The sequence below is a fragment of the Rhinatrema bivittatum genome, chromosome 8 (assembly GCF_901001135.1).
Source record: "Rhinatrema bivittatum chromosome 8, aRhiBiv1.1, whole genome shotgun sequence".
NCBI classification, from domain to species: domain Eukaryota; kingdom Metazoa; phylum Chordata; class Amphibia; order Gymnophiona; family Rhinatrematidae; genus Rhinatrema; species Rhinatrema bivittatum.
In genome coordinates, this window is record NC_042622.1 from 94,380,071 (window position 1) to 94,501,718 (window position 121,648).

The 121,648-nt window shown below is 45.1% G+C and overlaps 3 protein-coding genes across 5 annotated transcripts; 2 read left to right on the forward strand and 1 right to left on the reverse strand.

Annotated features, from left to right (window-relative positions):
• Window positions 1–23,030: 23,030 nt before the first annotated feature.
• PPP1R26 (protein phosphatase 1 regulatory subunit 26) lies at window positions 23,031–92,854 on the forward strand. Of its 2 annotated transcripts, none has more exons than XM_029611690.1 (4): window positions 23,031–23,235; window positions 25,569–29,269; window positions 67,513–67,633; window positions 92,605–92,854. In XM_029611690.1, the coding sequence occupies exons 2-4, from the start codon at window positions 25,620–25,622 to the stop codon at window positions 92,629–92,631; spliced, it is 3,798 nt and encodes a 1,265-aa protein (XP_029467550.1). In that variant the 5' UTR covers window positions 23,031–23,235; window positions 25,569–25,619; the 3' UTR covers window positions 92,632–92,854. The 2 variants fall into 2 exon arrangements, with proteins under 2 accessions (XP_029467550.1, XP_029467549.1); XM_029611689.1 differs by having other exon boundaries at window positions 23,031–23,230.
• A 2,842-nt stretch (window positions 92,855–95,696) lies between these two features.
• On the reverse strand, window positions 95,697–106,995 carry C8H9orf116 (chromosome 8 C9orf116 homolog). Its single transcript, XM_029613021.1, has 3 exons — window positions 106,124–106,995; window positions 97,108–97,186; window positions 95,697–96,322 (listed from the first exon to the last, which is right to left on the reverse strand). Exons 1-3 carry the CDS (start codon window positions 106,264–106,266, stop codon window positions 96,134–96,136), a joined length of 411 nt encoding a protein of 136 aa, XP_029468881.1. The 5' UTR covers window positions 106,267–106,995; the 3' UTR covers window positions 95,697–96,133.
• Window positions 106,996–107,083: 88 nt separating this feature from the next.
• MRPS2 (mitochondrial ribosomal protein S2) lies at window positions 107,084–116,823 on the forward strand. 2 transcript variants are annotated; one of them, XM_029613020.1, is made up of 4 exons: window positions 107,084–107,235; window positions 107,644–107,760; window positions 115,506–115,635; window positions 116,126–116,823. In XM_029613020.1, the coding sequence occupies exons 1-4, from the start codon at window positions 107,205–107,207 to the stop codon at window positions 116,667–116,669; spliced, it is 822 nt and encodes a 273-aa protein (XP_029468880.1). In that variant the 5' UTR covers window positions 107,084–107,204; the 3' UTR covers window positions 116,670–116,823. The 2 variants fall into 2 exon arrangements, with proteins under 2 accessions (XP_029468880.1, XP_029468879.1); XM_029613019.1 differs by lacking the exon at window positions 107,084–107,235 and adding an exon at window positions 107,321–107,462.
• The last annotated feature ends 4,825 nt before the right edge of the window (window positions 116,824–121,648 follow it).

Genomic DNA, 121,648 nt, shown 5'->3' on the forward strand with positions numbered 1-121,648 from the left:
TCTTCTCTAAGTGCCCCTTTAACCCCCTGATCATCTAACGGTCCAATTGACTCCCTCACAGGCTTTCTGCTTCAGATATATTTTAAAAGGTTTTTACTGTGAGTTTTTGCCTCTATGGCCAACTTCTTTTCAAACTCTCTCTTAGCTTGTCTTATCAATGTCTTACATTTAACTTGCCAACGTTTATGCTTTATCCTATTTTCTTCTGTTGGATCCTTCTTCCAATTTTTGAATGAAGATCTTTTGGCTAAAATAGCTTCTTTCACCTCCCCTTTTTACCATGCCGGTAATTGTTTTGCCTTCTTTCCACCTTTCTTAATGTGTGGAATACATCTGGACTGTGCTTCTAGAATGGTATTTTTTAACAATGACCACGCCTCTTGGACATTTTTTACCCTTGTAGCTGCTCCTTTCAGTTTTTTTCTAACAATTTTTCTCATTTTATCAAAGTTTCCCTTTTGAAAGTTTAGCATGAGAGCCATGGATTTGCACACTGTTCCTCTTCCATTCATTAAATCAAATTTGATCATATTATGATCACTATTGCCAAGCAGCTCCACCACCATTACCTCTCTCACCAAGTCCTGTGCTCCACTGAGAATTAGATCTAAAATTGCTCCCTCTCTTGTCGATTCCTGAACCAATTGCTCCATAAAGCTATCATTTATTCCATCCAGGAATGTTATCTCTCTAGCGTGTCCCGATAATACATTTACCCAGTCAATATTGGGGTAATTATTACTGCACTACCAATTTGGTTAGCTTCCCTAATTTCTCTTAGCATTTCACTGTCCGTCTCACCATCTTGACCAGGTGGACGGTAGTATACTCCTATCACTATAGTCTTCCCCAACACACAAGGGATTTCTACCCATAAAGATTCAATTTTGCATTTAGTCTCAGGCAGGATGTTTATCCTGTTGGACTCTATGCCATCCCGGACATAAAGTGCCACACCGCCTCCTGGGTGCTCCTCTCTGTCATTGTGATATAATTTGTACCCCGGTATAGCACTGTCCCATTGGTTATCCTCTTTCCACCATGTCTCTGAGATGCCAATTAAGTCTATGTCATCATTCCCTGCTATACATTCTAATTCTCCCATCTTACTTCTTAGACTTCTGGCATTAGCATACAAACATTTCAAAGTTTGTTTTTTGTTTGTATTTTCATTCTGCTTTTTAATTGATAGGGTTAAGTTAGAATTTTTTTAGCTCAGGTGAGTTTTTAGTTCCACTTTCATTATGTAAGCAGGCATGTTCTAAAACTTAAAAAAAAACAGCTGAAAATGCATTTGTTTAAACCAGCTAACTTTAAAAATTTTTTAAAAATATTCCTTGGTATGAGGTATTAATATGTTGTTTGAGCAGATGCTGTCTTAGATTTTTAGTTTTTAGTTCTTAGTTATTTTATGAGTTTGTCTTGTTTTATTATGGTTTTAATGACTTTATCTATTTTTGTTTTAAGTATTTATGATTGTGCCTGCTATTTTTGTAAGCCGTTCAGAATTTTAGATGATGGGACATATACATTTTTTTTTTTCTATGTCTTTTTTATTAAGTTGAAATGCATACATAGTTTAATGTGCGTATTGTATAAACAGTAACAGTAGCATAACAAACTATTTTAGAGAGGCATTGAATTACAGAAAAGAGTCATTAAGTGTTGCCAGCCCAATGTGAAAGCTGAACCTTCTAAATAAAATAAATTTTGTCTTAAAAAATAATTGAATTATAAAGTGTTTGTGTATGGTAGTGGGGATGATGATGGTTGAAGGAGGGACAGGTGTTCTTTAAGTACATGTATTTCCTGATGGGTACATTTTTAAAGCCCGGCACGCATAAATACCGGGAGATACGCACATGGCCGAGCCGTGCTTGTGCCGAGTGCATTTTCGAAACGGCCTAGCCACTCGCGTATCTCCCGGTACGCATGGAAGTGCCGAGGTCTGTAAAAGAGGTGGGCCGGGGGCGGGGTCTGGGCAGGGTGGGGGCGGGGCAGGGACAGTGGCCATTAGGCCCTGTTCTGGGGAAGCGAGTGCCAGCAGCTGGCCAGCACGCGGAACTTACTACAGCTCAAGAGAGCGAATAAGTTAAAAAAAAAAATTAGGTTAGTAGGGGGGGTTAGGAGGTCGGGAAGGAGAGGGGAAAGGGGAGGAATGGTAGGTACGGGTATAGGGAACGGCCTGATTGTGTCTCTGCACATTTGTTTTGAAAATTATCCCTCCTTCGCACACGTGTCGCAACCCGCCAGCACATGCATGCGCAGATATAAAATCAAGCGCACATGTGTGCGCGGGTATTGTATTTTATATAGAAACATAGAAATGACGGCAGAAGAAGACCAAATGGTCCATCCAGTCTGCCCAGCAAGCTTTCACACTTTTTTTTTCATACTTTTCTGTTACTCTTGACCCTTTAAATAACTTTTTTGGTTCTATTTCCCTTCCACCCCCGCCATCATAGGTATTTATTTATTTATTTATTTATTTATTTATTTAAACTCTTTTCTATACCGTTGTTAAGCTAGAAGCCGTCACAATGGTTAACAATAAGGCACTTAAAATAATGTTGCTTAACTGTTATTTTAATCTCTACACAGGTGCCTGTACGGTACAGAGTTTCATAATAGCTATAAGATGCTAGGTGAGGTTGTATATTTAGGTTTATCAGGTCGGTTCAAAATTATTAATAATCTACATGTTATCTGTTACTGCTTAAAAGTAAAAAATACTCATTATGAGTAGGTGTGTTGTGTCAAAGCACAAACTCATCGCTTTCTACAATTCTTTGGATTCTATTCTCCATTCTCTTTGTGGTTTGCTTGTTTAAATAGCCATGTTTTTAGGCTCTTTTTGAATGGTTTGATGTCTTTTTGCAATCTCATTTCTGATGGCATGGTGTTCCATAATGTAGGCCCTGCTAATGATAGGGCTCTATCCCTTACTTGAGTTAGTCTTGCTGTTTTAATGGAGGGAATAGTTAGTAATGTCTTGTTTGCGGATCTCAGGTTCCTGTTGGGTACGTGTACTTTCAGTGCAGTGTTTAGATAGCAGTGCTGCAGCTGTATCTGAGTGAAGTATCCAGCTAATTGGTTTGGGGTAATAACCGTTGTAATAAGCCAGCTACTCCCATGCTTGTTTATCCAGCCTGTGAATTCAGTCTTTGTTGGTTGTTTGGATATAAATCCTCCTTTCATTCCCCCTGCCGTTGAAGCAATGAGCTGCGCTGGATATGTATTCTAAGTGAAGTATCAGGCTTGATTTGGGGTAGTAACCGCCGTAACAAGCAAGCTACACCCATGCTTATTTGTTTTACCCAGACTTTGTAATTCAGTCCTTGTTGGTAGATGTCTAAATGTAAAACATCTTTTCTTCATTCCCCCTGCCGTTGAAGCAGAGAGCTATGCTGGATATGCATTGAAAGTGAAGTATCAGGCATTTTTGGTTTGGGATAGTAACCGCTGTAACAAACAAGCTACTCCCCTGCTTTTATGTGGATGCAAATCCTTTTTTCCACATTTCCTCTTGCCGTTGAAGCATAGAGCAATGTTGGAGTCGCATTAACCGTGTGTATGTTTATTGAATAAGGATATTCATCTCCAGGTAGTAGCCGTCATTCCCACAAGCCAACCCCATGCCTCTTCTCTTCATTCACATCCTCTAGACTTTATTGATCCACAGTATTTATCCCATGCCCCTTTGAAATCCTTCACAGTTTTGGTCTTCACCACTTCCTCCGGAAGGGCGTTCCAGGCATCCACCACCCTCAACGTGTGTGACACAATCCATGTTCTTTGTTTCACTTTAGAAATTAGGCAGTCACACAGTTTGCTCACTTTTAAAAAGAGAGTCTCACAAGTGCCAGACCTGCATCACCAGTGGACATTCAGAAAACAATCATACCACAAAGGGAAGCAGTAATGGGTAGGGATGTGAATCGGGCTTCGGACGATTGAAAATATCATCGATATTTTCAAAATCGTCAGAAATCGGGGGCTCCCCCAAAACGATAGGAAAACCCCACGATATTGATCGTGGGGGTTCCCGTATCGTTTTGGGGGAGGGCGGGAAAAACGGCACACAAAAATAACCCCTAAACCCACCCCAACCCTTTAAAACTAACCCCTTAGCTTCCCCCACCCTCCCGACGCCCCCAAAAACTTTTTACAGGTACCTGTGGTCCAGTGGGGGTCCCAGGAGCGATCTCCCGCGCCGGGCCGTCCTCCCGCTCCCAGGCCGTCGGCTGCCCCTAATCAAAATGGCGCCAATGGCCCTTTGCCCTTACCATGTGACAGGGTATCCGTGCCATTGGCCGGACCCTGTCACATGGTAGGAGCACTGGATGGCACCATCTTGTGCTCCTACCATGTGACAGGGGCTGACCAATGGCACCGCTAGCCCCTGTGACATAGTAAGGGCAAAGGCTATCGGCGCCATTTTGATTACTGGCAGCCGATGGCCCGAGTGCAGGAGATTGCTCCCGGACCCCCGCTGGACAACCAAGGGCTTTTGTCAAGTCTTGGGGGACCTTCCTGACCCCCACAAAACTTGCCTAAAGTCCAGCAGGGGTTCGGGAGCGACCTCCTGCACTCGGACCGTCGGCTGCCAGTATTCAAAATGGCGCAGATAGCCTTTGCCCTTACTATGTCACAGGGGCTACCGGTGCCATTGGTCAGCCCCTGTCACATGGTAGGAGAACAAGATGGCGCCGGCCATCCAGTGCTCCTACCATGTGACAGGGTCCGGCCAATGGCACGGATACCCTGTCACATGGTAAGGGCAAAGGGCCATCGGCGCCATTTTGATTAGTGGCAGCCGACGGCCCGGGATCGGGAGGATGGCCCGGAGCGGGAGATCGCTCCCGGGACCCCCACTGGACCACCAGGTACCTGTAAAAAGGTTTTTTTTTGGGGGGGGGGGGGTCAGGAGGGTGGGGGAAGCTAAGGGGTTAGTTTTAAAGGGTCGGGGTGGGTTTTTTGTTTATCGGCTCGGGCGCAGCCGATAAACAAAACCGCGATCGGGCCCGTGTGATGTGAATCCGAACCGGAATCCGAACCGATTCCGGTTCAGATTCACATCTCTAGTAATGGGATTACTAGCTGCCAGTCCTGTTGTTAACCATGGAGAAAAAAATCAATCTGCTTAATTCAGTTTTATTACATAGTCTGATAAAGGCCTGGAAGCCAAGATGTGTAATCTAGTAAACCTTTTCTAAATTGCTTAATAAGTATATGAGTTGTAATCATGAACTTATAGGCCGCGTTTATGCCTTGAAGAATAGCAAACAGTGTAAAAACCCAAACCTGTAACTCAGCTTGCTGGTGCAATTTTGAAATGGTGTTATCTTTTGCCAAAAGAATTTATTTCCTGCTGTTTCTGACAGGGAAAAGAACTCCACACTGGAGAGAGGCTGTGAATGCACTTTAGCAAAAAAGCAGGGTGGGATTTGCACTTGATTATGAAATTTAGCACATTTGGGAAATGTCCTGTTGTGCTTTTTGTAGCCATTTTTGGCTGCAACACTTTTTCAATGGAATATTTTTCCCTTCCTCAAAGTTACAGAAAATTAAATCATTGAAAAAATATATTATTTTAAAATTGTGCAAACAAATTGACTTACAGGTACTTTTGCTTTAAGTTTGCTTAAATCTGGCCTTGTGTGTTGGAAGAAAAGATATCTCACTGCCTTCAAAGAGAAAAGAAGGTTGGAAAAGATCAAGATCTTGGTTCACAAAGACCCAGGCTCTTAGTTCAAAGCAAAGTAATTCTGAAAGCTAAGAATGGTAAGACATGGTAAAGTGAAGGTTAGTGAGGCTCCCATAAGAGCATAAGTTGTGCCATGCTGGGTCAGATCAAAGGCCCATTGAGCCCAGTATCCTGTCTTCAACAAGAGTCAGTCCAGGTCATTAGGAATGTAAGGCTGACTAGGCCTTGCCATAGGCCTGCCATTGAAAGCAGTGGGAGATTCCATTCCCAGGAAGACCAACTGTGTTAAGACCAGATGAATTTTTGTTAAGAGCCAACACTATCAATGTGCCTGAGAAGCTAGCTTGGAATAACCCTATTGAAACATGATGACAATGGTCTACTTCTCCCACTACTACTACTACTACTACTACTACTACTACTATAATGCTGTGCAACATACGCAGCACTGTACAACATACTCAGAACCCACAAAACCTAGGCTCTGTTTTGGGCTGGACAGTGGACATCCATTTAGTAGGGATGTGAATCGTTTTTTGACGATTTAAAATATCGTCCGATATATTTTAAATCGTCAAAAATCGTTAGGGCCACGATACAATACCAATTCCCCCGATTTATCGTCAAAAAATCGTAAATCGGGGGAAGGGGGAGGGCAGGAAAACCGGCACACTAAAACCCCCTAAAACCCACCCCCGACCCTTTAAATTAAATCCCCCACCCTCCCGAACCCCCCCCCCAAATGCCTTAAATTACCCTGGGGTCCAGCGGCGGTCCATAGCTAAATCGGGGGAAGGGGGAGGGCAGGAAAACCGGAACCCTCGCTGAACGACCTCCTGCAGTCGATCTCCTGCCAGCGCCATTATCCGTACGGAAAACGATTTGCGGCAGGAGATCGCTCCCGGACGCCCGCTGGACCCCCAGAGACTTTTGGCCAGCTTGGGGGGGCCTCCTGACCCCCACAAGACTTGCCAAAAGTCCAGCGGGGGTCCGGAAGCGACCTCCTGCGGTCGAATCGTGTTGCTCTATGGCCGCCGCCATTTTGCGGCGGCCATTTTGCAAAATGGCGCCGGCTGAAGACAACACGCTTCAACAGCAGGAGCCCGTTTCGGACCTCCGCTGGACCCCAGGGTACTTTAAGGCATTTGGGGGGATTTAATTTAAAGGGTCGGGGGTGGGTTTTAGGGGGATTTAGTGTGCTGGTTTTCCTGCCCTCCCCCTTCCCCCGATTTAGCTATGGACCGCCGCTGGATCCCAGGGTAATTTAAGGCATTTGGGGGTGGGGGATTTAATTTAAAGGGTCGGGGGTGGGTTTTAGGGGGTTTTAGTGTGCCGGTTCACGATTTTAACGATTTTCACGATATTCTAAACACCCAAACGGCAACGATACGATTCCCTCCCCCTCCCAGCCGAAATCGATCGTTAAGACGATCGAGGACACGATTCACATCTCTACCATTTAGTAGGATCTATACATCCTCATCCCAAGGTTTTATTTGGCACTTAGGCCTGTTCATCTATCTGGGAACTGTTTGTGGAACAACAGCAGATAGAAACAACTCTTACTATGTACTTGATATCTACCTTTTGTGATCACTCTCATGCTGTATTGTGTTTCCTATATTAGTGCATTTAAATATGTAGAAATACGGTCAATAAACATAGAAACATAGAAGCATAGAAATGACGGCAGAAGAAGACCAAATGGCCCATCCAGTCTGCCCAGCAAGTTTTGCACTTTTTTTTTCTCATACATATCTGTTACTCTTGGCTCTTAGTAACCTTTTGATTCTATTTCCCTTCCACCCCCGCCATTAATGTAGAGAGCAGTGTTGGAACTGCCTCTAAGTGAAATATCTAGCTTAATTAGTTAGGGGTAGTAACCACCGCAATAAGCATAAGCAAGCTATACCCATGCTTATTTGTTTACCCAGACTAAATAATTCAGACCCTGTTGGTTGTTGTCTGTATATAGATCCACTTTTCTTCATTCCCCCTGCCGTTGAAGCAGAGAGTTATGCTGGATATGCATTGAAAGTGAAGTATCTGACTTTCTCCCCTGCCGTAGAAGCAGAGAGCTATGCTGGATGTGCATTGAAAGTTAACTATGAGACTTTCTCCCCTGCCATTGAAGCAGAGAGCTATGCTGGATATGCGTGATGTATCTGACTTTCTCCCCTGCCGTTGAAGCAGAGAGCTATGCTGGATATGCATTGAAAGTGAAGTACCAGGCTTCATTCACGTCCTCTAGACTTTATGGATCCAGGACGTGAATGAAGAGTGGGTGGCTCGCGGGAATGACGGCTACTGCCTGGAGATAAAACCCTTATTCAATAAACATACACATGGTTAATGCGAGTCCAACATTGCTCTAAGCTCCAACGGCAAGAGGAAATGTGGAAAAAGATTTGCATTCACAAAAAAAGCGGGGAGTAGCTTGCTTGTTACGGCGGTTACTACCCCAAACCAAATAAGCCTGGTACTTCAAATCATGATCCAATTTAAAACGTTACGTATTTTGCACAAAGCGATCCACGGGGACAAAGTTGAATGGCTGAATGCGGCGATAAGGCTACAAAGAAATTTAAGATCATCCTACAAAGGTCTGTTATCCATCCCATCCTTGGCTTCAGCAAAATTAACATCCATAAGAGACAGAGCGTTATCGCTAGCTGGGCCTAAAATCCGGAATAAACTCCCAACAGAATTAAGATTAGAAACAAATATGATAGAATTAAAAAAAAAAGATCAAAACATGGCTTTTTCAACAGGCTTTCAATGTGGGCGAAAACAAAGCATAAGCAATTTCCCTGACAAACATGAATGATGAGCAATGCAAGTGTTAATGTCTTTAATGTCATTTTTGTGATGTGATTATAGTTTTATTTTTTAACATAAGATTGTAATAGAATTTAATAATGTAAATTGTAATACTGTTTTTACGTATATGATAATTTTATTTATTTGATGTAATGTTTTTTTTAGATAATTGTCAATTGATGTAAACCGATATGATGGCTCGTGCCAAATACCGGTATAAAAATTCTAATAAATAAAAAATAAATAAATATTGGACTAACTTCATATATCTGTAACTATCTTTTCAGAGTGATTTTGTATTGACATGATGAAGGAAGCATGGCTCTAAAAAACTAGTCACAGATATACTGAGTTGGTCCAGTAAAAAGGTTACCACCTTCAGTTTGTTTGTTGATCCATATTTCTATATGATAACTCTCAAAAGAAATGGGGAAAGTGAAAGGAGTTTCTGGTAGGTGAATGCTGATATTACTCCATGAGCACAGTGTAATGCCCATTCATCGTCAGCCCTAATGAACATTGCATCATAAATAAAGACTCTTCACTTTAGATTTTTTTTTCCCATAGTTAAGAAAGAACTTTCCATGATACTCATAAAAACCCATCAAATTTGATGGCATTGGCAACTTTTGCAATTGCCATGCATACAGACACCCAGCTTTCCCCATGATGAAAGCCAACCTTGCAGAAAGCTCATGGCATATCTTGCTTTTGTAGCCAGTGGAGATCAGAAAAGCTAGAAATAAGCTAAAAATAAACCAAAGAATCCTTTTTAAAAAGAAAATCCTGAGACAGGTTTTTACCTCAGCGTATTTGCCAAAGACTGATTGCCTTTCTGGGGATGCGACTACACAATCGGAGCCAGAGAACAAGGCTGAACTTTAGAAGAAAAGGCCAACACACCAGAGGCAAGTTATGACTTGGTGGCAGGGAAGAGAGCGTCCAAAAATAATGAGACACTGACAGCTCTAGAGTAAAATTAATTTCTTCCTGTCACACAGAAAAGCTTTCTCTATGACTTTGGTGAAAAGGCAGAGCAGGAAAATGGTTTTTTGAGAGTTACAGCATACAGCTGAAACATATTGCTTTGATCTGATAAAGCTGGATGTCTCACCATGTGTCGTTGATGAATCATGTTTTAAAGTAACTGTGTTAAATTGTACAACCTTTTCTATAGACTTTGCTGCTTGCTGATGCAGATCCTAATGTCTGTTGGATCTCTATTGAATAAGAATTTATTTCCTGTAGAAACAAACCATGAAAAATTTTTTAGGATACACTTTTAAACACTTACCACTGCCTCTGAGAATAGTGGTGCAAAACTGCACGATAGGAAAGATTTATAGTATACTTAATACTCATAGAAGGGGCCAGATTGTCTACACGTTGCACACACATGCAACACATACATGTTAACTTTCGAAAGCTAATAAGAGGGATATTTGGGGTAGAAAAGATGACAGTAGTTTATTATTTTGTGTTCTATATTGTTTTCATTTATGAAACAGAAACATAGAAATGACTGCAGAAAAGGACCAAATGGATCATCTGGTCTACCCAGCAAGCTTATGGAATGTAAGTTTGTTATCCGCATTGATCGAAGGAAATTGGGGAATATAAAACTTTTAAATAAATACAAATCTGTAAGGGCACTGACTTAAAAATTCATGCAAGTGGGGTTTATTTAGTGTTTTTGAGACAGGCAGGGCTTCATTATTTTATTTGCGTAAGCTGGAAAATAACTGTCATGAAAAATGTTATAATTTCACAAATACAGATGAATTGAACAGTACAAGAAGTGTACTTTAAAATTTTGCAATAAAAGGATTTCTTCCCCCTAAAAAGGCAGGGTTAGAAACTTTGAAAATAGAACTGAATGTTTCTGTTTATGTACAGGACAGAGATAGCATGGACAGTAGCAATGAAAGCCTTCCCCTCCACCTCACTACACACATACACTGTCCCTGCATAAAACAGGACCAGTACAGGCAGCAACAGTGCAGGCTTCACACACATGCATGTTCCTCTCCACCATGCAGGACTGTTGCTGGGGAGCATAGCGCTACGGACAAAGATTGCCATCAGCACCCCCTTGCCACAACACTTATCCTCTCTGGATGGCTGCATGAATCCTATGGTCCACCCTCTACATCAGGGCAGGCTGGGCCACCATTAGCCAACTTGGGGCGCAGACGGGCATGTTCAGAGTTAGAGGGAAAATATGGAAGATGGCCAGGTGATGTGCAATTCACTCATCTCCCACTGTCCTGGGATGCCCTCCCCCAGTTTGGCATCCCAGGCAGAAGCCCATCTTGCCCACCTGTATTAACCTCTCTGCCACCAGGTAGAGCACAGGTAATAGCAGTGAGCAGTGCAAGTTTCCCCCCCCCCCCCCCCTCCTCCCCTCATACACACACTCTACCCCTCCACAGAACAGGCACAATACAGGCAGAAGCCATGCTAGCACCCTCCTCCCTCACAAACCCTAACACATATACACTACCCCATCACAGAACAGGTACAGCATGGGCAACAGCTGTCCTAGCACCCTGTTCTCCCACATGCTACCACACCACAGAGAAAGTGGAGAATAATCAGTTGCAGGGCAAGCTTCCCTCATGCACCCTTGTCAATTTGCTTCAGCCCTGTAAGGAATGAGATGAATTCAGTTTTAAGGCTCATTCAGTACCAGGTTTCTCTTCTGAGACTATTTTTTATTTATTTTTATTTATATTCTTTTTTATACCGAAATATAGCAGAATGCCTTCATTCCGGTTTACAGTGAAACAGTGTAACAAATTTATACAGAGAACAGGTATAACATATAGATTATAACATTATACAAGAAGAGAATATATATATTTATAACATCTCGGCAAAGGCAGAGTATAACAAGTTAGCATGAGACAAAAGGGATTAATTATGCATAAACTTATTAAGAAGTATTAGTGATCAAGATGATGGTTGGGATAGGTATATATAGTTCATATCATTCTGTGTATGATTGTCTATGACTTCTATCTATGTCTATGAGACTATGAGCTTGCCTGCTAAATTATACCAGACATGCTGGTAATTTCAATGAAGTGGACTTTGCACAGGGGAACTGGACTGTTACCAGGTCAAGTGTGAAACTAATTTCAGATGAGAATACCTTCAGGTGAGACTTGAATCTTTCAGCCATGATGCAAAAACATTTATATCCAATCTGCTAATTCACCTATATTACAAAAGGATGCTAAGCCACTCAATACTTTGCCTCATCCAACAGTGACAGGACTATGCCTCTTGTTTTTATTAAAAAAAAACACTGAAACATTCTGCCAGGATCAAAGAGATCTTTTCAGGATATAGCATGTCAGGTTCCTTTTAATTATGCAATTATTGAAAAGTCTTGAAAATAATTTGTTTTCCTGGAAGTTGCAAATTAAACTATTAAAAAGTAAAGCAATTCTGAAGATTGCAAGTAAACTGACAGAGGACAAAATATAATCATTGCAAAAGATTTGATGCAATAGAGATTTAAAAAGTCCTTACAAGTATTAAAGGTAATTTTCAAAGGACTTACACATGTAAATGTAACATACTATCGTAGCATTTTTCAAAAGCCCACTTACATGTGTAATGTCATGTGCATTTACACTGGTGCATTCAGCGGCTCGAGGTCCCCTCAGCTTGTGAAGCCCACAGATGCCCTGGCGCCAGCCTTCTTCCTCCGAGGCGACAGGCCACGCCGTGGCTCGACGGCATGTCCACACAACACTCGCAGCAGGATGCCGCCGTTCCTTGTCCTGCTGCCCTTAGTGCACCCGCATGCTGATTGCCAGCAATTTAAAGGGCCAGCAGCAGGAATCCACCAGAGGTGCCTCCTGAAGACCTCATAGCCTCCTCAGTATATAAGGCTTTCTTGGATGTCCCTTCAGCGTCTTGGCAATAGGTCGACTCCATCAAAGTGGTGCTTTGCCTCTCCGTTCCTGGTTCCTATTTCTTGTTTCCTGACTCCCGCTGTGTGTTCCTGAGTTCCTGTGTACTGTTCCTGGTTCCATTGGCAGTCTGGTTTGTGTTGAGTTCCTGTCTTTGTGGTCAGTCTTCTCCTCGTCTGTCTTCAGCGTTCTGTCATCCTCCGGTAATCCCTTGTTTTTCTTGTCCTTTTCTTCGCTCCTTATCTTCTCGGATTGGACTCTTGGCTTGACCTCGGATTGGACTTCTGGCTTTGACTTCAGATTGGATTTCTGGCTTGACCCTGGTTTGAAGCTTGACGCTGCTTGATGTCCGCCTGCCTCTGACCACTGCCTGTTTACCATTTCTGAATGAACTCTGCCTGCCACCAACCACTGCCTGGACCACGACTCTGAGTGAACTCTACCTGCCTTTGATCACAGCCTGTACCTAACCCTGTCTGTTTGCAGCCTGCCCTGTCTGCTGCTCATCTTCGACTCCGATTCCACCTTTTCTTGTGCTGGCCTGCAACATCATCCACGTAATGGATCTTCACCTCCACAGAGGCCCGTACCTAAGTCCAGCCGGCCCCGGCACACAAGGGATCAACCTAAGGCGAGGCAAGGCGTGTGCCGGGGCCGGCTGGACTTAGGTACGGGCCTCTGTGGAGATGAAGATCCATTACGTGGGAGACGTTGCAGGCCAGCACAAGAAGAGGCGGAATCTGAGTCGGAGATGAGCAGCAGACAGGGCAGGCTGCAAACAGACAGGGTTAGGTACAAGCTGTGATCAAAGGCAGGTAGAGTTCACTCAGAGTCGTGGTTCAGGCAGTGGTTGGTGGCAGGCAGAGTAAAGCTCTAGTTGGGGCTGACACTGGGGCCTGAAAGTTGTGCCATCTCCACCTCAGCCTAAGGGTCCACACCCGCAACATACACATGTAAAACCCAGTTTTAAGGAGATCATGTTCAAAGGAATTATACGCGTAAATGTAACAAACTATCATATCAATTTTCAAAAGCCCTTTACATGCTTAAAGTGCTCTTATCTGGGTACAACCTATTGACAATTCAATGGCATATATCGTAGCAATTTTCAAAAGCCCACTTACACAAGTAAAATTCATTTACACATATAAAACCCCGTCTTATGTATACAGATCCTTTCAAAAAGTACCCCTTATGCATATAAATCCTTTTGAAAAATACCCCTATTACATAGTGTTTTGCAAGTGGTGAGCAGAACATTGAGCCGGAAGCATTCTAGCTTCATCTGTGAATTCATAGCTCCACCAGCTGGTGAATACTTAAATCATGCCAGCATTAGAAATGCTACAAATGTAAGGAGGTGCTTTTCCCTTTATCTGTATCCCTTCGTATCTGTCCTCTCCAGAATGGCTTATTATTATTAAATAAAGCTGTAAGTACAAAATCTAGGTCTGACATGCACAGTTTCTCTTTCTTACTAACACTTACTAACTGGTGGCTGCACTATACTTTAGAGGCAGAGTATAAAAACTCACATCTTTGAGGCTGCTTTTAAATTTTAACCACTTCTCTATAATAAATACATTTCCAATAGACTCCTGTCTGTCATGTATGCTTGTCTTGACTAGATGGTAACTCCATGGAGTAGGGACTGTCTCATGTGTATACAGCACTATGTATGTCTTTCGAAATTATAAGTAGCAGTATTAGTAGTATAACCATATTGTTTATTTAGTTTACTGCATAATAGAAGTGGAGATTTCACCACCTTCCTTCTGCCCAGGTACTATTTTTTCAAATTATCTCAGTGCCAAAGACTAAAATATGTGGATACTGAAGTTTCACTATAGGAGGGGCTGTCCATGAGTCGGCCCTTCTCCCCTCCTCTTACCAGCCTACTCCACCTCCTTGTGATCAGCATTTAACTTCATCTATTGTACATAGCACTCCAAGCTGTTCAGTCTCCACTTCTCATGTAATCTGCCACCAGCTGATGTTACTGGCTTTCTTCTATTACTGTACTGATCTTTCCTGTGACCATTTAAGCCCCCCATTCTACTATCAGTGGTTGAAGAAATAGTCTCAGAATATCCATTTCTTGAGTTTCACAGTATTCCATATACAAGACCCCCAAGTTCCAGAAGCAAACTTGGCACATCTCAATGACTTTTTCCTCTCAGGTATCCCAAGGTAAGTGTTGGCTTGTATCAAAGATGTAAATATAACAAAAGAAAAAAAGGAAGGCAAGTTCCACATACAAATTAATGCCACAACAGACAGTGAATTCTATTATAAGCGAAGTACATATGGAGGCAAAAACAGATTTGACAGTGAATAAACCAAAATGTGCTCATTTCTCTCTAGGGAGGGGCGCCCATTTCCTGCCCCTCAGCAAGCAGACCTTGCCCCTTACAAACATGCATGTGGAAGCTTTAGCTAGTCTGAGCACTCTCAGTGTAATAGAGGTCTCTCTAGATTTTGCCTGCCTGTGATGTCAGTGTGTTAAAGAGAAGTCCCACTCCCCTCTGGGAGGGTTATCAGAAGAGTAAAACCTCTTCTCCCACGATGAGGAGGAAAACTGGAGGGATTCTAAGATGTGGAGTCTTGATGGTGTTTGGAGGCTTTTCTTCACAGAGTGGCATTCATAAAAATGGCATTCATAAAAATTGCGCCGATGGCCCTTTGCCCTTACCATGTGACAGGGGCCGGCCAATGGCACGGATACCCTGTCACATGGTAAGAGCAAAGGGCCATCGGCGCCATTTTTATTAGTGGCAGTCGATGGCCTGAGAGCGGAGATCACTCCCCACGCCCCCACTGGACCACCAGGTAATTTTAAAACGTTTTTGGGGGGGGTCGGGAGGGTGGGGGAAGCTAAGGGGTCGATTTTTAAAGGGTCGGTGGGTTGTTTTTTTATCGGGTCATCGGCGCCATTTTTATTAGTGGCATCAAAATGGCACCGATGACCCGAGAGCGGGAGATCGGTCCCGGGGCTTCCACTGGACCATCAGGTACTCGTAAAAAGTTTTGGGAGGGTTCGGGAGGGTGAGGGAAGGTAAGGGTTTAGTTTTAAAGGGTCGGGGTGGGTTTAGGGGTTGTTTTGGTGTGCCGGTTTTCCCGCCCTCCCCCCAAATCCCCGATTTACGATTTTTCACAATAAATCGGGGGAAATTTTATTGTATCGCGCACTCTAACGATTTTTGACGATTTAAAAAATATCGGACGAAAAAAACGATTCACATCCCTATGTTCAACAGCCTCCATTCCCCCGAGTCTAGACTTTCTCTGCTGAGGTAATCCACAGTGATGTTGTCTTTTCCCGCGATGTGGGCGGCTGAGATCTCTTGGTTTGATTCCGCCCAAGCCATTAGGGGGTCTATTTCCAGGGACACCTGTTGGCTTCTGGTTCTTCCCTGGTGGTTGATGTAGGCCACTGTTGTGGCTTGTCTGACATGACTCTGACCGATTCGCCCCGGAGTCTGTGACTGAACTGTAGGCAGGCTAGCCTGACTGCTCATGCTTCCAGTTGGTTGATGTTCCATCCCGACTCTTCCTTGTCCCATTGCCCCTGGGCAGTCAGTTCCTGGCAGTGGGCTCCCCACCCTCGTAGACTCGCATCTGTGGTGAGCAGGATCCAGGTCGACGAGGATAGCCTTACTCCCTTGCTCAGATGGTCTTCTTGTAGCCACCATTGTAGCTGGGTTCGAACTTCCTCCGGGAGCTGGAGGCGAATGGAGTAATTCTGGGACATCGGATTCCATCGTGACAGTAGGGAACGCTGTAGGGGTCACATGTGAGCTCTTGCCCATGGGACCACTTCCAGTGTGGATGTCATGAGACCGAGGACTTGGAGGTAGTCCCACACCTTGGGGCGAAGACTGCTTAACAGGTTTCGCAATTGGTTCATCAGTTTTGTTCTCCTTCTAAGAGTCAGAATGACCTTATCTTGTCTGGTATTGAACCGGACTCCCAGGTATTCCAGAGATTGGGAGGGCTGCACACAGCTCTTGTTTGTGTTGACCATCCACCCGAGGTTCTCCAGTAGAGTTTTGACTCTGGTGGTCGCCTGATGACTTTCCTCTGGGGATTTTGCCCTGATCAGCCAATTGTCCAGATATGGGTGTACGAGGATTCCTTCTTTCCTCAGTGTCGCCACCAATACAGCCATGATTTTGGTGAATGTTCGGGGTGCTGTGGCTAGCCCGAAGGGTAGTGCCCGGAACTGGTAGTGGTGGTCCAGGATTGCGAACCGTAAAAAACGCTGATGCTTGTGATCGACCGGGATGTGCAGGTAGGCTTCTGACAGATCAAAGGATGTGAGAAATTCTCCCAGCTGTTTCGCCCTTATGACCGAGCGTAGGATTTCCATGTGAAAGCGAGGTACCCTCAGGTGGCGGTTGACGGACTTGAGGTCCAGGATGGGCCAGAACGTACCCTCTTTCTTGGGAACAATAAAATAGATGGAATAGTGGCCTGTATTTTCTTGTTGCGTGCGTTATGGCCTTTAAGTCAAGCAATTTGGTCAGTGTAGATTCCACTGCTGTCCTCTTGAAAGGGTCGTGGCAGGGAGATTTCACAAACTTGTCCAGAGGGATGTTGTGGAAGTCCAGGTAATATCCCTCTCGAATGATGGTTAGGACCCACTTGTCTGAAATTATCTCGACCCATCTTTGGTAGAATAGGGCAAGTCTGCCCCCTATGGCTTCTTCCTATGGATGGGTTGGCTGATCTTCATTGCGGGGTGCGGCTGGGGCCTGGACCAGCGCCAGCTTCCCTTTTATTGTGTTTGTTCCGAAAGGACTGGCCCCTGCCTGCGGTGCGAGATGCTTGATATGTACTTCTGTACAGTTTGAAGCACTGTGATCCCCTCCCTTAGATGTTCAGAGGGAGGGGCGCTGGCTTCTCTTGTTCTTGTCCTCCGATAGCCACGGTACTGAGGATATGCCCCATTTGTCGGCTAACTTCTCCAGTTCGCTTCCAAACAGGAGGGTTCCCTTAAAGGGCATTCTCGTGAGTCTTGTCTTGGCCGTTGCGTCGGCTGACCAGCTTCTGAACCAGAGTTACGAACATAAGAACATGCCATACTGGGTCAGACCAAGGGTCCATCAAGCCCAGCATCCTGTTTTCAACAGTGGCCAATCCAGGATATAAGAACCTCGCAAGTACCCAAAAACTAAGTCTATTCCATATTACTGTTGCAAGTAATAGCAGTGGCTATTTTCTAAGTCAACTTAATTAACAGCAGGTAATGGACATCTCCTCCAAGAACTTATCCAATCCTTTTTTAAACACAGCTATACTAACTGCACTAACCACATCCTCTGGCAACAAATTCCATAGTTTAATTGTGCGTTGAGTAAAAAAGAACTTTCTCCGATTAGTTTTAAATGTGCCACATGCTAACTTCATGGAGTGCCCCCTAGTCTTTCTATTATCCGAAAGAGTAAATAACCAATTCACATCTACCCGTTCTAGACCTCTCATGATTTTAAACACCTCTATCATATCCCCCCTCAGCCGTCTCTTCTCCAAGCTGAAAAGTCCTAACCTCTTTAGTCTTTCCTCATAGGGGAGCTGTTCCATTCCCCTTATCATTTTGGTAGCCGTTCTCTGTACCTTCTCCATCGCAATAATATCTTTTTTGAGATGCGGCGACCAGAATTGTACACAGTATTCAAGGTGCGGTCTCACCATGGAGCGATACAGAGGCATTATGACATTTTCCGTTTTATTCACCATTCCCTTTCTAATAATTCCCAACATTCTGTTTGCTTTTTTGACTGCCGCAGCACACTGAACCGACAATTTCAATGTGTTATCCACTATGACGCCTAGATCTCTTTCTTGGGTTGTAGCACCTAATATGGAACTTAACATTGTGTAACTATAGCATGGGTTATTTTTCCCTATATGCATCACCTTGCACTTATCCACATTAAATTTTGTCTGCCATTTTGATGCCCAATTTTCCAGCTGAATTAGCTGCAATAAAGAAAGTTTCACCCACTTTATATTATTCAGGAATTAATTCCACATTACCACATAAAAACCAAAAGTCAAGGAAAAAGGGGTTTACAGTGGGCTCAGGCAGGATAAGACCTGTGACCCACAGACACCCGTTCTTGACAGCTGTGCAGCCTACAAGATTACCCCCCTCACTCACATAGAGCATTAAGGAACTAAACAAACAGAATTACAGTGGGCTCTGGTAGAATCAGACCTGTGAATCGGAGACACACACTGTATCAAGTGATACAAGCGCAAAAAGCCTTCTCTGTATTAGTTATTGAAGAAGCTCTTGCGAAAGAGATTGAAGTGATATCCGAAAAGAAAGAAGAAACCCAATGCATACAGAAATGTAACCCCCCAAATACAAAGGAAAAGGGTGAAGTGGATAACTCAACTCAACTAAATAAGACACAAAAGGAGTCCAATAAAAGCAGTAACCTGAACGAGAAAAGCTGGAAAGCTATGAGCACAAATGCTCGCAGTTTAGTCAATAAAATCCCAGAGCTGCAAGCCCTAATGGTAGAGGCGGACTTGGACATTGTTGCTGTCACGGAGACGTGGTTCACGGAATCTCATGATTGGAATACAGCAATACCGGGCTATAACTTGTTAAGGAGCAACAGAGAGGACAGGAAAGGGGGAGGAGTGGCTCTTTATGTCAGAAACAATATCCAAGCATCTGAAGAAGCACTATGGGCCAACCTAAAAAAAGTTGATGGGGCATCCGTTTTTATTGGAGTAGTTTACAGGCATCCAAATCATATGGAAGAGCTTGACAGAGATCTGGTTGAAGACGTCCAAAAGAAGGGAGAAGTGGTGATTGTTGGAGATTTTAATCTGCCAGATGTAGACTGGAGAATCCCTTCAGCGGAATCTAACAATAGCAGAGAGATAGTGGATGCCCTGCAAGGGGCTCTGTTCAAAAAATGGTAACGGAACCCACGAGGGAGGGAGCTATACTTGATTTAGTGCTCACCAATGGAGATAATGTCTCTAATGTCCAGGTGGGTGCCCACCTCAGCACCAGTGATCATCAAACAGTATAGTTTCATATCACAAATAGGATACGGAGACGTAATACGAAGACCCGAGTTTTGCAGTTCAAAAACAGGAAGTTTGATGAAATAGGGAAGTATTTGGAAAAAGATCTAGTAGGATGGCAGAACAAGAGAGATGTGGAACAACAATGGACCAAAATAAAAGGAGCAATTACCAAGGCAACTAATCTATATGTCAGAAAAGTAAAGAAAAGCAAAAGAAAACTGAAACCTATATGGTTCTCAAAGGAGGTGGCTGATAAAATAAAAGCTAAAAAAAAAAACAGCGTTCAAGAAATATAAAGGATCCCAAAAGGAGGAGCACAAGGAAGAATATCTGATGGAACTGAGGGAGATGAAGAAAGTAATCAAGACAGCAAAAAGTCAAGCGGAAGAAAGGCTTACCAATTTTAAAGCGAGGTGACAAAACATTTTTCAGATACATCAGAGAAAGGAGAAAAGTTCCAAGTGGTATAGTGAAATTGAAAGGTGAAAAGGATCAATGTGTGGAGAGAGACGAAGAAATGGCAGAAATATTAAACGAATACTTCAGTTCGAAGTTCACTAAAGAGGACCCTGGAGAAGGACTGTCGCTAGTTAACAAGAAACTGGAGGGGAGTGGAGTAGATGTAACGCCATTTACAGAAGAGGATGTATGGGAAGAGATGGGGAAACTGAAAGTGGACAAAGCCATGGGACCTGATGAGGTCCATCCCAGGATACTGAGGGAGCTCAGAGATGTACTGACAGATCCACTGAGTGACCTGTTCAACAGATCCCTAGAAACGGGAGTGGTGCCAAGTGATTGGAGAAGAGCAGTGGTGGTCCCGCTTCACAAGAATGGGAGCAGAGAGGAGGCTAGAAACTACAAGCTCGTTAGGCTCACTTCGGTGGTGGGAAAGGTTATGGAGTCGCTGCTGAAAGAAAGAATAGTGAACTATCTACAGTCAGAAGAATTGCTGGACCAGAGGCAGCATGGATTCACCAGGGGAAGGTCCTGTCAGACAAATCTGATTGACTTTTTTTGATTGGGTAACTAGGGAATTAGATAGAGGAAGAGCGCTCGTCATCTACTTGGATTTCAGCAAAGAATTTGATACGGTCCCGCACAGGAGGCTTGTGAATAAAATGAGAAGTTTAGGATTGGTTGCCAAGATGGTGGCCTGGATTGCAAACTGGTTGATGGACAGAAGATAATGTGTGATGGTAAATGGGACTTCCTCTGAAGAGAGAGCGGTGTTAAGCGGAGTGCCACAAGAATCGGTGTTGGGATCGATCCTGTTCAATATCTTTGTGAGCGACACTGTGGACGGGATAGAAGGTAAGGTTTGTCTTTTTGTGGATGATACTAAGATCTGCAACAGAGTGGATACGCCAGAAGCAGTGGAGAGAATGAGACGTGACTTAAGGAAGCTGAAAGAGTGGTTGAAGATATGGCAGCTGAGATTCAGTGCCAAGAAGTGCAGAGTCATGCATATGGGGAGTGGAAATCCGAAAGAATTGTATTTGATGGAGGTGAAGGACCGATTTTCACGGAGCAGGAGAGAGACCTTGGGGTGATAGTGTCTAACGATTTGACGTCGGCGAAACAATGTGACAAGGCGATAGCTAAAGCCAGAAGAATGCTAGGCTGCATAGAGAGAGGAATATCTAGTAAGAGAAAGGAAGTGATGACCCCTTGTACAGGGCCTTGGTGAGGCCCCACCTGGAGTACTGTGTTCAGTTCTGGAGACCGTACCTCCAAAGGGACAGAAACAGGATGGAGGCGGTCCAGAGAAAGGCGACCAAAAAGGTGGATGGTCTTCATAAAATGACTTACGAGGAGAGATTAAAGAACCTAAATATGTACACCCTGAAGGAGAGGAGGAGTAGAGGTGATATGATACAGACTTTCAGATACTTGAAAGGTTTTAATAATTCATGGTCAACCTCAAACCTTTTACAATGGAAAAAAATCAGTAGAACTAGGGGGTCACGATTTGAAGCTCCAGGGAGGAAGACTCAGAACCAATATCATGGAGAGTGTGGTGGATGCCTGGAATGCCCTTCCGGAGGAAGTGGTGAAGACTAAAACTGTGAAAGATTTCAAAGCGGTGTGGGATAAACACTGTGGATCCATAAAGGCTAGAGGATGGGAATGAAGAGTAGAGCCATGGGGTGGCTTGCTGGAATGTTAACTATTACCTGGTGATTACTACCCTTACTCAAAAAAATCCCTTGTACGGTTAATGCAACTCCAACATTGCTCTCTGCTTCAACGGCAAAGGGAAATGTGGAAAAGAGGATTTACATTCAGATAACAACCAAAAAGGACTGAACTTCACAATCTGGGTGAACAAATAAACATGGGGGTAGCTTGCCCGCGGTTACTACCCTAAACCAATTAAGCCTGATACATCACTTTGAATGCATACACAGCATTGCTCTCTGCTTCAACACAGGGGGTAATGTGGAAAAGAGGATTAGCATTCAGACAACAACCAAGGACTGAACTTCGCAATCTGGGTAAACAAATAAGTGTGGGGGTAGCTTGCTTATTACAGCGGTTACTACCCTAAACCAATTAAGCCTGATACATCACTTTGAAAGCATATACAGCTTGCTATCTGCTTCAACAGTAGGGGGAAGTGAGGAAAACAGGATTTACATTCAGACATCATCCAACAAGGCATCGATCTGTGCAATCTGGGTAAACAAGCATTGGGGTAACTTGCTTGATGCAGCAGTTACAACCCTTAACCATAAGCCTTATGCTCACCTTTGATGCAACTACAACATTACTCTCTGCATCAATGACAGGGGATGGCAGTAAATTTGAATCAAACAGTTACCAACAAGAGCCCTTAAGTTCGTGGTTGGTGAAACAGGTAAGTATGGGAAAATAAGTGTAGAAGCTTGCAGAGCAGACTAGATTGGCCGATCAGTCTTTTTCTGCCGCCATTTCTATGTTTCTATTATTACTAGTCTACATCAGCAGCATTGTACAAAAACATATGAGGTAGTCCCTGCTCTGTAGAGCTTGCAATCTAATCCAAGACAAACATGAGAGCAAAAGAGACTTTAGGAATTTATTTTATAAAGAAAATGGCTAAAATCATTAAGCGATCGATCTATTTTATCCTCAAGGAAGGAGCTTCCTGGGTCAAACTTGCATGTAGGAGAGAAAACATACACGATGATACCACGCTGATCTCCCACTAAAATTCTTGAGAAAAACGAACTACTTGGAAAATGAGGGCCACTCTAGCAGTAGTCCCTTGCTGCTGACTAATGAAGACGGCAGTAGCAACAAAGCCCATACAACAAGAGTGACCACAGCCCGCCACAGACCCCGCCAAGCTTCCAGCAATATCGCGCAAGCAGGAAGGGGCAAGACTGAACAGCCGCACTGGAAGAAGAGGGCGGGTCATAGCAGGAACAGTGCGCGACCGTTGCGGAAGGAGGCGGGGAAGCGGGCGCGCGCCGTCTGGGCTTGGCGGGAAAGCGCCGGTCTGCTTTCCTATTTGCGCGGGTTTCAGGACGTACGCACGTGCTGCGCGCTCATGCTCGCTTGCAAGGGTGCGCGCACGAGCAGCGAGAAGGAGTCTCAGCGTCACCCGGGTGACCGAAAGGGTGGGGGGGGGTCAAGCAGCACAAGTAACGCGTCCGAACTCTGTTACCGGGCCCGGGGAGCACTGGCCTGTAATCGGGGAGAAAGCGCAGAGAGCTACTGAGGCCGGGAAGCATGCCCGGAGGTAAGGTAGGTCAGGCCGGAGCGCAGGTGCTATGAGTGGGAGGAGGGGTTTGGGTCGCGGCCTGGGAAGCACCGGGTCGCGCCGTACTCCAGCGCTCAAGTCTGTGTGTGTGCGGCCGGGGCCCTTCTGCAGGAGAGCAGGGACCAGGCCGGGATGCAGTAAGAGCCGCAGGAAGCGGCCGCAATGAGCCGGACTCGTAGGCTGCGGGAAGTCGCGGTGTGAGCTGGGGCCTGACGACGGAGGACATCAGCGCTCTAATACGAGCTCTATATGACTGCTCCTTTCTCAGGAGTAAACGCAAGTGTCCCCTCACGGACTCTTAACTTTGGTTTTTACACTCAGGTTTAATAGCATTTCCCAGGAGTCTGTTATGTTTTTCAGGGAAGAGTTAAATGTTACAGTTGTATTATATTTAATAACAAAATGAGAATACGATTATAAAGCAATCTGGTGTTAAGAAGACTATAGAAAAAAATGTTTTGATTGAAGGTTGGATAATCTGACGTGCATTTGGATAAAAATTTGTTTTGGTAATCCTGGTTTCTCTACTTTATAGCAGGTACAGAAGTTAACTTCTAAATTAGGTCATGAAAAGAGAGAAACACAGGCTGCTTATTTGTGCTCATAAGTTTACATACCCCTGGCAGAATTTGTAAGATGTATAGAATTTTAAGAAAACATGAGTGATCAGACACAAGTCTATTGTTTTTAATGTTTCAAATTAAACTATTTTCTGCATCACAGAATAGTACAATCCTTAAACCATAGTAATAAAGGAAATAATAAAACGGTCCTGTTCAAAAGTTTGCATACCCTTACTTCTTAATATTGTATATTGCTCCTTTTTGCATCAATGTCAGTTTGCAGTCTTTTGAGATAGTTATGAATGATGCCCTTTAATTTGTCATGTGGTCAAGCTGCCAATTCCTCTTGACAAAAAACCTCCAGATCCTGTAAATTCTTCAGTTACTAGCATGAACTGTATGTTTGAGTTCTCCCCAAAGTGGCTTAATGATGTTGAAGTCAGGAGACTGTGATGGTCACTCCAGAACCATCACTTTCTGGTGCTGCAGCCACTGAAGGATCTACTTGGCCTTCTGTTTCGGATCATTTGTCATGTTGGAAAGTCCAAGTGTGCCCTGTGTGCAGCTTCCTCACTGATGAATGCAAATTCTCTTCCAGTGTTTTCTGCTAAGATGTTGCATTCATCTTGCCATCAATTTTGATTAAACTCCCCCGTGCTGCTATAGCTTAAACACCCCTAAAACAGTAGGGATCCACTTCCATGTTTCACAGCAGGAATAGTGTTGACTCCTCTCCAAACATAGCATTTATGACAATTTATATTTGTGACCATAAAGTTCAGTTTTGGTCTCATCACTCCATCTTATTTTGTTTCATACCTTTTAAGGCTTCTCTAGGGGCTGTTTGGTGTATTTTAAGTGGGCTGTTTTGTGGTGTTTGTGCAGCAATAACATTTTCTGGCAACTCTGCCATGCAGCCCATTTTTATTCAAGTATCTTCTTATTGTGCATGCCGGAACACTCACACCACTTTGTTTCAGAGAAGCCTATATTTCAATAGAAGTTGCTTGTGGATTTTTCTTTGCATACCAACAAATTTTCCTGGCAGTTGCCTAAATCATTTTTTAAAGGGCTTGGTATTAACTGAACCCATAATTTTCCACTTCTTGATTAGAGTTTGAACAGTACTAATTGGCATTTTCAAATCTTTGGATGTCTCTATATCCTTTTCCTGACTTATAAAGTTGAACTACTTTTGCTCACAGATCCTTTTGCTTTCCCCATGCTTCAGTAACCACCAAAGATAGTGCAGCCCTGGATGAAATGCTCAAGGGTTTCTTAAGAAACTCAATGACTATTTATTTATGCACAGACACTAATTACAATCAGACAAGGCACAGGTGTGGATACCTACCCTTCACTGCCATCTCATCCTGTGTGTGTCAGCTTGAGTGTATATTATCAGCCCAAACATTCAAGGGTATGTAAACTTTTGAATAGGACCATTTTATTATTTCCTTTATTGCTATGGTTTAATGATTGTGCTATTCTGTGATGCATAAAATAGCTTAATTTATCAGTATCCACTCCTCACGTGTGTTGTGCTGTTATATGTTTAATAAACATTTTGAGCAATAAAATAGTTTAATTTGAAACATTTAAAATGAGATGTCTTATCTGATCACTCATGTTTTCGTAAAATACGCATCTTACAAATTCTGCCAGGGGTATGTAAACTTAGGAGCTGTATATTGAGGTTTTATATTTTATGTGCACATATCAAATACACTTTTTTTCTCTTTCTTTCTTTTTAGGATGTGAGTCTGTTTTGAGTTGTTTACAGACTCCTAACATTGTCTGCTAGAATGTTTGTTATGAATGCACCTCCTGTGGTTGCTCTGCAGACAAAATGGGGATCCTATGGACCGGGAACAAATTATAAATTTCCTGTGTGTTTTTCTGAATCAGAAGAGGATGTCTCTGGAACACCACTTACTGCACAAGTTCAGATGATTATTAACAATCTACAGAGTGATGAATCTTCTGATGTGAAAAATGAGTATATATGTATTATGCAGAAGAATAGAAAGGGAGAGACATATATAAATAATGGACTTGCCACTGATTCTAAAGTGGTTAAAGGGCACAACAAAGAACGTGCCAAGCTCATTTATTCCACTGACTTTGGCACAGAAGAAGAGCATTCCGAATTTGGGCCCTTAGTATTGGATTCAGATAGTGATGATTCTGTTGATCGTGGTATTGAAGAAGCTATCCAGGAATACTTAAAAAAGAAAAGTGAAGCTGGCCCATCACATCCTGCGGATGCAGAGTGGTCGAATCATGCGAAAGATGAAACTGCCTTTAACAAAAATCTGCGACAAACTGAAAGACACAGTATGCTTCCTGTCAGAGCAGAAGCTGTTTGTAACAACAGCATGTGTGACAAATCAGAGATTCATGAAAAGCTAAGATGCGCATCACCCGCTAGTATAAGTAGTGATGATTCTTTTGAGCAAAGCATAAGAGCTGAAATTGAACAGTTCTTAAATGAGAAGAAGCAACAGGGAGCCATCAAAAGTGAAGCCACGGTGATGAGACAAGTGGATCAGAAGGGGCTGCAGGCAAAACTTGATTTTAAGCCTAATAAAGGAATGGACAAAACTAACTGTTCTACCTTTAAACAAGGATGCAAAAATACTTTGATAGGAAGACATTCAGAGCTACGAAAAACCAATACACAACTTAAATGTCTTAATTCTAAAAGCTTTGCAAGACTGAAGCATTTTGGTAAAGATAAGCGGATGTGTAAAGTACAAGTTACCCGTCCATTGATGGAACGAAATGACGATTACAAACATCAATGTGCACAAGCAGTGAAAACTCTGGATGAAGAGTTATCTAATTCCAGTAGTGATGATGGCATAGAAGAAGCTATTCAGCTTTATCAGCTTGAGAAAAACAGGAAAGAATTTATTCATAGAGTGCACAGTGAATCTTTACAAAAGGAACAGTTTATGGTAAAAACTGAAGATTCATCTGCAGATGTTGCTGTTAGTCCATCAAAAAGTGCCTCAGCAGATGCCCATAAAAAACCGGCAAGCAGAAAAAGAAAGCAGACTACTTCCAAATCAGTAGAGCTCAGCAAATCTGGCAGTGATGTTAATCTGGATTTAAAACCATTTAAACGATCCTCATCGACCATGGTGGACAAAACAACCAAATGTGAGCAGGAGCTACAAGCCTCCTACAGAGCAGAAACAGCAGCTGAACTGCTATGTGCAGAAGCTATACTTGATATTTCCAAAACTATAATTCCATTCCAAATTGAAAACCATGATGATCTATCTATAGCAAATCCCATTTCGTGTCCGAAAAGAATGCCACCTTGCTCAGAAAGCGATAGCTCGGTGGACAGTGATGATGGCATAGAGCAAGAAATCCGAAGCTTCTTGGCTCTCAAGGCACAATCGGCAACTCTGACACCTGCAGATTCGGGTACCCTGACTAAGCACAGTAACCTCACTGTTGGCCACAGTTCTTTTTCAAAGTCAAAGTTGTCATTGACTCGCAAAAGAAAAGTAAGGGATGAAAGCAAGGTTGTGCAAGTAGACCTGAAAACAAATTGTGAAGGGTCAGAGAGATGTTCTTCTCAAGTAACTGACTGCAGCAATCCAAGAAATAGTCTTTGTCAAGGTGGAAGTGGTTACATACAATCTTGGAAACCTGTAGACTTGAAGGTTAAGAGTCGGTACATGACCCCTTCGGACTTCAGTGGAACTGTTGATGAAAATGAAGTCTTGGAGGCAGAGAGCACTTTAGAACCTCTTCATGGTAATGTTGGAATTCTCAGAGGTGGTCTTCAGGTTGAAGGGATTTACTGTCCTGGTGACAAAAGCAGCTCACTAGACAGTGATGAGGATCTTGATGCTGCTATCAAGGATCTCCTTAGATCAAAAAGAAAGCTAAAAAAAAAGTCAAAAGAACAAAAACCTCAATATAGGAAAAAAGTTCGATTTGGCAACACAGAGACACAAGTTTTGGACAAATTTGAGAACATTAAACCAAAAGAGTGGAAACATAGGAACCCTAGTTTGCTGAAAAGCTGCCTCTCGAAACCCAAAAAGGATGTCAAAGAGAATGCACTGAATAAATCTCAGAACTTGAAAAGAAATTTAGATGCAAAAACACTGAACAATAACATGCAGGTTGCATTCCAGCTACAAAAAGATAATGATCCTAAATCAGTTTGTAACCTGATGAACTTAACTGCTATTGAAAGTGAAGTCATTTCAGAAACAGATGATAGTTCTGTAGACAGTGATGATAGCATTGAGCAGGAAATTAGGAAGTTTCTGGCGGAAAAAGCCAAAGAATCAATCAGTACAGCACTACAAGAGGATACACTGAACCCTTCTAAAACCAATCTTGAAGATAAAGGAAAGTATCAGACTCAGAATGGGAATGCGGTTTTAAATCTGGATCTGACAGGTAAACTTGGATCCCAGCGAGCTAAAGACTTGGCTAACTCTGGGCATGTTGCCAGGGCATACGGATTCAATGAGTGTGAACAAAGCATGTCCTACACAGGTCACTTGGACCACAGTACTACTGAAGTAACAACAGACCAGAACTTCAATCAGAGTATTACTAGGAGTGATAGCCCCTTTGGGAATGGAGAGCACTTAGTTAGAAAAACTGAAAAGAATATGGACCATAGTGAAGAGAGGTTTGAGTCTGCTTCCATAGAGGGAAGACTGCAAAACAATCTTAATCCTGAGACTATTTCAGTCAGACGTACATTTCAGGTGCAGTTTTCAGGGAGTTTTCTAGCTGATCTGAAACACATTCCTGGAAAGGAAGAAGGTATGCTTGTCGAGGGCCAAACTGCAGGGCCTATGACTTGTAGGGTAGAGGGAGATGCCAGGCTTATGCCTCCAGCGAACATCCAAAATGCTTTTACAGATAACTGGAATACCAACAGGATGGTACAAAGTGAAAATCTCAGCTTAGAGAAAGACAAGGAAAAATATGCTTCTCCATTCGTTCCTGGAGATGTCCTAGTGAGTAGGGAGCTGGATGTGGTAATGACAGAAAAAGATAAAGAAAAAACTGATAGTGCTGCTCTCCTAAAGAAGGACGACACAGCATTGTGTTTGGGAAAAGATCCCCTACTTTGTAAAGAAACTGTTAGTCTGACACCAACTCAGGGGTTTTCTACAATAAGAAATAGCAAGCAGCAGGCAATGTTAGCAATGGTTCAAGGAGATGGAATTATGCAGGGTAACCAAATGGTGCATATTTCAGCTAAGACAGTTGTAAAGCAGAACATCAGCATTCAGATGAGATGTAACATTCCTGAAGGAGGAATTGTGAACTCGGAAAGAGAGGTGTCGGAACACCAGGTTAGGGGTGACCAGAAAGAGGATCAAGGTCAGGAAGATGGTAGCAAATTAAACACCCTTTGTGTTGAGGATAGCAAAAGATGGAAAGAGAGAGGAAAGGTTTCAGATTTGTAAGTACTTTTTCACCTATCAGTCTTTGTAGAGATTAAGTATACTTGTAAATATTTCAGTGAGCCCCTGACCCTTGAGATTGAATTTCACAGCATATCTTGAATTTATTTTCAAATTCATATATATATAAAAAATGCATCTCTTTGACAGATAAGGATAAATGTACTTAATTTTTTGTAGAATTTTGTAAACTATTTAAAAGTGCTTTAATGAAACAATTTTTGATGAATTATTTTACAGGGTGCATGTACTTTACATAATCCTGTACTTGCCATGCATGTTGGAAAAATATATATATAGGGAGTTATTTTGGTGCATGTAAATAAACTAAAAATGTACATGACTATTGGGAAAGTGACCAGATCTACCTGTAGTCTTAATCTTGGACCAACTACATAGCACTGCGGCAATGTGAACTTAAATGAATATAGTAATTATACATAGCGTTTGTCTTCTAATCACTGCTGTGATTATTTGCACTAAACAAGTCACATACCCTGCCCCTATTTTTCTCCCTTTCTTTATTCTGATTTATACTTTGATTTCCTTTCTGTTGGCCTAGCAGCTACTGTTGTAATTAGAACAGGCCCCTACTGGGACTACAGCACCTTGAGCCTGTATGTGCATCTACCCAAGTTGTGTTTTGTTTTGGTTTTTTTTTAATCTCTTCCCATTTAGACCAGCCATTATAGCAACAGTTCTTTGAGGGGCATGGCTTGGGTTTTTTTCCCTTCTGAATCTATCACCATTGGACCGTGGAGACCACAGGTGTTGCTGAGTGTATGCTCCTCCCCATCCATGGACTCTGCTGCCTCTGCAGCATCCTGAGCAGAAGGCAGGTTCAGGAGTCAAATCCTGGTCTGCTGTATTGTCAAAAAGAAAAGTCCCATGCCAGTGGTGAAGCACAGAGTTTGGCTAAATACCAAGTTGTTGGGTCTGGGATTTTATGTACTCAAAGTCCTGATACAATGTTTCCAAGGTCTAGAATGGGAATTCTGTTTCTGTGGATAACAGATGGAAATGGAAACTTTTTTTTTTTTTTCAAGCAAATCAAACCACCTGAATAAGAATTTTATGAAGTAAAATCCATTAGCTGAATAGTGTCTTAGTTAAAGGGTCCCTGATGTTCGGCATGGTATTTCTGATGTCCCCAGAGTCCTTGGATAGGTGAAAGCTTTAAAACAGCTGTCTTTTTTTCATATCCATTAAGAAAATCATGTTTGAATAATTTGGCAGCTTTTACAGCATTTGCTTTTTGGTTTTGACATGTAACATTTGTACTGCTGTTAAGACAACCAAAATACAAGTTGTGTTAATGTCATGTATGTGATGGGGAGAGGGAAGCACTGAATAAAGCTTTGTTATATAATAAGAGAGGAGATCAAATTCCGCTGATTACCATTTTTTGAGCTGGGTAATCATATTGTTTCTCTTCTTGATGCTTTCTCTGTGTGTCTGGAATATACTGCCATTCTATCCACCATAAATGTCTGATTTGAAAAGTGCACGGTGATCCTATTTAACAATATAAGTTCAAGCTGTTATAACAAACTGCAATTTGGCATTAAAGTAATTCTGGTGAATTTATCTCAGCTCTAACTGGAATCTTTGCCAGTTGTGATTTTCTTAGCCTGCAGATAATTTATCCAGGACTAGTATGACCAGTAGAAGTCTGCTGTAACAAACTCCTTGTCTGTCTCTTGTACAGGCAGACTGCACTAATTTTATGGAACATTCATGATCACATAACTAAACATTTATGCATCGGGACAACTTGTGTTCATAATATAAACTAATTAAAAATTAATACATAAATCAAATCCTCTTCCCTGATCTGTATAGTGGAGCTATGTTTGGCAAGTGTCTATATAGCTAGAGCCAGTCTTGAACGTAAGTGACTTCATGATCCTTTGTAACGAATCCAGGATGCAAGACTGAATGAGATCTAGTTAGATGCATTCTATCAATGGAGTAAAATTTGAAAGACCAGTCTTTCATGTCAAATTTTGCATTACATTTTTTTTTTAATTTAATGCACCTGGAGACTGAATTAGTACAAGGAATTGCTATCAGTGCTTCTGTTACCCTTTTAGAAAGTCAGTCTTAAACATTTTAAGGTTGAAGACATTTCAGGAAAAAGAATGCACTTTGTGACTAGTGCCTTTGCTCTGCACTGCCATACAGAAGGAACTGAATTAGATTCTGGGACTGGAGATAATATGGAGGCAGTGTTCACAGCCCACAGAGTTGTGGGAAGCCTAAGCTATTGCTCAATAGTAACATCTATAAGTCTGGGAAGATGGCTGCTGCCCAAGAACCATTGCTGTGATGGCTGGTGTAAGTGAGGAGAAGAGAGAGAAAATAGGGATAGTTATGAATGAAGGGTCATAGCACTGGTTCCTAGCCCTGCTTCTAGTTTAGGTGGAAGCAGGAAGCATTAGGAGGAAACTACTAGATGAAAAAATTATGTATGTAATATTTGGAACTTAGCTGCTGTTCTCCTTTCAGCTGTAAAAAGAACTGTTTAAAAAAAATTAAATTTACAACAATTTTTATTCTTTATATTGAATTTTGTTAGAAACATATGCACATTTATAACTAAAAAATCTTTGCCAAGGTAGCAGCAGTACAAAAATGTATTTGTACAACTGCTTATTTATAGCTATTTTTTCCATTTAGCAAAGATACCTTCTAAATCTTCCTGTTTTTCTGGGATGTCTGAAGATGATGCATTTAAATGCTGTGCCTATCATTGCACCAGCTTTTATTTTATTTTTTTTAAACTGTTGCTGATCAGGTCCAAGGGCATCAACTAGGTGAAGAGGAGGATAGGACTGGCTTGTATTTCATTTTTTGCACGTTCCATTTGTGTTTCAGGGCAAGATTTCAAACAGCCTGTTTTAGGACCCTATCCATTTTTTTTCCCTTAATTGGGTTCCTGTTTGTTAAAGTTTTTCCTCTATTTTTTTTCTTTTAAAGTGGCACAACCTCTAGGCTCTTACATTGTTGCTCCCTCTCCCACCCCCATTTATTTGCCAGATTTATTATTTTTTTTTTTTGTCAGTTTGCTTCATTTCATTCCATCTCTTGTTATCCTTTGCTTATTGTAGTTGTGAAGAATAACTTCTATTTCACAATCTTGGGATAATAATAGTAAAACTTATGGACCAGTAAAGACCTGAACTGTAATGCTTGCCAAAGTTTCCAGGAGTCGTTAGAAGAATCAGATGTTTTTGCTGAACTTGTTGGGTAAAATTAGTTTTCAGATAGTAGGGCTTTTGGTCTACATTAATATCAAAGCTATCCAAATTAAGAAAATTTCCTTTTATGTGTTTAAAGTTTGTGATTCAGCCAAATGTGTGACCAGAGCTTTTTGTTTTCCACTGATTAGGTTAAGTACTCTAAAATGTTAAGTGTGGGACTGACCTGAAGGCTGAGTGGTAGTGCTGTCCTACTGGAGATCTGTGTTTGATTTCCAGCCATCACACAGTGGGTAGTCTCAGGGTAGGTGTGCATGCTGTGGTTTGTGGCCATTGGCCAGGGGCTTTCACCGTGATGGATGGACCAGACAGGGGTTATTGAAGAGGATTGAAAAAAGGTGGTGGGAAGTGGAAATGGGTAGGTCCAAATGGAACTCTAGCTAGCCAGAGGCTGGTTCTGATTGAGGTACAGGCTCAAAGGAGCAGGGGTAAAAATGGCTGAGTCCCCCCCACCCCACACACAAGAAAATCAAGACTGCACACAGTCTTGAAGAAGGGAGAGGGCTCATGCATCATTATTGCATATATATTCCAAACAATATTAGTACAGAAAATACATCTTTTAAAAACAATTGATCACGGAGTGGATGCCATTGATGCTAAATCAAATGTTTTAAATACCAGCTCTTTTATGTAAATTATCAGAAGTATCTTTATTAACTTTTTTTTTCCAGTCTTCAGAGTTTAGTGTGAAATGGTGAATCCTATGGGGGGGGGGACGACAAAATAACATAGTTTTGAAATGTTTTGTTTAAGCCTGTTTTTGGCAGTCAAATTGCCTAGTTCAGCCTATTGTGTTATGTGTGTGTGTATATATAAATATATATCTTTGTACAGGACAGGGGCACTTGCTTTAAAGGGTAAGATCAGTATTTACAATTGCTCTTCTGTGATCTGAGATAGCTGATTGGGTTTGTAGGATTTGCTAAGATTATACCATGATAATTCAGTGAAGTCACTTTTGACTTAGTCACCCTGTATAACTCACAGACATGTCATTTTAAACCCTAGACTTGAAAGACCAATAGTGAGTATTCTCTGAGAAAGCTGGTGCTAAGAAATTAGAACTGAAACAAATTAATTTAAACTTTAAGATCCTGATTTACCAAGGCTTTTCTCCCATTCTGTGTCAATAGGGGAAAAGGCTTAGAAAACTAGGCCCCAGGTGTGTTAGAGTTAATTTCTGATTCAGTTTATACAGAAACAAAGAGAAATCTATTTGCTATCAAACTTGTGAAAGATGATGTATCATGTATACTCAGTCAACCAGGCATGTAACCTGTATAGTTTAGAATTATTATAAGTCACTGAAGGCCAGATGCATCAAGGTGTTTTCCTATAGACACAGAATGGGAGATAAGCCTTAGTAAATCAGGCAGTGAAAGCGTTATCAATTATGTCAAAGCAAAGTTTTAATTAAAGGCTATATGACAAATTTGAATCTTGCTCTATTTAGTGAGTCATGTCATTTCACATAGAGTTTTATGGTTTGCCATGATGGATATGGGCTGTGTAGTATCATACACATGCACCACTAATTCTGTACTTCATAATTTTTAGCTTTTGTGTGCAGAGCCTCTTCAGCTGCAAATTATTTTTCATTCTTATTAAAGTGAAAAGCAATGTACAGAGCAGTACTTTACCATCACAACCAGAAATCTGAATAGGTGGCCACTTGCTCCAGTTTTTTCTGTGGCATTGTTTCACAGACTCAGAAGAGGGAAAAAAGTGGTACCACAGATTACAGTGGCTCCTACTTGAATCTTCTAGTTGGTGTAACTGGCTATTAAGCCTACTTCTCCGCCTGACCCTTAGTTTGTCACTGACGCTTGGTCTCTTGACAATTTTGTAACCAGTACATTCCAGAACTACCTACATTTCAAGGTGCTCAAACTGAAATTTGATTTTTAAAATGTTTTTCCTCCATTATTATTTGGTGTTCGTGGAAATATCTATTCCCCAAATTTGTTGCGGTATATGTTACTTTGCGCATGTAATGTTTTGTATAATTTTCCTTACATGTAATAATACTCTTGTAATCTTTGTGAGGCTTGATCGATTATCTGAAGTTCCAACATCAGTCTGTACTGTTACTTATCACTGTATTATAAAGTTAAAAACAAATAAATTCAGACTTTTCTACCTTTTGAGACAAGCTTTTGAAAAATATGTAGTTGAAGGATTCTAACTTATTGTGTATATATTTACTGACTTTGCTGTGCATTGCCAATTTTCATAATTATTTTCTAGATGTTTGTTATTTTACAGGTTATAAACAATGTTTGTGTTTAAGATCTCTAAATAAAAATAAATACTATACCATTGATTTTTGGTTTTGCTTGATATGTTGTATTTTTTTCAGGGTTGAGTTGGGGGGAACCAAACCAGTTGTTTGAAGGATTAAGTGTTGCCACTTGTTAAATATATCTAGGGACCTTCATTTTCAGTTTTTATTAACATTTTCCCAGGAATTTATCAGGGTTTATTTGACAAGAACAAAAACCAGGAGAAAATCAGTGGGGGAAAAAATGTTTCCGCTATTTTGGAAGAATATCAGAATTTATTTTTGGTTGACAGAAACCCCCCCACTGTCCCATTCCCTTCCACCCTGCCTGTGTAACCTCCCCTTCTCATCCTTATTAGCATTTCCCCCTTTTCTCCCAGTTTTCTTCCACTTTTTCATTCTCTCTTCTTTCTAAAAATCCCTTCCCCCTCCCCCCCCCCCCACACACACACACACACACACAAGAATTCTCCCCTTTCTCTTACCTTTCACAGAATCCCCTTTTCTCTCTCCCTTTCTGCTCAAACAATCATTCTTACTGGCTGTGGTGGCTCCAGGCTCCTCCATTCCAGTTTTTTTGGAAGCATACCCATGTTCCTGCATGCTGTAGTGCAGTGTAGGTCTTCACTTCTGAGTCTGTGCTGAGCCAGAGCGACTGGGAATCCTGCCAGAAACTTCTGGTTGGGGGTGGGGCTGCTGCTCATCTGTGCTTAGGTGGGTGACTGAAGCCGTGCTCTGGCTGATGCTTCAGTTCCAGTCTTTTCCCAGAGCTAAACCAGTAACCTAACAGCTCTCCTGATGTCAGCCTTGCTGTCCTACAGCAGCAGAGAGGAGCTGCGCACCCTCAGTTCTGCATGGCCTCATCTCAGTGTACTGGGAGAATTTTCACCTAAGCAGTGATTTCTGAGGCACATGGAGATGAGGTCATCGGAACTGAGCCTGCAAAGCTCCTCTCAACAAATGGAGCTGAAGTCAGTAAAACTGAGTCTACAAGCCTCATCTCTGCTCCTGTAGGAGAGCATGGCTGATGTAGGGAAAAGGGCTGAGGCATATTTTTCACTGCATGGGGGAGGAGGAAAGGACTTGAATACAGTTCTGCCTGCACTGACTTCTGGAAGGTTTGGAATGCTGTCTCCACAGCTTTTTAAGAGACACAATCAAGGTGAAAATCAGTTTAAACTGATGTTTATCTTTGGAAAAATCTGGATTGACAGGTGAAATAGGTTTAAACTGAAAATGAAGATATCTAAACATATCTGACTCTTAATTGTTTTCCTTCTTCCCCTTCCTCTTTCCCTGCCTTGAGTATGCTGCTGAATAAATCAGCATTCCTATTTTGGGTAGGGATAGGATGAGAATATTAATCTAGTACTGTACTCTCCCATGCTTCCTTCCCAAGAAGGATCTGACCTGAGGAGAAGCTAAGCTGTGACTGTAAAGAAGCTCTAATTTGGCATGTGACACGATTTCCTTCAACTACTAATGCTGAGTCTGAATGTGACTCTCCATTCATTCCTTGGAAAAAAGGATCACATATTATTAAAGTACCCAGGGCTGAGTCCTAATCCAGCACTAGGAGGGCAACTAGACTGCACAGAAGCAGCCTGAGGAGGAAATTGCAAGTGTGAGCAAACTGGTTGTACTCACAAAGGTGCTCTGTAAATCCTTAGGCTTACCCTGGTTAATTTATTAAGTACTGTCATTCAGAAATCAACTGCAGTATTTATGGTTACGTAGGCAATGGTTGAACGAGCACAAGTTTGACACCATATAAGACTCGTGGGTGGCAAACATGCCAGTTCAGTCATTTGTCTGTATGAGACTGTCCAATCTATTCTGATTATCAGTTATAGTTAGAAGCTATACTATTTTTTTTACTTATGATTTAAAGATGTAATTTTTTTTATGATGCAAGCCATATTTTTTTTTCTATGTCATAAGCTGTTTTTGGTTTAATTCAAACTGTGGTATTTTCTTTCTTGCTTAAGCAAAGTTTCAGTGTAAGTGATTAAAAGATCTGCTAGCATACCCTTGGGCTGGTGTAGGCAATATGATGGTGATGGCTGACTCCTAGTCCTATGGTTTTATGCAGAAGATGGCTTTCCATCTTAATCTTATATCATTAGCTTTTCCAGATACGATGGGACTTGCTTGAAAGGCCAACCAAAACCTGTGACAGTAGTCAGTAGGGCAGGAGGTCAGCAAATCCAGTCCTCGAATGGCACAACCAGTCTGGTTTTCAGGATATCCACAATGATGATGCATGAGAGATACTTGCATGTACTACCTCCATTGTATGCAAATATATTATCTATATTTATTGTGGATATCCTGACAACCAGACCTATTTTTAGTATTCAAGAACTGGAATTACCTTCCCTTGTACTAGTGCCTCCTTGGGGTAAGGGGAGGGTCCAATTTTATATTAAAAACTCAATGTCAGCTGTAATTTAAGGAAATAAGGTGACACTAGAAAATGAAGAATTGGATACTGCAGACTTGCCAACAACCCACATTCACTTCCTCGAGTAGATACCAGGAGGAGAAGCGATAAGGTTGAGAGGGCAGATAAAGAAAAAAATGACTTAGTAATACAGGAGACCATAGGGTAGTTAGGTTGGTAATAGGCTAAAACTCCTAGAAACAAACCATGTTCATGGTGGCCTGTTTATTATTTGGCAAGACTACAGTGACCTAAGAGCCTAGATTAGTAACAGCCTCACTAGTTTTGGTAGTTGATTAGATTATTATAAAGCTTGGTGTTAATATGTATGGATTGATGTTGGATTAAGTATGGTATCTTGTATGGTCATCTATAGAGGATAATAGAGAACTTATGAGGAAGATGACAAAAATGGCTGTGGAGCAATATCCTAAAAGTGCCTAAGCTTCTATGCTCAGTAGCTGGGGTATATCCATAATATAGATAAGACTAGCAGGGCAGACTGGATGGGCTAATTGCTGTTTTTCTTCAGTCATTCTGATGTAGTGCAAGTGATAATTCAGAGCAGTTGGCCTGCCATTTTGTGCTGAAGTTAATTTGATAGTATAGGAATAAATTGTCATCTCTCTTGGTAAGGTTATTTAAGCATGTTCCACACCTTGAGTACTTATTGCGTAAGGAGTGCAAGAAGTAGTGTTATGTAACTATCTGAGTTGAAGGTTGAAATATAGGTGGAGATGTTTTGGCAACTGCTCTTTCATGTTCTAAACAGTGACAGTGGCTATAGAAATTCTATACCATCTTCCAAGATATTCATCTTTTGTTACCTTATAACCTGGAAGTAAAATACATCAAATCAGTGTGTATTTGGCCGGGGGGGGGGGGAATGCTGTTTGCCATGAGATGGGATGGCTGCTCGTGCTTGAAGCTCCCACTCTGCCTTCTCCCCGAACAGCATTTTCGCAGTGAAAAAAATAAAAAGCAAGAATCTTGCTATAGCCCCCGATCGTGTAAGAGTCGCCGAAAAAGAATGTCTTCAAATAGGAAAATAGGGGAACTGCAGCAGTTCTGTAAAAATCTAGGCGTGCCCACCAAAACAACAATTAAAATGGTTCATGGAGCTTAGAAGGGAGATGAGGCAGCATAAAGAAGAACTGCTGAGCTCATTCACTGAGAGCCGGGAGGAAGAGATGGCTCTGGGGCAAAGAATTGACAAAGTAGACACGCGGGTGGAGGGACAAGGACTGGCACTTCAGGACGTGACTATAGCCCAGACTGAAATGCAAAAGGAGCTCACTACTTTAAGTGGCATGCTAGAAGATTTAGAAAATAGTACATGCCGCTCAAACATGAATTAAAGGAACCCCTGGAGACAGTGGAATATAAAGACTGCCATGCGATAGCCATAAAGATATGCACCTTCATAATATCACAGAAACAAGGTGAAACTACCCAAATGGAAGAAGCAGAAGCAAATTCCATTAAAATAGAGCGTGCCCAAGAAGGGATAACAATGCACAAGGTATTATAATTAATCTCCACGGCTTCCAGCAAAAAGAGCAAATCAAAAATGGCAGTGGAAAGGACTGGAGATTGTGCTCTTTCAAGATCTGGCATACAGTACACTTAAGAAGAGATATGAGCTATGACCATTCACACAAGCTCTACGTAGGAATGAAATGCAAGACAGGTGGAATTTTCCTTTTTCACTCTCTTTTCAACATAATGGCATTATGTACCGGCTAAAGACAGTAACAAGCCATAACAGCTTTTCGTGAGGTGGAACTGGAAGTCAGCTTTCAGGCTCCATCACAGCTTCCGACAGGATGCCACGAGGAGACCAAATCAACATGGCGACGTGCAGGAAAATAGAGGCGAGCATTTGCGAAGCAGCCTGCAGCACAGAAAGAAGCACCACCAGAACCAAGCCGACTCTGCTCTGAACGGCCGGTAATGGTGACTACAGAACTATGCTTTCATCTCTGATACCTAGAGAAATATGGATTATTATGGCAGGTGGACTTTTTGTTTTTCATGTTTATCAATGATGATACCAGTTTACTTGTTTATGAACTGACAGGGGGTGAGCAGAATTCACATTATAGTTGTTCAAATTGGGGGGGGGGGGGGGGGGGCTGTCTGGTTGGTGGAATTCAGCTCTCCAAGGTTGAGATCTGGGAGAGAAGAGTTGCGGAACAATAATGGGAGCAATATATCCTTTGGAGAGCCCTGACATCGCTACATTGATAAATGCTTTTATACAACTACCTTATGAGACAATACCAGGGAAAGCTTTTGCAGCAGTCCAACAATACATCTATCAGACTAGCTCTCATGCAGATATCAGGAAAATATTAGTTATAAGATTTGACACAATACTGAATGTTAAAAATTCTATCAGTTATGGTGAAGGGTCTCAATACCCACAGGAAAAGATACCTATTGTGCAGGGAACTAATAACACTAAAAGCTAATATTGCTTTCAATCAAGAAACTTACCTGTGCAAGAGACACGAGTATCTCCTAAACTACAAGGAATTCCCATGCATCTTCCTGGCAGCAGCAAGCACAAAGGCTAAATATGCTGGTACGGGTATCCTAATCTCCTCCAACATGACATTTGAAATCTTAGCGCAGAAAGAGGATATTATGGGTAGATATGTATTCCTCAAACTCAAAATAGGGCAAGAAATTTTTTCTCCATCATCTGTTTATGCCCCAACCCAAAATCAACCTATATTCTGGCATCAGATTCAAAAATTAATTGATATGGGGGGAGGGGGGGGGGGATACCTCATAGTAAGGGGAGACTTTAACCTAACACTGAACCTTATCAAAGACAATTCAGGTAGTACTAGTGGAGGAGTACATTACCATTGCAGTAAAGCCAGGAAGATGGTGACTTCCTTGATAAACAATTGGAAGTTGATAGATATATGGAGACACCATAACCCCAGAGCCGGAATGTATACATTCTACTCGAACCCACACAACTCCTATTCATGCATCGACTTCTTGATAGACAAGTGTCTATTGCCCCAAGTACAGGGAACAGAGATTTATCCAATTACCTGGCCTGATCACGGAGCTATGGGGGATAGACTTACGGCCTCAGGAAACAGTGGGAGGGACAGAGTTTTTGGAGACTGAACTCTTCTCTACTGCAAGATGATGGGTTTAAAAAGCAATTGAACACTCACATTAAGGAATTTTTTGATATTAACTGTGATCCTTCGGGTAATGGGCACGATCTGGGATTGCTCTAAAGCGGTGGTGAGAGGTTTATGCATAGCTAGAGCCTCAGCACTCAAAAAAGAACAGGAAGCCACTAGGATAAAGCTTCAGAATGAAATAGATATGTTGGCCATTTTTGTTTGGGTACTTCTCAGCACCTCTGGCCTATCTGTAGTTACCCTATAACATTCAAGTTTATTTATGCCTCAAGTTCAACTATAAACACCTTGCCTTGGTCCTCCTGACCTCACTTTATTTTCTCTCTTATACCTCCATTGTTCCTTTATCTCCCTGTTACATGTAACTTTGCTTTCCTTTCCAAAGTTATTTTTACTCATTCTCTGTAAACCGTGTGATGTGCACATGAATGTTGGTATAAAAAATTTTAAATTAATAAATAAATACTCTATCTTCTAAAACATATAGTAAATTAGTTGATACCAGAGATAAATTGAGGCAACTGGATGATGGATTGATCTCTCACCAGCTTGAACACTTAAAACAGACACACTTTGAGGGAGATGACAAAGCAGGCAAGCTGCTGGCACATAAACTAAAATCCCGCATAGTGCAAAGCATGATGACTAAGATAAAGGATGCAGGTGGAAATTATACAACTAAACCTACAGAAATTAGAAAGTGCTTCATTGACTTCTACGCGGCTCTGTATAGTAAAGATACCAATATTAAAGACGTTGACATTAAAGATTATTTAGAATCTGTACATCTTCCATTGCTGTCAGCGGAGCAAAGGATGATCTTAGATGGACCAATCAGAGGGGGAAGGTCATTAAACATCTCAAAAATGGCAAATCTCCTGGTTTGGATGGGCTAGCGGGGGAATATTATCGGACATTTATGGATACCTTGGTAAAGCCCATGGTAAACTTATTCAATGCTATCAGAGAGGGAGGTATATTTCATGAACATGCCAATATAGCCGGTATAACTGTGCTCCCCAAACCAGGACTGGATCCCACGATATGTGGGTCTTACAGACCTATCTCTTTTAATTAATCAAGATCTAAAAATAATGGCAAGGATAATAGCCATGCAATTAAATAAATACATTCCAGCACTAATACATTCAGATCAAGTGGGCTTTATACCTCAATGCATAGCCGCAGATAATGTCCGCAAGATCATAGATTTAATCTGGTGGGTGACGCATGAAAAGATACCTGCTGCCTTGTTATCTATAGACGCGGAAAAATGCTTTTGATTTAGTTCATTGGCCTTTTTTGTTCTCAACTTTGGGGGAAATGAACTTTGGAGACTTCTTCATTCAGTAGTTAAAACAGCTGTATAATGCACCGAAGGCATCGGTGAAGGTCAATGGGCGGTATGGGCCTAACTTTACAAATGCAAGAGACTCAAGACAAGGGTGTCCTATATCCCCACTGCTTTTTGCTCTATTTCTAGAGCCTTTTGCCGAACGCATTAGAAGATCCCCGAGTGTTCAGGGAATAAAGATAGATGGCCACGCTTTTAAGCTCTCCTTATCTGCCGATTGACATTTTATTCACCCTAGCCAATCCTGGAGCCTCACTGGAAGGGGTTCATCAAGAAATAGCTTCTTTCAGTCAGGTCTCAGGATTTAATGTGAACCTAGACAAATCAGAATTGCTTAATTTAACCCTGCCTAATACAGAAGTTCAACATATAGGGAAAGTAATGCCCTTTAGATGGGCCAAGAAAGCACTAAAATACTTGGGTGTCCGGATTAGTTCCTCCTTGGAGGAGTTGTTTGACTTAAGTTATATACCACTCCTCAACTCTATTAATAGGGATCTTGACAAATGGCACAAAAAATCCTTTTCATGGCTGGGGAGAATGGCCACTGTAAAGATGAATGTCCTTCCCTGACTTTTCTACCTATTCTCCACCTTGCCTGTATATTTATCCACTACAACAATACGAAGGACTCAAAAGGAAAGTTTTGATTACATTTGGCAAAAACGTCCTCCCAGGGTGGCACGACGCACACTTTTTCTCCCCAGGATACAGGGCGGCATGGGAACCCCTAATATTCAATTGTATTTTGTTGCCTCACAACATACAATTAAACAATGGGCCCAGGCAGAGCAAGCTATGGTGGGGTTACTGCCACTGGAGGCAATGTTGTGGCAACATCGTCATACTTGGAAACCAATCTCATGTATCCCATGGTCTCTCTAAATGACATTAAAAATCTGGGACACTTGGAGAATCAGATTGGTAGGGGATTTCTCATACTTCTATCAATCTTCCTTATATCATAATAAACTATTTCCGGCTGGACTCCAATCAACCATTTTTGGCTCTTGGATAAGAGCAGGAATAAACATGGACCACCTCCATCAGTGGGCAGCATTGTCCTGTTTTGATCAATTAAGTCACAAATACAAATTGGATAACAAAAGTTACCTAGCCTATGCACAGATCAAGCATTTTATAGAGGAATAATAGGGCTTTATTTGAGAATCTTTGTCAAGGGGCAGATAGAATTTGTAAATCTACAGCATACTCAACCATGCCGATCAATCACTTCTACCACATATGGCGAAGTGGGAAAAAGACCTGGGAGAACCACAAACACCAAAAGAGTGGGAACACATATTTATAATGGCAGTTAAATGCTCTATATCGGCAAGGCTACAAGAAAACAGTTATAAAATGTTATATAGGTGGCACCTAGTACTGGAGAAATTGCACAGCATATACCCCCAAGTATCATTGTTGTGCTGGAGAGGCTGTGGATCATTGGGTACATACATCCATGTGTGCTGGACTTGCCCAGGGGTCCAACAATTTTGGACAGAGCTAGTAAAATGGGTAAATGATACTTTAAAAAAACAGTTTGTTAGACGCTATAATTATTCTACTAGGTAGCTCAATGGCAGAACTAAACGGGGACCAGCAAAAATTTTGTAGGCAAGTGTGGATAGCAGCTCGAATGCTATCGATTGCCAGACAATGGAAATCACAGGCCATGCCGATTCTGGCAGAAGTGTTCGCCAAGCTACGCAATAACCAGCGGCTGGCTTATTTATTTATTTATTTATTTAAGATTTTTTTTTTTTTATATACCAAAGTATAGCGTTCTGCCTTCACTCCGGTTTACATGATAACAACATAATACATACAGTTGACTTAGAACCTTATGTAACATTCTAACTGAAATTTTATATGAATACGATATTCCTTAATAGAACTATTAAATCATTTCTTGAAAGAACAAATACAATACTCTTGGGTCTTACTATAGGACCTGGAATTGGCTCCAAACATCACAAGCTTAGGAGATCACAATATAGGAAGGGGTGAGAGAGACGTATTCACATGTATAAACCAATTCTTGACATGTATAGCTTCACATGTGGAAACCTGTAATAAGGGATGATTGAATAATCAAATGATTACGGCCACGGTGAGAGCATGATTAGCAATGATTATATTACATGATGACATACTATTCTCAAACATGAATACTTGTTGATAATGCACCATTTTAGATTGGATACCTTCCAAGGAGGGGGTGGGGGGTGGGGAAGGGAAAGGATCAATTTATAAAGCACTTAATGACACATAAATGAGAGACCATTGATGTGAAGTATTACACAAGTTTTATGTTTATTAATTGATGCATAATGCTGTATGTATTTTCACTGATATGTTGTGCTTGTTAAAACTGTCAATAAAATATAAAAAAAATCAGTGTTTATTCCACGTATCCCTTCATCCTATCCCACAACTCTTAAGTGAAATATATTTCTTAGATTCAGTCAGATGAATCCAGAACAAGTGGGTTAGTCACCTCTACCAGCAGATGGAGACTGAGCAAACTGACATCACAGTATATATACACCCCTTCAGTGACAGCCTGCTAGTAATCTCCATCTCCAGCAGATGGTGAATGTGCATCTCCCTACTGGGGATTGCTTCGATTTAAAAAAGAAGAAATAAGGCAAATAAATTTGCCCCGCACTCCTACCAAAAGGTCCCTCCCCCAGTTGAGAATTCCTGAGGTGATTTCTGTGGATCTGCAGATGAGTGACTTGGTCCAGTAGCTGGTTTTTCAGCCAGCGTGGACTTAGCTATTAAGCAGCTGAAAGGCAGCTGATACAGGAAACCAAGTGAGGCAGTAACAGCAAATGCCCTCTCTCCCCGCAGCTGGAGACTGTCTCTGTACTCAGCCAGGTAAGGCTGAGCTCAGGTAAGTTAAAAAAAAAAAATACAGACAGAAGGAGGTTTTTTTGCTGTAGGGCTTCCTCCTTCCTCCGGTCTCTGTGCTCATTGCCCCATTCTGAAGTTCGTCCCACTCCATGGAGGCAGAGCGATGTCAGCAGCCTGGTGGATTGAACATCCCCAGTAGGCTAGGCCCCACTCTGAGGCTTTTTTGCTGTGTGTCGTGTGGAGGGCCTCAAAGGGATTTTGTGCACGTTCTTTAGGCTGCCCTTTACAGAATTGTCAGTTCAGTGTACGCGTCTATGCGTCTTAAGTTGTGCGTCCAGTTTTTGGGCGCTTAAGCAGGCGTAATAGTCTGTATGTCCAAGTTAAGCGGCAACTTAAGTGTCCGTCCGCTTGCCTGTGCGCACAAGTTGAGTTGCCATGTGCTTAATTTTTTACAGTGCCTATCATAGGGATGTCTAAGTCTGGGACGCCAAGAAGTTTGGGATTCCTAAAAAAAAAAAGCTAGACCCATGCTTCTAGCTACCGATCAGCACACTTCCGGTTTAATGGCACCTAAGTGCTTTTCTCTTTGCACTGCCTGTCATGTTTCGGCATCTCAGCCAGGAGTGCCTGCTGACTTGTGCCAGTGCTGTTTGGAGACCCAGGGAGAATTATCTTCCTCTGATTCCACTAAGTCTGGTTCTTCCCAGCTGCATGTAGTTTGGGTAAAGACTTTTCAGGTGGGGCGCCTGATTTTGGAATTCCCCTAACTGGTTCTTCAGCAGAGGAAGGCAGCTCAGTGAGTATGCCTTGTACCACATGGTCTGGATACTTCTATATTTTCATGGGTAGAATTTTTCCAGGGATTGCAATCCTTTCTTTCCTAGCATGTAGACAGATGGACTCGGGACCGGAGGGTTTATGCTACCCTGCTAGCAGAAGGAGATGGAGTAAGCTGACATCACAGTATACATAGCCCTGCAGTGACTCCAGCCTGCTAGTATTCTCCATCTCCAGTAGAATCCCTATGGGGATTGCTTTGAGGTTTTTGGAAGGAGTAATTTGAAATTCTAAATTCAGGAAAAGAAAGCCTTGGTCTCCTGCGATGATACCTAAAGGTCCCTCCTCCAGTTGAGAATTCCTGAGGTGATTTCCATGGTCCCTCAGGTCTTAGCTGCTAGTTCACCTGAAAAGCAGCAGGTGCAGGAGGCTGAGCACGACAGTGACAACAGATGCTCTCTCCCTCTGCAGCCAGAGACGGTCTGCGTATTCAACCAGTAAGCACTGAGCTCAGGTAAGGTGGTAAGGTTTAAAAAAAAAAAAGATTTTACCCTGAATCAGAGGCAGAGGGTTTTCAGGACTTCCTCCATTCTCAGCATGCTCTACCGATGTTCGTTCCCACTCCCGTTGAGGTTGGGGAACAGAGCAGCCTGTCGGGCTGAGCGGCCCCAGTGGGCTAGGCCCTGCACTTAAGCTTTTTCTTTCATGCTGCATGGTAGTCCACGGCGACCGTTTCGTGCTGTCTTGTGCATGTTCTGCTGCCATCTATATGCTGTCAATGTGCACAGTGCATCGGCTCTGCGTTGCATTGTGCGCTCTGTTTTTTGACGCCCTTTTTACGCACACAGACTTTTTTCTGCGCTTAACTAAATGGCACAGAGGTTGTGCGTGTGCCTTGCCATGCTTTCTTCTAGGTACTTATTTTTTGGGCGAATTTCTTTTTTGAGCATGAGCCGTTCTGATGCAATTTTACTGCAGCGATGGCACTGGTAAGCAAGGAGCCTAATCGTCTTCCTAATTGTGTTACCTGTCATATTAGGGTTTCTCAGCCTGACCTGGCTTGTAACCTCTGTCGGCGCTGTTCAGATGCTCAGGGAGAGTTGTCTTCCTCGGATTTTGCTAAACCTGGCTCTTTCCATTTTGATGATAGGTTGGTCAAGACCTTGACTAGGGGGAATACCAGATCTTAGTTCTCCCTTGACTGGCTCGTCTACTAGTGAGGGCAGTTCTGTGGGACCAGCTCCAGTTCCTGATTCCCTAGAAGACAGGGAAATTTCTCCAGGGCTGGAACCATGTTGTGGTTCTTTCCTAGAGATGAACTGCCGACCCTGATTTACCAGACCTTGAAACAGCTGGGCATCCCTGGTTCGGATGCTATGTTAGAGCTGAGGAAAAATCCTATTTTGGTTTCCTTATGTAAAGCCTCTTGGTTTTTTTTCCCTGTGATGGATGCTATTCAGGAATTGATTGATCTGGAATGGAATGCCCCAGAGTCAAATTTTAAAGGGGCTCGGATATTGGAAGGCCTGTAAGTCCTGGATCCGGCTGTGAGAGAGCATTTGTGTTTTCCCAAAGTGGATGCTCTGGTATGTGCCGTTTCTAAGCCATCGACTAGCCCTGTAGAGGGAGGAGCGGCCTTGAAGGATGTACATGATAGAAGGACTGAGGCTATTCTTAAGGAAGCATTTGAGGCAGTGGTGATGAATTTACAGATTGCCTTCTGTTGCGCCCTAGTGGCAAGATCTTGTCTGCTTCACTCTCAGTAGGTTGATGAGTCGGGAGGGAATTCCAGAGTGGTTATGGAGCCTACTGCCACCTTTTTAGCAGAAGCAGGCTGTGATTTGGTCTGGACCTTGGCCAGAGGAGTGGCTTAGATGATAGCAGCCAGGCATCAACTTTGGTTACAAAATTGGTCAACTGATGCAGCTTCCAAAGCCAATCTTACTGAGATGCCTTTTAAAGATTCGCTCTTGTTTGGGAGCGAGTTTGAGAAACTGGCCAGTAAGTGGGGCGAGTCTCCAGTGCCTCAGTTGCTGGAGGATAAGAAACAGTTACAGCGCTCCTTTGGTATAAGGGGTCATTTCAGGGATTCCAGGCATTTTCATCCCTACAGAGGCACAACCTTTCAGCGGACTCGGACTTTCGGTAGGTCCTTTTGTCCCCGACAACCCAAGAGAGAAGTGGGCTTGGGTGGTGGACCTTCCCTAGCTTCCCAATGAAGATTTGCCGACACACCTTCCTGAACAGGAAATAGGGGAACATCTCCCTCTCTCTTATCGGAATTGGGTCGAGATCAGGTTGGATCTGTGGGTTCTGGAGGAAATACATGAAGGATATGCACTGGAATTTTGCAGTATTCCTGGGATGTGTTCATGGTGCCCCCTTTCCACTCCCCACAGAAGAAGCAGACAGGACAGTTCATGCTTCAAAGGCTCCTCAGACTGAGGGCTGTGGTTCCAGTGCCTACGTCTCAAAAACGTATGGGGCAATATTCCATTTATTTTGTTATGCCTAAGAAGGAGGGCTCCTTTCGTCCCATCCTGGATCACAAGAGGGTCAACTGTCACTTGAAGATGACTCATTTTCGAATGGAAACCTTCTGCTCTGTGATAATGGCAGTGTAGTCGGGAAATGTCTGACCTCCTTGGACCTATCAGAGGCTTACCTTCATATTCCCATCCGATTGGAACACCAACACTTTCTATGCTTTGCCGTGTTGGGGCACCATTATCAGTTTTGGGTGCTGCCTTTTGGTCTAGCCACCGTTCCCAGAACATTTTCAAAGATTATTGTGCTAATAGCAGCGGCCTTGCGAAAAGAAGGAATCCTGGTGCACCCGTATTTGGACGACTGGCTGATTTGAGCCAAGTCTCAGGAAGAGAGCTGCCTTGTGACACACAAGGTGATCTCCTTATTGCAGGAGCTAGGTTGGATGATGAACCTGACCAAGAGCAATTTTCAACCATCCCAGTCGGAGTATCTGGGGGTCTGGTTGGACACGGAACAGAACAGAGTTTTCCTACCAGAAGTTTGGATCCAGAGATTGACTCAAGTGCGTCAGTTGATGAACACCATACGCCCAACAGTGTGGTCCTACCAACAGGTACTTGGCTTGGTGGCAGCTACCCAGGAAGTGGTGCCGTGGGCAAGGGTGCATATGCGTTCTGTTCAGCATCATTTTCTGTTTTGTTGGAACCCGCAGTCTTAGGATTATGCGGTTCGGCTCCACTTCCTGATGGACATCTGCTCCCATCTCCAGTGGTGGTTGCAGGAGGATCATCTGAGAAAGAGAATTCCCTTGTCCTCTCTGGCTTGGTTGATACGACAGATGCGAATCTCCACAGTTGGGGGCTCATTGTCTGGAGTTAATGGCCCAGGGGCACTGGAATGCTGAAGAGTCCCACTGGAACATCCAATCACCTGGAGGCCCGGGCGGTACGGTTGGTATGCTTGCAGTTCAGCCACAGGCTGCGGAATCAAGTGGTTCATGTGATGTCGGACAGTGTGACAACAGTGGCCCATATAAATCACCAGGGAGGAACCAAAAGCCAGCAACTGTCGCAGGAAATAGGCCAGCTGACAGAAAGGGCGGAAGGTCATTTGCAGATGATCTCAGCCTGTCACATTGCAGGAAAAGACAACGTAAGAGTGGGCTTTCTCAGCAGGGAGAGTCTGGACCCAGTAGAATGGGTATTGTCAGCAGAGGCATTTCAGCTGATTGTGGGTTGCTGGTGCCTTCCATTCCTAGACCTGCTGGCGCCTTCTTGAAATGCGAAGGTTCTTCAATTCTACAGTTGCAGGAGTGATCTGTGGTCCCTGGGAATAGACGCTCTCGTACAGGTCTGGCTGGAACACAGATTGCTTTATGCCTTTCCTCCATGGCCCTTGCTGGGCAGGATAATTTGCAAGACCAAAGGCAACAGGGCTAGTACTCCTCGTGGTGCCTGACTGGTCCAGGCGTCCGTGGTATGCAGATTCTGCCACACATGGATCTGGTAGAGCAAAGACAGTTTCTTCACAAGGTTCTGACTCTATTCTGTCTTATGGTTTGGCCCTTGAGAGGGCTCGCCTGTTAAAGTGTGATTATTCCTCTGCAGTGATTGCTACTTTACTCTACGCTTGCAAGTTCTCCACTTCCTTGGCTTATGTTCAGGTTTGTAGAGTTTTTGAGTCTTGGTGTGAGGAGTGGGGTGTTCTTCCTCGTTCGTTCTGGATTTTTTGCAGGATGGATTGAATAAAGGCTTGACCCTTAATTCCTTGAAGGTGAAAGTCACGGCTCTTGCCTGTTTCAGAGGCCTGGTGAATGGTGTTTCTTTGTCGTCTCATCCTGATGTGGCTCTTTATTTGAAGGGAGTGAAGCATCTTAGACCTCCCTTGAGGTTACAGTTTCCATTGTGGAGCCTTAATTTGGTGCTAGACTTTTTGGTGGGCTCTGTGTTCCGACCACTGCGTAGCCTTTCCTTACGGTTGTTGACTTTGAAGACTGTGTTCCTGGTCGCTATATGTTCTGCGCATCGGATTTCTAAGCTGCAGGCCTCGACTTGCCAGGAGCTGTTCCATCGGGTGACTCCGGGGGCGTTACAGCTGCATACTGTTCCATTCTTCTTGCCCAAGGTAGTCTTACTTTCATTTGAATTAGTCCATCTCCTTGCCATCCCTGGATAAGGTCAGGGATGCAGAGGAGTTTCGCCTTTTGCACCCCTTGGATGTTAAGCATCTTGTGTGGTATCTGGAGGTCTCTGAGTCTTTTTGAAATTCAGATCGTCTGTTTGTTCTCCATGGCAGGAGTAAGTAGGGCACTCCGGCTTCGCAGGGTACAATAGCTTGTTAGATTAAGGAGGTGGTCACAGCCACGTATGTGGATCCTGGAAAGCTGTTGCCTACTCAAGTTAGGGCCCATTCCACTAGGGCTCAGGCAGTGTCATGGGCGGAGGTTAGTCTCTTGTCTCCCATCGATAACTGCCGAGCTGCGATGTGGACCTCCTTACACATTTTTTCCAGGTTTTATTGTCTGGATGAGCAGGCCTGGAAGGATGCAGCCTTTGAATATGTGGTGTTGACTGGACTATGGGCAGCCTCCCACCCTATTGGGGAGTAGCTTTGGTACATCCCACTGGCCCTGAGTCCATCTGTCTACACTAAGGAAAACAAAATTATCAGGTAAGTAATTTCTCTATTTAGGCGCAGTTCTCTGTCCCGTCTAGGGCAGTCACAGGTGCAAACCTTGCCTGGACCTACTGGTAAGCGCTGGTATACTCCTAGAGCGGCAGCAGGACTACCCAATAGAGATCCGTATGGCACGGATGATGGCATTGATCCTGACTCTCTTGAGGATGGTGAAATTCCTCCAAGATTAGAACCATATAGGACTATGCTACAGTTCTTCCATAGAGATGAACTGCCGGCCCTGATTTCACAAACCTTGAAAATGCTGGGAGTATCTGGGGCAGATTCCATGTCTGAGCCAAAGTAAAATCCCATTTTGGTTTCTCTGCATAAAGCCTCTTATTTTTTTCCCTGTGATGGAAGCCCTGCAAGAATGGATTGATCTTGAGTGGGGCGCCCCAGAGGCTAATTTCAATGGATGTTGGGTTTTGGAAGGCTTGTACACTCTGGATCCGGTGATGAGAGAGTGTTTGTTTTCCGAAGGTGGCTGCACTTGTATGTGCAGTCTCCAAGTGGATAACTATCCCCATGGAGGGAGGAGCGGCCTTGAAAGGATGTACACGCTAGGATTGAAACTATCCTTAAGCAGGTATTGAAACAGTGGCAGTAGCTTTGTTCCTTGGTAGCTTGCTCTTGTGTACTTCTCTCTCAAGAGGTTGATGACTCTGGGTTGAGTTCCAGGGAATTTATGGAGCCAGCAGCCACTTTCTTGGCAGCTGCAGGCTACAATTTGGTCCGCACCTCAGCCAGAGTGGTGGCTTTGATAATAGCGGCCAGTGTCAATTATGGCTGAGAAATTGGTCGTCCAATGTGACTTCCAAGCCTAACCTCATGAAATCGCCCTTTAAAAGCTCGCTCTTGTTTGGGAATGAGTTGGAGAAACTGGCCAGTATGTGGGGCGATTGACTGGTTCCTCGATTACCGGAGGATAAAAAGCAGATACCACACTACTTTAGCATGAGAGGTCGTGCTAGGGAATCCAAGCATTTTCAACCCTATAGAGAGCGACGTTTCAGAAGACTTGACCTTTTGGTAGATCTCAGTCCTTTCATCTCACACAGCCCAAAAGGGGCACAGTCTCAGGTAATGGATCTTCCCGAGCCTTTCAATGTAGGTTTGCCGACCCACTCCTGGGAGCAGGAGATAGGGGGACACCACTCTCTCTTCTATCAGAGGTGGGTCGAGATCACATCGGATAAATGGGTCCTGGAGGTGATATGAGCAGGATATATGCTGGAGTTTCGCAGTATTCCTCAGGATGTGTTCATGGTCTCTCCCTGCCACTCCCCACAGAAGAAGCAGGCAGCGGAGGATACAGTGGCAAGGCTCCTCAGTCTGAGGACTGTGATTCCAGTGCCCACTGTTATTATTTGTAATAGTTGTGGGTGGATCCTTGGGCTGGTGGCAGATGACCACGCCCATGGGGGAAGATCCCGAGAGGGACCACCGGTCAGGCTCAGAGTTGGGAGACAGACACACACAAATTCTTTTATTAAACTGTTTTTGAGAACCACCAGATGTGGCAGTAGTGAGCTGGAGAAGCCCGGCTGGGCTGTTGTCCCTCAGGCATTGGAACAGCGATCCCAGGAAAGCTGAGCTGTAGAGAAACTGAGCTAATGAGTAGGCAGAATATGCAGAGTTCAGGAACAGAACCTTGATGGTACACTCACACGATATCCTCTTAGAACAGCCCAGGAACTGGAATGAAGTAGGCCCTCGAGGAGTGAGTACCTGGTTCCAGGGAAAGCTCTGAGAGAGAGATAGTAACTCACTGGTGTTGTAGGCAGCGGTGACTTCCTGGCAGAAGTTATATTCGGTAGCAGGTCCGGGAACGTGGGCCCTCGAGCGGTTACCTGTTCCAGACTGCGACCTGAAAAGCAAACGAGAGAGCGAGGCCCCCGAGGAGCGGGTACTCCTGGTAAAGTCCGAGGAGGCAGAGTAGCAAGGTAAGCGGAGAGCGAATCCCATCCACAGCGATACCTGGAGGCAGCTAGGTAGGAAACCCTTTGCTAACTCAATTAGCTAGCAAAACAAGAGACCTTAAATATCTGGCGATGATGATGTCATCTCAGGAGGACGCCCCTGAGGTTCGCGCCACAGCTGGTACTTGAGTCGGGGCCGCGCGTGCGCCCACCCTTAGCCCTCAGGAGAACATGGCGGAAAGGCAGCCTCGAGCCAGTCCAGGGAAGCCGGAGAAGGTCGGCAAGATGATGCTGCGGCTCCAAACTTCCATCAAGCAAAGAGGGAGTCGCCAAAGAGGTAAGGTGGGCAGAGTGGAGACGTCGGGCAGCGACGGTCGCAACAGTACCCCCCACCTCTTCGGGAACCAGGCTTGGATTTTGAAGGATGCGTGATGTGGAACTGACGAAGCATCTCTTTGTCCAAGATATTGGTCTGAGGCTCCCAAGAGTTTTCTTCGGGGCCGAAACCTTCCCATGATAGAAGGTATTCAAAAGTATTGCCTCTTTTACGAACATCCAGAATCTCTTCAACATTGAACTCTAAGTCGTCTTCTGCATTGATAGCAGGTGGGTCATGAGATTTGGAAGTAAATTCGCTGAGTATGAGTGGTTTCAGAAGTGAAATGTGGAAAGCATAATGGATGTTGAGACCAGGTGGTAGCTTCAGACGGTAGGTGATTTTGCCAATACGTTGAAGGACTGGGAATGGTCCCACATAGCGAGGAGCAAACTGAGAGGAGGGTAGTTTAAGCCTGAGGTGCTTAGTTGACAACCAGACCTTGTCTCCTGGCTTGAAGACGAGCTTGCGAATGGTGCGCATCGTAGTACTTCTTAGCACGTCCGTTGTCTGAACCCACAGATTATGGATATCATCAGCCGTGGATTGAGCTGCTGGGGACGTCACTGAGAGCGTCAGTGGAAGTGGCGGTGTTGGGGAACATCCAAAAACCACTTCAAATGGTGACAATCCAGTAGATGTTGCTGGATGAGAGTTGATGGCGAATTCAGCCCATGGAAGCAATTCGGCCCAGTTATTCTGTCGGGACGTGACATAAGCGCGAATAAACTGCTTCATTGTTCAATTCATCCGTTCCATCTGGCCATTCAGCTGCAGATGATAGGCTGAGGTGTAGTCTAGAGAGATGTCAAACAATTTGCACAAGGCCCTCCAGAATCGTGCCGTAAATTGGGACCCACGGTCGGATATGATGTGAGAAGGAAGTCCGTGGAGGTGAAATATGTGCTTTATGAAGAGCTTTACAAGCTCCAAGGCTGAAGGTATGCCAGGGAGCGCCACGAAGTGTGCCATCTTACTGAATCTATCCACTGTCACCCAGATGGTATTCATTCCTCCGGAGGTAGGTAAATCGACTACAAAGTCGGTTGCGATGTGCGACCGGGGTCGTTCCGGAACTGGCAGTGGTTGCATCTGACCCCATGGTTGTCCAGAAGCGGGTTTGTTCTTAGCACAATTGGTGCAGGATGCCACATAGAAATATCCTTTTTGATGGTAGGCCACCAATACAGCTTATGTATCTTGAGCAGGGTACGGCGTTGGCCAGGATGGCCAGCCAGCTTGGAATCGTGCGCCCAAAAGAGCACTTTCTTCCTGAGTCTTTTGGGAATGATTGTTTTACCAGCGGGTACAGACTGAGTGGATGCCAAGAGGATCTTCTTCGGGTCAGTTATGTGCTGTGGCTCATCAGGCACATCCTCTGAATGAAAGGAGCACAACAGAGCGTCTGCTCTGGTGTTTCTATCTCCAGGGCGGTACTTCAACACAAAATCAAAAGGATTAAAAAACAAGGACCAGCTGGCCTGTCTGTAATTCAGACATTGTGAGTGGCGGAGATACTCTAGATTTTTATGATCCATGAATACGGTTATTTGATGTTGAGCACCTTCGAGCCAAGGCCGCCATTCCTCGAATGCGAGCTTTATTGCCAAGAGCTCTTTATCGCCGATCCCATAGTTTTTCTCGGCTGGAGAAAATCTTCATGAGAAGAAAGAATAGGGATGTAAGGCTTTCGAGTCTCCTGTTTGGCTCAACACAGTCCCTACACCCACATCTGAAGCATCAACTTCAACGATAAAGGGCTTGTTTGGGTCTGGATGCCACAAGCACGGTTCTGTGGAGAAGGCAGTCTTCAATTTCTCGAACGCGGAAATGGCCTCCGCTGACCATTGTGCACTGTTGGCACCCTTGCGGGTCATTGCAGTCAAGGGTACGGTTAAAGAAGAATAGTTCTTTATAAACCTCCTTAAAGCCTTCAGGCTGGTAGGTTGGGACCAATTCTTGATGCTTTCAAGTTTGTGAGGGTCCATTTGGAAGCCTTCTTTTGACACGATGTAGCCTAGAAAAGGCACTGAGTCTTTGTGAAATTCACACTTAGAGAGTTTGGCGTACAGCCAGTGTTCGCAAAGACGGTGGAGCACTTGCTTGACACCTGCAATGTGGCTGTCCAAATCCTGGGAGAAGATGAGTATGTCGTCCAGGTAGACCATGACATTCTTATACAGCAGGTCCCGCAAGATGTCGTTCATCATATTTTGGAAAATTGCGGGTGCATTGCATAACCCGAACGGCATTACAAGATACTCGAAGTGGCAGTCACGCGTGTTGAAGGCCGTTTTCCATTCATCGCCGCCCCGAATGCGAATGAGTTTGTAGGCCCCCTTCAGGTCAAGCTTTGAAAATATCTTGGCCCCTTGTAGCCGGTCAAACAGCTCCGAGACTAACGGCAAGGGGTAACGGTCTTTGGTCGGGATTTCATTAAGACCTCGGTAATCGATACATGGACGTAGGGTACCGTCCTTCTTCCCCACAAAGAAAAAGCCTGCGCCGGCTGGTGACTTTGATGGTCGGATAAAACCCTTCTGGAGATTTTCTTCAATGTATTCTGACATTGCTTTATTCTCAATGGCAGAGAGAGGGTACACTCGTCCTTTCGGTGGCTCAGCATTGGGCTTCAGTCTTATGGCACAGTCATAGGGCCTATGTGGAGGAAGAATATCAGCTACTTCTTTGGAAAATACATCCCCGAAGGAAGCATATTGGGGCGGAAGTCCTGGCATTACTGGAGTCGTAGGCATGCAAATGATAAGCGAGATCTCCTTAAGGCACCTCCCGTGACATTCTGGGCCCCAGCTGGAGAGATGTTGCGGTTTCCACCGCTTCCCCTCTATCTGCTTTGCCCTGTGCTTACCTCCAGTGGTGGAAACGCCGCTCCTGCGGCTCTGCCGGTCTCTCGGGGCGTCCGCCATTGCCGGCCCATCTTCCTGCCGCCACGCGCGCGCGTGCGTGAGGACGCGCACTATGGGTGCACAGCCGCCGGAAGTCTGGCACCGCCTGGACTAACGACGCCACGCCCCTAGCCTGATTTAACCGGCGTTCGGATACCGTCTCATTGCCTTGCAACAAGGTTCACTACTGGTTAGTAGTTCTGAGTTGCGCTACGATTGTTCCACGTTCCTGACTTGACTTCTGCTTGTTCCTGATTCCGCTTCTGCCTGCCGCCAGCCTTTGACCTGGATCCGTCCACGTTCCTGCTCACCGCCTGTTCCAGTTCTCAGCACGCTACAGACTCCGTTCCTGCTCACAGTCTGTTCCAGTTCACAGCACGCTACAGACTTCGTTCCTGCTCACAGTCTGTTCCAGTTCACAGCACGCTACAGACTCCGTTCCTGCTCACAGCCTGTTCCAGTTCACAGCACACTACAGACTCCGTTCCTGTTCACAGTCTGTTCCAGTTTACAGCACGCTACAGACTCCGTCCCTGCTCACAGCTTGCTCCGGTTCACAGCACGCTACAGACTCCGTTCCTGCTTACAGCTTGCTCCAGTTCACGGCTTGCTACTGACTTTGTTCCTGCTCACAGCCTGCTCCAGTACACGTCCGACCCAGCCAGTCTACAGACTATAGTGTTCCTATTGGACTATCTTATCATACTCTCTGCCCAGGCCTTCTCCACCTATAGAGACTCACTGTCCTCCTAAGTCCCAAGGTTCCAGGACTCTATGGGCTCCTCCTGGGGGGTTCCTGGTTCCCAGGTGAATACCTCGGCCTGTGGCTCCGCCTCCCGACCTACCCCGATCCTTGGGGTAGATCGGCCCAAGGGTTCACTTCCGGACTGCAGCTTCCCAGACTGCAACAGTTTTCAAGGCCATGGACTCGGCGGAGTCTCCCAGTCTACAGGCTATTCCTGGGATAGCTCAACGCCTCCAACAGCAGCAACATTGCATCGATACTCTCGCTGCCACTGTGGACCAGTTGGTCTCTCGTCTAGAGGCTTCCAGTCGCCAAGGGCCTCCTGTACCGGTGTCTGTCCCTAATATGCAGCTGCCCGTTCCCAGCAGGTACGCTGGGGACAGTAAAACATGCCGTGGGTTTCTGAACCAGTGTCAAGTACGGTTCACCCTGCTACCATCCCAGTTCCTTCCAAGGCAGCCAAGGTAGCCTTTATCTTTCCTTACTGGATGGCAAGACCCTAGACTGGGCTTCACCCTTGTGGGAACGCTCCGACCCTCTACTACAGAACCTCCAGGATTTCCTTCTGCAGTTCCGGCTAGCCTTTGATGACCCTGCGCGCCAGTCCACTGCGGCCTCGGAGCTCTTACACCTTCAACAAGGGACGCGCCCGGTGGCGGAGTATATTATTAACTTTCGAACCCTGGCCATGGAACTTGCGTGGCAGGACGATTGCCTGAAGGGAATCTTTCTCGAGGGTTTATCAGGTCGAATCAAAGATGAACTGGCAGGAAGGGAACTCCCTGAGGATTTGAATGACTTAATGGACATTGTGGGTAAAGTAGACCGCCGTCTTCAGCAACGGGACAGAGAGAACCGTTCGTCTAGCAGAAGTTTGCATCGCCTGTCTGCCTCCTCTAGGTCACCACCGCTGAGGGCTTCTCCCTCTTCTACCCCTGCATCCGAACCAATGCAACTGGGCAGATCACCACTTACCCCGGAAGAAAGAAGCAGACGGCGCTCGCTGGGCCTCTGCTTATATTGTGGGGGCAAAGGACATTATCTTTCATCATGCCATGAGCGTCCGGGAAACGCTCGTGCCTAGGTTATACCGAGGAGCTACACCTAGGCGCTACCGGATCAGCTCCTCTCTACACACTTCCAGTAACCCTCAAATACCCTGGTGGGGAGAATCCAGATTCCGGGCCTTCGTCGATTCTGGAGCCGAGGGGAACTTTATTGTGGCCGAGCTGGTGACGCCACTTGCCCTGCCCACCATACCAAAGGTTCCTCCTCTACGGATCTCCTCGATCCGAGGGACTTGCTTCCCGGGGTTATCTCTTGTTCTACGGAACCAGTGACTTTGCAAACAGGCCTATTTCACTCCGAGGAAATCTCTTTACTTGTCCTGGACGAGGCAGTGCATCCGCTGGTGTTGGGACTTTCCGTGGCTTCGTCAGCACTCCCTCCCATCATTAGATGGGATGACTTCCAATTAGTCAGCTGGGGTTTCTGCCTGCTTCAAACGATGCCTACACCTCCCACGTCCCTCCTCAGTCTCTGCACCTCTGCTCCTCCTATCTTCTGCCTGAGCCATACCAGAGCTTCCAGGATGTCTTCTCCAAGGAGATGGGCGAGATCCTTCCCGAACACCGGCCGTTCGATTGTCCCATTGACCTGATTCCCTTGGTACCACGACGCCCCCCGTGGCCGAGTATATCCTCTGTCGTTACCTGAGACCAAGGCAATGTCCCAAGTACATCTCGGAGAACATTGCAAGGGGGTTCATCCGTCCGTCCCGTTCACCGGCAGGTGCCGGATTCTTTTTCATGGCCAAGAAGGAGGGCTCGCTTTGGCCGTGCATTGATTACCGCGGCCTCACGCCATCACCAAACGGGATCGGTACCCTCTCCCGCTTATTCCTGAACTGCTGGATCGCCTCCAAGGGGCTCGTATCTTCACGAAGCTGGATCTTAGAGGGGCCTACAACCTCGTCCGCATACGTCCAGGGGACGAATGGAAAACGGCATTCAACACCAGAGACGGGCATTACGAGTACCTCGTGATGCCCTTCGGGCTTTGTAACGCCCTCGCCGTCTTCCAGCACCTCATGAACGAGGTGCTCCGAGAGATGCTCCATTCCCACGTTATAGTATATCTAGACGACGTACTCATCTATTCTAAGGATATGGACTCTCACCGCCAGCATGTCAGACAGGTCCTCCAGGCCCTCCGAGCTAACTGCCTTTATGCCAAATTGGAGAAATGTGTATTCGAAGCAGAATCTCTGCCTTTCTTGGGCTATATTATCTCCGCTACCGGCTTCAGTATGGACCCAGAAAAAGTAGCGGCCATTACGAAATGGCCCCGGCCCACGGATCTTAAAGCCCTCCAACGGTTTCTGGGCTTTGCTAATTTTTATAGACATTTTATCCCACGTTACTCTCACTGAGTGGCTCCCCTCACAGCCTTGACCCGAAAGGGAGCTGATGTTAAGAATTGGCCTGATGCTGCGGTTGCAGCCTTCTCTGATCTCAAGGAGGCCTTTCTCTCAGATGTCTGCCTCCGACACCCGGACCCCTCACGACCATTCATCGTGGAGGTCGATGCCTCCAGTATCGCGGTGGGAGCGGTCCTCAGTCAGCATGCCGACTCTGGACAACTTCTTCCTTGCTCATACTTCTCCAGGAAGTTCTCGCCGGCCGAAAGCAACTATTCCATCGGGGATAAAGAGCTTCTGGCTATAAAACTCGCCTTTGAAGAATGGAGACAGTGGCTCGAAGGCTCCTTGCACACCACTACCGTTTACAAGGATCATAAAAACCTAGAATTCCTGACTCAGGCTCAACGACTGAACCCTCGCCAAGCCCGCTGGGCCTTGTTTTTCAGTCGTTTCGACTTTGTATTACAGTATCGCCCTGCGGCCAAAAACCTCCGGGCAGATGCCCTGTCTTGCACCTCCTGTGCCGAAGAGGATCCTGAGCCACCTCAATTCATTTTGGACCCTGCTAAAGTCCGTCTGTCTGCCATGACTATTCTCTCTCAAGACAGGACGGTGCTCTCGCGCCGGGACCGGCTGACTGCCCTACGTTGGGCTCACGACTCCTTGATCGGAGGACACGCTGGACGAGAAAGGACCCTGGAACTCATTAACCGGTATTACTGGTGGCCTAACATACGGCGTGATGTCGCTTCCTATGTGGCTTCATGCCCTAACTGTGCCCGCCAGAAGCCCAGCCCTGGCTCTCCTTGTGGGCTCTTCCACCCACTACCAGTCCCCACCGAGCCATGGACCCACATAGCTACGGACTTGTAGTAGACTTACCTCCGTCTGATGGGCATACGGTCATCTGGGTCACGGTTGACCGTTTTTCGAAGATGGTCCATCTAGTTCCTCTTCCGAAGCTTCCCTCTGCCCCCGAGTTGGCTCGTCTGTTTGCCCAACATGTCTTCAGGCTCCATGGTCTCCCTCAGGACATAGTGTCGGACAGAGGCTCTCAGTTTGTTGCCCGCTACTGGAGAGCGCTATGCAGATGCTTTAAGGTAAAGCTCAGTTTCTCCACAGCCTTCCATCCTCAGAGCAACGGACAGACCGAGAGGATGAATAGGACCTTGAAGGCATACATCCGGGCCTTCATCAACGAGAGACAAGACAATTGGTCTGAACTCTTGCCCTGGGCCGAATTCGCATATAACAACCAGGTCCATGCTGCTACCGGCAAGTCTCCATTCCATCTGGTGTACGGGAAGCCATTGCGACCCCCGCTACCGCTGGAGGCCCCCAGTGCCTCCACCCGCCGTTCAGGTAACAGCCCAGCAGCTCCAGACTTTGTGGATTATGACGCAAAAACAGGTACTCCGCGCGGCCGCTAAGGCCAAACAGACGGCCGATCACCACCCACCGACCAGCTCCCGCTTTCCAGCCAGGGGATAGAGTCTGGCTCAGCACTAAGAACTTGCACCTCCGACTTCCCTCCCGGAGATTCGCTCCTAAATTCTGTGGACCCTTTCGGGTTGCTGAACGAGTGGGCCTGGTGTCCTATCGGCTAAGATTACCATCTTCCTTCTGGGTCCACAATGCCTTTCACGCAATCTCTGCTTAAGTCTGTGGTGCTCTCCGGTACCACCGCACACCTCTGGATCCTCGTCCACGACCATCGATGATGATCCCACGTATCAAGTGGCGGGAGGTCCTAGATATCCGCTTCCACAACCGTAGATGGGAGGACCTACTGGCCTGGGAGGGCTGTAGTGACGAAGATAACACCTGGGAGCCCAGCCGTAATATTCTGGACAAAGACCTCTTGCAACAGTTCCACCGGGATCATCCAGAAAAACCAGGCCCTCTCAAGAGGGGCCGTAAAGGGGGGGGGGTTCTGTTGGGTTTCTCCACGCTTCCCCTTATCTGCTTTGCCCTGTGCTTACCTCCAGTGGTGGAAAACGCCGCTCCTGCGGCTATGCCGGTCTCTTGGGAGCGTCCGCCATTGCCGGCCCATCTCTTCCTGCCGCCACCACGCGCGCGTGAGGACGCACACTATGGGCGCACAGCTGCCGGAAGTCTGGCCCTGCCTGGACTTAACGACGCCACGCCCCAAGCCTGATTTAACCGGGGTTCGGATACCGTCTCATTGCCTTGCAACGAGGTTCACTACTTGTTAGTAGTCTGAGTTGCGCTACGATTGTTCCACGTTCCTGACTTGACTTCTGCTTGTTCCTGATTCCGCTTCTGCCTGACGCCAGCCTTTGACCTGGATCCGTCCACGTTCCTGCTCACCGCCTGTTCCAGTTCTCAGCACGCTACAGACTCCGTTCCTGCTCACAGTCTGTTCCAGTTCACAGCACGCTACGACTTCGTCTTCCTGCTCAACAGTCTGTTCCAGTTCACAGCACGCTACCAGACTCCGTTCCTGCTCACAGCCTGTTTCCAGTTCACAGCAACGCTACAGACTCCGTTCCTGTTCACAGTCTGTTCCAGTTTACAGCATGCTACAGACTCCGTTCCTGCTTCACAGCTTGCTCCGGTTCACAGCACGCTACAGACTCCGTTCCTGCTTACAGCTTGCTCCAGTTCACGGCTTGCTACTGACTTTGTTCCTGCTCACAGCCTGATCCAGTACACGTCCGACCCAGCCAGTCTACAGACTATAGTGTTCCTATTGGACTATCTTATCATACTCTCTGCCCAGGCCTTCTTCTCCACCTATAGAGGCTCAGACTGTCCTCCTAAGTCCCCAAGGTTCCAGGACTCTATGGGCTCCTCCTGGGGGGTTCCGGGTTCCCGGGTGAATACCTCGGCCTGTGGCTCCGCCTCCCGACCTACCCTATCCTTGGGGTAGATCGGCCCAAGGGTTCACTTCCGGACTGCAGCTTCCCAGACTGCAACAAGAGATCCAAGGATGCCCAGTCAAATTGTGGTTGGTGCACTTGCAAACCAGGGTAACCCCAGGACGATAGGGTGCATAGCCCTTTCCAATACCAAGAAGGAGAGTGATTCCGTATGGAGAGCTCCGTTGCCGAGAGTAACTGGTACAGTTTGGCAAGTCACGTCGCCTGGTAAGGGCTCTCCATGAATGGAGGATAATAGTAGTGGATCTTTCAACTTGATGAGGGGAATCCTCAAGTATTCCACTAGACGTCTGAGAATGAGGTTGCCTCCTGCCCCTGAATCCACCAGGGCAGGAGTCTGAACCGTGACTGGTCAGTAAGTTACAGAGACTGGGAGAGAGAGCAGAGGAGAGGGCATAGTGAAGCCTAAGAACAGTCCTCCTGCAGGACTTAGGTCCGTCCGTTTTCCGGACGAATGGAGCATGTAGAGATGTCGTGGCAGGGCTGACCAAAGTATAAGCAAAGGCCGCGCCTCTTCCGAAATCTTCACTCTTTGGAAGTCAAACGTCCATGACCAAGTTGCATCGGTTCCACTTTATCAGCAGCAGGGATTACTGGAACCATCCGAGGTGCAGGTATAGCACTAGCCTGTTTTAACCCAGGTAACACCTTAGGCCGGAGTTCCTTCACCTTGTCCCGGAGCCGGCGATCAATCCAAGTAGCCAAGGCTATTAATTCGACCAGCGAGTCAGGTGTTTCGCGAGCAGCCAGCTCGTCCTTTAAACGGTTATCCAGGCCTCTGAAGAAGAGAGTCTTGAGATACTTGGGGTCCCAGCAGAGTTCTGCCGCAAGAGTTTTGAACTCTATGGCAAATCCAGCCAATGATCTGTTGCCTTGCTTCAATTCAACCAAAGCAGAACCGGCGACAGCAGTTCAGGCAGGGTCATCGAAAACGGATTTAAATAAGTCCATAAATCCTTCTATGTCCTGCAAAATAGGGTCCTTGCGTTCCCACAAGGTAGATGCCCAAGACAAAGCCCTACCATCCAAGTAGGAAAGGATGTAGGTAGTCTTGGAGAGAGCCGTAGGAAATAAAGAGGGCTGTAAGGTAAAATGCATGCAGCACTGGTTTAAAAAGCCCCGGGTCTTCTGGATTTCTCCGGAAAAACGGATTGGAGCCGCCAGTGGTACAGCAGTCTTTAGAGTTACCTCCTGTAACTGACCTTCATGGTTGTAAGCTGGGCCTTGAACCTTCTGTGTGTGTAGCTGATGGAATGCTGAAGTAAGTTTCTCCAAGGCATCTTGCTGTTCCGAAATGCCTAGGACCAGGCTCTGTATGGCCTGCAAGGCATTGAGCTGTGCCGGATCCATGGAGTTAGCAATCTGTTATTATTTGTGATAGTTGTGGGTGGATCCTTGGGCCAGTGGCAGATGACTACGCCCACGGGGAAAGATCCTGAAAGGGACCACTGGTCAGGCTCAGAGTTGGGAGACAGACACACACAAGTTCTTTTATTAAACTGTTTTTGAGAACCACCAAAGGTGGCAGTAGTGAGTTGGAGAAGCCCGGCTGGGCTCTAGTTCCTCAGGCACTGGAACAGGGATCCCAGGAAGGCTGAGCTGTAGAGAAACTGAGTTAGTGAGTAGGCAGAATATGCAGAGTTCAGGAACAGAACCTTGATGGTACACCCACACGATATCCTCTTAGAACAGCCCAGGAGCTGGAATGAAGTAGGCCCTCGAGGAGCGAGTACCTGGTTCCAGGGAAAGCTCTGAGAGAGAGATGGTAACTCACTGGTGTAGGCAGCGCTGACTTCCTGGCAGAAGTTATATTTGGTAGCAGGTCCGGGAACGTGGGCCCTCGAGGAGTGAGTACCAGTTCCAGACTGCGACCTGAAAAGCAAAAGAGAGAGCGAGGCCTCCGAGGAGCGGGTACCCCTGGTAAAGTCCGAGGAGGCAGAGTAGCAAGGTAAGCGGAGAGCGAATCCCATCCGTAGCGATACCTGGAGGCAGCTAGGTAGGAATCCCTTTGCTAACTCGATTAGCTAGCAAAACAAGAGACCTTAAATATCTGGCGATGATGACGTCATCTCAGGAGGACGCCCCTGAGGTTTGCGCCACAGCTGGTACTTGAGTTGGGGCCGCGCCGCGTGCGCGCCCTTAGCCCTCAGGAGAACATGGCGGAAAGGCAGCGTTGAGCCGGTCTGGGGACGCCGTAGAAGGTCGGCAAGATGAAGCCGTGGCAGCCAAACTTCCATCAAGCAAAGAGGGAGTCACCAAAGAGGTAAGGTGGGCAGAGTGGAGACGTCAGGCAGCATCGGTCGCAACACCCACGTCTTAAGAAAATATGGGGCGATATTCAGTTTATTTAATTGTGCCCAAGAAAGAGGGATCCTTTTGTCCCATCCTGGAGCTCAAGAGTGTCAACCGTCATCTGCAGGTGACACATTTTCGCATGGAGGCCTTGTTCTCTGTGATAATGGCCATACAGTTGAAATTTCTGATCTCTTTGGATCTTATGAACCGTATCTTCACATTCCCATTTGACTAGAGCATCAACGCTTTCTGTGGTTCACAGTTCTGGGATGCCATTTTAAATTTTGGGCACTGCCTTTTGATCAGGCAGTGCCAGGACCTTTTCCAAGTTAATGGTGGTAGTTGCGGCAAAATTGAGAGAGGATGGGATCCTACCACACCCATATTTGGGTGATTGACTGATTTGAGCCAAGTTACTGGAGGAGAGCTGCCTGATAACCCAAAAGTTGATCTCCCTATTGCAGGAGCTCAGCTGGGTTGTGAACCTGCTCAAGAGCAGTCTTCAGCCTGCTCAATTGTTGGAATACCTTGGAATTTGGTTTGATATGAGCAGGGCAAGATTTTCCTGCAGGAAGCTCATATTCAGAAGTTGATGGCACAGCTGTGTCTTGATGAACACTCTGTGCTGGATCTTATGGTCCTACCTGTAGATACTTGGTTTAATGGCGGCAACCCTGGAAGTAGTACAGTGGGCAAGAGCGGCTCTCGCTTGTTTCAGAGATCAGGTGAATGGTGGATCCTTGTTGGCTCATCCTGATGTGGCCTCTTTCCTGAAAGGAATGAAGCATCTTCTTCCTCCTCTGCAGTTTCCGGTGCCCTTACGGAGTCTTAATTTGGTATTGGATTTCTTCGCGGGCCCTACGTTTAAACAGATGCGTAACCTGAACTTGCAATTACTGAACTTGAAAATGGTGTTTCTTGAGGCAATTTTATTCTGCACGTAGGGTTTTTGAACTGCAGGTCTTGTCTTGCCAGGAACCATTCCTCCGGGTGCCTCCAAGTGCGGTACAGCTGCATTCTGTTCCTTCTTTTCTACTGAAGATGGTAACTGAATTTCAATTGAATCAGTCCATCTTCCTGCCCTCTCTGGACAAAAAGAAAAATGTAGAGGAGTATCATCTGTTGCAACCCTTTGATGTCAAGAGACATATTTTCCGATATCTGGAGGTTACTAAGCCTTTATAGAAGACAGATCGCCTGTTTGTCCTTCACGGTGGTAATAGACAGAGCTGGCCTCGCAGGCTACCATAGCTCGCTGAATTAAGGAGGTAGTCACGGCTGCATACATTTATGCTGGAGAGCTGTTGCCAATTCAATTTAGGGCTCATTCCACTAGAGCTCAAGCATTGTCATGGGCGGGAGTGAAATTGTTGTCTCCTGTTGACATTTGCCAAGCTGTGACGTGGTCTTTGTTACACACTCTTTCCAGGTATTATCATCTGGATATGCAAGCCCGGGAGGATGCAGCCTTTGCATGTTCGGTTTTGACTGGACTGCGGGCAGCCTCCCACCCTGTTCAGGAGTAGCTTGGGTACATCCCACTTATTCTGAATTTATCAGACTGGATGCTAAGAAATGAGAAATTGCTACGTACCTGATAATTTCCTTTTCTTTAGGACAGTCAGATGAATCCAGCTTCCCTCCCTTGGCTGCCAAATGGTTGTATTATGGTCCTCCTCCTTGGCTACATGTTATAGGGATTACTGGTGTTAGTCCAGTCCCTAGACTACTGTTAACACATTCTTGTCTGAGCTCAGTGTTGCCTTTTGGCTGGGTACTGAAATGGTTACCTTTAATCAAGTTTTGCTAGTCTGTCTACAGTTGCTTTTGAAAAGATTACTGACAGGCTGATGTCACTGCAGGGGTATATATACTGTGACGTCAGTTTGCTCAGTCTCATCTGCTGGTAGAGGTGCATAACCTACTTGTTCTGGATTCATCTGACTATCCTGAAGAAAAGGAAATTATCAGGTAAATTGTAATTTCTCATTCTAGAATTCAGTAGAAAATGAAGTAGAAATAAAAGCATGAAATTGATTGTTTAAGTGTCCTAAATACTTAAAGCTCTGGTATAACCAGTTGCCTTCAACAGCACACACCAAGTAACTTGTCTTTACCTGTGATATGATGACAGGATAAATTTAATTAATTTCTATTGGTTCTCACTGCTGCTTAGTGAATTTCAAAGCAAAACCCCATAGCATGAGCACCAGTGAGCTGTCCAAAGAACTGTAGTACAAGGTTGTGGAAAGGCACAGACCTGGAGATGCATATAAAAGAATTGTGAAGGCCTTGAATATGCGTCAGACCATGGTGAAATGATTATTAAGAAGTGGAAGGTGCATGGCATTACCAAGATCTTGCCTCAATAAGGCTCTCTTTCGAAACTGGATGATTGAGCAAGGAGACACATTAGGAAATCAACCAAGAGGCGAGTGGCAGTTTTGAAAGAGCTACAAGTTAGCATGATGGAAGACCTGGTCAAAGTGCACATGTAATAACAATAGCCCAGTCACTCCACAAATCTGGCCTGTGGAGCAAGGAAGTCATTACTCAAGAAAGCCCACTTAGAATATGTTTTAAAATATGCAAAGAAATACTCGGGGGGCACATAGCCAAGACTATACAGGAGTGGCTAAGGCAATAAAAAGTAAATCTCCTGGAGTGGCCCAGTCAGAACCCCAGCTTCAATTCAATAAAAAATTTGTTGTATGATTTGAAGATCGCTGTTCATCAACGCTTCCCAAAGACTTTGACAAACTTGAACAGTTTTCTAAAGAACCTGCTCCAACAGACTTACAGCTGTAATTGCTGCCAAAGGTGCTACCACCAAGTATTGACTTAAGTCGAAATCTTAACTAATTGGATTTCAGTTTTGTTTTGTTTTTGATACATAAATGCTTTGTCTCTCAATAAAACATTTTGGCCCTGAAAGGTGTGGACTACGGTATGCTGATGAGTGGAAAAGATCCTCATTTTAAATGCATGCAAACCTGATACACTGACAATAAAATGTTAAAAGGGGTGTAGACTTTCTATAGCGACTAAGTAATAGTATGGCAGTGTCAGAAGAGTGACTTGCTGAAAAAATATTTTGGATTGTAAACCGATGAGTGGGATTCCCTCAACAATAAACAAGACACTCCCTTCGCTTCTATGTTAAATTGCAAGTAAATATGGAAATGGGACACAAAGTCTTTAAAAAAAAGAAAAAAATAAATAAATTTGTCATTCATCCCGATGACTATGTATGGACATATGCAGCTTTTTATGTCTAGAGGCAGTCAAGAAAAAACATTTTTGTTGTTGTTGTTTTTGTCTGTACCTACTGATGGATTCTTCTGTGTTTTGCAGCCTTATGTTTAGTTCCTTCATTGATCCTGGATTGGTGCTAGAGCCTTACATTGTTCTGTCTCCCGAACATCTGTGTAGAAAGTTCAGCTTTATTACACAAAATAATATAAACCTGCATCAGGTAAAGCATCTACTGAAACTTTGTTCCTGCATCTTTACCAGGAAGAATGTATTCATGCTCCAAAAGGAAGAAATGACCCTGTTTTATTTACACTCATGAATGCAGAATGTTTGTTTTAGTTTTAGAGTCAGTTTTCTGTAGATGTTAGATGGCAGGATAAATTTATAGAGGTTTTTGACATTTTAAGGACATTGTATTTTCGGTGTTCTGGCCTAAATGATGATTTAATTTCCAGTGATTTTTTAACGGGTAAATGAATAGCTATGTCTTGTTTTCTACTTGGCTATAATATTTGCTGTTCTGCCACATGTCTCTTGTTCTGTATTGTGCAGTGTGTTTCTAGGATAGTGACTACTGCTGATAGAGACTTCAAAGAGGGGAATTTTCAAAAGCCATTTACTGGATAAGAGGGCTATATAAAAATTTCCACCCTTAATCTGGCGTAAAGTACATACGAGGTTCCACCACACACATACTTTTAGAAGAATTAAGAGACATTCCCAGGAGTGTGTTTAGAGCAAGGGAGGAAAATTATGCATGTAAACTGTATTTTCAAATCTATATGCATTGTATATGCATTCATTTCCATGAAAAAAAAAAATACCCGATAGAACAAGCCGATGCAAATATCTGTAGGTACTTTGGCCAGTTTTTACAGTGCAAGTACGTGCATACTTTGCGTTTTGAAAACTGATGCAAAGACCTCCAGAAAAAAGTAACCAAGATTTTCTGGCATGGACTTAGCTGCTTGTTCAGCAGGAAACCAGATGCCCTCTCTCCCCTGCCCCCTCCCCACCACCCGCAACCAGTGACCATCTCTGTACTCGACTGGTAAGCACTGATCTCAGGTAAAGTTTAAAAAAAAAAGGTTTTCCCTTTAAAACAGAGAAGAAGGATTTTTAGGATTTCCTCCGGTCTCTGTACTTGGCGCGCCTTTCTGACATTTGTTCCCGCTCCAGTTGGGGTTGAGGAAGTGGGCAACCTGGCGGGTTGAGCGGCCCCGATAGGCTAGGTCCCGCAGTTAGGCTTTTTCCTTGCACGCTGTGTGGTAGGCTGCGGCAGCAGTTTTCAAGTGCTCCTGTGCGTGCTCTGCTGCTCTCTACAGGTCGTCAGTGTGCACAGTGCATCAGCTCTGCGCACACTTTGGGCCAGATTTTAAAAGGGTTACGCGCGCCGAACCTATTTTGCATAGGCTCGGCTGCGCGTGCAAGTCCCGGGGCTTGCAAAAAGGGGCAGTCGGGGGCGTGGTTTCGGATCGGGAGCGTGTGGGCGGTCCAGGGGCATGGCCGAGTGCCCCGACACAGCGGCGTGCCCTGACACAGCTAAGCGCGTATCTTATAAAATCCGGCGTACGTAGAATTATAAAATCTACCTCTTTGTGCACTTTGTTTTGGGCATGCCTTTTACGTGCCCAGCTTTTGAATGGTTTACACTTTGGCTTGGTGCACAAATTGTACCTGCGCCTTGTCACTCTTACTTCTGCATTGCTTAATTTTTGTGCACATAAATTTTTGTGCGTGAGCCATTCAGATGCACATTTACTGCCATGATGGCACCTGTAAACAATAAGCCTAAGTGTCTTCTTATTTGTATTGCCTGTTGTTATGCTCAGGCTTGTGAACCCTTGGCCGACGGGAGGATGGTATACCTTTCGGAGGATCCGTAGGTTCTCTCATCAGGTGGCGAGGCAGCGCAGAAGACGGGACCAGCTGACCCTTGGCACTGGAGACTAAGGCGACTGCGGAGGCGGATGAAGAGACGAGAAGAGATGCTGTGTCTTCACCACTGGAATTCTGTGGTCCCCCCAGGAGGAGCCCGTAGGGACCCAGACCGCTGGGACTTAGGCGGACCTTTGAGAGGTCAGGGTGTCGGTGCAAGGGCTGACTGGAGCTTCGCCCTGGAAGCCCGCAGTCCCCCCGGGAAGAGCCTGTAGGGACCTGGGCCGCTGGGACTTAGGTGGGCCCTTGGAGACGGTAGTCTAGAAGGAGTCCTAGGTCGAGTGCCAGAGGGTTGTCGCTCACCAGTCGGAGGCCACACACCGAAGGATCACCACTTGCCAGTCCGAAGTCACACACCAGAGAATCACCGCTTACCAATCCGAAGTCGTACACCAGAGAATCACCGTAAGCCAATCCAAAGTCAGGAACCGGGAACACCAAGACGAAACAGGAACAGGATCCAAAGCTCAAGGAACTCACCGAAGCAAGCAGACTAGACAGCGCTGGAGGACGTTGCCAAGTCACTGAAGGAGCAGAGGAAGCTTCCCTTTATACTTCCCCTGCCTGGGCTGATCAGGAACAGGTGAAGCCAATTAAAGGGATTAGGTCCCTTTAAATCTGTAGAGGAGGTGCGGCCTCGCGCCTAAGGATGGCGGTGGCCATCTTGGATTTTCCCCCGCGGAGGAGAGACGCCGCTGGACACCGCGAGGGGGGAGCAGGACGGCTCCCCCTGCAGCGGGTAGCACCGGAGGCTGTGCGGGAGCGACAGCCCGAATCAGAGCCCTCCCCCGGGGCTCCTGTGGCGAGGGAACGCCGCGGACAAGGTAGGGGGCTGCGGTCGTGGAGCGCCATGGCCACGGAACACAACACCTGTCGTATTAGAGCTTCTCAGCCTGACCTGTCTTCTAACCTGTGCCAGCGCTGTTCAGACACTCAGAGAGATTTGTCTTCCTCAGATTTTGCTAAGCCTGGCTCCTCCCATTCTGATGATGATGGGTTGGTTATGGCTTTGACTGGAGGGACGCCAGACCTTGGTTCTCCCTTGACTGGCTCCTCTGCAGGCAAGGGCAGTTCTGTGGGACCCGCTCCACTTCCTTCTGGGCTTGGTCTGGATCTGGTTGCTTATTCTTGGGTAGAATGTTTTCAAGGCTTACAGACTTTTCTTAAGGCGCAGTCTTCCGCATCACCCATTCCTGTTAGGTCAGACCCTCAGCTGGTGGCTCCTCCTTCTAGTCCTATGCTAAAGCACCGGAGCTTGCATCTGTTCCTTGCGTGTGTTCCTGACAGGAACCTGGATGGCACTGATGATGATATGGATCCTGATTCTCTGGACGATGGGGAAATTCCTCTGGGACTGGAACCATATCAAACCATGTTGTGGTTGTTTCATAGAAATGAACTGCCGGCCCTGATTTCTCACACTTTAAAACAACTGGTGTCCCTGGTTCAGATGCCATGTTGGAGCTGAAGAAGAATCCCATTTTGGTTGCCTTGTGTAAAGCCTCTTTTTTTTTTCCCCGTGATGGGTGCCAATCAGGAATTGATTGATCTTGAATGGGATGCCCCAGAGGCAGATTTTAAAGGGGGTCGGACATTGGAAGGCCTGTACCCCCTGGATCCAGCTGTAGGAGAGTGTTTGTGTTTTCCCAAAGTAGATGCACTGTTGTGTACCGTCTCTGAGCGAATGACTATTCCTGTAGAGGGAGGAGCAGCCTTGAAGGACGTGCATGATAGTAAGCCTTTGAGGCAGTGGCAATGACATTACAGATTGCTTCCTACATAAGAGCATAAGAAATTGCCATGCTGGGTCAGACCAAGGGTCCAACAAGCCCAGCATCCTGTTTCCAACAGAGGCCAAACCAGGCCACAAGAACCTGGCAATTACCCAAACACCAAGAAGATCCCATGCTACTGATGCAATTAATTCATCAACCTACACCAATACAAGGGACCACTTGTGCTCTGGTGTTACTTATGTACGGTGGCTATGTTAAAGGACAGCCCATTTGGTGGGTGCCCTTGTCTTTCGCCCCGTCCATTATTCTTTATTATCTCAATTTATTGTAAATCCTTTTTTTAATTTTCTGCAACGTCAGTCATTTTCATGAAAAACCCCAATTGCCCGTTTTCCGAGGCGACCCGCTATTGATGTGTATATACTTATCGAGGCAACCGTCTCAGCTTCTTCTCACGGGTACGCGTCTGCTAGCCCGACATGGGCCATGTTTCGGCACCTTCGTGCCTGCTTCAGGGGCTACGGGTGGGGTAGTGCTGTGTCCTAGCAGGTACACAGTAGCTGTTTGCGTTTGCGTCGATAAGTATATACACATCAATAGCGGGTCGCCTGCTTCAGGGGCTACGGGTGGGGTAGTGCTGTGTCCTAGCAGGTACACAGTAGCTGTTTGCGTTTGCGTCGATAAGTATATACACATCAATAGCGGGTCGCCTCGGAAAACGGGCAATTGGGGTTTTTCATGAAAATGACTGACGTTGCAGAAAATTAAAAAAAGGATTTACAATAAATTGAGATAATAAAGAATAATAGACGGGGCGAAAGACAAGGGCACCCACCAAATGGGCTGTCCTTTAACATAGCCACCGTACATAAGTAACACCAGAGCACAAGTGGTCCCTTGTATTGGTGTAGGTTGATGAATTACTATTGGAGGGAAGAGGTTGGTTGATGTACAGTGAATAACTGATGCAATTAATAGCAGTGGCTATTCCCTAAGTAAACTTGATTAATAGCAGTTAATGGACTTCTCCTCCAAGAACTTATCCAAACCTTTTTTGAACCCAGCTACACTAACTGCACTAACTACATCGTCTGGCAACAAATTCCAGAGCTTTATTGTGTGTTGAGTGAAAAAGAATTTTCTCCGATTAGTCTTAAATGTGCTACTTGCTAACTTCATGGAATGCCCCCTAGTCTTTCTATTATTCGAAAGTGTAAATAACCGATTCAGATCTACTCGTTCAAGACCTCTCATGATCTTAAAGACCTCTATCATATCCCCCCTCAGCCATCTCTTCTCCAAGCTGAACAGCCCTAACCTCTTCAGCCTTTCCTCATAGGGGAGCTGTTCCACCCCCTTTATCATTTTGATTGCCCTTCTCTGTACCTTCTCCATCACAACTATATCTTTTTTGAGATGCGGCGACCAGAATTGTACACAGTATTCAAGTGCGGTCTCACCATGGAGCGATACAGAGGCATTATGACATTTTCCATTTTATTAACCATTCTGTTCCTAATAATTCCTAACATTCTGTTTGCTTTTTTGACTGCTGCAGCACACTGAGCCAACGATTTTAAAGTATTATCCACTATGATGCCTAAATCTTTTTCCTGGGTGGTAGCTCCTAATATGGAACCTAACATCGTGTAACTACAGCAAGGGTTATTTTTCCCTATATGCAACACCTTGCACTTGTCCACATTAAATTTCATCTGCCATTTGGTTGCCCAATCTTCCAGTCTTGCAAGGTCCTCCTGTAAGGTATCACAATCCGCTTGTGATTTAACTACTCTGAATAATTTTGTATGATCCGCACATTTGATAACCTCACTCGTCGTATTCCTTTCCAGATCATTTATATATATATTGAAAAGCACAGGTCCAAGTACAGATCCCTGAGGCACTCCACTGTTTACCCTTTTCCACTGAGAAAATTGACCATTTAATCCTACTCTTTGTTTCCTGTCTTTTAACCAGTTTGTAATCCACGAAAGGACATCGCCTCCTATCCCATGTCTTTTTAGTTTTCTTAGAAGCATCTCATGATGGACTTTGTCAATCGCCTTCTGAAAATCCAAATACACTACATCTCTTGGTTCACCTTTATCCACATGTTTATTAACCCCTTCAAAAAAATGAAGCAGATTTGTTAGGCAAGACTTCCCTTGGGTAAATCCATGTTGACTGTGTTCCATTAAACCATGTCTTTCTATATGCTCTACGATTTTGATCTTGAGAATAGTTTCCACTATTTTTCCTGGCACTGAAGTCAGGCTCACTAGTCTAAAGTTACCCGGATCGCCCCTGGAGCCTTTTTTAAATATTAGGGTTACACTGGCCACCCTCCAGTCTTCAGGTACAATGGATGATTTTAATGATAGGTTACAAATTTTAACTAATTGTTGCATCCGTCAGTCTCAGACGGCTTTGACCCTTGTGCCTCACCTTTTTCTCAGCTCTCCCCGCTAGCCTTGGGAAGATGGCTACCACTGCATCTGCAAGCCGCACTCTCCAGCTTCCCCGGAATGGCTATGGGGTTGCCTTCTGCCATGTTTCTCCCAAGGGCCTCCTACGGTGAGCGTGCACGCTACCCACATCTTTATTCCAGCTATGGCGCGAACCTCGGGGGGTGTCCCCCTCAAGTGACATCATGCCATCCGGGTATTTAGCCTGTACTTGTTTGCTAGCTCATTGAGTTAGCAAGGATTGGTCTCAGCTGGTCTAAGCTACTGTGCCGCTTCCGTGCTGCCGCTGGAAACTCTCTCTCTGCCCTTCGGCGTATTGTCTAACCTGGGTACCCGCTCCTCGGGGGCCCTCTGCTTTATTTCAGGTGCCTTACTGGGATCAGGTACTTGCTCCTCGAGGGCCTGCTCTCCCTGCGTCGGTGTCTGTACCATCTACTTCAGCCTAGTGGAATCGCCAACCTACAGCTACCATCTAGTGAGTAATCTAACTCTCAGTCTGTCTCATCTACAGCATTGCCTTGCCTGGGAAACCTACACCAGAATCCCCTATACCAACGTGGTGAGACAGGTTCCCTCTGCCGAGGGCCCTGGGACTGCTACCTCTGGATCACCTCACTACTGCTACCTCTGGTGGTATACATCAAGCTGTACAATAAAAGAGCTAATTCTATATTTGTGCGTCCTGAGTCTAGCCCAGTACTGTGGCTCTCCACGGGGCTCCTCCCCGTGGGCTTGGTCATCTGCCACAGTACCCAACAATCCACCAAAACACCGCTAAACCATAACACTAATAGATCAGAAATTTCATTTTTTAGTTCCTTCAGTACCCTAGGATGCATACCATCCGGTCCAGATGATTTGCTACTCTTTAGTTTGTCAAACTGGCCTACTACATCTCCCAGGTTCACAGTGATTTCGTTCAGTTCATCTGACTCATCACCCCTGAAAACCATCTCCAGAACTGGTATCTCTCCAACATCCTCATTAGTAAACACGGAAGCAAAGAATTAATGTGGTCTTTCTGCAATGGCCTTATCTTCCCTAAGATCCCCTTTAACCCCTTGGTCATCTAATGGTCCAACCGTCTCCCTCACAGGTTTCTTGTGGTGCAATCTTGTCTGCTTCTCTTTCAGTAGATTGATGATTCTGGAGGGAATTCCAGAGCAGTTATGGAGCCCGCTGCCGCCTTTTTAGCAGACGCAGGTTGCGGTTTGGTCCATACCTTGGCCAGTGGAGTGGCTTCAGTGATAGTGGCCAGGTGTCAACTCTGGTTGCAAAATTGGTCAGCAGACGCAGCCTCCAAAGCTAATCTTACAAAGATACCCTGTAAAGGCTTGCTGTTATTTGGGAGCGAGTTGGAGAAATTGGCCAGTAAGTGGGAAGAATCATCGGTTCCTCAGTTGCCGGAGGATAAGAAGTGTCAGAAAGCTATGTTGTTAAAGCTGGTATTTAGCAATTGTGGGTGGATCCTTGGACCAGTGGCAGGTGACCACGCCCTCGGGGGAAATTCTGAGAGGGACCACTGGTCAGGCTTAGTGTAGGAGACAGACACACACTAGTTCTTTTATTAGACAATATGGTAAACCACCAGAGGTGGCAGTAGTGAGCTGGAAGCGCCCAGCTGGGCTGTAGTGCCTCAGGTATTGGAACAGCGATCCCAAGGTGGCTGAGCTGTAGAGAAACTAAGTCAGTGAGTAGGCAGTATATGCAGAGTTCTGAAACAAGTCCTTGATGGTAACACTCACATAATAGTCTCTTAAGGCAGCCCAGGAGTTGGTATGCATTAGGCCCTCGAGGAGCGAGTACCTGGTTCCAGGGAATGCTCTGAGAGATAGATACAACTAACTGATGTTAAGCAACAAAGACTTCTTAGAAGCAATATAGTAAACCACCAAAGGTGGCAGTAGTGAGCTGGAAGCGCCCGGCTGGGCTGTAGTCCCTCAGGTATTGGAACAACGATCCCAGGGTGGCTGAGCTGTAGAGAAACTAAGACAGTGAGTAGGCAGTATATGCAGAGCACTGGAACAAGTCCTTAATGGTAACACTCACACAATAGTCTCTTAAGGCAGCCCAGGAGATGGTATACATTAGGCCCTCGAGGAGTGAGTACCTGTACCCAGGGAAAGCTCCGAGAGATAGATGGAAACTCACAATGTTGTAAGCAGTGATGACTTCTTAGCAGAAGTGGTATTCAGGAGCAAGTCCGGGACGTGGACCCTCAAGGAGCGAGTACCGGTTCCGGACTGCGACCTGCAAAGAAAAAGAGAGAGCGAGGCCCCCGAGGAGCGGGTACCCCTAGTGCAGTCCGAGGAGGCAGAGTAGCTAGGGTCGCGGAGAGCGAATCCCATCTGCAGCGACCAGGAGGAAGTGAACCCCTTGCTAACTCGTCTTGTTAGCGAAAACTGAGACCTTAAATATCTGGAGCTGGTGATGTCATCTCAGGGGGACGCCCCTGAGGTTTGCGCCAATGCTGGTACATCAGTCGGGCTGCGCGCGCACGCCCTAGGCATCTGGTCAACATGGCAGCTTGCAGCGTCGAGCCAGTCTGGGAATGCCAGAGAGGACGGCCTGGAGACGCTGCAGCAGCCAGCCTTCCATCAACCCCGAAGGGAGTCGCCAACGAGGTAAGGTGGGCGGAGCAGATACGTCAGACAGCGACGGACAGAACAAGAAGCTGTTACAGTGCCCCTTTAGTATGAGGGATCGTCTCCGGGGTTCCAAACGGTTCCATCCTTACAGAAGGTCAATCTTTCAGAAGACTCGGCCTATCAGTAGGTCTCAGTCCTTTCGTCCCAGACAGCCCAAGATAGGAGCGGGCTCAGGTGGCAGACCTTCCCGAGCTTCCCAGTGAAGATTTGCTGACCCACCTTCGGGAACAAGAAGGAGGGGGATCTCTCTCTCTCTCTCTTGTTATCTCTCTCTCTCTTTTATCAGAGGTGGGTCAAGATCACATTGGGCCAGTGGGTCCTGGAGGTGATATGAGAAGGATACGCACTGGAATTTCACAGTATTCCTCTGGATGTGTTCATGGTGTCCCCTTGCCACTCCCCACAGAAGTAGCAGACAGTGGAGTTCATGGTTCAAAGGCTTCTCAGGCTGAGGACTGTGGTTCTAGTGCCCACTTCTCAAAGTATGGGGTGATATTTCATTTATTTTGTTGTGCCCAAGAAGGAGGGTTCTTTTCGTCCCATCCTGGATCTCAGAAAGGATCAACCGTCATTTGAAGGTGACTCATTTTCTCATGGAAACCTTACACTCTCTGATAATGGCAGTGCAGTCAGGGGAATATCTGACCTCCCTGGTTCTGTCCAAGGCCTACCTTCATATTCCCATCCGTTTGGAACACCGCTTCCTACATTTTGTGGTGTTGGGACATCATTATCAGATTCAGGCATTGCCCTTTGATCTAGTCACTGTCCCCAGAACGTTTTCCAAGGTTATGGTGGTGGTAGTGGTGGTCTTGCGAAGAGAAGGGATCCTGGTGCACCCGTACTCGGATGACTGGCTGATTAGATCTAAGTCTCCAGGAAGAGAGCTGTCTAGTGACACACATGGTGATTTCCTTATTGCAAGAGCTTGGTTGGGTGGTGAACCTGGCCAAGAGCAATCTTCAGCCATCACAGTCATTGGAGTATCTGGGAGTTCGGTTCGACATGGGACAGGACAGAGTTTTCCTGCTGGAAGGTTGGATTCAGAAATTGATGTCTCAGGTGCATTAGTTGGTGAACACTATATGCTCGACGGTGTAATCCTATCTACAGGTGCTCGGCTTGATGGCAGTCCTGGAATTGGTGCCGTTGGTGAGGGCGCATATGCATCCTCTTCAGCGCTCTCTCCTGTCTTGTTAGAGCCCACAGTCTCAGGACTATTTGGTTCAGCTCCACTTCCAGATGAAAATCTGCTCTCGCCTCCATTTGTGGTTGCTAGAGGCTCATCTGAGAGAGGGAGTTTCCTTATCCTCCCCGACCTGGTTGGTACTCACAACAGATACGAGTCTCCATTGTTGGGGGGTTCGCTGTCAGGAGCTGACGGCCCAAAGGCATTAGATTGTCAAAGAGTCCCGCTGGAACATCAATCTCCTGGAAGCCCGGACGGTACAGCTGGCATGCTTGCAGTCAGCCACAGACTGCAGGGTTGCGAGGTCCGCGTGATGTCGGACAATGCGATGACTGTGGCCTACATCAGTCACCAGGGAGGAACCAAGAGCCAGCAGGTGTCGCAGGAAATAGACCAGCTAATGGAATGGGTGGAAGTTCATTTACAGGTAGTCTTGGCCTCTCATGTTGCAGGAAAAGTCAACATAAGAGCAGACTTTCTCAGCAGGGAGAGCCTGGACCCAGCAGAATGGGCGTTGTCAGACAAGGCGATTCAGATGATTGTGGATCATTGGTCCTTCTGTTCCTAGACCTGCTGGCAACTTCTCGCAGTGTGAAAGTTCCTCGATTCTACTGTCGCAGGAGAGAACTATGGTCCCTGGGCATAGATGCTTTCGTACAGGTCTGGCCAGAAGACAGATTGCGTTATGCCTTTCCTCAGTGGCCCTTATTGGGCAGGATAATTCGCAAAATTGAAGGTCACAGGGGGCTAGTACTCCTGGTGGCACCGGACTGGCCTAGGCATCCGTGGTATGCGGATTTGCAAAGACTCCTGGTGGAGACTTCTCTTCGCCTTCTGAAGCACATGGATCTGTTACAGCAGTGACTGGATTTCACGAGGATCTGACTTTGTTCTCTCTTATGGTTTGGCCTTGAGAGGGCTCACCTGTTGAAGAGTGGTTATTCCTCTGTGGTGATTGCCACCTTACTCCATGCTCACAGGTTCTCCACTTTCTTAGCTTATGTGCGGGTTTGGAGCGTTTTTGAGGCCTGGTGTGAGGAATGTGGCGTTCTTCCTTGTTCAGTTAAGATCTCACTCATTCTGGACTTTTTGCAAGATGGATTGAATAAAGGATTGGCATTTTTTTTTTTTGTAATCATGTTTATTGATTTTTGCCAAAGATAAAACATAAAGCATACATCCACAGCATGAACATCATTAACAATCAATGTCGAGCATGGTTAAACAGAATAACTCAATAACACAAAAAACACAAAGATTTAACTTCTCTCTGAGCATCCCAAGCCCTTCCCCCCTCCCCCCCCCCCCCTTTCCCACCCCCTTAGCACTGTCTACTTGGTCGTTAACTTCCAATATTACTAACAACTAGTACCAGCAAGTGGAACCAATAAGTGGTACCAAAGAATCTGGCTGTATTTATTGTTTTACCAGATGTGTCGGATCCTCGGCAGGCACAATAACGGCATAGAAGTTGAGTTAGGTGCTTACAATCATAGGAATTACATTCATAGTAATAACCGAATTAAGTCAAAGGAAGCGTGGAAAAGGCTCTGTGTAGCTGAACCTACTAATTCACACGAATATGTCCAATCCCTCATGTTAAGCAAGTTTTGACTTGATAGTAGAGGGCAAGGAATCCAGGAATGAGGTCCATACTGCTTGGAACTGCTGCTACTTCTTCTTTGAGTGGCTTAAAGTGGTCTTCCGTTCCAGAAGGTACAAGTCCATCATAGCGGAACTCCATTCCTGTCGGGAAGGAGGGGACGGTGATAACCAATATTTCAGAATTAATCGCAATGCTACTAGACTTCCCTTGTGCAGTAGCGGTGGGACGGTGACATCTTGTCCATCAGGCTGGGTGGGCGGAATACCTAATATTCACATCTGTGGTGCTCCTGAACTCGGAGACATCAAGGCCTTGGGAAATCTGAGACCAAAAGGTTTGAATAAAGGTACACTCCCATAAACAGTGCACTAGCGATGCTTGTGGAGAAGCACATTTAAGACATACATGTGATACAGCAACACCCATAAGATACGCTCTCCAGGGACACACAACTATTTTATGCATGATTTGTTATGGGAGTCTCTGTTTAGTGGAACCTTGGGCCGACCTGCTGGAGACTTGGAAAGGTGGACAATGTCTCTGTTGCAAAGCAGGCCGGGAGGCAGATGTTCGGGCAGGACGTAGATGCTCTACACCCTGGAAGCTGGCACTCCCCCGGGAGGAGCCCATAGGAGCCCAACCGCTGGGACTTAGGTGGCTTCACCCTTGGAAGCCGAAGCCCCCCCCCGGGAGGAGCCCATAGGGACCCGGCCGCTGGGACTTAGGCGAGTTGTGGATCAGGACAGGTAACTGAAACCAGACTAAGACAGTAGCAATACTGTAAGTGGGTTCGGGTTCTGGAACCAGGCAGGAACTGTAGCAGGATTCAGGTACTGGAACCAAGCAGGAACTGTAGCAGGATACAGGTACTGGAACCAGGCAGGAACTGTAGCAGGATACGAGTACTGGAACCAGGCAGGAACTGTAGCAGGATATGGGTACTGGAACCAGGCAGGTACTGTAGCAAGCAGGCAGGAACCAGGTAGGTACCATAGCAAGCAGGCAGGAACCAAGCAGGTACTGTAGCAGGAACGGAGCGACGAAGCCAAGCGAGTCACTCCGGGGCACAGCGCAACAGGAAACCAGAAGGCTAACCCGTTGCAAGGCGAAGACTGGATGGCCGCGGCTGGCTTATCAAGGCCGCGGCGTCTGACGTCAGGATTTGGGCGGAGTCACCACTGGCGGGAAACGGCCTAGAAAAGCGCCCAAGTGGCACGCGCCTAAGCGCAGGGCGTCTATGGAGGAGCTCGCAGCGGCGCAGCTCCAGCGGGGACGCCGCCATCCAGGCCGCAAACTAGGCCTCAGGGAACGGGAGCAGGTCCGGGAGCCCGGAGGTAAGGGTCTGGCCGCAGTGCTCGCGGCCAGGACCGCAACATGATCTTAAAATGTATTTCCCGGAGTGCCACACTAACCACTAGTTTGTGAGTTAATTGATGACACAGGCGCAACTGATCAGCAGTGACAATCACATCAGGCAGATCCCTTGACCAATTTACAGCTAGAGACTCGTATATTTTATACTGCGATGTGTTATGTAAAAATTTATACAATAAAGAAATGGTAACTGGGTGTTTGGCACCCATACTTATAAAACGTTGAAAAGGACCACTGGTCTTAGGAAGCTGAGTAATGGCAAGTACCATATGAGTGTAACTGCGAATTTGCAAGTACACCAGATAGTCCATATGTGTTAACCCCAGGGTCTGACAGCAATACTGGAAAGAATGTAGACTTCCAGTTTGTAGGTTGATAAATGGCTGCAGATTGAAGGCTCCTACGTCCGAAATCTCAGAATATTATTTCCCAGTAAGCCCTGCTTGAAGTCAGGATTTCCTAAAAGAGGTAAACAGAAGGAAACCTGCCAGGACAATTGCAGATGAGTGCGTAGAAATCGCCAGCATTTCCGCATTGCCGAGACTAATATATTCCTAGTATGATGGGACTGTAAGTTCTCCCCTTGAGCATGCACAAGATAAGCCAGGTTCAGGGGTCATAGCAAAGCTTGCTCTAAGTAGAGCACAGGGGATAATCCCCCATATCCCAGCCATTCCCATAGGGTAGGAGTCAGGCATGCTACATTGTAGTAACGAAGGTTGGCTTCTCCCAATCCCCCTTCACTTCTAGGGGTCATAAGTTTGGTATAGCTAAGTAGGGCTTTTTTTGAATTCCAAAAGAATTTCCCACAAAGTGTCTGCCAAGTCCTTATGTCCCTAGAAAGTAAATATAGAGGTATCATCCTGCAACAGGTACAAGAGCTTGGGAATCAGCATCATTTGAACCAAGGCAATCCTTCCGGAAATGGATAAGGGAAAGGAGCCCCAGCTGTGAAGCTTCTCTCGGAAGATCTTTATTAGTGGAGGAACGTTATAAAAGTACCAATTCTTCGGGTCACTATGTATCTTAATCCCAAGATATTTGATAGTATCTCCCACCCATAGCAAGGGAAAGTTCGGCCAACTCGTCCTTAGGTTCCCATTAATATCCATGGCTTCCGATTTAGTTAAATTTAACTTCAGTCCTGAGAAAGTACCAAAAGTATGGATGATATCTAATAAGACTGGAAGTGAACTACAGGCATTGGAAAATAACATAAGCATATCATCTGCAAAGAGCATCATTTTTTGTTCACTGCTCCCAGTCCATATACCAGGTATTCGGCTATCTTGCTTAATTTTGTGAATGAGGGGTTCTAGCGAAAGCATATAAAGAAGGGGAGAAAGCGGTCATCCCTGTCTCGTACCTCTACCCAGTGTAAATATAGGAGACCTAGTTCCATTTATACAAATAAACGCTTTAGGGTCATGGTATAATAATTGGAGGGCCGAAAGAAAAGCACCCTTAAACCCAAACATTTGTAAAGTATCAAAAAGATACAACCAGGCCACCCTGTCAAAGGCCTTTTCAGCATCAAAACTAATTGAGGGTCTGGTATGAGACAAGTCTTGCAGCTTTCTAAAGCTACTAGATCATCTTCTTCTACCATCATCTTCTACCATCGTACACTGTGATCTTTATGTTCTATTAATGAATATAATGTATATAATACTAGAATTCATGATATTATCCAACATGATATGTTCCAATAGTTACGTATGTTAAGAACTCTACACCAGTTGTACTATCTTTCTATGCTGCTTTCCCGCGTTTCTCTTCGCCCACCTGTTTTATTCCCTTGTTAATTGTATTTTCTATTCATTTTGTTATATTGTAAACCGATGTGATGTTCACACTAACACCAGTATAAAAAAGGTTTTAAATAATAATAATAATACTGGAAGGCGTCTAATATTAGCAACGGGCCTCCTTCCATAGACAAACCCAGTTTGTTCTAAAGAAATGAGGTCTGGCAGTATAAACTTTAATTGAGACGCCAACAGTTTAGCGTAAATCTTCACATCCTGGTTGAGTAATGATATCGGTCTATACGACCCTGGGTCTGCTGGGTCCCGCCCTGGCTTTGGCAAAACAGTTATAGCCACCGCTTTCATCTTCTCAGGTATATGAGCATGAGTTATCATATGATTGAACAGGGCAACTAAAACTGGGGTAACCGGTTCCCGTAAGGTTTTATAAAACAGGGAAGTGATACCATCGGGGCCCGTGGATTTGTGAAGTTTTAAATCCGATATGACTGTCAGTACCTCCTGGGGCAATATAGGTCTATTAAGGCTATCCAGTTGTTGGGCTGTTAGGGTAGGGAGCTGCAACCCAGCAAAAACAATTTGTTGATTAACTTGGTGGGGGGTATCAGAAGCATACAAAGTGGCATAAAATGTATTGAAAATTTGCCCTATCTCAGATGTGGAAACAGCAGTCGAGTCATCCGATCTACGGATAGAACTAATGAACTTAGAGGGTTGTTGGGCCCACATTAAACGAGCTAATAGCCACCCAGGCTTGTTGCCGTGGAGGAACAGTTTATGCTTAAAGGAAAACATATTTCCTACTGCTTTCCGGTGTAAAAGATCATTTAATACAGCTTGGGTTTGTCGAAATCTGCCCCTCCAGAAATCCATATTGGCACGGTTCCATTGGACTCTAATATAAGCTAAATCCTTTTCCAAGGTCAAAATCTGAGCATTTTGCTTTCTCTTTTTTTGGATAGTAAATTGCAGGATATCACCCCTAAGGACAGCCTTCGCTATTTCCCAGTAAAGAACCGGATCATCCCTATGTTGCCCATTAAATTCATCATACTGTTTCCACTTCTGATCCAAATACATCTTAAAATCTGGATCAACCGACAACAATTCCGGCATACGCCATTGGAATAAAGAGGGCAATACGATCGCTGTACCGGTAGTACAGAACACGGGACAGTGGTCTGATATCACCAAATTTCCTATGTCAGCCCTATCCACGGTAGGAAATAAAGATTCAGAAAGAAAAATGTAATCTATTCGGGACTTGGCTGGGTGAGCTCTGGCATAAAGGGTGCAATCTTTGTCGGTCAGGTGAAGAACCCGCCAGACATCAAGTAACTGTAAGGATTTGCTCAAAAATGTAAGTCCTTTCTCAGGTCCCAATATGTGTTGTGGACTACTGGAGCATCTATCCATGTTAATGTCTACAATATAATTCAAATTTCCAGCTACTACCATGGGGTGGGGGCCCAAATCCGATAAACGGGTGACCAAACCAGTAAAAAATGCATGATTGTATTTATTAGGACCATATACTGACGCCAGAAGAACTGATTGACCAAATAGGCAGCCCTTGAGTAGCACCATTCGCCCTTCTGATTCAGACTACTGGGTTTCCAACTAAAAAGAAACAGACTTGTGTATTAAAATAGTTACTCCATTTCGCTTGTGGGTCCCGGATGAGAAATACACTTGATTGTACCCTTGTTTATTCTTTAATTTAAGGTGTTCCTTGTCCAACATGTGGGTTTCTTGTAGGAACACAATGTCCCCTTTCGACTTATGGCAATGGGCCAGAATTTTTTCCCTCTTGACAGGGGAGCCCATACTCGCCACATTCCATGTCATGTATTGCACCTTATTTATTTATTTATTTAAGGCTTTTATATACCGACTTTCTTGATACAAATCAAATCAACTCGGTTTACATTGAACTAAGCAGAACTATAACCAACCAATCAACAAGTGACAATTTAAAGGAGCATAAAGTTAAATTATAACAAGGATGCCTTAACTGGGAGAAGGAAAAAAAGAGGGGAGAATGAAGATAAATTACTATATACAATGGAATATGGGAGGGAGGCAAGGAGCCAACCTCATGATGACTTGTGAGCATGATTAGCGTTTGTTTATTTACATAAGCAATATGAAAGTTCTAAATCAGGCTGTTGGGCTAGTAGCGGGGAAGGCTCGGCAGAACAGCCATGTCTTTAGTTTCTTTTTGAAAGTTAGTAGACAAGTTTCCTGCCTGAGGTCCGGAGGCATGGCGTTCCAGATGGAGGGCCCTGTGATAGAGAATGTCCTGTCTCTGATATTTGAATGGTGTACAATTTTGATTGGGGGAACATGTAAGGATCCCTTGTAGGCATCTCTTAAGGGTCTGGTCGTCGAGTGCAGTTTGAGAGGGTGTGAAAGAACTAATGGGGTCTGATGATGAATATTTTTGTGGATAATTGTCAATGATTTATGAAGGATCCTGAAGTTTACTGGGAGCCAGTGAAGATCTTTTAGGATGGGGGAGATATGCGCTCTCCAATTAATATTTGTTAAAATTCTCGCCGCTGCATTTTGGAGCAACTGGAGAGGTTTTATAGTAGAAGCCGGTAGACCTTGCAAGATGGAATTGCAGTAGTCTATCTTGGAGAAAAGAATGGCTTGGAGGACAGATCTGAAATCGTAATGGAATAGGAGCGGTTTGAGTTTTTTGAGTACTTGAAGCTTGTAGAAGCACTCCCGTGTGGTATGTTTTATAAATTGCTTTAAGTTCAAGTGACTATCTATTATGACTCCAAGATCTCGGGCGTGGGATATTTGTACGTTAGAATGCAGTTGGTTATGAAAGGGACTGCCTTCTGGGGTGATTAGCAATAGTTCAGTCTTGGAAGTGTTGAGCACCAGGTTAATGCTTGAAAGGTGATGGTTGATCGTTTGTAAATGAGAATTCCATAATTTGAGTGTTGAGTCCAGTAACTTGGATATGGGGATTAAAATTTGTACATCGTCTGCATATATATAGAACTTAAGCTTTAGATTTGAGAGTACATGGCAGAGAGGGAGTATGTAGATGTTAAACAGGGTGGGCGATAAGGAGGAGCCCTGGGGAACTCCGAATGGGGCGTTAGTGTGTGAGGATTCCTTGTTGTTGATTTTAACCTTATAGCCTCTGTTGCTAAGGAAGGAGTCGAACCATCTAAGAGCTGATCCTGAAATACCTATATCTGATAGCCGGTTTAGTAGGGTATTGTGATTTTACAGTATCGAAAGCTGCAGAGATGTCAAGAAGGGCTAGGAGGAATGATTGTCCTTTGTCAAAACCGATGTAAATTTGATCAAGGAGTGAGATGAGGAGGGTTTCGGTATTGTGTTCTTTTCGGAAACCGTATTGTGACAGGTGTAGAATATTATGGTCCTCCAAGTAATCTGAAAGCTGCTTATTTACAATTTTCTCCATGATTTTGGCTACAAACGAGAGATTTGAAATGGGGCGGTAGTTGTTGAGGTCATCCGGATCCAAGTTCGGTTTTTTGAGTATGGGTTTAAGGGTGGCCGATTTGAGAGCGTCTGGGAATATTCCTTGTGAGAGGGAACAGTTGATAATATCAGCTAGATATTTGGAGATGTATTCTGGTATGAGAATCAGAAATTTGGATGGAATTTGGTCCAGAGGGTGGGTCGAAGGTTTAATTCTTTTTATCAGATTTTCTACTTCTATAGTGTGGGTAGGATCAAAGGATTCCAATCTTATGTCTGTGTTTGGTCGGTGGAGGGTATCCAGAGGCAGTGAGTTTGGGCTGGTAGGTAATGTAGCTAGGGTGTTTGAGATTTTGTTCTGAAAGAATAAGGCCAGATATTGGCTTTCGATTGGGCTGTATCGTCTGGAATAGTAGAGGGAGCAGCTTTGGTGAGTTCCGATACGTATGAGAAAAGAGCCTTCGCGTCGAATATCATATCGTGGATACGGTGGGCATAGAAATCTCTTTTTGTTTGAAGCGTTGTCGTTCTGTAATGGTGTCGGGTGGCTTTGTATATGGTTAGAGAGTGGGGGTTGGGGTTCTTCCTCCATTCTTTTTCTTTCCGTCTTAGGTTTTGCTTCAGGGTATGGAGCTCCTTAGAAAACCATGGCTGTTTATTTTTTCGAGAAGGATCAATAGTTTTTTTAGACAGTGGGCATAAGTCATTGGCTATCATTTCGGTAATAGTTTGCCAAGAGGTAATAGCAGAATTGGGGTTAGATAGATCCAGATTAGGAAGTTCTTTGATTAGGGAGTTGCCGAGGTCTTCTGAAGGACATGGTTTCCTGTAGTACAAAGTGGTCGCCTGAAGGGGAGCAGAAGATCCTGTCAATGACTTGATGGTGGAGGTGATCATGAAATGGTCTGACCATGGAACCGGGAGGCATAGAGGTGGTGAAAGTGGAATGAGGTTGGAATTTGTGAAGATAAGGTCAAGGGTATGACCTGCTTTATGTGTGGGTTGGTTGATGTGTTGTTTGAAGCCCATGTCTGAAAGGGCTGATAGGAAGGCTTCGCAGTTAGAAGATCGAGGATTGGCATCGATGTGAAGATTAAAATCTCCAAGGATTATGGCTGGAGAATCTAGTTTTACGTATTTGGCTATGATTTCCACCATGGGAGAGGCGTCTTGTTCTAAAAGTCCGGGGGGAGCGTAAGTGAGGAGGATTTGGAGTGACTTAGATTTGAAAAACCCTATCTCCAGTTTGGGAATTATATTGATAGATTGAAGAGTGAGGTTAAGAGATTTTTTGGCAGCTATGAGGAGAGAAGATATCATATATCTGTGTAGGAAGTTGATTTATTAAGACTGTGTCTGATGGCTTTAGCCAGGTCTCTGTGATGGCACAGATGTCTGGTTTGGCATCGAGCAGATAGTCGTGAAGGATATGAGTTTTTTTGGTAATTGACTGGGCATTGAAAAGTGTTAAAGTAAAGAGGGCCAGCCCCAGTAATTGCGTAAAGGGGGAGATCATCACCGGAGTTAGATTTCTGCGAGTTATGGGTTGATATCGTAGCAAAGGCTTAGTCTTGTAGCAGATGTTGTGGTGCAATGTGTGTATCGGGTATGCAAGCATCATGATGGGACTAAAGAGAACACTTTGATGGGATTTGCCAGTAGATGATATTCTGAGACGTAAAGGAGGTGAAGACTTGTGGAAGTATTCTTTGAGGGAAAAATGATTAATGTAGTATGGTGGTGCTGATCCTTAGCTGAATGAATGGTGGGGAGGCTAGATTCATGCTAAGTTGGCTGATTGAAAGCGTGGGATGGCTGGATGAATGCTGAAGGTGGCTGTATGAATGTTGAAGGTGTCTAGATGAGTGCTGAGGTGTCTAGATGAGTGCTGAGGATCCTGGATGAATGCTGAAGGTGGCTGAATGAGTGCTGAGGATCCTGGATGAATGCTGAAGGTGGCTGGATGAATGCTGAAGGTGGCTGGATGAATGTTGGATGAATGCTGAGGTGTCTAGATGAGTGCTGAGGATCCTGGATGAATGCTGAAGGTGGCTGGATGAGTGCTGGATGAATGCTGAGGTGTCTAGATGAGTGCTGAGGATCCTGGATGAATGCTGAAGGTGGCTGAATGAGTGCTGAGGATCCTGGATGAATGCTGAAGGTGGCTGGATGAATGCTGGATGAATGCTGAGGTGTCTAGATGAGTGCTGAGGATCCTGGATGAATGCTGAAGGTGGCTGGATGAATGCTGGATGAATGCTGAGGTGTCTAGATGAGTGCTGAGGATCCTGGATGAATGCTGAAGGTGGCTGGATGAATGCTGGATGAATGCTGAGGTGTCTAGATGAGTGCTGAGGATCCTGGATGAATGCTGAAGGTGGCTGGATGAATGCTGGATGAATGCTGAGGTGTCTAGATGAGTGCTGAGGATCCTGGATGAATGCTGAAGGTGGCTGGATGAGTGCTGGATGAATGCTGAGGTGTCTAGATGAGTGCTGAGGATCCTGGATGAATGCTGAAGGTGGCTGGATGAAAGCTGAAGGTGGCTGGAAGAATGCTAGGGGAGGGCCTGTATTAGGAGTGTGTAGGATTTTTCAAAGTGGAGAGTAGAGAGTGGCTGCCACTTCAAGGTTCTGGTACGCACGAAGGGGCGCACAAAGGGGCTGGCCCCTTTGTCGCGCTCCTTCGGCGCGACAAAGGGGCCAGCGATCGGGGCCACGATCGGCGATACCGAGCCCTTTAAAGGGCTCGGTATCGCCGATCGTGACGTCGGGGTTTAGAGGGCGGGCTTACCCGGCTTAGCGGCTCCCTTCTGCCTGTTCCTTAGGACCTTAGGACTGTTCCTAAGTGCCGGTTAAGACTTAAGACTTAAGTCTTAAGACTTAAGACTGTTCCTTAGTGCCGGTTCCTTAGACCTTAGGACTCATTATTCCTTATAAATCAGTTGTCTACCCCCTAGGGTAATGGTAAACCAAATACACATTATACGGGCCAACCACGGGTGCCCAGCTCGCCCACTTGGCAAATACCCACTCCACATTTTCCTCAGAGGACGCTGCCTATGGATCCCTATGATACCAGAGGAACATAAACACAAGAACTTCATAGTTAACCACAGCAAAACAATCAGCCAGTTCCTTTTAGTAATATAACGATGCCAAGCTACAGGTGCTACCCTCCCCGTTCCCCGCCCTTCCCAAACCCGACATCACCAGAATTCCTATTTTTACCCCGAGCAGACTGTCCGCAGTGAGAGCCAGGATCAGAAGGGTGTGGTCAGGTATCCGTCCCCAAAAGAAAAAGGGAAAAAGTAAATCAAATAGTGACAACAAGTCCTGAATGGCGGCCAACCATCAACAGGTTAGCTATCTTCACAATTCACGAAGGCAGTGCCTCCGTTAAGTCAACTGCTCCCGGGATACATACACAGCAATTTCCCTTCCATGAAATTAGAGAATATAAGGTGTTAACAGGCATTCCCAATTTACCAGGTAGGCCTAAGTAGATAGCTCTGAGTCCATATAGTGACTAACGCCTTTCAGCCTTCAGCGACGTGCACCACGGTCTGGAGATATTTTTGGGCATCCGCAAAAGAGTCGAAGGCTTGATTTTGACCATTAAACCAGATGCACAATTTCGCTGGGTATTGAAGTGTGAAACAGATTTGTTTCGCCACCAATTGGGAACACAACAGGCCAAATTCCTTCCGTTTGGCTGCTACTCGGGCGGAAAAGTCCTGGAAAATTCTCACTGGCTGGTTTTGGTAAGTTAGAGTCGGGATTTTCTGGGAGCTCTGCCAGATGCGTTGGCGGTCAGCAAAGTCCAATATGCGAGCTATAACAATCCGGGCAAGGCGCCAGCGCTGAGGCGGTTGGCTCTCTCGATTTTCAAGGTTTCCCAGGGCCTCAGGCAGCCATCAGGTAGGTTGCTCAGCAAGATCATTTTCTGGGATGGATTCTGGTATCCCAATGAACCGGAGATTATTCCGACGGGACCGGTTCTCCAGGTCATCGATCTTTTCATCTTGTACTTGGACCAACTGCTCCAGTTTATGAAGTCTACATTCGCTGGCTAAAGCCTCATCTTCCGCGGCCGATACCCGCTGTTCCAAAGCCTCCAAGCGGGGGTGTATTTCGGCGAATTCAGCTTTTAATTTTGAAATTTGCTCCGATATCTTGTCCAATTTGCCGGAAAGCGCCACGGTCACTGCAGAAGTTAGGGCGCGATCGCGGCTTCATCGCCCAGGCCCAGTGATCCTTTATCAGAGTTAGCCGCCATTTTGTCCTCACCCGCTTTTGATTTATCTTTGACCTTTTTTGCTAATTTAGGAGGCATCGCGGAGGGCGATTTATTCATGTAGTGGTCGATGTTCATAGGCACTGCAACACAGAGGTGGTAGGCGGTGAATATAAGATCAGATGCCTGTTTGAAACACCGATATGAGAACGGACAGCTGGAGCCTGGAAAGAACACGTCTTCCCCAGATCACCACATCACGTGATCCCCTTCGATTGGCATTTAATTCCTTGAAGGTGCAGATTGTAGCTCTTGTCTGTTTCAGAGGCCAGGTGAATGGTATTTCATTGTCGTCTCATCCTGATGTGACCCGTTTTTTGAAGGGAGTGAAGCATCTTAGGCCTCCACAAGGGAACCAGTAACCTCAAGGGACTCTTAACTTGGTGCTGGACTTTTTGGCGTGCCCTGCGTTCTGACCACTGTGAAGCCTTTCCTTGTGGTTGTTGATATTGAAGACTGTGTTCCTGGTGGCTATATGATCTGAGTGTCGAATTTCTGAGCTGCAGGCCTTGTCTTGCTGGGAGCCATTCCTTTGGGTGACTCCAGGGACATTATAGCCTCGTACTGTTCCATCCTTCTTGCCCAAGGTGGTCTCAAACTTTCATTTGAATTAGTCCATCTCCTTGCCGTCCCTGGATAAGGTCAGGGATGCAAAGGAGTATCGCCTCTTGCACGCTTTGGATGTCAAGAGACTTGTCGTGTGGTATCTGGAGGTTTCTGAACCTTTTTGGAAGACAGATCGCCTGTTTGTTCTCCATGGCAGGAGTAAGTAGGGCATTCCGGCTTCGTGGGCTACCAAAGCTTGCTGGATTAAGGAGGTAGTCACGGCCGCGTATGTGGATGCTGAAAAGCTATTGCCTACTCCAGGTTAGGGCTCATTCCACTAGGGCTCAGGCAGTGTCACGGGCGGAGATTTGTTTGTTGTCTCCTGTCTATATCTGCTGAGCTGCGACGTGGTCCTCCTTATACACTTTTTCCAGGTTTTATCGCCTGGGCGTACGCAGCCTTTGCATGTGCAGTGTTGATTGGACCGCGGGCATCCTCCCACCCTGTTGAGGAGTAGCTTTGGTACATCCTACTGGTCCTGAATCCATCTGTCTACATGCTAGGAAATGGAGAAATTACTTATCTGATAATTTTGTTTTCCTTAGTGTAGATGGGCTCAGTTTCTCGCCCTCGGCTGCTATATGTGTGTCAATATTTGTCCTATGGAGCTCCGGGTTCCAAGTGATTTCTGGTAAGTGTTCATCCAGTCTCTAGCTTGGGGTACCTAGATTCTTACGTGAGTTCAGTGTTTCTTGTTGGTTAAGAACAGTTAAAGTTGGATTCCACCCAGAAAGAACAAGTTTCTCCGTCTACCTTGTGTCTTTCCTACTTGAGTCGGACAAGGACTGGATATTGTGATTGTATTTTAGACATCGAACTGAGTCTTTTCTTGGTTTAAAGATCAGTATTTATCCAGATCTTGCTAGATCAACTCAATCCAGGAGAAGATCTTTCCTACAATTCAGATCTCAAGTATTACAATTAGGAGCTTTCTTTTTTGTTCAAATACCCATGCAAATGCATAATCAAGTATCAGGGAAATACATAATTTTTTGTAGCAGCTTTCAGAGTTTTTGGAAGGAAAAAAGCCTATTATAAATCCTTCCTCCTCGGTAGCTGCTGAATGATTACCTTTGACTTCAGTTTATTCGATCAAAAATAGCTTAATGAACCTGATCTTACATATTTCCTCTTGTTTGAAATATACCTGAAGTTGTGTTTGGTGTCCTCATTTGGCAATATTTCCTGTATTTGTTATATGAATGCCATTGGTATTGATATTTTTGGTAACTTGTTTGTTTTGTATTGCTTGCAAATCAAGTGTTTGCTTGAATATGTAAATGGAAAATTGAAATATAAAAAAATTATAAAAGAAAAAACCAAAACAGATATGGTTGCCTGTTTTTGGTCAAGTTTTTAATCATGTTTTTTGCTAGTCTGTCCACAGTTGTTTTTGAAGAGAATACTGGCAAGCTGGGGTCACTGCAGGACCACATATACTGTGACGTCAGCTTGCTCAGTCTCCATCTGCTGGCAGGGGAGAATAAACCCACTGGTCCTGAATTCATTTGTCTACACTAAGGAAAATGAAATTATCAGTTAAGTAATTTCTCCATTCTCTGCTTATACATTTCTGCACAGCAGTAACTGCATACACATAACTGTCACCCTTCCTAAAATTCACTGACTGTACAGATGCTACTTATATGCATATTTGCCAATTTTATGCACTCAACCCCTATGTACATCTTTGAAAATTCATTTCCTTAAAGGTCAATCTATGTTACAATTTGGTTCATCTTTCACTGGCTATCGCCATGTTTGAAAAAATACGATAGATCTCATCACAGACACAGGAATCTTATTCACAACGTGAGGTAATTTGTGACTGTGTCAGCCAGGAGGGGTCAGTGTGTGGCAAGTCATTTCTGACCTCTCCAACCAGAGTTGCTCCTGCAAGGGCAGGAAAGCACATTAAAAATTAAAATAAAACAGCTATACAATTAACAATCATGCACCTTGTTACATGCCATGTGTTCTAAAAAGATAAAATTGCATAGTACATCACAGGAAAAACAAGTTAAATAGAAAATATAAAAAGCTTGCCTTTCTAACAGTTGTGAGTGTGTTTTTTTTTTATAACATTTCAGAAAGGACACAAATACAGTGCAAAGTGAGGAAGTGAACCAGCATGAAGAAAAGGAGAGCAGCTTTGTCGAAGAAACAAGGAAATTTTGTTCCAAGTCTTAAGGGTTTGGTTTTTTTTACAATAAAGAATTTTTTTTTATTGTTTTTACTGGATTTGAAACTTGTTTAATGTAATGTTATGTCACAGTTCAGTGCCTTGGGTCTGTGAATTTTTATTCCTGCTCCCATGCTAGGCCCACAATGCTTTTTTTTTTTGCAAGACACAAAAGATGTTCCACCAGTATGATCTGTTTCTATCTAGACTGCTGATGGGAGTTACAGTTTTATTTTAGCTATTAAAGAACATTTAAAAAATAATTTTCCTGAGTTAAATAATGTTTTGAGATGCTCTAAAGCTGTCTGTTGCTGTGGTGTCATCAGTTAGTTCAGGAAAAACATCCGAAATCTTTCATTGTTGGTTGACGATATCATTTTACCTAACTTGAGAGACGATGCTCCTATATCAGAAGATAGCATCCTAACCCAATATAATTAGTTATACAGATATCATCCCATCCCGATACTCTGTAATATAATCAGTTGGAAATGATAAACAGTGGAGGAACTAGCAGGTTCTGGTCCTTTCTTGATAACACATATGGCCATGAGCATTTAGTTCCCTGTAAAGATAGTCTGTCTTGTGTAAATCCCTTATCAGTATTAATTCCTGGCAAGCATATTGCTGTAATGGAGATGCAGCCCCAGTAATGTTTTTATTAGGGTTTATTGCCCATGTTTACAAATGAAATACACATTAACATAATGTCTTCACTATTCTGATCTGTAGAAGCTGAAATGACATTTGGAATATTAGAAACCATCTCTTAGCAACCATATAAATAAAATGTAAAGAATTTAAAAGATATGTATCTCCTCTTACATAAAAATTCTAAAATGAAGAGTGCAAATTATAATGTTGGGATGATATTTTCATGTTTTGATTTGATTGGAGTAGTGGACATTTGTGTTTAAGATATGCCCATGACCCACTGGTAAATGATCTTTTATTTTTCCTAGATTGTCTTGATCTCTGTTGGATCATTTATTCTATCTATATTTATTTTCCCTGTTTATTATTGAGGGATTATACACTGCTTGCCACAGCTGGGCTTCCTCGCTGCCTCATTCCTTGAAGATTGCTTTGTAACGTATCAGGAAGGAACCTTAGAGGCAGCAGTTTCCAGAGTAGCTTGACTGCACATACTGGGGGAAAAAAAGGACAGCAGAAGCTGCTGCATTGTGGAGTACTGAGATTAAAAGCATGGGCATTGGGCATAGTCAGTTCAAGACTGAAAGAAATGACCATCTGAACTGAGCCATCAGTCAGAAGATTGTTACCCAGTGCATATGAGGTACTACTGCAGATTTATCTCACACATCACAATCCAAGGGGCCAATGCAATACAGTGCGCTCAGGCGAGCGCACTATTTAACCCGCTGTCGGATGCGGGTTAAATAGGCACTAATCCACCCCTATTTCTAATTTGTTTATTGCATGGTGCCCCCCTTGCGGGCGCCATGCGTGCGCTAAGAAAGCTTCCGCAAATTTTATTGCATCGGCCCTCAAGGAAGGGAGTAGGAAAATATTTTTTATTTTGTACTTCGATAAAGAACCCTTAGGGTGGCAGAATGATCAGATTCATATGTGCTCTTCTCTTTAGAAGACCGGTGCAAGCATATTCGTGTCAGTAAGAGCACCTACAGAGAAGATCCTCCACTATGTTATCACAGTCCATAATACTACCAGTAGGGGAAAAAAATGCAAGAATATGCAAAAATGGAAACCTTTTGTTTTCTGATACCGTCAAAAATGTGTTCTTTAATAATATAGCACAGAGGAGGCAACTCCAGTCCTTGAGTACCACAAGCTACCCACACTGAATATCATGTGATACATTTGCATGCACTGTCTCCACTACATTCAAATGCATTTCATGCATATTCATTGTGGATAGCGTGAAAACCTCACTGAAAACTGCACATGAGAACTGGAGTTCCTATCCCGGTATAGCATTTGGGTCCAAATTTATTCACTTGTGATTAAAGAAAAACATTGCTTAAACTGAACTGTACTTTGTTGTAACTGTTATATTCTAATAAAGTTCATTAACTTGAATTACATTTATATGTATTGCATGACCCATTTTTAGCACCAGGACACACCAATAACAGACCAATGGAATAATGTTCCAGTAGCTTATTTCAAAACTTTCAAGACAGATTTGTGCAAATACAGTTGACAGGTAGCATACAGTCCTATAGCAGAGTGATTTGTGCAGGATAGCTGTGGATGTTGCTGGATGAACAGAAAGTGCATACCGTTCAGTCTGGCATATGGGGGTTATGGCTCACATACCAAGTGGGCAGTTAGTTCTGGTCTGTATACCTGCTAGCCAACCGCAAATAGGGACATTTTAACCACTGTTCCCTAAAAACAGAGTCTTAATTCAGTCAGTACAAAATGCAGGACTGCATATCCCCAAGGGGTAGATTTTCAAATACCGCGAATAGGCGTACTTTTGTTGGCGCTCCAGGCGCAAACAAAAGTACGCTGGATTTTAGTAGATACGCGCGTAGCCGCGCGTATCCGCTAAAATCCGGGATCGGCGCGCGCAAGGCTATCGATTCTGTATAGCCGGCGCGCGCTGAGCCGCGCAGCCTACCTCCGTTCCCTCCGAGGCCGCTCCGAAATCGGAGCGGCCTCGAAGGGAACTTTCCTTTGCCCTCCCCTCACCTTCCCCTCCCTTCCCCTACCTAACCCACCCGCCCGGCCCTGTCTAAACCCCTCACTTACCTTTGTCAGGGGATTTACGCCTCCCGGAGGGAGAAGTAAATCCCCGCGCGCCAGCGGGCCGCTAGCGCGCCGGGACGCGACCTGGGGGCGGGTCCGGAGGGTGCGGCCACGCCCCCGGACCGCCCCGGGCCGTAGCCACGCCCCCGAGCCCGCCCCCGGAACGCTCCCGACACGCCCCGAAAACGCCGCTGCGCTCGGTCACGCCCCCGACACGCCCCCTCCGAAAACCCCGGGACTTACGCGAGTCCCGGGGTTCTGCGCGCACCGGTAGGCCTATGTAAAATAGGCTCACCGGCGCGCAGGGCCCTGCTCGCCTAAATCCGCCCGGTTTTTGGCGGATTTAGGCGAGCAGGGATCTTAAAATCCGCCCCCAAGTGTTTAAGGGAAGACATAAAACAGAAACGGAATGGCCCTGAAGCCTTGAAATTAGTTTCCAATTGTCTGTTTCACGTGATGATTGATTTCTGGCCCAGAATACCCAGTCAAATGTACACTTTTCTAACTAATCCATACTGTTTTCCTTCTTTGTTGTACTAAGATTTAAATCAATAGCATTTTTTAATGATATACTACCATAACTGTATTATTTTACATTCACTTCAACATGGAAAAATCTATGTATTTTGTTCCTAAACCAGGCAGTTCTCATGATTTGAGTGATCAATTTCTTGTGGTGCACAAGGCAGGATCCTTGTGCACTAATCAGAGAATGAAGGGCCCTTAATATTGTAACTTTTGTGAAAGTTGAGCCTGTCATAGAAGGTGATGAAGTTATCAGGGCCAGTCACATAACTTCGCTCCATGAAGGTGTTAAAACCATGGTTTCTGAACATTCCACTGTTTAGCAGATGGGTTGAAAATTGAAGTGATATTCCATTGAAACATGTCTGTGTAGAAAAAGCAAGATAAAGTCTCATTATTTAAAAAAAAAAAAAAAAAATTAAACCATAAAACTTTGAGCACACTGGACGGATGGGGTATCTTTTCTCCTTTAGTAATTTAGGGGGTGTTTTTCAGCTCAACTTATTAATGAACTTACAGCTACTCAGTTATATATACATATTTTCCAATGTGAGTGAAGAACAAAACTAAGGGGGTCATTTTCTATACGGATCACATGCGATAAGGGACGTTTTGCATGCGAAAAGTCCCTTATTGCGTGTGATACCAAAATCAGGGTGGAGTCGGGGCGGCGTCAGCCTCAGAAGAGGAGGAGTCGGGGCGGCACCGGGGCTGACGCCGCAAAGACTTCGCCGACAGCGAAAGGTTCGCTTCTTTATCGCTGCCAGTTTCACGCTGAATAACTACACCTTTTATGGTGTAGTTGTTCGGCGCGACGCCAGCAGCGAGCGCACCGTGGAGGTGCGATCACTGCCGGCTATCGCAGGACCGTCCCCCGTTACTGCGGGATTCATGCCGCCACGGTGTCTTTGTAAATCTAGGCCTAAGTTTCTTGTTTGTGGTTGCTTTTTGATTCTGTGTAACAATCATGAAATGTAAGGGAGTGTTTTGATGGCAGATACACTTGGTAGATACAGCTCCTGTACTTGGTAAAGTATTTGGTCTTTAACAGTTTTCGTAATTTAAGACAACAAAAAAGTTAGAACCTTGATCTGATCAAATATTTTCTCATTTCTGGATAGCATCGGACACTACATGCTTACATACTTACTGGCATTTCGTGGACTGTAGGCAGTCTGCTTCCATAAGTCTGGTTAGATGTCCGGAACAGAGGGTTAGTGTCTGTGTGTCTGAAAGTGTTTAAAATGGAATAAGTCTATGTAGACAGTAAAAGACAAAACAACAGGTAGGCTTGCGTTTCCTGTTAGAGAAGCAGCTGAATTCATTAGTCCCTGTTTTCAAAAGTTTCTGTGACACCATGCCAAGGGTTAAAATCTTTTGCAGGGTAAGTGCTGGCTTTACTGCTGCCCTGTGCAAGCAATTACTGTGTTGCCCCTTCTTTGTCTGTTTTCTTTTAACAGTTACGGATAGATTTTAAAAGGGCCGCATGCGCCCATAAACGCAGGTATCTCACCACACGCAAAGATATGTGCTATTGTATAAAGTATACGCAAAGGGGTAGATTTACAAACAGCGTGAATAGGCGTACTTTTGCTGGCGCATCAGGCGCCAGCAAAAGTACGCGGGATTTTAGTAGATACGCGCGTAGCCGCGCGTATCCGCTAAAATCCGGGATCAGCGCGCGCAAGGCTATCAATTCTGTATAGCCGGCGCGCGCCGAGCCACGCAGCCTACCCCCGTTCCCTCCGAGGCCGCTCCGAAATCGGAGCGGCCTCGGAGGGAAATCGGAGCGGCCTCGGAGGGAATCCTCTAACGCCCTCCCCTCACCTTCCCCTCCCTTCCTCTACCTAACCCACCCGCCCGGCCCTGTCTAAACCCCATCCTTACCTTTGTCGGGGGATTTACGCCTCCCGGAGGGAGAAGTAAATCCCCGCGCGCCAGCGGGCCGCTAGCGCGCCGGGACGCGACCTGGGGGCGGGTACGGAGGGCGCGGCCACGCCCCCGGACCGCCCCGGGCTGTAACCACGCCCCCGTACCCGCCCCCAAAATGCTGCCGACACGCCCCCTAAACGCCGTGACGACCGGGCCCGCCCCCTCGACACGCCCCCCTCGGAGAACCCCAGGACTTACGCGAGTCCCGGGGCTCTGCGCGCGCCAGTAGGCCTATGTAAAATAGGCTCACCGGCGCGCAGGGCCCTGCTCGCCTAAATCCGCCCAGATTTGGGCAGATTTAGGCGAGCAGGGCTCTTAAAATCCGCCCCATAGGTTTTAAAATACTCTTCACGCACGTATGTCTACAGCCTTTACACGCATATCTTCTGCATGTTCGGAGGGGGGGGGGGGAGGGAGAAAGAGAACACAGGGCTCAGCCTGACACTTAAATACATGCACCATTGTAAGGGGGGGCACTTTAATTTGGAGTGAGTTTTCAGGAGATGGGGTTTGGGGGGGTTACATACACATTCAGAGGTATGCCCCAACTCCACTTCCTGAAAACTTGCCCCGATTCAAAGTGCCCCCCTTACAATGGTGCATATATTGAGTGTTCCTGTACGTACCCGGATCAGTCCAGACAGTGGGTTGAGCCTCCTTTCCAGCAGGTGGAGACGGACTAAAACTTGCAGGATGCCCTATATCAGGACAGAGCCTATCCTCTCACCCTTCAGTATTCGTCTGTCTCCAGCAGGTGCAGCATCTCCCCTTCGGTTCTCTGCTGTAGGCTAGTCGGCCTCTTCTTTCTCTTAGGCTCAAGCAAGTACTTCTTTTGGTTCTTGTTTAAAAAAAAAAAAAGGATCTCTGAAGGAAATTTCTGCCTTCTTTAGTGCTTTCTGTTTTTTTGTGTGGGAGATGTCCATCTCCCAGCTCTTGCCCGGCTCAGGGGGGCTTGTCCCCTTTTGCAGGAGGGGGTTCCCTCCATAGTCCTGAGTCCGTGGACGCTTCCAGATGTGGGGACCGACGCTCTCTGGGCCTCGTTCCCCCTCTGGCTGCCGAGAGGGTTTTGAACCCGCTGCTGCGCTCAGTGAAAAAAAAAAAGGAGTTAAAAGGTGTTAAACTTCAATAAGTTGCAGGTACTCACCTACCTCTAACTTATTTGCAGCAGTTGACCAGCTTTTTTATTTTTTTCTGGTCAGAGTAGGGCTAGAACCGGCAGTCAGAGAAGCAGAAGGCAGCAGGTTTCCCGCCTGCTCTCTCCTGCTGTGCAGGCTGTCAATCAAGCTTTTTTTCAGCCTTTTTTTCTTCAGCCGAGGTTTAGCTATGTCCCGGCTGACAGCCTGTCTTTCTTGTGGGCTGTCCTCTTCGCGTTTTTCGTGTCAGGGCCTCTGCACTGCTTGCCTGCCGGGTGGGGAACGTCCCTCCTCGGCAGGACAAGCAAATTTAGCCCGGGGCTCCACTCCTCCCGGCATGGCTAGGCCTTCCCAGGTCGGCAGAGCCCGGGAACGGCCGCCATCTTGGATTTTTCATCGGGGCCGATTTCAGTGCTCCCTGGGGCAAGGGGGCCGGATTTTTTTGATTTAACCCCCGATTTGGCCCCCGCAGGTCCCCAGGAGGGGGGGTCCTGACCTTCCCTCTCCCCCCCCCCCCCCGGAAATCCAGGGTCCCTTTTTCCATGGATTTCGTCCTCATGCACAAATGTTATCTAGCTAGCCTGCATGAGCTGGATGAAAGCCCCCCCTCCCCCCACGCCAAAAATCCCTCGTTCAGCGCCGTTGACCACTGGACCGGCCGCGGAGCCTCAGGGACCAGTTCGGGTGCGGCTGGTCCCGGGGGTGCCCCCCCGGTGTCTCCCGGGTCCTCGGACCCCGCTGCTTCCTCGGATTCGGCGGATGTCCCCCCCCCCTAGAGGGGGATGACCCCAGAGCCCTTCGTCTTTTTCGTAAGGAGGAGTTAGAGCCCCTCTTCCCTTTTGTTTTGGAGGAGCTGGGTCTGGAAAGTCCCTCCGTGGATAATCTCATGGCCTCACTCCCTAAGGATATGAACCTGGTTTTGGGAGGGCTCCGGGCCCCGGCCTCAGCCTTTCCCTTCCACCCCCATGCTTAAGCTCCTTATCCTGCGGGAATGGGAGGCTCCTGAGGGTGCGCTCCGGGTGGGGCGTGCGATGGATAAGCTGTATCCCCTCCCAGAAGAGGGCTTAGAGCTGTTGCGATATCCATTGGTGGATTCTTATGTTTCTGCAGTGGCCAAGCACACCACGATTCCGGTTGAAGGTTCCACGGCCTTGAAGGATTCACAAGATCATAAGCTGGAGGCTCACCTGAAGCGCATCTTTGACGTCCTAGCCCTCAGGGTTCGGGCGTGTTGCTGTAGCAGTCTCATGATGCGGGCGGGCCTCCAGTGGGTCCAACAGTTACTCTGCGCCCGGGAGCTTCCGCCAGGTGAGGCAGAACAAGCCGAACGTCTGGAGGCGGTAATCGCTTACGTGTCAGACGCCCTCTACGATTTGGTCCGTGTCCAGGCGAAGGTGATGGTTTCAGCAGTGGCTGCCCGGAGGCTCCTTTGGCTACGCCACTGGTCAGCTGATCAGTCCTCGAAGACCCGGCTGGGCACGCTTCCCTTCAAAGGTAAGATGTTCTTTGGCGAGGACCTTGACAAGCTTATGGACTTCTTGGCTGACAACAAGGTCCATAAGCTTCCAGAGGACCACCCTAAGTCTTCTCGGTCCTTCGCGGCCTCTCGCTTTCACTTCAGGGGTCAGCGTCGCTCCGCTTCTCTGGGTGGGGCAGTGCTGCGAGGGGGTCTCCTGGTCGCAGTCCTTTCGTAGCAGGCAGCCTTTTCGCGAGGGCCAGCCCGTGCATACCACCGCTAAACCTGCCACGCAATGCAGTTCAGCCGACCCATTCCTCGGTCCCTTACCTCGGCGGACGCCTCTCCCTGTTTTTCGAGGAATGGGTCAAAATCACGTCGGATCAGTGGGTCCTCGACATTATCAGAGACAGGTACGCTTTCGACCTCGTCAGGGAACTTCCAGATCTCTTTCTGTTCTCCCCTTACGGCCAGGCCAAGAGGGACGCGGTGGTCCAGACTCTCTCCAAGCTTCTGGATCTGGGGCGGTGGTCCGAGTCCCAAAAGGGGAAATTGGCGTCGGCCAGTATTCTATTTACTTCACCGTGCCAAAAAAGGACGGGTCCTTCCGCACAATCCTGGACCTCAAGAGGGTCAATCGGGCCCTCAAGATCCCCCACTTCTGCATGGAAACCCTACGGGCGGTCATTGCGGCTGTCCGTCCCGGAGAGTTCCTTGCTTCCCTCGATCTCGCAGAAGCATATTTTCATATTCCCAACCACCGCGACTACCAGAAGTATCTTCGATTCCACATTCTCAACCAGGACTTCCAGTTTCGAGCTTTCCCCTTCAGCCTTGCGACCACTCCTCTCACCTTCACGAAGGTCATGGTAGTAGTGGCAGCAGCCTTGCGCCGGGAGGGGATTCTCGTCCATCCCTAACTGGACGATTGGCTCATCAGGGCCAAGTCGGAGACCTCTTGCCGGCGGGCGGTGGATCACGTCTTGGAGCTCCTTGCCTCTCTTGGGTGGATAGTGAACTTTTCCAAGAGCAAGCTTCAACCCTCCCAAGAGTTGGAATTTCTGGGAGCACACTTCGACACCCGAGTAGGCATGGTATTCTTACCTCGGGCGCGAGCCCTCAAGCTGATCGATCAGGTCCAGAATCTGATTGCGCTATCTTCCCTGACAGCCTGGGATTATCTCCAAGTCCTGGGCTCCATGGCTTCTACCATCGATCTGGTCCCCTGGGCCTTTGCTCATATGCGTCCGTTACAGAAAGCTTTGCTGTCTCGTTGGCAACCAGTGTCGGAGCAGTTCCACGTAGTCCTTCCGTTCTTGGAGTCTACTACCGACGAATTACAGTGGTGGCTGTCTCTTCCTCATCTCCTGCAAGGGATGCCTCTTCAAGCTCCACAGTGGATGATAGTAACCATGGACGCCAGCCTGTTGGGCTGGGGCGCGGTCTGCCTTTCTCAGTCCACCCAGGGGACATGGTCCCAGACTCAGTTGCGCTGACACATCAATCGACTGGAAACTTTGGCGGTCCGCCTGGCCCTTCAGGAGTTCCTTCCCCTGATCCGCGGCAAGGCGGTACGAGTCCTGTCCGACAACCCCACCACAGTCGCCTACATCAATCGCCAAGGGGGCACTCGCAGTCCCCTGGTAGCCTTAGAAGCCAGCCACCTCTTCGCCTGGGCGGAGCGTCACCTACAGTGCCTTGTGGCCTTTCACATCGCGGGAAAAGACAATGTTCAAGCCGACTTCCTCAGCCGGCAGTCGCTCGATCCGGGAGAGTGGGAGCTCTTGGATGCGGCCATGGCTCTGATAGTGGACAGGTGGGGTCCTCCTCATCTAGACCTCATGGCGACTCTGCGCAATGCCAAGGCCAATCGGTTCTTCAGCCGCTGGCGGGAGCACAGCGCAGAGGGCGTGGATGCTCTGGCTCTCCCTTGGCCAGTGGACGTCCTTCTGTATGTGTTTCCCCCGTGGCCTCTGGTAGGAAAGATTCTCAGGAGAATCGAACTCCACCGGGGTCCTGTGATTCTCGTCGCTCCCAAGTGGCCGCGAAGGCCATGGTTCGCGGATCTCATCAATCTAGCGGTGGACAGGCCCCTGCGCCTCAATCATCTCCCTTGTCTCCTCCGGCAGGGGCCTGTATTTTTCAACCAGGCCAATCGCTTCTGTCTAGCGGCCTGGCTTTTGAACAGCGTTGCCTGAGGCGCAAAGGTTATAGGGAGGAGGTCATCTCCACCCTGCTGCGAGCCCGGAAGCAGTCGACTTCTCTGGCCTATGTGCGCATCTGGAAGGTCTTTGAGTCCGCATGTACGGAGGCGGGTGTCCCGGCGCGCTCTGCCTCGATCCCTTTGGTTCTTTCTTTTCTTCAGAAGGGTCTCTCTAAGGGTATCTCCTTCAGTTCCTTACACGTTCAAGTCTCTGCACTCGGCTCTCTCCTGGGTAGGGTGGACGGTCATGCCTTAGCTGCTCACCCGGACGTGATTCGTTTCCTGAGGGGTGTTAGACACCTCCGCCCCCCCTCCCGGGCCACGTGTCCATCTTGGAGTCTCAACCTGGTCCTTCGTGCTCTCTGTGCGGCTCCCTTTGAGCCTCTTCGCCACGCTACGCTCAAGGATCTTACTCTTAAGACTGTCTTTCTAGTCTCTATTTCCTCTGCTCGTCGTATTTCCGAGCTTCAGGCGCTGTCCTGTCGGGAGCCCTTCTTGCGTTTTTCTGATTCCGGGGTCTCTCTCAGAACGGTTCCTTCCTTCTTGCCTAAGGTTGTCTCCGCCTTTCACATCAACCAGTCGGTAGAACTCCCCGCGTTCTCTCCGGAGAAGATTGCGGGTACGGCTTGGGGCGACCTCCGTCGGCTGGATGTCAAGCGAGTCTGCTTCATTATCTTCAAGTCACCAATGACTTCCGCATATCAGACCATCTCTTCGTCCTTTGGAGTGGTCCCAACCGGGGTAAACAGGCTTCTAAGACCACGATTGCGCGGTGGTTGAAAGAAACTATTTCCTCGGCATATCTTTGTCAGGGTCGTCCGCTTCCTGAGTGTCTGAAAGCCCATTCTCTCCGTTCTCAGGCTACTTCGTGGACGGAGAGTCTGTCTGTCTCCCCGCAGGAGATTTGCAGAGCTGCCACTTGGACGTCTCTGCACACTTTTGCTCGGCACTACCGTCTGGATGTCCACACCCCGGTGTTCGGTTCCTTTGGGCAGCAAGTGCTTCGAGCGGGACTGTCTCGGTCCCACCCAGTTTAGGGAAGCTTTGGTGCATCCCACTGTCTGGACTGATCCGGGTACGTACAGGAAAGGAAAATTAGTTCTTACCTGTTAATTTTCGTTCCTGTAGTACCACGGATCAGTCCAGACGACCTTCCCTGTCTGTCTTCTGTCCTCTCGAAGCTTGTTTTCTTGCAGGTCTGCAGATTTTCATATTTTCCTTGGTGCAAGATTACTGAGCATTTACACCGGAAGCCTTGGTGGTTATTTTATACCAAGTTTATGCAAGAGCGTATAGGTATACCATGCTTCTACATTAATCTATGGTTGCTCCGTTGAGCTTTTTGGTTACTTGCTTGATCCTATTCTTGGGTTTATTGTTTTATGCTTTGACATACGTTATACTGAAGGGTGAGAGGATAGGCTCTGTCCTGATATAGGACATCCTGCAAGTTTTAGTCTGTCTCCACCTGCTGGAAAGGAGGCTCAACCCACTGTCTGGACTGATCCGTGGTACTACAGGAACAAAAATTAACAGGTAAGAACTAATTTTCCTTTAGGCTGAGCCCTATATTTATTTTATTTATTTTTAGATTTTTATATACCGGTGTTCCTATATGAAATAAAGATCACATCGGTTTACATTGAAACAGAACATGAAAATTGCCAAAAGGCATTACATAGAACAAGGTTATGAAACTTGGAACAGAGTACATAAGTTCAAAATTTAACAATAACGTGTAACATTGATGACCAAAAGATAAAGGAAAGAAAAGAAAAAGACTTAAACAATTAAGTTGACAGGTCTTATTGAGCATAAAAATTATAACGTATAAGTGAGAAAGTCTCAAGTGTCCTGCAGCAAGAGATTAGATACCGAAGTAGGTAGTGGTATGGAAAATGGGGGTTTGACTATAGAGTCTTCTCCCCCCCAGACACCCACTGAGAAGTTGTAGAAAAGCAACATGCCTAATATACACGTGCTGGCTGAGAAAAATGAGTGGTTACCCGTGTCAGTGTGGCTGTTTTTGCACAAGCAAGGCTTTTAAAATCTACTTCTTAATTTTTGTTTTTCCAATAACCAAAAACACAATAACCAAAACACAATAGAAACAGTCTTGCTTTTAGTCAGTCTCAGCCTCTGATCAGGGCCACCTTCTCCGATGGAAAAAAAAAAAGCCCAGTTCCCCCTGGTGACTAAACTTTAAAAATCGACACCATTACAAGCCACACTCAGTATGCAGTGCAACAATGGGAAAACAGAAACATCACCATTCCTCATAAAATATAAAACAAAATCAAGAAATATAAAGCTTAATTGTAAAGCCATATAAAAAAAAATTTGATAAATACTCATGAAATTTTTTACACGTCACAAACACAAACTATTTCAAAACAGTGAACATCATATAACATCTTATAAGACACTACACAATATTATGTAAATTATTAATGTAAATAATCCATCTTTACTACTCAACTATCTTACTCTAATTCTCTCCCCAGTTTTATGACCCTGTTGTAATGTAACTTTTATTTCTTTGCACTTGTTTATGTTCTGTTTTTGTGCACACCCTCTTGTTATTTGTAAACCGGCATGATGGGGTTCCTAATCTCGAATGCCGGTATAGAAAAATCTATAAATAAATAAATAAATAATAAATAAATAAATATAACACCCAATAATTAAAACTAACAATTTAAAAAAATCCCCTGCTTCTCTCTACTTGGGAACTTTTGTCTTAATGACCTTGAAATTGTTGTTGATTAGTCGGGGAGTGCACAAATTTTCTCCTCTTTCTCATACAGTATATTCTAGCACACACAAACACAGTCACATATTTGCTCACACATATGCTCATTCTCATATGCAGTCTCTCTCTGGACCTCTTTCTTCCGCTGCTGGCAGCATGGGCTCTGCTAGTGGCAGCAACAGGATCCCCCCCCCCCCCCCCCCCAGCTGTGCTGTCCTATGTAATTCCATGGTTTGTACACTGGTAATGCCAGGCCTGCTCTCTTGATGAGGTACCCAAGGTTTGTTTTCATTATCACTATTTTCAATATTAGCAACTCCTGGTATATCACTTCAGTCTATTCCGTTTTCCTCTTTGTTTCTCCCAGGTTTTTTTAGAAGCATTTATATAATTTTAAACTGCCCTAGGCTTTACAGTTGGATAAAGGAATTTGCTTGACTGTTTTTTAAATGTCTTGTTTTTTCGGTTTAGTTTTGTTATGTGATCCGCTTAGCACAGTTTCTCCTATAGGTGGAATATAAATATTTAAATAAAGCCCTGTACGCTAAAAAAAACAAACAAACAAAAAACAGCAGTCCTATGGCCACAGGAGCGCTGGTCTCTTCGGCTAATCAAACGAATATACCCCTATATCAAAATCAAATAATGTGACTGATCTGAAAAAGGCAAAATGGTCCTTGTTCACTTCACCTGTAGCCTCCGTGCCAGGATGCAGGATCATTGAATTTGGCGGGTAAGTCGTGGCTCACTCGGTAGTAGTCGCTGGTCTTTTGCCGCTGAAGGTCTGGCTTTGGGCTAGACGAGGGAGGCTCCTGCTGGGGAGCTTGGGACATGTTGTAAGGCTCAGAAGACCCTTACAGTCCGCACTCCTGATCCCGACAATCCACTGGCATCCGCAGACGGAAACTCGGCAACTGTTGCTAGGCGACCCTCGAATGGCAACAAAATATCAGCATTGTTTAAAGGCGTAGTACTCTCCAAACCATTCAAATCTTAGAGCTCCCACCCAAACGCCCCTTTTCTTCAACACGCACACAAATACACCTCAGGATACGTCTGATGTACCGAAAGAATTAGAAACGAGCCGGTCATTGCAGAATATTGAATCAGTCACAGGGTTTGATTATTAGGATCCTTTCAATAAATATCACGGAGAGCGGCTTGCAGGCAATATGCATTTTCTGGTTAAATCCTACACATGAGCCCCATTGCTTATGGGGCGCTTAGGAATGAGAACACAGCACGCTCGGTGTTGCAGGCTGTGCATTCATGGCTGCGGATTATTGTGCATTGGCTGAGGGTTAGAGTTGAATGCCTTTTGTGAGCGGTAAACGGTGGTGCTCGAAGTTTTGCTGAGGACAAAACGAAGTCAGTCCCTGGGGACAAATGCAGCAACTCCCTGATTTTATTTTGGAGGGGCTGGGGGATTTACAGGCAAATTAACCAGATCACAGTTCTCTGTTATGGTCGCTAGCTCTTCCGGCACCTTAAGCCCCATGCTTGCATTCTAAAGCCATTTTTGCTACAAAGCGACTAAATCGGACAAAATTAGGGTCCTCGCCCTAAAAAAACAAAAACATTTTTTTTCATAAAGCTTTTGGAAACAAACAAACCATGCAGTTCCTTCCTGGGAGCAGCCGACATGCAATAAAACTGGAGCGGCAGCAGGTGGCAGTGTGGGCAGCAGACAGCCCGATCCGCCTGAAAAGGGCCGTTCCTCTCGGTAGTACGCAGTGCGGCCGCCGCTGACCTTCCGGTGACAGCTGTGAGCATGGCTGCAGCACCAAGGCTGGCAAGGGCCGGTGAGTATAGGGAGGCCAGAAAGCTCCACTCCGATCTGCATCCGGAGGGGTGGGGTCGGGGAGCATCTCTTTCTTATTCCTTTTATCGGGTTTATGAAGTTATTTCCGTTATTAAAACGAAAGAATTGATATCAGTGTAGCTTTAAAAGTCTTAAGAAACATTAGTAAGCTTTTGTAGAGGATTGCAATGCTTTTTCGTCTTGCCCTAGAATGCGGGAAACATAAAGGTTCACAATAATTCTCATTGCTAGAAATAATGAAACTAGTAGTCTGTCATCCCAGTGACTAAACAGATGATAGGGATTTATAAACTTCCTTCTATTCCCTTGCCCGCCCCCTTTGCTGAGCGGACTTGTTACCCCTAAATACAATCTTTCCTTGCAACTTTTTTTTTTTTTTTTTTTGCAGTGATGCCGAGGCTAAGCTGCGCTGCCTTCTTCAGGGATGCCTCTTTCCAGCCCAGCACGAGGCTTTATGGCTCTGGTGCATTATTGGCAGTAGAAAACAAACAGATGGATGCGAATAGTAAGAAGGACTATTTGTATATCTTTTGTATTTATACTGTATTTACTCTATCTCTTTTATATTTATTTTCTATATAATATTTATTACTATATTACCATGTTTAATTGGTTATCTATTCTATTTGTTCCATCATCATTGTTATTGTTCTATTGTTATTTGTTTTATTGTTCTATGTAAAGCCCCTACTCTTTTTGGGCATTTAAAAGTTATATGTAAACCGGATTGATTTGTAGTTCCTACAAGAACTTCGGTCTATAAAAATTAAAAATAAATAATAAAAAAAATAAGGACCATGGTTTCCATGGGGAAAGCAATATAATATTTTAGATTTATGCATCGTCTGTTACCAGAATACAATCTCGGTATGCTTTGACTGCTAGAATAACTCTATAGATAGCAAAATCTGGAGTGGTAGGTGTGGCTGCTGTCTTTCATCTTTATGACAACTTCCTAGGAGTGAGAGAAGGATTGGTATTATTTTCAGGCCGATGCAATACCATGCGCTCAGGCTAGCGCACTGGTAAACCTATGGTTGGATGCGTGTCCATACCCCCTTATGCAATAAAGGGATTAGCATTTCCAAAACGTGTGTCCAAACCAGAGAGTAGTTGATGAGGCTAATAGCTATTACCCACTTATGTAAAAAATAAACGTGCACCCACCACTCACGTTTTCATTCTCAAAATAATGCCTGCCCCAGAGCATGCATTAAGTCTTGTGGAGCCCCTAAAATTAACAGAAAAGCAGAAAATACTGCTTTTCTGTAGTTCCTCTGACTTAATATTGTGGCGATGTTAATTCGGAGGAACCCAAAAAAAGGAGTAAAGTAAAAAAAAAGGCTTGCCAGCAATCAGGTTAGGAAAACGGATGCTCAATTAACAAGCGTCCGTTTTCCTAACCCACGCACAGTCACTTTTCTTGAGTGCCCGATGCTGAGGAGGCACTAGGGATGCACAATTTCCCCTCGTGCCTCCTTTGTAACGCAACGGCTCATTTGCCTACTGCATCGTGCTCCCGGGAGAGGTGGATGGACTCATGTTAGGAAAGCAGGCACTCCATTGTGAGAGTCCATTTTTTGCACACTGGTATTGCATGGGCCTATTTATGTGTTTAGGTGTGTTGTGTTTTGTTTTGTTTTGTTTTTTTAACAGGTGACAAGCAGAGCCACAGGCAGATAAAGAGACCTGTCCAATGTCACAGTCAGTAAGTATGAGCTACAGAGCTCACTCTTACTGCAAAGGCTATTGCATTTTCAGAAGTATTACCTGTTCATGGAATAGGAGGTGAGAGGCTTTGCCATATAAATAAGTTCAATACCTGGCTTAAATCCTGGTGTACAGCAAATGTTTTTGGATTCATTGGAGGATGGGGTCATGTATGGAACAATAAAAGGCTATATGGAAAGGATGGCCTACATTTGTCTGCAGCAGGAAGAAGGACGCTAAGAGAAAAATTCAGATCTTACATTAATAGAGGTTTAAACTAAAGTATGGGGGTGGCAGGAGATGGCCCTTGAAATTGTCGTCACCCCCAAGCAAGACAAACATTACAGGACACACAAAGTGAAAATAACAAAATCATTTAGCTCAAAAAAACAGAAAAGGTTCCTAGGAAGTGCAAGAAAACAATTGGAAAGCTATGACTACAAATGCTCGTAGTTTGGACAATAAAATCCCAGACCTGCAGGCCTTTAATGGTGGAGGCGGAATTGAACATTGTTGCTGTCACGGAGACATGGTTCACAGGCTCCCATGACTGGGGTACGGCCATACCAGGCTATAACTTGTTAAGGAATGACAGAAAGGGAAAAAAAAGGGAGAAGAGTAGCTTTTTATATATAAAAAAATAATATCCAAGCAACTGAACTGCAAGGAAAGTGGGGGAGAGAAGTAGCATTTTGGGCCAACTTAAAAGAAGATGACAGTACATCCATTTTTTTACTGGAGTGGTGTACAGGCCTCCAACTCAAACGGAAGAACTAGACAGAGATCTAATCAAAGACATTATAAAGGTGGGAAAGAAGGGGGAAGTGTTGATTGTTGGTGAGTTTAATCTGCCGGACATGGACTGGAGAATCCCTTCTGCAGAATCTACCAGAAGTAAAGAGATAGTGGATGACCTGCAAGGGGCTCTGTTCAAACAAATGGTAATGGAACCCACGAGGGAAGGAGTTTTACTTGACCTAGTGCTTACAAACGGAGAGATTTTGTCTCTAATGTCTGGGTGGTTGCCCACCTTAGCACCAGTGATCATCAACAGTATGGTTTGATATTGCAAATAGGATCTGGAGAAGTCACAAAAAGACCCGAGTTTTCAACTTAAAAAAAAAACAGACTTTATAGAAAGGTGGACGTGCCTGAACGAAAGACTTAATGACTGGGAGAAAATGGGAGAGGTCAAACAACAATGGGCCAAACTAAAAGGAGCAAGTACAAAAACAACAAATCTATATGTTAGAAAAGTAAACAAAAGTAAGAGAAATAAGAAACCAATTTGGTTCACAAAGGAGGTGGCTAATGTAATAAAAACAAAAGAAGCAGCGTTTAAGAAATATAAAGGATCCCAAAAAGTGGAACACAGGGAGGATTATCTGGCGAAACTGAGGGAGACGAAAAAAATAATCAAGAAAGCAAAAAATCAGGCAGAGGAAAGGATTGTCAAGGAGGTAAAGCGAGGTGACAAAATATTTTTCAAATACATCAGAGAAAAAAGGTCCATAGTGGTGTAGTGAAATTGAAAGGTGATAAGGATCAATGGTGGAGAGAGACGAAGAAATGGCGGAAATATTAAACCAATACTTCAGTTCAGGGTTCACTAAGGAAGACCCTAGAGAAGGACCATCACCTATAATCAAAACTGTAGAAGGGGGTGGAGTAGATGAAACTCCATTTACGGAAGATAATGTATGGGAAGAGCTAAGAAAACTGAAAGTGGGCAAAACCATGGGGCCTGATGAGGTTCATCCCAGAATACTGAAGGAACTCAGATGTTCTAGCGGGTCCACTGTGTCACCAGTAGATCCCTGGAAAAGGGTGTAGTACCTAGTGACTGGAGAAGAGTGGTGGTGGTGTTCCCACTTCACAAGAGTGGGAGCAGAGAAGAGGCTTGAAATTACAGGCCGGTTAGCATCACCTCGGTGGTGGGAAAACTAATGGAGACTCTACTGAAGGAAAGGATAGTGAACTATCTACAATCCTGTCAGACGAATCTAATAGATTTATTTGATTGGGTGAGTAGAGAACTGGATCAGAGAAGAGTGTTCAATGTAATTTACTTGGATTTTAGTAAAGCTTTTGATACAGTCCCAAATAGAAGAGTCATCAACAAAATGAGAAGCTTGGGAGTGAGCTTCAAGGTGATGGCATGGATTACAAACTGGTTGACGAATAGAAGACAACAAGTGATGGTGAATGGAACCTACTCTGAAGAGAGAATGGTGTTTAGGTGGAATTCCACAGGGATCGGTGTTGGGACCAGTTCTGTTCAACATCTTTGTGATTGACATTGTGGAAAGGGTCAAAGGTAAGTTTGTCTATTTGCGGATGATGTTAAGATCTGTAACAGAGTGGACACACCAAAAGGAGTAGAGAGAATGAGACTGGATTTAAGGAAGCTGGAAGAGTGGTTGAAGATATGGTAGCTGGGATTCAATGCCAAGAAGTGCAGAGTCATGCATCTGAGTGTGGTAATCTGAAAGTACTGTATGTGTTGGGGGGGTGAAGGGCTGATGTGCATGGAGCAGGAGAGAGACCTTGGGGTGATTGCTTCATTGACTTCATGTCGTTAGACACTATGTGACACAGCGATAGCTAAAGCCAGAAGAATGCGTAGAGAGAGGAATATCGAGTAAGAAAAGGGAAGTGATATCCTTGTACAGGTCCTTTGAGGCCTCACCTGCAGTATTGTGTTCAGTTCTGGAGACCGTATCTCCGAAGGGACAGAGACAGGATGGAGGAGGTCCAGAGAAAAGTGACCAAAATGGTGGGTGGTCTCGAATGACTTATGAGAGGTTGAAGAACCTGAATATGTACACCCTGGAGGAGAGGAGGAGCAGGGGTGATATGATTCAGATCTTCAGAAACTTGAAAGGTTTTAATGATCTATGGTCAACAACAAACCTTTTCCATTGGAAACAATTTAGTAGAACTAGGGGTCATGATTTGAAATTCCAGAGAGGAAGACTTAGACCCAATGTCAGGAAATATTTCTTCACAGAGAGGGTGGTGGATGCCCTTCCAGAGGAAGTGGTGAAGACTATAACTGTGAAGAATTTCAAAGGGGCATGGGATAAATACTGTGGATCCCTAAAGACTGTAGAGGATAGGAATGAATGAAAAAGTTTGGGGGTAACCTGCATGAAGCTGCAGTTACCTCCTTTAACAAAAATGTGAGGGTAACCTGCACAGAGCGGCAGTTACTGCCTTGGGAAGCTTGCTGGGCAGACTGGATGGATCATTTTGGTCTCTTTCTGCCATCATAAGTATGTTATGTTACTGTGTTACTTATAGATCATACCACCTAGTTATGAAATTAATTGTCCTATTTGGTGAAATGGAGCACCCTGATTATCCAATAAACATTTCTGACTTTGTGAATTCTGATTGTATTCACTTGTATACTGGATGTGATTGTAAAACATTTTAGGATGAAAGATTGTACTGCATTCTGTAAGCATTTTGATACAAAGTATCGGGCAGAAATCTTACTAGTGCAATGTAGCAGAACCAGGAAGGTATTGTGAGTGTGGTATCTCATGAAAGTGTGTGCACCCCTACTCCCAGCCCTAGGTAACTCCTGGGCTGCTTGTTCACCAAGAGAACACTGGTTGCCACTCCAGCAGCATCCCAGAACCATGAGGAGCCCAATTCTGTGATTGTTCCATAAAGAAGCAGAAAGCGCTTGGGGGGTGGGGGGTGGCACAGCATACAACACTTGTAAGGGAGCCCTATGATGAGAAAGCAAGCATTTATAGTGCAACAATTTTTATTGGCAATTGCATGTAACACCATCTCCGGGTGCAGTCCTAACACTGATGGGGGCCATAAAAGATTTAATGTCTGTTTGGGGCTGGAACCACTTCTGGCTAGCTCTTTTACACAATATGTTTCCTTCCCAGGGTCTGGATTGTTTATTGATTTGGGGGGGGGGGGGGGGGGTAGATTTATGCTTTCAGGGCCTAGAGTGACAAGGGTGGTAGGATACTCCTTTTTTTTTCCCCCTGGGGGGGGGGGAAAGTACACTGTTTTTCCCACTCTGGGTGCGCTAAGTGCCAATAAAACACCAGAGACTTTGGTTTAGTGTCAAAAAAACAAAATCTTTACCGATGGAAAATTAGATGGAGCAATTGAATAAATAACAAGCTCCTCAGCACTACAGCAATTCTCAGAATATACTGTAGTCTCTTTCCCTCAATCCGTGTAGGAATCTCCGTATTACCAGGACTGAGAGGCCCTCACTTTCCAGGGAGTGGAGGTAGTGATGCTTCCATGTGGGTAGGGTACCCTTTGTTGGGACAGGAAAAAAAAGCCCTCCAATCTGGCAAGAAGGGCAAAAATACAGTCTCTGCACAGAGAGTACAAATCTTCTCTCCCCAGGGGCTGAAGACGCCGAGTGGGTGTCCTCAAATGTCCCAACTGGTTCTTACTCATAGTTAGTTGATGTTTCCAGTTTTCTCTCTCTCTCTCTCTTCCTCCCTTCCCCCCCCCCCCCCCCCCCCCCCCCCCCCCCCAAAATGGGAGGGATCCTATAAGGAACAATACAGCTCCCAATGTTCCCTTGTAGACCAGGAAGATGGGCAGCAAATCCTTCCTTGTCCAAAAACGGAAGATAACACCAGAATGTCCTTGCATCAGATCACCACCATTCCTCCTTCCTCGCTGAAGCTACAGAGGAGCATGTCTTCCTTATCATAGGCACCCCAGGAACACAGGGTTACTCGTACCCTGAACCCAGAAAAAACCCCAAGGGTCTCAAAGTCTTTTACAAAGAAAAATCTAATCCCAAGAGCAACCCAGAGATGCCCATCCAGCCAGTTAGTGTACTGGAAGTGCAGCCTACCAAACTTGCTTAGGCTTCCTAAGCAGGCTTTGCCTGAGTCCTCCAAGTAGGCCTGAAAAACCAATGCAGGATAACTCTCCTACACTGTCACCTATACAAAAACCAAAAGCACTGTGTGCAGGCTCTCAGTAGAAAGCTGCTTATAAAATCTAGCCAGGGAGTTGACCATTTCAGCACCCTGAAAGGGGGGGGGGGGGGCTTGTATATGAATGGAACATCCACTAATTTTCTAACCTGACTGCCATAGCTAAAAGGAGTTAACTGAAGGCACTAATGGTAAAGATCATAAGGGGCCATTGAATATATGAGAGAGAATATTAACAGAAGAAATTATTGCCAGTTTTTTCCCTTAATCTGTAGGATAGATGGCTATAGGAGAGTAAAAGAATTTAATCTGATAACCTTATGATACGAATTCATTAGTTTTAAGGAAGTTGCTTACACTTTTGTGAGGTAATCAATCACTTTTATTGTAGCAGCATAAGTATACAAGGTTTAATACAGTACAGATATTTCTTTTTTGTTTTCGGTTTTAGTTTGTTTCACAGTGCAAAGCACTGTAATGAGTTAGACAGAACTATATTATCTCCAAGCCCAACTTTGCACTTGTTAATTATGCAATTGCCAAACTAATTAACCCAGCTGAAAGGTAATTAAGCTGATTTTATCTCACCCTTAGCCATTACAGGTCAAGTTCCTGCAATAGTCCAGGATCTGTCTCAGTGCCATGGGGCAAATCCAACAAAGCCCATCTGGCAGATGACAATTAGAATTCACAGACTTATCTTTGAAATATGTCGGCCAGAACAGGATAAAGAAGTTCTTAGCTTTAATTATTTCAAAGGATAGTTGGCATGACTCCTCTGCTTCTTGATTACGGAGCAGGCTGCTGAGTATGAAATTCAATCTTTCTTGCAAGTCTAATGCACTTTTGTAATCAAAGTTCTGGAAGCAAAGCTCACCATCTGAATAATTCAGTCGTTTTCTCTGTTGCCTCATTGCATATTCAGTTCCATAGGATCGAACTTTTGATCTTATTTGGATGTTACCATCTTCTGTAGACAAAGGATTGGTGGAATGCAAATGATGACGTCTGAGCCAGCTGCATATGAATATTCTCATAAAGTTAATCAGCAGACAAGTGTGGAACATTACCCATTCATAGCTAGTCTCATGACTGGATACAAAGTTTTCACCAAGGACATATGCACAGTTCTTGTCCAAGGTTCTCCTCTCACATTGTGAAGTGCTGACAAATGTCTGATATGGAAACAATCGCAGTTTTTTCCTCCTCTGTGTGAATCACAGTTTTATACAAAGTTGCCAAGATCATCACGAGGCTGAGGATTCCATTTTTGTGTTGCTTAGCCTGATCTTTGGTTCAGTCTGTGTGCATAGCAGCAGGCCTCAGTTCACTTACCCACATCCTTGTTTAGGGTTACTGGCATGTATCCTATAAATCCCAACACAACGAACAGTACTAACAAATTCACACTTATGTTAATGAAACTAAGAAAATAAGTTTTTAAACTCAAATTATTCAAACCCTTTAGCCAACTGTATGAGTCAGCTAGATTGATGTGTCCCCTTAAGTAATTTTTTCAAATCGTATTTAAAGCAAAATATAAAGCTTTTGTTCATCCAATTTTAGAGAAATTGTGATTTGTTTTTTTTGTTTTGTTTTCCAGCTTTTCTTGATAAGATCATAAATGAACCTCTTAAACACCCAGATTTTTTCAACTTGAAAGAGTTGTTCTCCCTCAACGACCTGTTTGATGCCAGGGTGCACTTGGGACACAAAAAAGGTTGTCGCCACAGGTATGCTAACTGCAGAGTGACAAACTCGTCAGATGTATATCTATTCCTTTCTGATAGTACAAGCTATTTTTTTTAAGTAGGCTTTGTTGTAAATTGTCCAAATAATAATACAATATTTTTATTCTATTTAAAAAATGTATTCCCATTTATCACCCATTCTAGGCAGGTTACAGCGCAACAATCATAAAAGAATTGTCCTTTTCAGATGGATGTTTGGAACCTCCTAATAGAAAGGGTCCTATTGTTTTTCTATGCATCATAATGTTATTGACAATATATTTTAAGGAGATGTAGTTGATCATGTAGAGACTTTTTAATGTAGAAATAAGCCTTGTTTTAGAGAAAAGTATTTTTAATTTGCCTACTCTCTTTCTGTGGGAGTCTTCATCCTTGTTCTGCACTCTTGATGGTTTTACGATTCTGCCTGAGGGAATTTGTTGGCAGAAACAAGCACAGACTCACTCTGTCCTCCAATCTCCTTGTTTTGTAGACTGATGGAGCCATACATCTTTGGGTGCCGCCTTGAGCAAGACATTTTGGACTTGGACCAAACAGTGGAACATCTCCACCTAGCTCTGAACGTCACAGCCCACATTGCCTACCGCAAAGGAGTGATTCTGTTTGTGAGCCGAAACCGTCAGTTTGGGCACCTGGTTGAGAACACTGCTAAGAACTGTGGAGAGTATGCCCACACCCGCTACTGGCAGGGGGGCCTGCTCACCAATGCAAATGTCCAGTATGGCATGGGGGTCCGACTTCCGGACCTGATCATCTTCCTCCATACTCTCAACAACGTCTTTGAGCAGCACATTGCCATTCGGGATGCTGCCAAGATGAACATCCCTACAGTAGGAATCGTGGACACAAACTGCAACCCCAGCCTGATTACGTATCCTGTCCCTGGCAATGACGACACACCGTCCTCAGTGGAACTTTACTGCAGACTCTTTAAAATGACTATCAGCCGGGCAAAGGACAAAAGGAGGCATATGGAGATCCTGTATGGACTGAAAAGCAAATTGAATGAGCCATAGTCTTGTGGTCTTTATCCAGGTCATCTTCCTTGGATGTGGCCATTTTATGAAGTTTTCAAGTAGCCTAGACAAAATGTGTTCACTCTCCTGCACAAATCTAATTGCATCTTCCACAAGTTCTTTATAGCTAATAAAATATACATGTTTTTCTTTACCTGGAGTTGTGCTAATCTTTTAATATAAATTTATGTTTGAGACTTAGCGTGTGCCCTCTTTGATATGAAAGCTGGCAACTAAGATGCATCAGTTCTCTCTGTGTTCTGCTTAGAACAAAAGACTTGCCATACTGAGTCAGACCAAAGCCATCAAGCCCAGTATCCTGTTTCCAACAGTGGCCAATACAGGTCACGAGTACCTGGCAGGATTCCAAGCTGCTTATCCCAAGAATAAGCAGTGGATTTCTGCAACTCTATGGTTAATGGGCTTTTACTCCAGGAACTTGTCCAAACCTTTTTTAAATGCAGCTGCACAAATTTTAAAAGCCCGGCGCACACAAAAAGTGGGGATACACGCATGGCTGGGCGCGAGCCGAGTGCATTTTAAAAACAGCTCGGCCACACACGTATTCCCCCCCCCCCCCCCCCCCAACGTATTCCAGAGCATAATGCATTGAATACAAATATTTTTTCTCTTATTCGTTTTTAACATATTACCTAGTATCTTCATTGTGTGCCCCTAATCTTTGTACATTTCAAAAGAGTAAACAACTTATTTACTCATTCCATTCCACTCATTATTTTATAGCCCTCTATCATATCTCTCCTCATCCATCTCTTCTCCAAGCTGGAGAGTCCTAGCCTTCATTCATAAGGAAATTGTTCCATCCCCTTTTTCATACTGGTTGCCCTTCTCTGTACCTTTTTCTAATTTTGCTATATATTTTTTTGGGATGTGGTAGCCAAAACTGCACACAATACTCAAGATGAGGTCGCACCATGGAGCAATATAGAGGCATTAGGATATTCTCTATTTTATTCTCCATGCCTTTCCTAATAATTCCTAGCATTCTAGTTGTTTCTTGGCTGCTGCTTTATACCGCGCAGAACATTTCAATATATTTTCAATGACAACACCTAAATCCTTTTCCTGAATGGAGATTCCTAATGTTGAATTGGCAGTGAAGGATAGGTATCCACACCTGTGCCTTTTTGTTTGATTGTAATTTGTGTCTGTGTATAAACAGTAAATGGGTGTCTTAGCTCTTGAGAAACCCTTGTTCATTTCATCCAGGGTTGCACCAACTTTGGTGGTTACTGAAGCATGGGAAAACAAAAGAACTATCAAAGGCTCTGCGAGCAAAAATAGTTCAACTAAATAAATCAGGAAAAGGATATAAAAAAAAAAATCCAAAGATTTGAAAATGCCAATCACTTTGATCGAGAAGTGGAAAATTAAAGCCACAGTCAGGTAGACCAAAAAAAGATTCTGGACACAACTGCCAGGAAAAGTTGTCAGGATGCAGAGAAAAATGGCTTGCAGGCCCCCCCCCCCCCCCAAAAAAAAACCCCAAACAGGCTTTGGCATGAAATAATTACCATAAAACCTTTTTGCAAGTCTTATTTTCTACTTATTGTTTTTGGAACATCCTTTGCCTTACAGCCTCTGTACATCAGACCCCCTTCTATCCAAATCAATAACAGACATAAAGATGGCAGAGAAACTATTATTTATTTATTAAATAGGAGAAGAAGAGGTTAAAGCTTTCATGGTGTTGATCTAGCTCTACGTGTACATTCCTAGCTTTAAAAATAATGTAAGTTTTCAAACGCTGCAGTGCTTTAGCAAAAGAGAAAACAGGCAGAGGGCAGCAGTGGGAGAAACTGAGCCATAGGGTACAGAAATAGCTGTTTTGAGGGAAGTATCCAGTATTGCTGATTTTCAGATTTTTGTAAATACTGTATTATGCAAGATTTTATTGCACATTTTGGCAAAATGATCCTGCTTTTAATAACTAATAGCATGGGGATCACTTCTGAGAGTAACAGAGAATGTATTTCCACCCCCATGCCCCCCCCCTTTAGGACCCGCCAGGTACTTCCGGATACCTGATTTTCAGACAATATGATGAAAACCATGGGGGCTCAAACTTACTACTGCTCAGAATGGAGCAATGCAATGGCCTAGCTTGTGGGGAGTAACGGAGCGAAAAAGGATCCTACATGCCAGGTAGCTGCTCCCTGTAGTGGCTCTTTGTGATTAAACATTTTTCACGAAAATCAGACACTCTTCCTAGGGGCTGTCAGAAAGAGACATCCGCCAGCATAGCCTTTTTTAAGTTCTTGGGACACACATACTCACCAGGTACGGTGATAGGGATTAGTTGTGTTTGGGAATATTTTGTGTTCCAGTGAGTAGGATGGTGCTAGAGAATTGTCTTTTTTGTGGTGAGCATTATGTCAAAAGTGGCCAGAAACTGAATGAAGAGGCTTTTTAAAAGAGTTTAATAAATTAATTCTCTTCTAAACCATCAGTCTGTTTATACCTTCCATGCCCCATTAAACACATTGCATTCTCCCTCTTAATGAAACCTAGCAACTTAGTAGACCTGCACTTCAACTTCTTTCTGAACTCCCAAGACTCACATTTTGATTTTTAACAATTGTCATAAAACGATGTGTTGGTACTACAGAATAAAATCAATCTAACTGTTATGTGCCCAGGGATGGAGTAGTTTGTAATTAAGCCTTACTACTGTCTACACAGGAGGCAACCATTATTAACAACAATACAAAAGCTCTAGTTTAAACATCAAGGAGCGGATTTTAAAACGGTTACGCTCGCCGAGCCTATCTTGCATGGGCCCGGCGACGCTCACAAGCCCTGGGACGCACATATGTCCTGGGGCTTTGTGAAAGGGGCGGGACCGAGGCCTCCTGCACAGAGGGCGGGCCGGGCAATCGCGCGCTGGCAGCCAGCCGGCGCGCGCAAGTTATGCCTGCCACAGGCAGGCGTAAATAACAAAATAAAGGTGGGGGGGGGGTTAGATAGGGGAAGGGGGCGGAAGGAAAGTTCCCTCTGAGGCCGTTCCGATTTCGGAGCGGCCTCGGAGGGAACGGGGAAAGCCATCGGGGCTCCCCTAGGGCTTGGTGAGCGCAAGGTGCACAAGTGCGCACACCAACCCCGGATTTTGTAACATGCGCACACATGTTATAAAATCGGGCATATATTTGTGCGTGCCAAGGTTTTAAAATCTGCCCCCAAGTGTTCACTCCAAGTACTTTCTGCTGTTATGGTTTCACTGAAGCAAAGTTTAAAACTGGGCCAGATGCGAACCTTGGTTGAATCTCATCCAGCCCCCAGCAGCAATGGCAGGAGCTTTATCTGACCAGCAGTGAGCGTGCACTCTGCCACTAGTCAGCTTAGATACTTGAAAAGTGAGCCATGTTGGTGCAAGGCCACTACTGAATGACTGCATAATTCAGGGCTTCTCAAACCTGCGCGCAAGGCCATTTACGCACGTAACCCTTTTAAAATCCGGCCCCATGTGTATGTATGATTAAGATCCTGTGTGTAAAAGTAAGAGAGAGAGCATGTGTGTCTGTGTGTGACTGAGAGCTGGTATAGGAGAGAGAGCATGTAGTATGTGATTGAGAGCCTGTGTGCAAAAGAGAGAAAGCATGTGTGCAAGTATGTATATGACAGTTTATGAGAGAGACAGCATGTAAGTGTGTGATTGAAAGCCTGTGTGTGTGTGTAAGTGTGAAGACAGACGTGTGTAAAAGTGTGATTAAGAGCCTATATAAGTAAGAGAGAAAAAGCATGTGTATATGTGTATGATTGAAGAGCCAATGTAAGTGAGAAAGAGAGAGCATGTGTGTGACAGAAAGAGGAGAAAGTTGCAAACAAACCATCCCTCCTCCTGCTAATTCAAAACAATCTCAGAGCACCTGGATATCAAACGTTCCCAGGTATGCAGAGCAAAACATTTTTTGTATCCTTATTATTTTTCATTATTGGGTTTTTGTGTCTACTATTTTGAAATATTTTATTGGTATCTAGTAATCTTTTATATGAGTTTTTAATTATTGGATATTCCATTCATCAGCTATTTTGAAATCTGTTCTTTTAGTTAGTATGGGTTTATTATAAATTTGCATTTACTATAAATACTATATATGCTATAAATTTGCATATAGTCTTCATTATATACACATGCTTCCTCTACCTCTCTTTCTCACACACACACACACACATGCTCCCTCCGTCTCTAACCAAGCATGTATGTGTGTGTGTGTGTGTGTGTGTGTGAGAGGGAGAGAGGGCACATATTGTGTGTGCATGTGTGCCCCCAGTCTATGCCAATCTTAGGATGACAGATATGGAGAGTAGGAGATTTTTTAAATCCTTATTTTAATTATTGGGTGTTATTTGATGTGTCTACTGTTTTGAAATATTTATCAATGTTAATAAATTTTAAAATTATAAATTGGGGGGGGTGCCAAAGGAAGTATCCACCCTGGGTAACATACTTTAGGTCCGCTCTGAGAATACGCAGCGTGTTTAATGGGGCATGGAAGGTATGAACTGGCTGGTGTTTAGAAGAGAACTCATTTATTAAACTCTTAAAAAATAAATAAATAAAGCTTCTTCATTCAGTTTCTGGCCAGCTTTGACATAATGCTCACTGCAAAAGACAAATCTCTAGCATTGTCCTGCTCAGTGGATTACACACAATATTCCCAAACACAAACTAATCCTAAACCCTGGCATCATTCATTGCTGAAGTTAGTGATGCTTGGGCAGGTGGATCCACTTAGGCCAAAGATATGGAGAGAGGCTGCGGCTTAGCCATAAGGTGTTTTCAGCTGCTGTGGAGGACACACCAGAGAGGGTTCTTCTGCAGGGCTTCCAAGAAAACAAAGTAAGGATGGTAGTTCCTGAAGCACACAATTATGCCTCCGTCTCTTCAGAGCTGTGGGGGGAGGGCATAGACATCATCCCCTAAGGATGCTGGCTTTGGACGCTCAGAGAGCAGAAAT

Coding starts and splice junctions, on each gene's coding strand:
- MRPS2 (XM_029613019.1), top strand. CDS start 107,423: ATGCTTTTTCGTCTTGCCCTAGAATGCGGGAAACATAAAG. Junction 107,463..107,643: donor AGAATGCGGGAAACATAAAG/GTTCACAATAAT, acceptor TTTTTTTTGCAG/TGATGCCGAGGCTAAGCTGC. Junction 107,761..115,505: donor CAAACAGATGGATGCGAATA/GTAAGAAGGACT, acceptor TTTGTTTTCCAG/CTTTTCTTGATAAGATCATA.
- PPP1R26 (XM_029611690.1), top strand. CDS start 25,620: ATGTTTGTTATGAATGCACCTCCTGTGGTTGCTCTGCAGACAAAATGG. Junction 29,270..67,512: donor AGAGGAAAGGTTTCAGATTT/GTAAGTACTTTT, acceptor TGTGTTTTGCAG/CCTTATGTTTAGTTCCTTCA. Junction 67,634..92,604: donor ATAATATAAACCTGCATCAG/GTAAAGCATCTA, acceptor ATAACATTTCAG/AAAGGACACAAATACAGTGC.
- C8H9orf116 (XM_029613021.1), bottom strand. CDS start 106,266: ATGTCCCAAGCTCCCCAGCAGGAGCCTCCCTCGTCTAGCCCAAAGCCA. Junction 97,187..106,123: donor TCCTGGCACGGAGGCTACAG/GTGAAGTGAACA, acceptor AAACACTTTCAG/ACACACAGACACTAACCCTC. Junction 96,323..97,107: donor CTACAGTCCACGAAATGCCA/GTAAGTATGTAA, acceptor TTTTCTACACAG/ACATGTTTCAATGGAATATC.